Source organism: Silene latifolia, chromosome X, assembly GCF_048544455.1.
Source record: "Silene latifolia isolate original U9 population chromosome X, ASM4854445v1, whole genome shotgun sequence".
Classification (NCBI taxonomy): domain Eukaryota; kingdom Viridiplantae; phylum Streptophyta; class Magnoliopsida; order Caryophyllales; family Caryophyllaceae; genus Silene; species Silene latifolia.
The window spans coordinates 332,388,599-332,532,777 of record NC_133537.1 but is presented as its reverse complement, the minus strand read 5'-3'; the positions used below and the strand labels follow the sequence as shown (position 1 = coordinate 332,532,777).

The window sequence follows — 144,179 nt, the reverse complement described above, 5'->3', positions numbered from 1 at the left end:
CAGTTATACCCTCTGGATCCCGAGTGTCGTTCGGTGTACATTTATTGCATTGAGGGGTTTGGCCAGGTCTTAAGCACATAAGCAGTGGTGATACATTATGCATAGTACCGTGGAGTATCAATTATATACTTTACACCGACGGGGATTCAGTTATACGATCCGTCAGTCAGAGTATCAGTTATATGTTCTGGTAGGCTAAAGTGTCAGTTATACACTCGACCCGATGTTCGTTTTATACCCTATGCGTAGTGTGTGGAAGCATTGGTTATATGCTCCGATCGGTAGGATGTGTACATCACCCTATTCGCTATGCTTTAATTTGTGGCTATGTTGCTATTGTTTGGTTGGTCACGTTTGTGTCTCGTAGTATGTGGTTTCGTTTTGAGATATCATTTTAAAGGATTATCTTAATGTGCCTTCGTTTGATGGCAAGTTAGTGTCGAGTTGTCATGAGCGTAGATGGTCTCACATGTTTACTGGTTTTACATTTCAATTGTTACTGATGGTTGGTTATATTCAATTACTGTAAACATGAATGGGAAAGCATCTGGTTACTCCCGAATGATTGTCGACCCCCAATTCTCAGGTTGTTTAGGTTGAATGCTCGTCGCCGTTTGGTGATGTTGTTTGGGATGCGTCGAGGGACAATTCGAATAATAAATTAGGTTTTTGTTTTCAGTTCAGTTGAGATACATTTAATAATGTAATGACTTTGGTTTTGGATTTAGTTTCAATCCGGATAGGTCAAGTGTTTCCGCCACCTATACCTTGTTATCATTGATACACTCTGATTATCTTCTATATTTAAGTTATTTCTTTTATTGAATAATTCGGATTGTTACATCACCTTCAAAAGTTCTCGTATCATATCTATGCAAGCTTTTACCTTTTCAAAATACATCGGGCAAATGAAATCAGTTATTCCCTCCACATTTATATGTTCTTCCCATTTCATTATAATGCTACTTACATATAATGGAGAAATGGGAAGAACATTAAAATGTGGAGGGAGTACTAAAATGAACCGAATTAGCAAAACCATAAATAGATGAAATATAACCGGAAAAAAAAGCTACTTATTGTTAATTTGGAATTAACCTTCAATTGATAAAGAATACGTAGCACACTTCAATCACTTCCGCATATCAAGGTCAAAATAGTTTCAACAGTTGAACGCTAAATTTAATTAGGGATTGATTGGCAACAATTGATTTATGGATCTTTGTAAATTAATTAGGGATTAAAATTTTTTGGATTTAGGGTTTCATAAGTTTGGGAGTATTTGCTAATGATTTTTACAAAGCAACAGCGAATGACATAGGTATGTCTGGGAGTAATGGAGGGAATGGTGTTATGGGCATTTTACGTAAAACATTATTTAACGAGTCGGGAAATAAGAAAAACAAGTGTCAAGGCATATATACGATGGTGATTGGGGAGTTTAGAAGAAAGTTTGTGGGTTATTTGTAAGAGTACAAATACATGATTGTTATTTGTAAAAACGGAAAAGTGGTGATTAACCCCCCATAACTTTGTGAAATTGTGAAATTCAATCTCATAACTTTAAATTGGAGTGATTAGGCCCCCACAACTTACATAATAAGTGAAATTAAACCTCTTTATCAAAATATAACGAGAAGTTCAATTTATCATATCAGAAAAGTAAAAATGGCTAGGTTTTATGAAAAATAAAATTATAAAAAAAAAAGTAAAAAAAATAAAATAAAATATTAGCATAAATTAGATAAAAAAAATTAAAAATATTTTACGAAAATAAAAAAAATATTATTTTTATATAACGTACAAATTTTTCAACCTTTTTTACAATTTTTGTAAAAAAAAAATTCAATTGCAAAATATTTTGTTAGGTAGTTGTGTTAAAACCAGAAGTCGGAATAAAAGATTTTCAAGACAAAAAATATAAAAAATCAATACTATATTAATTAATACTATATATATATTTCAGAAATCAAGGAACTTTTATGTAATTAAATAAATTTATATAAATTAATTGTACTATATAGTTTTTAATCGATAGCGCTAGCGCTGTGTGATGGACCTGAACAAGGGACTTCAATGTTAATATTATATAATTTTGGTTAAAGTATAAATTTAGAGAATAACAGAATATGGTGAGTTTACTTAAAATAAACAGGGCCCACTTGTGGTATTAATTAGTATAACGATGTTAATTGTTGAACATACAAAATTATAATATAAGTATTTTATATCTAGGAAACTATGGTGTTTGGTTGGGCATATTAGAATGGAATTGAATGGAATGGATTTGATCCATTCCATTGTTTGGTTAGGGTGATTTGGAATGGAGTTAGATACCCAATGGATTCTAACTCCACCCCAACCCCTTGGAATCTGATACTCACCTTTTTCCCTTGGATTCAAACTCCATTCCATCCTTCTATAATTTATGATGAACCGTACACGACTAGGCAAGTATGAATTTAGAAACCCATACCACCATACTGTTAGAAATCTATATCTCTTCTCCTAACATATTCATATATGTGATGATATTATTTAGTCATAAAATTAATCATAGATCTTATGCATGCAAACAATAAGTAAATAAGGAAGAAATCTTTATTCTTACATTGATTTTCCGGATCAAAGGGCACAAGAGAGTTCTCCTACTCTCTTGTTCTTGAGCTCTCCTTAAATGGATGAACAAGGATTCAAGTAGAGAATCCCTCCCAAGGATTTATACCCAAGATAACAACTTAATAAAATTAATATTATTATTACTAGAACAATATTAATTTTGTGTAAAAAATTGACCCAAAAATTATTTGGTCTCTCAATAATTTCGGTTAAGAGAGAGGGAGGAGGAGGAAGATGTTATCTCTCTAAAATTCTTATTTTAGATGTAAGTTGGAATGAATAATACACTAGTGAATATGATAGTGTATATTAGGTAAAAAATAAGAAGAAAAACCCATGGTATTTCTCTTCTCAAAACCGGGTGGAAGGGGGGAAAAGAAAAGAGCCAATGCATGCACAAGGTTGCCTTCACAGGAACAAGTAGACTTTCATGGCTAGTATTAGGCAAACATGATTATGTTTACCACTAACATAATTAACCTAATATTTTCCTAATCCTCCCATTATTTCGGTTATAATAGATAAAATGGATTCCATTTTATCTTTGTCAATTTGTCAATTTGTCACATGTCACATGTCATGTAAAATTGTTATGTATTTTTAACATATTAAAAATCAACGCATTAATAAAAATACGTCATACACAAAATCGACTTAGTAATTCATAATTACTTGTACCAAAATAATTTACCAATTATAAATGGCAACATCTTGTATTTATAATAATTTATTCATTCAAATGTAATTGTTTCCTTAAACAATGATTTCATCTAAGTAATTAAAACAATTCGATTACTTAGACTGTATCTTATTTAATCAAATTACAATGAGACACGTAAATCTTACTTCCAAAATCGTCCGTCAATTTTAAGTAATTTAATTGACCCGTATCGTCATACGATCAATTAAATGATCAATTAAGAGTGTTACCCTATAGGTATGGCCTAAGGGGATCAACTGGTCACCACCGTCTCACGACAGTAATGTCAAAATCTAGTCAGCCAATCATTACCGATATGTGTGGACCAGTTGACAGTAAAAATTACTTCCCAATTGTATTCTTTAAAATGAGACTTAAACATGTGATCATCATGATCAACAGTTGTGATCGCATTATTGTCGGAGGACACATATTCCAACAATCTCCCACTTGTCCTCGACAACCGTGTTAGAAATGCGTGATGTCCGTATGTACGATATACAATACCCCTTTTGATGTTTGAGTACGGGAGCGAACTTCGGGACGAAGTTCATTTTAAGGAGGGAAGACTGTAATACCCCGTATTTTATATAATCGATTAAACGGATATTATTATATATTAGTTATTATACATTTTATATTGGTTGCATCGTAATATCGTGAATGTTATTAAGTCGGGTTTATATCGTATATGTTGAGTCGGGCTACATCACTTTTTGTCTTTTGGGTCAAGAATCGTATCACCCATTTACCCATCTACATGTACCCGATTACCATACCCGTTTAACCCATTTGCCTTACCCGGAACATGTAACCACCTTTTACCCTAAACCCTAATCTCCCTATCACCATATTCACTTTAACCATGAGAAAAGTGAGAAAAGAGAGAAAAGAGAGAAGAGGGAACCGTGTGTGAAGAACTCGTGAGGCATTGCGAGGCGATTTCTCAGCCTATTCTCATCCTATTTCGTAAGTAGACTATCCTATTACCTCTTTATTCAATTATTAGCATAATCATAGTAGTATTGGAACAATTTTTGTAACCCTAGAAATTGGTTTGGGGGTTTTTGATTATAAATTGTATAAGATGAATGAATAAAATAGTTCTGACAATTTACTGATTCGTTGTCCGTGTTATTTGAATGTTTTACCTGTCTTAAAGTCGTCGGATGCAAAAAGTTAAAGAAGAGACTCATGTTTATTCCAAGCCTAGTTTATGCCTGTGAAAAATTGGTAGCATTTCACCGTGTAGTTTTTCCTGAATAAATTATTTGTGAACGTCTATCTAAAAAGTCTGCGAATCAGTAGAGGCTAAAAGATTACTTCTAAAACATAATTTAGATATTGAATTGGTGCTGGGTCTTTTTCATATATTAAATTTAAAGAGTTTAGATGAGTTAGGCGTTGGTTTTCTTAAAAATCATTTGTCAAACTCGTTTTATGAGTCTATACTTTTTATGCGACGGATTCTGTCAGCTTTTGGAAATCAGTTTGAAAACCCTTAATAAGTTTGGAATTTGAGAAACCTTCGTTCGATATAGGTTGTAGCTAAGACTCATGGGGTTCCAATCCAATTGGCCTTGTATCAATTTGATTTTTCTGGAATTAGTTATGTATTTTATTCCGAGTCTGTCATGTGCTGGAAAATCAGGAAAAGTCGTGTTTGTTCTTTAAGTTGATATTCCTATTAAGTTATGATGAGTCTAGGTTGTGTGCATGATTATTTGATTGAGTAGGTGGTAATTATACATAATTATGTTATGTAGGTGATGGATATGTGAAGGATCATAATTGATTGCTTGTGTGTGCTTGGATTGCGAAAAGGTAGGGAAATACACTTGACTTATTATCGTTGTTGTTGAATTGTGTTGACTTGTTTGTGTTTCATATGACCAAACTGTGAACGTTGACTTGATTCGTGGTTGTTGATTTATGTTATGATTCATATACTGGAATGTGATTGACTAAATTGATCGTATTGAGTATGTTATCACAACATCTGGTAACCGGCATGATTTTATGATTGATCAGTTCGATGATATACATATTGTGTTGCATTAATTTCTTTTGAGCATTCATATGCATTGGAGATGGAGGATGTTGTGGTGATGTGGTGTGGTGATGATGATGTTGTGATAAGGCCCAGGCGGGTTCTGCAGGACTTGCCCTGGTGTCCTCAGCTGCGAGCTGGCAGATCGGCTACGGTCGATATATAGTCTACCGGGGATCGGTATGGCTGGGTGGTCCGGGTTATGAGTTGCGATGAGATGGTGATGGTGATGGAGGAGCATGCATATCATACATACTTGTTGCATTGTATTACCCTACTCAACCTCGTGGTTGACCCTGTGTATTCGTGAACACTGCGGTGAACCTTTTAATGGGAGCGATTGACAGTACCTCGAGACCGATAAGAGCTGGATGGGAAGAGAGCTTGGATTGCCTGACTTAGTGTCTAGTCCACCTCGTTTAATCATGTTTAGTTATCCACCTTGTTTTACAAGTTTTATTTCCGCTAAAAGTTTGTAAATTGTTTTACTACAGTTTTAGTTTGTACGGTTTTGTAAACAGTATTCACTTAAGGTATAATTAAAGTACTTTGGACTGTTATGTCTTTATATTCACTACCTCGGGAAACCGAGATGGTAACAGTCCGGTTTATTAGGGAATGTCTTGCTAAAGGCTCCTTTGTAAATCGGGGTGTTACAAAGTGGTATCAGAGCGAACGATCCTCAGGCCTAAACCAATGAACCCAATGAACGTAGGATGTATCTAAATAAAATGAACCCCTGGGAATAAACTGTTAGGAGCTCACAGTGCGGTTAAGAAGGCGCCCTTAATACGTGCTCTTTTGCCCTCTCAGTTTTGAACCAGGTAACCCGAGAGAAATTGAGTGAATGGGGTAGTTAGAAGAAAAACCTTGGATATAATCGAGTGGATGTACACCTTGAGACCCATATATTTTAACCATGCTGCAGGACAACGTTACGGTAAGTATTTGGTATGAATGATGGCGTGATCATATGATGTTGTGGAGATGAGAAATAAAATTTTCGTGTTCAGGTTGATAATCAATGAAGTGTTGGATTGTGGTAATCGCGAGCGTGTAAATAATTGTGAATTGATGATATTTATCTGGATGGATGTTGAATGATGTGTTGATAGTACTATTATGTCTAGTGATATGAGGTTATGTGATCCCGAAGCCATGCTAGTATAGTATTGTGATAGTAATCAGAAACACTATTGAATTGCATGTTTCTAGTCATAGCAATCGTGATTTAGATGTAAGGAGTAGATCGAGATGCGAAGGGATTCTGTGGGATAGATGTTTACGTAAGTACAAAGTGTGAGATTTAAGTTGGGATGGGTTAGTATACATAGTATGTTCATAAGAGCTTGTAACATAGTAAAGAATGACCTAGTGCTGAAACTCGTTTTGTTTGATTTTACTCTTTAATTGACCTTACTGCCATTTCTTTTCTGTTTATTGCCTATGGATGAAAATTTTATGAGAGATAGCCTCGTGAGTTAGTGTTCATTTGGCGTTGGTTTCATGCTTATAGGATATACGGATTAGGAGTAATAAATATTTTAGTGGGCTGTGGTCAAGAAGTTCCTGTGCAGTGATGTTTTGACCAACGATTTTGTAAAAATCCTCATTTAAATTGTATTAATAATTTTTGCATAATTCCAACTCCATCGATCAGAAGATTCGCATATGTTTTCAAATTGATAAGCCACGAAAATTCTTGATGTCTCTATATTAAATGGTAAGTTTTGCAAACTGACCCAAGTTTCGGACCAATTGCTGTCACATACTTGTTTGGACCAACTGAGTTGTAAAATTCTTTAAAAATGGAATTCTTGTGCTATAGACCTAATTCTTTTTCCCCTGTGTTTTTAACTCTCCGTATTTTATAAAAGTAATATGAATCAAGTTTTAATTGAACGGTTATTTGTTCGTGGTCTTTGGAAGTTACAACGTGGATCATGACTTGTAAAATGTGTGTTCTATGTTGAGTTTTCATACAATTGTTTGGTTATTTCATGAGCCTTATTAATGTGACCTTACAATGTTTTTTATATGATGATAGTAGCACGCATGTTCAGTAGTTATGTATCTTAACAAGTGATAAAATTAAAGTTTAGTTGATAACATTGTTGGCATGATAGTATGAGTGAAATTGAATAGCTTAATTTGAATCTTAATCGAGGGTGAAATATTTTATACGAGTCCAGTTGTTTGCATATTTTATATATGTTTGGCATGTTGTAATATCTCTGGTGTGTTCATCATATTTGTTTAGTGGTCGGATATATATAAATATAAAACTATATTGTCATATCTTGGTAAAGTGGTGGCGTTAAATGTTAACTTGATTGTTCTAATATACTCGCAGGAATATTTATAATAATTATGTTTAAATGTTTACACCCGTATGGTAGTAATGATTTATGTTTAACTGTCCACACATGTAGTATGCCATCTGAGTTCTAATGTCTTTCATGTGAGTTTGTGTGCCATAGTTATATTTATTACCTTCATCGCATTAAATTATTTCAGTTGAACCTAAACCTATGACATGATAATAAACTGTGTTGTTATTCCTTATTGGATATGTTCGTTATTATATTGTCATAAAATGCTAAAGTGATTCTTGCAATTGTATGGGCGTGATATAAAAGAAACTGTTTGATGTAGCACGACATTTGACATATCTATATTCTCGAGTTGTTGCTATCAATTATATTCTAATGAAGATTGTTTATGATAACAATGTTGGCAATTATAATGGGATAACCCTTTGATGATTCACATGATATGCGTTGATTTAAATGATAGTCGTTATAGATACGTTTAATTGAGCCTACGAGTTGCCTAATTATTCAAATCGTGCAAATCAGGGAAGTTGTTCAAGTTGCTAATCTTTTATCATAGATAATGTTCTACAAAGTATATGATGACAAATGTATGTGTTTAAGCTATTTATGCGATATCTTTTGTTTTGGCTGAAAATGAGTTATACTAAGTTGCTGGACACAATTGAATGATATGGTTGCTAAAATGTTAAACACATGTGTGATATGGAAGTATGTTGTTGTTGTCATGGATCATATGTTGTTACTTTTATTGGGATATATGTTTTCAGAATTTATATCGTGCAAATAATTTTGATAATTTAAAACATGAATTATGAGTATGTTGTTGATTGTTTAAATTCATCGGTCTAATTCGTGACCTAAACCAGTGAGTGAGTAAATGGTTGTATGGACATGTCAATAAGATTCTGTGATTGTGATGGATAGTAGTGGTAGATCTATTTTCTGTGATATGTTTACAAATGTGAGAAGTTTCTTAAATTATTTTGTTATTTTTACTCTCGCTCGTTCATGGTCTATAATTGATCATCAAATTTGCTTAATTACGTACATGCCCTTTGCCCTCGTGCCTACTCTATCCCAACACCAACTTTGATTATGAAGACCATTAGTTAGTGAGCTATTTTCGTCATATGCGAGGACGTGGTTGAGTTTTATTTTCTTTATCGAGGTAACAGGATATTACCGTCCCTAATACTTTTATTATTGTTCGGGGTTGTATGTGTATGTGTCATTATTTGTCATCGTTTTATGATATCAGTTTATACATGATAATTGTGAATTTCTGATGATTGTCATTATTTCGGTTTGCAATTATATAAGTACGTATTATATATCTTATTGTCAAGAGGGGGATTTTGGTGAGATGGGTTTGGGTAGATTTGAATGACATATATGATTGGTTGAGCACAAGGATTGGAAATCTATAAGCTTGTAAAGGAAACAATTAGATTTGGTAATGCATGGTTGGCAGTAATGGCTTTTCGTTTGGTTGCTAGGAGATAATGGAAGTACTACGTATTAATTAAGATTGTGTTGTGCTATTGATTCTCATAATATGGAGCTTAAGTTATACTACGACATACCGTGTGGACTTTGGCCTTGAGTTGAGCCTTATTTGCTTCGGATTTTCATATATTGATTTTTGGTTCGTATTGTATTTAAATTGTCTTATCTTTGACCTGACTCGTGGGTGAGTAGCTTAGAGTTTTACTCTAGGTGTTGAGCACAGTTCTTTGAACCTTTCACTATATCGATATTGAAATTGAGATGGAAAGATGACGGTGTTCTCAGGTAGTTATTTAGTTGTTCTACATTTGTGTTCTCAGGTAGTTATTAGTTGTAGTTGGTTGGGTTAAGTGAAGATGAGTTAAACTTCGGGACGAAGTTTATTTTTAGGAGGGTAGAATGTAACATTTCGTGTCTGTTATATTTAATTGATGTGTCAAAAGTGCGTGTTAACCGTGTTAGAAATGCGTGATGTCCGTATGTACGATATACAATACCCCTTTTGATGTTTGAGTACGGGAGCGAACTTCGGGACGAAGTTCATTTTAAGGAGGGAAGACTGTAATACCCCGTATTTTATATAATCGATTAAACGGTATTATTATATATTAGTTATTATACATTTTATATTGGTTGCATCGTAATATCGTGAATGTTATTAAGTCGGGTTTATATCGTATATGTTGAGTCGGGCTACATCACTTTTTGTCTTTTGGGTCAAGAATCGTATCACCCATTTACCCATCTACATGTACCCGATTACCATACCCGTTTAACCCATTTGCCTTACCCGGAACATGTAACCACCTTTTACCCTAAACCCTAATCTCCCTATCACCATATTCACTTTAACCATGAGAAAAGTGAGAAAAGAGAGAAAAGAGAGAAGAGGGAACCGTGTGTGAAGAACTCGTGAGGCATTGCGAGGCGATTTCTCAGCCTATTCTCATCCTATTTCGTAAGTAGACTATCCTATTACCTCTTTATTCAATTATTAGCATAATCATAGTAGTATTGGAACAATTTTTGTAACCCTAGAAATTGGTTTGGGGGTTTTTGATTATAAATTGTATAAGATGAATGAATAAAATAGTTACAGCAATTTACAGATTCGTTGGTCTGTGTTATTTGAATGTTTTACCTGTCTTAAAGTCGTCGGATGCAAAAAGTTAAAGAAGAGACTCATGTTTATTCCAAGCCTAGTTTATGCCTGTGAAAAATTGGTAGCATTTCACCGTGTAGTTTTTCCTGAATAAATTATTTGTGAACGTCTATCTAAAAAGTCTGCGAATCAGTAGAGGCTAAAAGATTACTTCTAAAACATAATTTAGATATTGAATTGGTGCTGGGTCTTTTTCATATATTAAATTTAAAGAGTTTAGATGAGTTAGGCGTTGGTTTTTCTTAAAAATCATTTGTCAAACTCGTTTTATGAGTCTATACTTTTTATGCGACGGATTCTGTCAGCTTTTGGAAATCAGTCTGAAAACCCTTAATAAGTTTGGAATTTGAGAAACCTTCGTTAGATATAGGTTGTAGCTAAGACTCATGGGGTTCCAATCCAATTGGCCTTGTATCAATTTGATTTTTCTGGAATTAGTTATGTATTTTATTCCGAGTCTGTCATGTGCTGGAAAATCAGGAAAAGTCGTGTTTGTTCTTTAAGTTGATATTCCTATTAAGTTATGATGAGTCTAGGTTGTGTGCATGATTATTTGATTGAGTAGGTGGTAATTATACATAATTATGTTATGTAGGTGATGGATATGTGAAGGATCATAATTGATTGCTTGTGTGTGCTTGGATTGCGAAAAGGTAGGGAAATACACTTGACTTATTATCGTTGTTGTTGAATTGTGTTGACTTGTTTGTGTTTCATATGACCAAACTGTGAACGTTGACTTGATTCGTGGTTGTTGATTTATGTTATGATTCATATACTGGAATGTGATTGACTAAATTGATCGTATTGAGTATGTTATCACAACATCTGGTAACCGGCATGATTTTATGATTGATCAGTTCAATGATATACATATTGTGTTGCATTAATTTCTTTTGAGCATTCATATGCATTGGAGATGGAGGATGTTGTGGTGATGTGGTGTGGTGATGATGATGTTGTGATAAGGCCCAGGCGGGTTCTGCAGGACTTGCCCTGGTGTCCTCAGCTGCGAGCTGGCAGATCGGCTACGGTCGATATATAGTCTACCGGGGATCGGTATGGCTGGGTGGTCCGGGTTATGAGTTGCGATGAGATGGTGGTGGTGATGGAGGAGCATGCATATCATACATACTTGTTGCATTGTATTACCCTACTCAACCTCGTGGTTGACCCTGTGTATTCGTGAACACCTGCGGTGAACCTTTTAATGGGGAGCAGATTGACAGGTACCTCAGAGACTGATAGGAGCTGGATGGGAAGAGAGCTTGGATTGCCTGACTTAGTGTCTAGTCCACCTCGTTTAATCATGTTTAGTTATCCACCTTGTTTTACAAGTTTTATTTCCGCTAAAAGTTTGTAAATTGTTTTGCTACAGTTTTAGTTTGTACGGTTTTGTAAACAGTATTAACTTAAGGTATAATTAAAGTACTTTGGACTGTTATGTCTTTATATTCACTACCTCGGGAAACCGAGATGGTAACAGTCCGGTTTATTAGGGAATGTCTTGCTAAAGGCTCCTTTGTAAATCGGGGTGTTACAATAACCCTGACTAGGGGTGGACAATTCCTATCGCACTCATTCCCTTCGACTAGCCACAGCCATCATAACCCAAAATATGCCCATTTGACCCCATTTACGAAGGTCGTAGTAACACAAATCAAAGTTAGTCTGAAACTGTGCCATCTTAGGCGAATAGTCTTTAGTCAAAAGAATCGACTCATTAGAATACTATAGTAGCTCTCGCCACGACCAGGCTATATAAATTTGCCAGAACTCTATAAGCGGTCATAAGGCCCGACAAGGTGTTCCTAACAGTCTGCCTATGTGATCGACTAGTCATTCTCATATGACTCCATGGCACTTGAACTTGTCATCAATCGCATCACACTCTAGTCACTTCGAGACGTCACCTCATACAAGTGACTATGGGCAAATACTATGTTAATCCGCGTTCACTTTAACGGGGTTCAATTGTCTCCACAACCCGTTTGGATGTAACAATGTATAAAGAAAAGATAAAAGACGAATGTGATTATGAACATGAACAAAAACAACACTTTTATTTCATTTCAAAATCTAACAAAAACTTGGTACACGTTTAAGTCCCATGGACGCAACATGTCCATCATGCTTAGCCTGCGATAAAGGCTTGGTGAGCGGATCGGCTATGTTGTCATCCGTCCCAACCTTATAAATCGCAATTTCCTTTCTTTCAATGAAATCTCTTATTACATGATATTTTCTAAGTACATGTCTAGATCTATTACTAGACTTTGGCTCTTTAGCTTGGAAGATCGTCCCACTATTATCACAATAGAGAGTGATGGGATCATTGGCGGTAGGTACTACTCTTAGACCTTCCGTGAATTGCCTGATCCACACAGTTTCATTGGCGACTTCGATCTTTGCAATGTACTCAACCTCCGTTGTTGAATCCGCGGTCACAGCTTCCTTGAAGCTTCTCCAGCTAACGGCACCACCATTGAGCATGAAAACGAAACCAGCTTGTGATTTCATGTCATCTCTATCTGTTTGAAAACTTGAGTCCGTGTAACCATTAACACGGAGTTCAGTGTCTCCTCCAAACACTAAGATAGAATCCTTAGTCCTTCTCAAGTACTTAAGGATGTTCTTGACGGCAATCCAGTGACTCTCACCTGGATTTCCTTGATATCTACTCGTCATGCTCAAGGCATACGAGACATCAGGACGTGTGCATATCATGGCGTACATGATTGATCCAACAGCGGAAGCATAAGGGGTCATCTTCATGCGTTCAACATCATGGGGTTCGGAGGGAGATTGAGTCTTGCTCAATATAGTCCCAGTTACCATAGGCACCAAACCTCTTTTTTATTTGTCCATGCTGAACCGTCGAAGAATCTTATCAACATAAGACTCTTGACTTAGTGCCAATATCCTCTTGGATCTATCTCTATGGATCCGGATACCTAATATTCGTTGTGCTTCTCCTAGATCCTTCATTTGGAAGTGGTTACCTAACCACTTCTTAACAGAAGACAACATCAGAATATCATTTCCAATGAGTAGTATGTCATCGACATACAGGATTAGGAACACAACATTGCTCCCACTAAATTTCATGTATAAACATGGTTCCTCAACACTTCGAGTGAAACCATTCTCCTTTATAACATGATTGAATCGATGATTCCAACTTCTAGATGCTTGCTTAAGACCATAAATGGATCTCTTAAGTTTGCACACTTTGTTAGGATTCTTAGAATCAACAAAACCTTCGGGTTGTATCATGTACACCTCCTCTTCTAAATGCCCATTTAGAAAAACGGTTTTGACATCCATTTGCCATATTTCATAATCATGAAATGCGGCAATCGCTAACAAAATCCGTATGGATCTTAGCATGGCTACGGGGGCGAAGGTCTCATCATAATGGAGACCTTGGACTTGGGTAAATCCTTTTGCCACTAGCCTAGCTTTGTAGACATCATCATGTCCTTCTATGCCATTCTTGACTTTGAAAATCCATTTGCATTGAAGAGGTCTTGCCCCTTTAGGCAAATCTACCAAGTCCCAAACTTGGTTTTCATGCATAGAATCCATTTCGGACTTCATGGCTTCAAGCCATAAGGAGGAATTAGGACTAGAGATTGCGGACTTGTAGGTGGCGGGCTCGTCACTTTCTAAAAGCAACACATCGAGTGTTCCATCTTCTTCGATAAGTCCCACATATCGATCGGGATGGTGAATAACTCGGCCCGTTCTTCTAGGTGGAGGAGGGACAACCGCGTTAGACGACGAAGGAACATCTTCTTGCGTCTCTACTTGGGTTTGTGGCTCTTGAACTTCATCAAGTTCAAAATTTCTCCCACTCTGTCTCTTAGAAATAAATTCCCTTTCTAAGAAAACAGCCTCGCAAGACACAAACACTTTGTTTTCTTGAGGTTTGTAGAAGTAGTATCCTCGAGAGGTCGAGGGGTAACCTACAAAGATGCATTTTTCGGATCTTGGGGCAAGCTTGTTGTCGGTCTTTGCCTTGACGTAAGCATCACATCCCCAAATCTTCATATAGGATATATTGGGAACCCTTCCCGTCCACATCTCACATGGAGTCTTTTCGGTGGTCTTTGTGGGACTATTGTTCAAAGATCTAATTGCGGTTTGAATCGCAAATCCCCAAAACGAGTTTGGTAACTCGGTTTGACTCATCATGGATCGAACCATATCAAGTAAGGTTCGATTTCTCCTTTCGGCAACACCATTAAGTTGTGGTGTTCCGGGTGGAGAAAGTTGTGATATGATACCACAACCTTTCAAGTGTGAATCCAATTCAAGGCTAAGATATTCTCCACCACGGTCGGATCGTAGTGCTTTTATCTTTTTGTTCAATTGGTTCTCTACTTCATTTTGAAATTCCTTGAATTTCTCAAAAGCTTCACTCTTATATTTCATTAAATAGACATGCCCATGTCTACTCAAGTCGTCGGTGAAGGTTATGAAGTAGTCATAATTTCCTCGAGCGGTGATACTCATTGGTCCACATACATCGGTGTGTACGAGTCCTAATAGTTCACTAGCTCGTGTCCCCTTACCACTAAAAGGATTACGAGTCATTTTGCCAAGTAGGCAATATTCGCATGTACCAAATGATTGATAATCAAATGGTGTAATCACATTACTTGAAATTAATCTTTTGATGCGATTCTCGTTTATGTGACCTAATCGACAATGCCAAATGAACGATTCACTTGGGTCACTTGATTTGAGTTTCTTTGATTGAATGTTATAGATATCATTAGTTGGATTTGAGGTTTCTAAAATGTAAATGCCATTAATAGAGGAAGCTTGGCATATAACCAAGTCGTTCCTAGAAATAGTACAACGATTGTTCTTAATGACAAAACAAAAACCGTCCATGTCTAGCATAGCGATAGAAATAATGTTTTTAGAGAGTGTAGGCACATAAAAACAATTATGTAAATACAACTCAAATCCATTTGGCAAAGCTAATACATAAGTTCCTTTGGATTCGGCCGCTACTCGAGCTCCATTTCCAAGGCGTAGATCCACATCTCCTTTGCTAAGCCTCTTCACGTCTCTTAAACCCTGTAAATGATTACAAAGGTGAGAACCACAACCGGTATTCAGTACCCATGTTGTAGTGGAAGTATAATTTATATCAATAACATAAATTTCCTTAGGAATTTTACCTTTTGGAACGATGATTCCTTCCCTTATATTTCGCAAATATACGGGACAATTCCTAAGCCAATGTCCCATGCCATATCAATAATGGCACTCATCATCAACTTGCTTGAAGTTTTTCACTTTCTTTCCCTTCTTCTTGAACTTTTTGCCCTTTGAAGCAAGAACTTGATTGCTTGAGCTCCCACTAGTTTTGGCATCTTTATCTTCCAGAGACAAATATCCTATAGATTGTATGAGGCGGTCTTCCTGAGACCGGCTCACACGAGATCTTGTAGGAGGTTTAGAAGAAGTGATGAAGTTTAGGTTTCCATCCGAACCAATCCCAAAATGAAGTTCTCTAGTAGTGTTGAAATCATTGTTGGAGCAAACGTCGTCAAAAACATTGTGACAAGACTCAATAGTTATCGGTGCGGTAGCGTTTGATGGATTCATTGTAATGAACTACAAGTATGGAGGAAAAGGAAATATTAACATTTGTCTTTTTAATATCATACTTGTAAATAAATTAACAAGATATGAGCATTTATATAGTGACCTCTACCCAACTATTATAAATGATTCCAAGATCCAAATTCATATTAACTTGGGCACGGTAGGGCCGATTCATCCCTTATCAATATAACTCGGTGGATTAACACTTTAATCGATTCTACTTTTAGAACTCTTGGTCGATAAAATTACATTAACATTTATCTTTAGCCCGGAACACATGCGACTACGGTCACGAATACTTCCGTTGAGCTCAATCCAAATTTCGAATAAATGTGTCCATGATCCAAATCCACATCAACTTGGGCACGGTAAGGCCGATACATCCCTTATCAACATGAATTCGGTGGATAGACATTTATCACCCACTTCCCCTACGTAACAAGTTTTGTACCCCGGTAGGGCCGAGTGTACTCCCTCGCGAAATAGGTTTTCGTGGTTTCTACTTTTTGGTAAGGCTATGTCTCAATTGATTATTTTAGCGAGAGGTCATGTCAATTTATTATCTATCACGTTTTAAGTGAACTAAAGCGGTGAACTACGATAATTCTAATTGACACGGTCGATTAAACTCGATTAAAAGATGATGCATGTTTTAGTTATGACGATTTAGCGATGCATGCAACATATAAATAAAATGCAAAGCATAAAATAAATCCTAGTATGGCCTTCCTAAAATAGAAAATCTAATTTACTATTACATATTCGGAAACCAACTCCATTGGTCCCTTGAACTTCGGTTTTGGCGCGCATCTCGAGGTAACACCGTCTTTATGTATCACCTTCTTGAATGACACCGTCTTCAAAGAACTCCGGAATAAATAAATTACATAACAAATTACATAATTTCCTATTATACATTTGTAATTAAAATAAAATAAATCTATTAAATTACAAAACGGTGATACGAGATCACAATAAATTACAACCGAATCGATATTCCCATACATTTCGGGTAATATCAATTAAAAACTAAGGCCATACTAAGTAAAAATTACATAATTCAAAAATTACATAAAATAAAATTATGACAATCATAAATAAAATGCAGCATTATAATATGTATGAACATGCCCAATTTTATGCTAAATCGCCTTTAAGGAGCCAATATCGTATATTAAACGGTTTTTACGGATTTGCGTGATTCAACGTTTTATAATCACGATAATTACATAAATTCATATTTATGTACAAGTTAATTACCCTAACCTCTTAGGACTCAAAATTAGTCTTCACTAACTATTTGACTATAATTAACTTATATTACTTAAAAATTGTTCATTAATGGACTCAAAATTACTATAAAAAGCTATAAACTTCAAATAAATCACAAAAATTTCAAATAAATTCAAAATTCAAAATTTAAACTCATAAACATTCTGGAAAAATACCATGACACTCATAATGTTCAAAAACTTAGGTTAAAATTTCGAAATATTTATCGGAAAAACTATGTTGCGGTTTATCGGATTTATCAATTATAATCATAAAAACATGAGAAAAATTATATTCATCAACTTTTCAATTTTAGATCTGAAAAAGACAATAAAATGCAACATGTAACGTTTTTCCTTAGTCATGAAGTATGTTTTAGCAATTATTCACTAATTAAGTCACTATTTATGCTATTTTTCATCAAAAATTCATAAATCATGCATGAAGACTTCATTATAGCCTATTATTTTACACACATATTGTAAAATTGCATGTGACAACATACTAAATTTATATGACCAGATTCGAAATTTATCTCATATTAACCTATTCTTCATTTAAATTCGATTTTTATCATGAAAAATCCATATTTCGAGCATAAGAACTCCAAAAATTATGAAAACATACAGGTCATCTAAAAATAATATATGTGAAAACATATCCAAAAATCACTGGAAAATTTGAAGTTTAGCTAATTTTAGTCCGAAAATGACATTTTAATCATAAAATCACATTTTTAATGCCATTATTATATAAGATGAACAATAAAATCCATAAATTAACCAAAATATCCTAAATACATTTTAGGACCAGAAACTTTAACATGCATAAATTATTTCGTGATATATCATAATAACACAAATTTACAAGTTTTATATGTTAATCGTATAACTCGGAAAAACTATAACCGATTTGCATGCAAACAACCAAGGCTCATGATACCGCTTGTTAGAAATCTATCTCTCTTCTCCTAACATATTCATATATGTGATGATATTATTTAGTCATAAAATTAATCATAGATCTTATGCATGCAAACAATAAGTAAATAAGGAAGAAATCTTTATTCTTACATTGATTCACTACAAGAATTTCGTTCTCGGGCTACCAAACTAGGCGACGAAAACGCATGGTCTCGAAATTGGCGACTAGCAAAAAATTCGGGCGACTGCAACACGTCGCCAAATTGGCGACGACTTTTTAAAAAAAATAGCGACTGAATAAAAATAAATAGCGACCGCTTTTAGTCGCTAAATTAGCGACCGAGCACTGTTCCGTCGCCATTGTCCGTCGCCCGTCCAATTCACACCATATACCCAGATTTCCTTCCCCTCTCTCTTACTTTACCAATTCGAAAAAAAAAAAATAGAGAAGGACGACAAGACCTCGACGCCGCGCCATCGTCACCGCGCAACAATCACTCTGCCGTCCGCCATCAACACCATCCGACCCCACCACCGGCGACCACCCAACCACCGAACAACACTAATTTGATTTGAAGAAGGTATGAATCTTTGTTTATAATTTCAATTTCTTAGATTAAGTTTAGTTTAATTTGTTTAATTTGTTATTGTAATTAGTTTATTTAGTATATTAGTGTTCTTAGTATGTTAAGTTTAAGGTAGATTTAGTTTGGTTAGTATAAGTTAATCTTAGTTTAGTTAGTATTTGTGTTATTAGTATATGTTAATTATAGTATAGTTTTTGATTTGTTTGTTGAATTTGTTCTTGTAGTTAGTTTGGTTAGTATAAACAACCACTAATTTGGATGTTGTTATGATGTTTAATTAGTTAGGGTTTGTATAAATTGATAATTAGGGTGAATATGAATTGGGGATTTTTGTGAAATTGGTAATGTTATTTGAATTAGGGTTGTAGTTGACAATGTATTGGTGATTTTGATGATGTTAGTATACTTAATTACAAGATTTAGTCTAATGTTAGTATAATGTTGTTATAATACTAGTCTAATGTTAGTTTAGTAAATTGCTAGTGTTAATAATACTAGTCTAATGTTAGTATAATGTTGGTATAATGTTAGTATAATGTTGGTATAATAAAAATTATTGTTTGGAATATTTTTTAGATTAAAATGAAGAGATCGGAACGCAAATGGATGTACGAAGATAGGGTAGATAAGAGGAAACGTCCCACCGGTAGATTTGTAAAGGGGTTCTTGAGTTTATTGAGTTTGCTAAACAACAAGATGGATATGATTTGGTAGAAAATAAACTTAGGTGTCCTTGTAGTAAATGTAAAAACTTGAAATATTTTCATTACATTCAAGTAGAAGAACATCTTTATACAAATGGATTTTCTCCAAATTATTATAATTGGATTTGTCATGGAGAACCATATTCTCCAATTACCGAGCAACCTCAAACCGAACAAAATGATAACCCATATAGAAATATGGTAGTTGATGCTTTGGAGTTTAATACTTTTAATAATGACAATCACGAGCCTATCATTGAACAAGAACCAAACCCACAAGCAAAATCCTTTTTTGAAATGTTAAAGGCTTGAAAAAACCTTTATATGAAGGGAGTAGAATGACATTGTTACAAGCCGCCTCTAGGATAATAACCTTAAAATGTGAGTTTAATATGCCATTTAATGCCGTTGATGCTATTGCGTCTTTGCTTGAGGACGCTATCCCCGACAATAACGTCATGACCCGAAGTTTCTATAATACCAAAAAAGTAGTTAAAGGCCTTGAGCTTCCGCATCAAAAGATTGATGCATGTCCTGAAGGATGTATGCTTTTTTGGGGAGATGATGCTTTGCTTGACAAGTGTAAGAAATGTCAAAGGGGTAGATATGAGACAAGTGAGGGAGATATTGTTTTGAAGGGAAAAGGCAAGAAGGGTAATAAGACGGGTCAAAAGAGTAAGAAACCAATATCACAAAACCAATTAATTTATTTTCCTCTTGCTCCAAGACTTCAAAGAATGTATGCAACAAAAAACATTGCTGAACAAATGAGATGGCACAAAGAAAATCCTCGTACACCGGGGAAGATGTGTCATCCGAGTGATGGAGAGGAATGGAAGCGTTTTGATAAGATGTACCCTGATTTTGCCGAGGAACCTCGCAATGTTCGACTTGGCCTATGTACGGATGGCTTTGCCCCTTTCACCCAATTTGGTAAACCTTACTCCTGTTGGCCCGTGATGATCACACCATACAACTTACCACCTTGGTTATGTTTGAAAAGGCAGTTTATCTTCTTGTCGCTAATTATTCCCGGGCCTAGTAACCCAAAAGCCAATTTGGATGTTTATTTACAACCATTGATAGAGGAGTTGAAACATTTGTGGGAAGTTGGTGTGGAAACATATGATGTGTCCTTGAAGCAAAATTTTCAACTAAGAGCGTCACTTTTATGGACCATAAATGATTTTCCCGCCTACGGTATGCTATCTGGATGGTCTACCGCAGGACAAAAGGCATGCCCTTGTTGCATGGATAAGAGCAAAGCATTTTGGCTTCCTAATTCCAAAAAAATAAGTTGGTTTGATTGTCATAAAACCTTCTTATCGGATAGAGATCTAAATAGAAGGAACAAAAAAGCTTTTATTAAAGGTAAGGAGGTGCTTGATGATGCTCCGGATCGGCTACCAGGGGATGAGTTATGGGAGTTGATACGTGATTTGCCATCTACTGTTGATGGTACTGAAGAAGAGTTTAAAGAGTTGAAGAAAAAGAAAAGCGGTTGGTTTAAAAGAAGCATTTTCTGGGACCTTCCGTATTGGAATATATTGTTACTCAGGCACAACTTGGATGTAATGCACATAGAGAAGAATTTCTTTGAGCAACTCATTCATACGATTATGGATGTAGAAGGTAAATCCAAGGATACTATTGCTTCAAGAAAAGAGTTGAAGAGATTTTGTGATCGTCCCAAACTACACATTCGTAAGGATGGGTCTAAGCCAAAAGCTATTTTTACTCTTGATAAAGCTCAAAGGAAGGCATTGTGTCAATGGTTAGGAAAGTTGAAGTTTCCTGATCGATATGCATCCGATTTCAAACGTTGTGTTGATCTTAAGAAACTGAAGTTGCAAGGGTTGAAAAGCCACGATTGTCATGTTTTCATGGAGCGCTTATTACCCGTTGCATTGAAACATCTCCTCCCAACTACCGTGTGGAATGCGATTCTGAGATTAGTCAATTTTTTCGAGATTTATGCTCTTCAACCATATCGGTTGATGACATGATTCGTCTTGAAGACCAAATTCCAATTATCTTATGTAAACTTGAGATGATCTTCCCTCCTTCATTCTTTAATTCCATGGAGCATTTACCGGTCCATTTGCCTTATGAAGCAAAAGTTGGTGGACCCGTCCAATATAGGTGGATGTATCCATTTGAAAGGTATGTAATAATAATTTACTAGTATTTCAATTGTAAATATTATTCATTTATATATTTTATTCTAATAATAAAGAAATAACTACATTTTAATTTACATGTATAGGTTTCTTAATCATTTGAAGAAAAAAATTGGTAATAAGGCTCGGGTTGAAGGTTCTATATGCAATGCGTATTTAACGGAAGAGATTGCAAATTTTTGCTCTCTTTACTTTGAAAAACATATAGAAACCAAAGCAAAGAACTTAAATATTGATAAAGCCGATGAAGTGGACACAAGTGTACCCGAGTTTTTCCAAACTCATGATGATGAAGGGTGTTCATCAAGTGGGGAGACAAGATATTTGGATGACAAAGAATATAATCGTGCTCATCTTTACGTTCTTTCTAATTGTGAAATCTTAGAGCCTTATGAAACACAATTTGTGAACGATTTCATTAAAGAACATCCTAATGTGAGCAAGAATGATGTTTGGAATAAGCATGAGGATCAATTTCCATCATGGTTTCGGAAACATGTCATTGAATGCAATATCCAAGATGATTTGGTAAGGAGTTTAGCCTTAGGTCCTTCACGAAAGGTTAAAACTTGGAATCGGTATTCAGTTAATGGATTCAATTTCCATACATTCAATTACGGGAAGAGGAAGGTTAGATGCAATTATGGTGTTACAATTTCCTCCCTTGATGACAATGAATATTACGGCATATTAGAGGATATCCTTGAGTTGTGCTATAATGGGCGTGGACGTGCTTATAAAACAGTCTTATTCAAGTGTGAATGGAAAGATAATTCCATAGCGGGAATGAGAGTCCATGATCGTTACAAACTCGTAGAAGTTAATCATACCCGAACATACTTGACTTATGACCCATTTATACTCGCACATCAAGCTCATCAAGTGTATTTTGCTTCTTATCCAAGCACGAGTAATGATAAACATCAAAAGCAATGGTGGGCGGTCTTTAAGACAAAGGCTAGATCAAAATTTGATACAACATTTTTTCAAGAAGAAATTGTATCAAAATCAGTTTTATCTCCAATTGATGATGAAATCATTCATGAGAATGAGAAAGAAGCGGGAGGGGAGGAGTTGGAAGAAGAGGAAGAAGATAATGTGGAGGGGACAGATGATCACATGGAGATGGAGATGGAGATGGAGGAGGAGGAGGAGGAGGAGGAGGAGGAGGATGACGGTGACGGTGACGATGATGACGATGAGGACGATGAGGATGATGATGATGAGGATGATGATGATGAGGATGACAATGAGGATTAGGATAATGAGGTTTTTACATCTTTTTGTTATCAATTTATTTATTATTGTGTTTCCTAGCCATTTTTTATGTTATATATATATGTTATATCCATTTCGTTTTATTTAATTTTAATTAACACTTTCTAACAATTTTATTTGTTCAATTTGTAGTATAATGGCACGTGGTCGTGGTGGTAGACAGCGAGGCGGAGGTAGTGGGGGCCGTAGTACGCAGGAGGAGGAGGAGGAGACTACTGAGGTCGAGCAGTCCTTAGAGGATGACACTGACGAGGAGGAGGAGGTCGAGCATGGGATCCCTGTCACATACACCGAGGATAACAAGATCATTATTGACATTAGGGGTCTTTGGTAAGAAATTCTCTTTATTTATTTTTTTATTAGTAGTTGATTTATTTTTAATATGAATATTTTTAATTCGTATTTAACATGTATAATTTCAGGTTTAATTCCAAGTATGTAGTTCGGGGAGTCACCGCTAGCACTCAGCAAAAGATGACCAGGGGTATTACTTGTTGGTCAGATGCAAGCGAAGAAGAGAAGGAGGGATGGTTCAATAACTTCCGGGTATATATATTTTTAAATAATTTTCGTAAATGTATTCTAATTAATTAGTGATTTGTGTTTTCTAACGATTTTTTTTTACGTCTAGCAAAACTTTCATTGGCCTAAGGAACAAGAGCGTTCTGTTTGGGAGAGATACAATTACATCGGCAAAAAGAGGCTAAGAGATAACATGTATAAGGTTTCTAAGAGGAAGAAACCCCCTCAGTTTATGGAAGGTATTTAGTTACTTTTGGTGGTTGTAATTAATTAGTTAAATTATCGTCATTTGTTATCTATTTAATTAAATACTAATATTTGGCATTTTTTTTTTATAGGAACCGCATATAAAGAACTGATGGAGAAGAGAGATACCCCCGAATTTAAGGAGAAGTCGGCTCGAGCAAAATGATCAATAAAAGGGGAGGGAAGAAGGATGCCCACATTGATGCTACGCATTACGGAGGTTCTCAATCATTCTATGACCGAGCAATGTCAAATGTACGTCGTATATTTAATTTTACATATAAGTTAGTTTATGTTTGAGATTATATTTAAAGTATTAAGTAGTCTTTATAATTTAACCTTTGTTTTTCATTTTCGGAAGGCGGCCAAGAATAAGGGTAAGATGCCTACGGTTCCGGAGCTTTTCTATGAGACGCATACGAAAGAAGGAGCTAAGGGGAAAAGGGTGTGGAATTCAAGAAGAACGCCGTTTATATGTAAGTATATAATACAATTCCTTTCAAATGTTTTGATTACATATATATTGTTATACAAATATAACATATAATCATTAACGCTTTAATTTTTTAGGCTAAATTTCGACTTCGGAAAGAGAGGAATCCCGACATCTCCGATAATGAGCTTTGGCTTGATTTAGTGGATGGCTTCAATAAGGGGGGTGTATGGAACCGGAACGGCAAGAGAACTCTTCTACGACCGACCTACTTCGGTAACCCCTCAAAGCCAAACATATATGCCGAGTATCGTGTCTCAACTTCAAACTACACTTGAGACCGAAAGAGAAGAAAGGAAGGCGGAAAGGGAAGCAAGGGAAGCAAGGGAGGCCGCAAGGGATGAAGAGTTGAAGAGAATGAAGGAGCAAATGGAGTTGATGACCACTTATTTCTCGTCTTGCAACCCGGGATGGCGTCCACAAAATCAAGACCCTAAAGATCCTTCCGGAGGAGGTGGTAGTGGAGCGGGATCTGCTTTGCCGTGTCATTGACTCAGTTGTTGGTTGTTTATCCTTTTACTTGTCGGATGTTTTAGTTAGATGCATGAGACTTTTTTATCCTTTGTTTAGTTAGACTTGGACACGAATCATCTTGTTGCGTTGGTTGTAATAACTTGAATTCGGATTTCATTTGTATGAAATGTGACGTTGTTGGCCATCATGTGCGTTGTGTATGCTGCTGGATTGTAATTTTAATTGCAGGTTCAAATTGTAGCAATTTGGCTCGAGCTAAATGAAAATTTTAGGTCCAATCTATACCAAAATAGCGACTGAAATCGGCAAATTAGCGACCGACATCAGTCGCTAAATTGGCGACTACACTGGCCCGTCGCCAAATTGGCGACCAAAAATGCGACCACCCCCGTCGCAAACCCCCTGATCATAATTTTCAGTTTTTGCAACATAGCGACAAATTTGGCGACAGAAAAACATGTAGTCGCCAAATTAGCGACCAAACACAGCGACTGAAAGCTGTCGCCATTTTGGCGACTAACAGGGCCCGTCGCCATTTTGGCGACTACAATCCGTCTCTAATTTTGGTCGCTAATTTGGCGACTACATGTTTTTCTGTCGCCATTTTAGCGACTGAAATCCGTCGCCCGAGTGAATTTAGGCGACTAAGCGTAGCGACGACCCCTTGGCGACTGATTGTAGTCGCCCGAGAGCATTTAGCGACTATTTTCTGTCGCGTAATTCAGTCGCCCGAGAGCAGATTTCTTGTAGTGATTTTTCGGATCAAAGGGCACAAGAGAGTTCTCCTACTCTCTTGTTCTTGAGCTCTTCTTAAATGGATGAACAAGAATTCAAGTAGAGAATCCCTCCCAAGGATTTATACCCAAGATAACAACTTAATAAAATTAATATTATTATTACTAGAACAATATTAATTTTGTGTAAAAATTGATCCAAAAATTATTTGGTCTCTCAATAATTCCGGTTAAGAGAGAGGGAGGAGGAGGAAGATGTTATCTCTCTAAAATTCTTATTTTAGATGTAAGTTGGAATGAATAATACACTAGTGAATATGATAGTGTATATTAGGTAAAAAATAAGAAGAAAAACCCATGATATTTCTCTTCTCAAAACCGGGTGGAAGGGGGGAAAAGAAAAGAGCCAATGCATGCACAAGGTTGCCTTCACAAGAACAAGTAGACTTTCATGGCTAGTATTAGGCAAACATGATTATGTTTACCACTAACATAATTAACCTAATATTTTCCTAATCCTCCCATTATTTCGGTTATAATAGATAAAATGGATTCCATTTTATCTTTGTCAATTTGTCAATTTCTCACATGTCACATGTCATGTAAAATTGTTATGTATTTTTAACATATTAAAAATCAACGCATTAATAAAAATACGTCATACACGAAATCGACTTAGTAATTCATAATTACTTGTACCAAAATAATTTACCAATTATAAATGACAACATCTTGTATTTATAATAATTTATTCATTCAAATGTAATTGTTTCCTTAAACAATGATTTCATCTAAGTAATTAAAACAATTCGATTACTTAGACCGTATCTTATTTAATCAAATTACAATGAGACACGTAAATCTTACTTCCAAAATCGTCCGTCAATTTTAAGTAATTTAATTGACCCGTATCGTCATACGATCAATTAAGAGTGTTACCCTATAGGTATGACCTAAGGGGATCAACTGGTCACCACCGTCTCACGACAGTAATGTCAAACTCTAGTCAGCCAATCATTACCGATATGTGTGGACCAGTTGACAGTAAAAATTACTTCCCAATTGTATTCTTTAAAATGAGACTTAAACATGTGATCATCATGATCAACAGTTGTGATCGCATTATTGTCGGAGGACACATATTCCAACACATACTATCAAACTCCATTTCGGCTTGTTGAACCAAACGACCCCTTTTCGAAGTATTGAAATGGTGTGGAATCGATTGTGATATCATAGTGGTATGAAGTTAGACCCCCATACTTGCTCAAGAGTGTTTGGTTCGATCCTGGAATGGATATAGAGGTAGTAATAATATGGAATGGAGTTAGAAACTTTAGTGGAAACATGAGTATGAAATTTATCTAACTCAATTCCAAAAACCTCCAACCAAACACTAGAATTGATTGAATCCATTCTAATCCATTACAAAAGTTCCAACCAAACACCCTCTACAAGGTAAGTAAAATCAATCTAGATTTCTAAAAATATAATATTCTATAATTCATTAGATTTGTAATTTAATTAGTAAATAATAATGATTGTTCTTAAATAATATTAAATCTAATATTTCAAATTTATTTAAATATATAACTCTAATACAACTAGACAATCAACTAATATGATAGTAATCACCCATGTGAGTAGTGAAGGCAACAATAATAGTAGCGGGAGAAGTGAGTCATACGAGTAATAACAGGAATAGTGAAAATAACAATAATAAATGCGGGAGTAGTAAAAGAAAAAATAATGACGGTGGGAGAAGTGCGGGTAATAGTCGTCACAACACATGTAATAAAAGTAACAATAGAAACAAGGGTGAAAGTATGCAAAATTAACTAATAATTCGATTTTAGAAAAATATATTAATTTATTTAAATATATGAGAGAGACAAAACTAACGGGTTAACCGTAAAAATAGCAGGAATAGTTAAAGAAACAACAATAACCGAAAAAGTAGTGAACGTAATAGTATTAGCAGGGGATGTAGTGAAAGTAGTAATATTAACAGCGGGAATGGTAAACATGTCTCATAATTTGTTGATTAGTTTTACATCTCATCATAATTTCAAGGTATAAGTGGTAAATGTATGTGTTAACCCAAATTTAGCGAATCATATTTCGTAAAAAAATAAAATTTAAATGGTAAATTAAGGTAGCTCGGGCGTAGCCGGATATCAAACCTAGTATATATACTAGTGTAGATCCCGCACAATGAATGCGCGGTATTTATAGGATTTTTATTTTTTGTATTATTTATTTATGCTAAATTAACAGCTCATTAATTTTTTATTTTTTTTACGTCATTATAGTTTGATATGACAAAAAAAATTGAAATGTAAAATTAATCAAAAAAATTGAGTAATATCGTGAAATTTATATATAAATTATTTTTTTAATCACAAAACTAATAATTTAGTTTTATAAACTTCTCAACTTGTTTTAATGATTTTTTCTTTCTACGAATCTAATAATCTCAGTTTATATTTTTGTTTTATAGAGAGTAAGTAATATGCGTCAAATAATTGTCTAACAAAGTTTAGTAATTTGTATTTGGACTTGTATTTTATTTTAATTAAACATTGTTTTAATTTGATGAAAAATTACATTTTGATAAAATATTAATTAGTTTAATGTCATTTGTTTTCTTATTTATATAAATAAAGTTTGGAGTGAAAATTTTCCTTATTTAAGTAAATGGAGTTTGGAGGGAAACCTTTTGAGATCTATTATGTATGGCGAAGAATATGACTAAAAATAGATAGTACAATGTGTCTTAGGCGGAAAAATTTTAGCTTTGTTAATCTTTTAGTATATAGGGGAGTCCGAAAACATGGGAATTCAATTTAAATAAATAAATCTATACAAATTAATTTTACTATATAGTTTTTAATCGATAGCGTTGTGTGATATACCTGATCAATGAACTTTAATGTAAATATTATATAATGTTGGTTGAAGTATAAATTTAGAGAATACCAGAATATGATGATTTTCCTTAAAATAAACATGCCACACTTATGATATTAATTAGTATATGTAATATATAAATATATATATATATATATATATATATATATATATATATAAGTCTCTTAAAATTGCATGTTTAAATAATAAAAGTAAATTTGTTAGTAATGAAAATAGTTGTAGTAACATTGAACATAGTAATATGATAGTTATCACCAGGGGCGGAACCAGAGGTCCGCTACTTGGGCTATAGCCCGAGTGTTTTTATCAAATACAAATTTCTACAACTAAAATGCATTGATGCAGATACAGTCCAGCGGTTAAATTGTTGGCTTTTGAATGTGAGATTCTGGGTTCAAATCCTCGTGGTAGCTTTTTCCCACTTTTTATTTTGGGCATCTTTGCTTTGTTACTCTTATTACTAAAGATTTTGTGGGCCCATTGAATTTAAATATAATTCTCCTACTACCCAACTCATTTGGATTTTGTACTAATCAATATATATATATAAAAGAGGCTTTTTTCAGGCAATTCTAGAGACTCCAAGTTTTTTAAAACACTTTAATTAAAATAATAATATATAAATCAATAATATATGTGAAGATTATTTGAAGATATAATTAACAATCATAAATGAAATTTGTATATTTAGGAATATTTTATCACAACCCCTCTAATCAATTTAGCTGTTAGTTAATTTTTGATATCTTAATTATCAACTGGAATCATATTTAATATCCGTCTACGAACCAATCACCATTTATATAATTACCTAAAATTTGATCATTTGACGGGAAGAAGAAGAAGAGTCACAATTAGCAACTAAACATGTTATCTAAACTTTTATCTTTAACAAATTAAATTGATTTCGAAGAGGATGATTAGAAGACCAACTCTATTAACATAACTATATAAACCCCTCTAATCCTTCGTCCAAATACTCACCTCCAAACCTCAACATTCAATTCCAACCGAGTTCAGAAACACCAGCAACTCACAAACCTCAAAACCCGAAAACCCGAAAAAGATGAAGACGATGATGGTAGTCCTGGCTATTCTAGCCATCTCATCTGTTGCTTTTGCACAACAACAACAACAAGAAGTGGATGCACAAACACAAAACGATTTATTCTATTGCCTTTCATACTCTCTATTTCTATATAAGTTAAATTGATTAGAATTTAAAATATACTTTATCAGAAGCAATTGTCTATCGGATTCAGAAGATATTAAATCATCGTTGTGTTACCCATATTGATTGGATGTTTCTGTCGGATGTGACTGATCAATAGGAAGCCTCATCAGCTCCCGGTGTGAATCATGATAGCTGAGTCCCTTGCCGGCAGATACTTTTTTCTTCACAGTTCCCACCTAATAAACATTCACATGACATGGATACACAAACAACGCATCAATAATATCCTCCCAAATGTCCCTGGGCACAATATCTATACCTCAAAAGATCATTGTCTTTGTTCATAAAGAGGTTTCATAAGTTACACTCCCAGCCTTGAGACAATCATGAGAAGAAACGAGACTTCAGTTTCCTTTTATTATTTTGCTTCCCGGACGCTCATCCTCATCATCATCAGATGACCCTGGACATTCACCAAGCTGAACATCCTCAACCTTTTCACCGACTTCTTTGTTACCGTCCTCTGTCGTTTTACCCAACTGAACATCCTCGACTTTTCCTTCCTTTTCTTCGTTACACTCCTTTAGGACGTTATCCAACGGAACAACAGTACTATTCTATATAAAGCAGGGTGCATTCTGTATGATTGTATACTGATCAACAGTACTATTTTGCGATGGTTTTTTGAGAAATTAGTGGTCATTGTTGCTCAAGCGATAATCTAAACTTTATGTTCCCTAGCACAATACAGAGTAGCATATAACATGAAAAAGTACATGTCGAAAGTATTTGTCTGTCTCTCCATAAGCTGGCTGAAATAGTGGCAGGTGTCTCTTTTAGGCTTTGGTTGGATAGGACAAGAGGAGGGAAAAATAGGGAGAAGAGGAGGAACGAGGGAGGCAAAGAGTTTTTGCTCCAAATTTTTCCCTTGTTGGAAGGATTTTTATTAGCCTTTTTTTTACGCTTAATATATCAATATATTAGGAGATCTAATTTTGTATTATATTTTTCTATGATTTTTCAGGAACAGTCTCATTGTTACTCCTTTACCCTTACTGAGGTAAACGAAGCTATGAAATAAAGATTTTTTTTTTCATGCAAGGCAAACGTGAGCATGTACCGCGTGAACATGTACAACATTCAAACTAACAGAGATTAATAAAACTTCGTACTTTGATCGAGTTGGTTCATCGTTTATTTTTATCTTGATTCAAAATTTGGACATTCATCTTTATTCTTTGAATTGCATGTAGGTAAGTCATAAGTGGCATGGTGAGTTCATTATTGCAATAAGAGTTTAGACAATCTAAAGCATAACCTATAACAAAGAAAAGAAAAATCAAGGCTATTCATTTGAATACATTATACAAGAATACGAGTGTTGCACCTTCTTCAACAATATGAACGTATACTATTAACATTCATATATGTACATATACTCCTAGCAAGTTTTCATAGAGTTCGTGATCGAAATTTAGGCAATCAACTGCGTAACGATACAAAATAATGCATATGGAATATATAGATACCATTTAACCATCAGGAAGACGGGAATTCAATCATTGCAACCGTAACAATAAGATGGTAACTATACGGCTTCGTAGTTGGTTTCATACGTATAATAAATTTAACTAATGAAAAGAAAACATTGTTCTTTCTAATCAATTTCTCAAGACTCTATCTAATGTTTTTATGAAAAATATTCAGACATGGTAGAGAGTTTGTGTATTATTCCATAAGCTATCGTTTTTTATTTATGTCAAAAGTAGTTACTTTGGGGCTTAATTCAATCCCAACACTGACCCATTTAGCACCTTTGAGTATCTTTGCTGATATTGTACAGATTGGTGCTATGGGTGTTGTCATGGCGAAAGACGCTGTTGTTATAACACGAAATAAGCCAGTTGTTGAAGCATTTCAAGGTTGGAATATGTTAATTTATTGTGTTGGGGTTTGCACTTATGCCTTTGAAGGGATTGGGATGGTATTGCCCTTAGAAACCGAGACCAAAAACAAAAAGAATTTTGGCAAAACTTTGGGTATTTCAATGGGAATGATATCCTGCTTGTATGTGTTTAGTTAAGACAAAATATCGTCACAATTAAAGCCACATACTGACAAACACGATCATACATATCTAAGATGACAATAAAGATTTCATAATATGCCAATGAAGACCGTATAATACGGGGCAGTATATAACACAATCATACAAAAGACTAATTGAAATTAGAAAGACTAACTGAAATTAATTCACAACTTCGACTACACTTATTTTCAAAGTCATTAATTACTCTACGATAGCAAATTTTACTGTTCTCACATTCAAGAACTTACATATTCTACCACTTCAATTAAAAATAAAACATTATTTAGAAACCGTGCAACGCACGGGCACAAAATCTAGTTGACTTCATTATGCTAAATATTTGTTAAATTTGTTAGAAGTTACTACGTATTTTGACTCATCTAATAGAGATTAAAGAGTATATAATTTTTTTGAAAGATTCAATATTTTTGCAATTTTTTTACAAATAAAAGAGTCAAATTATATTTAATTAAATAACTGTAATGGGTAATCAAATATAATTGAATTATTGATGATATTCTTGCTTTATGTAATGAGTTTCGGTGTGTTATTTGTCTCATACTAGGCGACTAAATAATTGTGTGGCACATTCTTTAACTCATATTACGCCTAGAGTTGTTGGTAGTGGTTAGATGTTTTAGTGCCGATTGTTAACAATGTTGTACTGTTTGACATTTCGTTATTAATACTATAATACTCTTTTGGGTATTTTCCTCAAAAAAAAAATATAATGGAATTCGGCTTTTCGCGAAGTGTATATATATACGTACATTTTAACCGGTCTTATAAGTGCGGCCACTCGAACCTGAGACCTATTATCCACAATACCTCCGTCTTAACCACTAGACTAAGACATCTTCCGTATGTAATTCATATGATTTTGATATGTAATACGTATACATATTGGTATAACTGTTGGTATATAATGATATTTAGGTGAGATTTTGAATTGGGTTTGATTGCATCTTGTGTGAAACTTACGAGACTAAATTACTCCAATTGACAATTGTAGAGATTAATTTCACAATTGTCAAAGTTATAATGATCACTTTCCCGTTTATATACAGACCGTCGTAGGTCGGAGTATTTTATAAGTCGTACGTTGTTTAGCAACACGAGTACAAGTACAACATTATAAAAGCACATAGTTGACTCGCAACCAAATCAGCAATTGCATTCCCTAGTGCACACGCTCTTCCCTTCACTCCTCACCGCACTCTTCTTCCCCCAATTCCCCTCAACGCATAAACACACACCTAGGGTTAGGGTTTCCTCCACCCAAATGGATAGACCTTACCACCGTGACCGTGACCGAGACCGCGATCACTTCCGTGATCGAGACAACAACAACAACAACAATTACAATAATTATCGCGATCGTGACCGAGACCGTGACCGTGACCGTGACCGAGACCGTGACCGTGATTTCCCCCAACACCAACCACGCCGTCCCTCTCGCTTTTCCGACGCACCTCCGCCTCTTGATAACCGTCGTAGCCCCCGCGCCACCTTCTCCGGCGGACCTGATCACCGCCGCAGCCCTCGCGGTGGTGGATTCTCCGGCGGACCTCCTCCATATCCTCCGCCGTCTGACCACCGTATTTGAGAAAAGAAGAATAAAAGAATGAAATAATAAATTAACGAATAGATCAGTAGGCGATAATACGATTAATAGTTAATTATACGTGTTCCGGGTGTAATTCGGAGCAGTGTTGTTACCACGTGAGCTTATTGAATGATGACTTTGCTTGACTCTTCCTTTCGGCCTCTCCTGAAACAATGAACAAACTGAGGGCTCGGCTTTGTACCGAGCGTACTCACTCCGACGCTCAAGTCAGTAAACTTAAAGGGGATTAAGTTGTGTGATACTTGGCAAAGTATATTGTAGAGAGATAAGGGAGTTTATACCAGATTATGAGTGGTTTAGGTTATATTTCGGATCCCCTTCTCAATGAGAGAAGTGGAGTATTTATATACTTTCACCTTTTGTCACGTAGTGGCCAAGTGGCTAGCAGGTGGAAAGACCGTTCTACCCTCGGCCGATGGACTCATGGCAGGCCGGCCGAGGGGTCTTGGGTATGAGTACGCGGATATGTATCCCGGCTGGCTAGTTGTCCTAGCCGGGACCCAAGTGACAGGCCGATAGGCTGCATCGGCTAGGCTGTCTAATACGTTGACTTGCTGTCTTTTGTCTTTGACCTTACTCAATATGTTGACTCGGTCAGCGGGTGCAGAATATGCCCCATCAATTTGCCCCCAGCGTAGTCTATGCCGTGGTATGGGCTCCGATGTGTGTTGAGCGTATATTCTGCGCATGTTGAAATTCTCCATCGGCTTCTTCTTCCTTGGCTTGGTTATGCTCAGGCCGTATCATACCATATCCCCCCTCCACATGGATGTGTAATGGACATCAGATGTGGAACAGAAAATGGCCCTGGCTGAGACCTGGGTTGAGAGTGCCGGAGCTTTTGATTGCCTCCAGCCGGTGCTGCCAAGTTTGGTTGAACAGCGGGCCGTTTGGCAAGTAGATACGTAAGATCGTGTTGAACAAGATACGTCGATTGACATTCTGTCAAGGAGCGTGTTGAAGAAGTTTTGTAACTGTTTGTCGATTGACATTCCCTTGCTGCATGCTTGACACGTGGCTCGGCGTTGATTGGTTGACGCCTCATGGGCTTTGCTCTGATTGGTCGGATTGAGTGGGCTTTGCTCTATAAATAGGGCAGTTACCCCCTCCTTTTGGCCTTCCAAATTTCATTTTCTCAAAAATTTCCTCTTGTTTAGTTTTTCTTTCGCAGCGTTCCTTTCTCTTTCTAATTTCTCGAATCGTTACTCGGTGTAATATTTCCTTCCAAGGTAATCAAACAAATTCTTCAATCTTTTTTTTTTGTTAAATATTCGTTATCATGTCTTCTGCTGATGCCGGACCTAGTAATCCTGCGCCGGGGGGCGAACCGTCGCACCGTTATGAAGAGAAGCCATTGGCCGTCGCCCCGATAGGGTTTGGGGGTCCAAGGTCGCCGTCTCCTGAAGTGGATGAGAAATATCTCGAGGATTTTTCTGATGAAGATGTTGATGATGATAATGGTGAGGAGATGACTCATTCTGGTAAGGGGAGGCCGCATCTCTTGGATCACGGCGACGCCTGCTCGATCAGTCCCGATTGTGCTTGGATAAACAAGTTCGCCGCTAGTTCCGGGCCTGATCTTTTTGAAGACCATTACTCCTTCGGCAGGGGGTATAAAATTGTTATCCCTGAGGAAGGTCAGGCGGTCTGTTGTCCTCCTGAAGGCCATATTGGCGTATACATCAGACACCTGGAGTATGGGCTCCGGTTTCCTCTGAATGTATACGTTGTTGCCATTATCAAAGCTATGAACGTCGCCGTGGCACAACTGCATCCGTTGGCCATTAGGACGATTGTGAGCTTTGTATGGGTTTGTTTGTTTAAGGGAGAGGTTCCGACGGTTAACCTATTCCGCCGGCTTCATCATCTTCGGCCGTCCACCCAAGGTAGCACAGGGTGGTACATCGTGCAGACAGAGCCGGGTTATGTTACCGTGTCCAAAATTACATCTTGTAAGGACTGGAAGGGGCGGTGGGTATACGTCGAGGTGCCGGAAGACTATCCGTTGCCCCGGCCCTTCCAGAGCCGCGTCAACTTGCGGTGCGAGAATAGGGGGAGCGTGAAAAGTATGTCTCCCGGAGTAGGCTTAAGATGGACGCCAGCAGGGTCTATCTTAATGAGGATGAGAAGCGGGCAATGCATCTGTTTGAGGCTGTGAAGGGATGGATGCCCCCGACGCAGATCATTCTTCAGGATGAGCTGCTCTACCGCGTCGGCCTCATACCGACCCTCAACCAGGGAGAGTAGGGTCGGTGTGAGGCCCATCTTTGGTTGTTATGCTTCTGTTTTTGAGCTTTGTTTTACTTCTTTTATTTAACTCTTGTCTGGTTTCTTGCAGACCGGTTTGGCCAGGATCTGTCTGTGGAGATCCTGAAGAAGTTGGGGCTTGACAAGGACGGGAAGGTTATTCAGCGGCATCCTAAGGCTGATTCGCGTGATCGTAGACCGGCCCCCAACGAACTAATGGAGGAGAAGTTGAAGGCGCTGGACGTGACGGCAGCTCAAGCGCGGGTAGCTGGTAACGTGCCGCGCCGCAAACCAAAGACGACGTCTATGGCGGCGACGGCGTCAACTCCGGCTCAGTCTTCTATCCCTGTGATCCAAAAGCAGCAGGTGGTCATTGATGTTGAGGACGAGGAGGTCACCGTTGCGAAGGGTCCTCCTCCTTCGAAGAAGAGAAAAGAACCAATGCCTGCTACCACCGCCACCGAGGCAGGGGAGAAGAAGGACTCAGCCGGCCCTTTATTTAAGAAGGTCCAGACTGGTACGGATCTAACCCATGGCTCGGATTTAGGGGGTTCTTTAGGCGTTCCCGATGATAGGCTCTTTGGCATGTCAATGAACGTTGACATGGATGCTTTGTCTGAGTTTTTTGTAGATCAATCGTTGTCGGCCGTCGCTCTCACTGAACAGCAAGTGGGGAAGAAACCTGTGCAGGCTGATGATCAAAATGTCACCGTTGACACTTCATCCCGGAAGGCTTCCCCTGCCCAGCTTGTGGCGGAAGGCACGAGGTTGTGCAAGAGGCTGGCGAAGTGGAACGAGCTGGCCGGTGCTCATATTATAGAGCAGGAGAAGGCCGCGGCTCAATCCGCTCCCGAGCTTGAACGGCTTAGGCTTGAGCTTACCGCCACTAAGAAGGTGGCCGGGAAGGCGAAGCTGGATCTCCTCGATGAGCGGAGGCTTAGGGAGGATGCTGAGAAGGCGCTCTTGGCTGAGAGAGCTAAGGCCGAGTCTGATGCCGCTAAGCTGCTGGAGGAGAAAGCCAAACTGCAGGGTGCTTTCGACGCTGCGGTTCTTAAGAGGGAAGAATGGAAGTCTCTGCATTCAACTGAGGTGAAGGCACACAAGGGCACAAAGGCTGTCCTTGCCCAAAAGGAAAAGGACATTGAGATGCTCCAAACTGAGGTCATTCCTAACATGTGTGCCCAGTACCGGGACCAGGCCGAAGAAGCTACCAGGGAGGCAATCAGGAAGCTCGTTCCTGAGGGCTCCTTCCCGTGGCAAGAATTTGACCGACTTTTGGATGAGATGGCCGATGCTGCGGAGAAGGCAACTGCGGAAAAAGCGGAGGCGGCGAAGGCTGCTCAGGAAGCTGAGGCCAAGGCGGCCCATGATGCAAAGGTGAAGGAGGCCAGAGAGGAGGCTGAAAGGGCAAGGGCACGTGAAGCTGCCAAGCCTTCTCCTGGGCCGGCCACCGAAGATGATGCTGCTGCTGCTGATGGAGAGCAGCAACAGGCATAGGGAGACGGGCGGTCGTCACCAGACTCACCTGGCCCTTCGGATAGCTTCAGCTGTTCGGGGGCCAACTATTGAGCCTTTCCTCCCTGCCATCTCTTTTGGCGCTTTCAACTCTCATGTCTGTAACCTTTTGCTGTACCTTTCTCTTTTTTGTACAACTTTGGTAGGTTGAGTTTAGGCTACCCCTTGTGGGGACGGCCGTCGACTTCTTTCTTGTATTACCTGTAAACATTTCAATAAGAGTTTGTTTGTTTTGCCTCCGGCTTGGCCGAGGTCTTTTTCTCATTTTTGTCTGAGTTGTCTTCTTACGTTATTAATTGAGCGCTTCTTTTCTGTTTCCACCATCGGCCTAGCCGGGGCAGTTAGAATGCGTATCTCAACTATACTTAACGTTTTTTTTTAAACATGTTGGCATGTTGGTCGCTTCCTCCTACGCGCACGGTCTTAGCCGAGGCGGTCAGATTTGCTATCCCAACCACCGTTGTGAACATGTTACGTATCAGCCATTGTGTCCCCGTCACTCTTCGGGGTAACGGCCGAGGTGTTCGTATCTGTAGACGTGTTGACCGCTTCCTCTTTCACTCTCGGTCTTGCCGAGGCGTCCGATTTGCGTCTCAACAGTGCTTATACGTTCCTAAGCAAGCTGGTCGTTGTGGCGAGTAACAACTTACTGTTGGCAGTTAACTGCTTTCCGTATATGTAGACATATTGATTGCTTCCTCTGCCACTCCCGGATTGGCCGGGGCAGTCAGATTTGCGTCTCAACAGTGCTTAATACGCTTTTTTTTTTCTTCGGTAGTGACTGCCCGGGCTTGGCCGTGGCGTCCTCTTTGGTATGAGAAGTATTTTGATGGAAAACTTGGATCACTTTTTATAAGATATAATCACACGTTGGGGTGCCCACAATGGTTTTGGACACCTCCACCGCTATACAAAGTATTTCCTTATATTGTCCGTGTTCCAATGGCTCATTAGAGGAACACCTTCCATATCTTTTGTGCTTCCTCCCGGTCCAAGACGTACATTAGTGTCAGGGGTCGGCTGGGCATCACTGGATTACTCCCATCCGTGTAAAAACGGATGCCTTCTTCGCCCCGTCGGAGCTCGTTTCCGGGGTCCCAACTACGTACTTGCTGAGGGCCCTCTTTCGGATCAGCTCCTCGATGGCGTTCTTCAAATGCCGACAGTCGTCGGTCTTATGGCCGGGTTGGCCGTGGTAATCGCAAAATTGGTTTGCGTCGCCTTCCGCCTTCGTCTTCGGGGGCCTTGCCCACTTCTGCCCTTCATTCTTGCTCAGGGCGAAGACCTCGGCTGGTGATTTGACCAGGGGGTGAGACTGCCGTACCGCCTCGCGGTGTATGGTCCCGAACTCCCCCCTGCGCCCGCCGAGTTCTGCTTTCTATTATCTTTCTCAGGCCGTGACCTATTATTGTCACGGCGTCCTTCATCTCTGTTATCTCGGCGGCTGCTCCTCTCTGGGTGGCCAGCTTCGCTGTGTCCTACCCAGGTCTTGTGGTAATCCTCCACCTTTACGGCTTGGTCGGCCATCCTTCTGGCGGAGTCCAGGTTGAGGTCCGCGCACTTGATCAGCTCATTTTTGAGCTCGCCTTTCGGGAGGCCCTTCATTAGTGCGAAGGCCGCCAGTTCGGTGTTTAGCTCACGGATCTGCTGAGCTTTTGCGTCGAACCTCTTCACATAGCTTCGTAGAGACTCGTCCTCCCCCTGTCGGATAGTGAGGAGATCCGATGTCTCCACGGCCCTCCTCTTGTTGCAGGCGTACTGGGCTACGAAGTTATCCCTTAGGTCGGCGTAGCAGTATACCGAACCATTAGGCAGCCCCTTGTACCAACTCTGGGCCATCTCATGCAGAGTTGTCGGGAAGACTCGGCACCATACCTCATCAGGCTGTTCCCATACCGACATGTAAGACTCGAAAGCCTCGGCGTGGTCGGTTGGGTCACTCTCCCCTTGGTACGACAAGGCTGGCAGCTTTAGTTTGGTCGGCACGGAGACGTCGAGGACAAAGGCACTGAGGGGCTGTCTGACCACGTGTCGAATGACACGTGGCGATCGGCTCCTCACAGTCCTAGTCCGGCTCCTCTCCCCGTGGCGGGAAGGGCTTCTTGTTCTCCGACTTTGGAAAGTCGGGCTTCTTTTTTCATTTCTTCGGGGGTGGCCTCGTTGATGCCGCGGCGACGCTGTCCTCCCGCGAGTGTGGGAAGGACTTTGGTCGGACACTGACACCACGGGCACCGCTGGCGTTTTGGTACGCCCAACCTCTTGCATCGCTCCGGCTAGGTTGTTCGGAGTCACCTTGGTCACCTTTGGGTGCGCCGCTGTAACCGTCGTTACGACGGGGGTTAGCGGCGTACTACCCATCAGGTCCAGGAATAGCTTCAGTTTCGCTGCATCGACCACATGTCCCATGACAGTGATTTGGTCGGCGGGCAGCGGTGTTTCTGGTAGTATCGGCATCCCGTACGCCGGTTGAATTACTCGGCCGGTGGGGGACTGCCCGATCCCCGAATTAGGGACTGTATCGTCTTGGTAGAATTCGGTTTCGTCACTCACAATTGCTTCTGGTTGTTTTGACATCTTCTTAGCTTTTTGGGTGGGTTTTGTTTTGTGTTTTTTTTTTTGTAAGGGATTTAACTGGCTTTTAGTATGCTTTTCCCCACAGACGACGGCAATTGTTCCGGGTGTAATTCGGAGCAGTGTTGTTACCACGTGAGCTTATTGAATGATGACTTTGCTTGACTCTTCCTTTCGGCCTCTCCTGAAACAATGAACAAACTGAGGGCTCGGCTTTGTACCGAGCGTACTCACTCCGACGCTCAAGTCAGTAAACTTAAAGGGGATTAAGTTGTGTGATACTTGGCAAAGTATATTGTAGAGAGATAAGGGAGTTTATACCAGATTATGAGTGGTTTAGGTTATATTTCGGATCCCCTTCTCAATGAGAGAAGTGGAGTATTTATAGACTTTCACCTTTTGTCACGTAGTGGCCAAGTGGCCAAGTGGCTAGCAGGTGGAAAGACCGTTCTACCCTCGGCCGATGGACTCATGGCAGGCCGGCCGAGGGGTCTTGGGTATGAGTACGCGGATATGTATCCCGGCTGGCTAGTTGTCCTAGCCGGGACCCAAGTGACAGGCCGATAGGCTGCATCGGCTAGGCTGTCTAATACGTTGACTTGCTGTCTTTTGTCTTTGACCTTACTCAATATGTTGACTCGGTCAGCGGGTGCAGAATATGCCCCATCAATACGTAAGCTAATAAACTTTGTCAAGGCAACAACGGAGTTCAGAGGCAGAAATCATCCTGGAACAGGCGCAGCAGGACTGCGCCCTTTGGAAGAGGGCAAGAGGCGCAGCAGTTGCTGCGTCTGTTCCAAGGGTGAGTTCTGGCTGTGAAGCCGGAACTGCAAGTCGTTAATATTAGTTGGTGATTTTAATGATTGATTATGATAATTGACTCGGATAGAAGTGATTAAATTCGTTAATTACATGTGAATTAGTCATAAAAGCAATGAAACATGGATGAGACGGAATTAAGATGAATTATTTACATGAATGAACGATCGATTAACGAATTAAACAAACAAAATTAAGTTAAATATGACGGATTAATGACAAATTAATGACGAATATGACAATAAACAGATGGAAATATATCAAAGATCGAATTCCAGAAACTCAATATGGATGAATCAAATTTCTATAACCCGGATTGAGTTTAATGACGAAAACCCGCAAATATGAATTACTTGGGATTTAAGCCGAATTTTAAATGATGAATTATACATGTTAATGAATGATAAATAATATACATGCGAAATAAGTTATTGTAACAAAGAATTAACGAACAAAACAAATAAAACGAACGAATTACAGAGGACTAAGGAAGAAGAAAGGAAGCAGGAACTGCGACAGCCTCACGAAGAGGCGCAGCAGATACTGCGCTCCTTCGAAGAGGCGCATCAGTTGCTGCGTACTTTCTCGACGGTTTGTCTTCTGGTAATCCGTAAAAAGGGTTTTTAAACACGGTTTTTGAAATCGGTTTTAAGAGGTATTCTCGACATAAACCTTACATTAATGATACAAAAAGTAAATAACATTAAATAAATAAGGATTTACACCCTCAGACTTACATGTTTGACGAAACGAGATGAACTAAGTTATCGATTAGTGATGCTCGACTCGAACTATAACGCAAATATGAAAGTGCCCTCGTAAGAGGAAAACGATTAGATTAATTAAGTTGATTGATGTGGAGTTGGTCAAATTGGTCGGTCATGCAAACGAGGCTGGTACTCAGAAGGATCCGAGCTTACGTGGTCGAATGTTCAAGCATGTAAACGCCAAAAAGTAAGAACAAAGGTCTAGAATGCAAAGGGAGAAGAGAAGGGCGGACACTCGCGTGAGAAATATGAGGAGCGAAGGCTCCTATTTATACTAATCACGTGAAGGAATAGGGTTTTCGGAGAGACTTTGGAAGTGAATCTCGGAAAGATATGAAAAAGATACGAAAAGTACGCAGAAAGGACTGGAAGAGGCGCAGGCGAGCATCGCGTCTCTTGGAAGAGGCGCAGCACCTGCTGCGTCTGTTCCTAAGTGGTTTCCTCCTGCGGAAGAAAGATTTCCGTGTTTAAATTATGGAATAAAGGGATAATTCGGTTTTCCTTAACATTTTGTATGAATCTTACGGGAAATTGTTTGCCAAAAAATAAAGATTATGAAATATTTATTGATGGGGCACATTCTGCACCGCTGACCAAGTCAACATATTGAGCAAGGTCAAAGTATCCACAGCAAAGTCAACGACTTAGACAGCCTAGCCGATGCAGCCCATCGGCCTGTCACTTGGGTCTCGGCTAGGCAACTAGCCAGCCGGGGCACATATCCGCGTACTCATATCCAAGACCCCTCGGTCGGCCTGCCATGGGTCCATCGGCCGAGGGTAGAACGGTCTTTCCACCTGCTAGCCACTTGGCCACTTGGCCACTACGTGACAAAAGGTGAAAGTCTATAAATACTCCTCAACCCTCATTGAGGAAAGGATCCACAATTTAACCTAAGAATCACTATTCATCTGGCAATATCTTCCTTATCTCTCTACAATATATACTTAGCCAAGCAAATACTTATCCCTCTGAGTTTACTGACTTGAGCGTCGGAGTGAGTACGCTCGGCCAAAGCCGAGCCCTCAGTTTGTTCATCGTTTCAGGAGACCGCAAGGAGGATTCAAGCAAAGACGTCATTCTACAAGACACGGGTGGTAACAATACTTGCTCTGGAATTACACCCGGAACAATTGGCGCCGTCTGTGGGGAGAATAGACACTAGAAGCTAGTCACATTCATTCCCAAACTCAAAACAAACAAAAACCCACCCAAAAAGCTAAGAAGATGTCGAAACAACAGGAGGTATTCGTAACTGACGAAACCGAACTACACCAAGATGATACCTTCCACAATTCTGGAGTTGTGCAGCCCTCCACCGGCGGAGTAATCCAACCGGAATTCGGGATGCCAAATATACCAGATACGCCGCTGCCCGCCGACCATGTCACCATCATGGGACACGTGGTTGATGCAGCGAGACTGAAGCTACTCCTGGACCTAATTGGTAGCACGCCGGCTCACACTGTCACACCGACAAGAGCGGCGGAACCCGTCCAGGAGACCAGGGCCCAAAATGTGACCCCGAGGAACTTGAACGGAGCGCTAGGGGAAGCTGACCCTGTCAAGACACCGGAGGAGCCCAAAGTGGTCGTGGTAGACCTAAGTCCTTCTCGCACTCGTGAGAGGACAGCGTCGCCGCGGCACAAACGAGGCACACCCCGGAGGAGCGAAAGAAGCCCAACTCGCCAGAGTTGGAGAAGAAGCCCGACTCACCAGAGTCGGAGGAGAAGTCCTTCTCGCTACGAGGAGAGAAGCCGGACTAGGAATGCGAGGAGCCGATCGCCGCGTGTCGTTCGACATGTGGTCAGACAGCCCCTCAGTGCCTATGTCCTTGAAACCGCCGTGCCAACCAAGCTGAAGTTGTCGGCACTCACATACAAAGGGGATAGCGACCCCACCGACCACGCCGAAACTTTCGAGTCGTACATGTCGGTGTGGGAACAACCCGATGAAGTCTGGTGCCGAGTCTTCCCAACGACCTTGCATGGGATGGCTCAAAGTTGGTACAAGGGGCTGCCCGACGGCTCGATATCTTTATTACGCCGACCTAAGGGACGCCTTTCTAGCCCAGTACTCTTGCAACAAGAGAAGGGCCGTGGAGACATCGGATCTCCTGACTATCAGACAGGAGGGGGGCGAGTCTCTACGAAGCTATGTGAAGAGGTTCGACGCCAAGGTTCAACAGATTCGGGAGATTAATCCCGAATTGGCAGCTTTCGCACTGATGAAAGGCCTCCCAAGGGGAGACTTAAAGAACGAGCTCATCAAGTACGGAGGCCTGGGCTTGGATGCCGCCAGGAAGATGGCCGACCAGGCCATCAAGGTGGAGGACTATCACAAGACATGGGTAGGCCCTAGCGAGGCCGAACACTCAGAAAAGAAGAGCCGCCGGGAAGACAACCCGGATGAAGGACGCCGTGACAATAATCGGTCACGGTCCGGTGAAAGACGCCGCGACAATAATAGGTCACGGTCTGACAAGTCCGCCAGAAATGTAACTCGGCCGTGCCGGGGAGTTCAGAACGTACTACCAAAGCGCGGTACAAAAATCGCACCCCCCTGGTCGTATCGGCCGCCGAGGTCTTCGCCCTGAGCAAAAACGAGGGCCAGAAATGGGAAAGGCCCCCCAAGCCAAAGGGGGACGGTGACACGAGCCAGTACTGTGAGTACCACGGCCACACCGGTCACCTTATCGACAACCGCCGCATCCAAGAATGCCATCGAAGAGCTGATCCGGAAGGGGAGCCTCGGCAAGTATGTTGCCAAAGGCCAAAAACGATGCCGGCGGTTCGGATAAGAAATCCGTCTTTGAACGGATAGGAGTGATCCATGTTGTCATCGGGGCAACGAGAACGGTGGGTCCGCTCATGGGCACAAACGCACCCGAACGACCAGTATCGGGCCATCAACTTTGTGCCCAACACAATGGTCCCCGCTTCCAACATCCCCGACATGACTATTGGGAAGAAGGACTACGCGGGAGTCATCGCCCCTCACAATACCCACTTGTAGTCCACTTGGACGTATCTAACCACCCGGGTCAAGAGGTGCCCGATTGACACAGCGCCTACACGAACATCATGTTCGTGGAGTGCTTTCAACCTCGGTCTCAAGGTTGAAGACTTAAGCCCCTGCACCAATCCACTGTACAGCTTTTCCGGGGCCGGCCTGGTACCCCTGGGATCAATCAGACTGCCGGTGATGTTCGGCAAGGGGTATGCGGCCAAGAATGTCCTAGCTGAGTTCGTGGTCATTGACGGCTCGTCCGCCTACAACGTTCTCATAGGTCGAGTCACGCTAAGTGAGGCTGACGCAGTGATGTCCATCCGGGCCCTGACACTGATGTATGTCTCGGACCGGGGGGAAGCGCATAAGCTCGTCTCCAAGGACGAGAAGGACGAAGTAGTCAATGTCCAGATATCTGCCAGAGGATGCAACATGCAATCCCTCAAAGTGGCAAAGAAATCAGAGAAGGGAAAAAGCCCATCCTTACAAAAGGAGGGCAACTTCATGGATGCGACCGACGGCTAACCAGGGAGGGTGTGCCTTTGATAAGCCATTAGGACACTGACAATCTCGGGAAAAACTCTGAATAGCGGCGGAGGTGTCCAAGACAACTGTGGACACCCCGACGCATGTTTATATCTAATGTAGAATAATCCAAGTTTTCCATCAAAGTGTTCATTTTTCCCATAGTCACCATCAAGAGGTAGACGCCGGCTCACACTGTCACACCGACAAGAGCGGTAGTCACCATCAAGAAACAAGCGCCGTCGCAGTCACCCCAAGTAGTAGACGCTACGGCAGTCACCCCAAGAGGTAGACGCTGCAGCAGTCACTCCAAGTGGTAGACGCCACGGTAGTCGCTATCAAGAGATAGACGCCGGCTCACACTGTCACACCGACAAGAGCGATAGTCACCATCAAGAAGCAGGCGCCGTCGCAGTCACCCCAAGTAGTAGACGCTACGGCAGTCAGGTAGACGCCGCAGCAGTCACTCCAAGTGGTAGACGCCACGGTAGTCGCTATCAAGAGGTAGACGCCGGCTCACACTGTCACACCGACAAGAGCGGCAGTCATCGTCAAGAAGCAGACGCCGGCTCACACTGTCACACCGACAAGAGCGGCAGTCACCATTAAGAGGTAGACGCCGCATCAGTCACTCCAAGTGGTAGATGCCACGGTAGTCGCTATCAAGAGGTAGACGCCGCTCACACCGTCACACCGACAAGAGCGGCAGTCATCGTCAAGAAGCGTACGCCGCCACACTCACACCGACAAGAGCGGCAAATCACCATTAAGAGGCGTACGCCGCTCACACTGTCACACCGACAAGAGCGGCAATCACCCTCGTAGCGTACACCGCGACGGTCACGGCCAGCGCGAGCTGATACTCGCAAAAGCGATCAAAATGCCTTAAAAGCGTTTAAACACAGGTTGAGATGCGCACTCTAGACGCCTCGGCCAGCCGAGGCGGAAGCAAAAGAAGCACTCCATTAATGACACAAAAAGACAACTCGATTTAAGACGAAAAAGACCTCGGCCAAGCCAGAGGCAAAGTGAAAACGCTAAGTACAGTTGAGACGCTCAACTATTAGCGCAAGAAAACTCAAAATGAGGTAAAGACCTCGGCCAAGCCGAAGGCAAAAGAAACGAACTCTTATTAAAAATGATAACAAAGTTACAAGTGAGGAGAATACGGACGACGGCCGTCCCCATAGGGATAAGCCAAAACACAACCTGCCAAAGTTGTACAAAATACGAGGAAAAGAAAAGCAAAAAGTTACAAATATGTCATTTGAAGCGCCAAAAGATGGCGAGGAGGAAGGGCTTAATAATTGGCTCCCGAACACCGGCTATCCGAGACGTCGGGTGAGCCCGGTGACGACCGCCCGTCTCCCTATGCCCGTTGTTGCTTGCCATCGCAGCGGTAGCAATCTTCTTTGATGGGCAACCCAAAGAACTTTCCTAGCGACCTCGGCTTCAAGCGGCCTCGGCCTTAGCCTCGGCGAGTCTCGGCCCTCATTCTCTCGGCTTCCTCCTTGGCGCCTTTAGCCTTCTCGGCAAGAAGGGTCGCTTCTCCGCGCCGCCTCTTTCTCTATCTTCACCCTCACCTCCTCCTTGGCCTTCTCCTCCACGGCTTTCTCCTTAGCTTCGAGCTTGTCGTCAAACAACTCGTCAAATTTGTCCCACGGAAAGGAGCCATCAAGAGGGAAGAGCTCCCCAATCACTTCCCCGGCGGCTTCTTCGGCCGGATCCCGTATTGGGCGCACATGTTAGGAAGCATGACGGTTTGGAGCATCTCAATGTCCTCCTCCTTTTGTCCGATGATGGCCTCCTTGCTCCGAATCACCTTCCCCGGATCTGAACGGCCCCGAATTCGTTCCTCTGCTGGAAATAAAGGTCGGCGTGCCTCCGAACAAGGTCACACTTCTCCAAAGACTTTGCGGCTTCGGCCGCCGCAGCCTCGGCCTTGGCTCTCTCAAAGAAGGACCTCCTTTTCGGCGTCCTCCCCGAGTTTTCTCTCAGCCAAGAGCGCCTTCTCAGCATCTCCCCTAAGCCTCTGCTCATTGAGGAGATCCAGCTTCACCTTCACGGCCACCTTCTTAGTGGCATTAAGCTCAAGAACAGATTGAGCCGCGGCTTTCTCCTGCTCTATGATACGAGCACCGGTCAGCTCGTTCCACTTCGCCAGCCTCTTGATCAACCTCGTGCCTTCCACTACAAGCTGGGAGGGGGAAGCCTTCTGGGATGAAGAGTCAATAGTGACGTTTCGATCACCAGCCTGCACGGAGTTCTTCTCCACTTGCTGCTCATTAAGAGCAACGGCCGACAACGATTGATCTGCACAAAAATTCAATTAAAGCATCCATGTCAACATACATGGACATACCGGAGAGCCTGTCATCAGGAACGTCTAATGAACCGGCTAAATCTGGGCCACGGGATAGATATGTACCGTGCTTGGCCTTCTTGGCCGGAGGACGCATTTCCTTGCTGGCAGCAGTTTCAGCAGTAGCAGGAGCAGGCTCCTTCCTCTTACGGACAAGGGGAGATTCCTCCGCATCGGAGTCCCCCCCATTAGTAATATCAACGATCTCCACCGTCTCCTTCTTAAGGGGGGGATGGGAGGTGGAACCGGTGTCGACGCCGTCGCCGCCGAAGACTTTATTTTCCGCGTCCGACGCGCCATGCTACTAACAACCTTCGCCTGGGCCGCCTCCATATTCAAGCCCTTCAGCTGTTGATCCATGAGATCATTCGGCGACGTTCTGCGGTCACGGGTTAAAGCCTTAGGGTGCAAATCAGCAACGGTCTTATCCTTGTTCAGCCCCATTCTCCGAAGGATATCCTCAGACATGTCCGGTCCAAAGTGGTCTGTAAAGGAAACAAAGCAAGAGTTAAGTAGAAGAAATAAATCGAAGTTCAACAGAAACGTTGAGAGCAGAGATGGGCCTCACACCGACCCCACTCACCCTGCGCTAGGGCCGGTATGAGGCCGACATGGCAGAGCGGCTCATCCTGAAGAATGATCTGCGTTGGGGGAATCCATCTTTTCGGCACCCCATTCTTGTCCGCCTCAAAAAGCCCCATCGCCAGCTTCTCATCCGCCATAAGAGGGACCTTGCTGGCGTCCATCTTAAGCTTTTTCCGGGAGACCCATCTGTCATGCTCCGCCTTAGTCTCGCACCGCAAATTAACTTGGTGCTGGAAAGACCGGGGCAGCGGATAGTCATTTGGCACCTCAACATACACCCACCGATCTTTCCAGTCTTTGCAGGAAGAAAGCTTATCAACGGAGACGTAACCCGGCTCCATTTGCACACTGTACCATCCGACGCGACCAGAAAACGACGGCTTAAGGTGGTGAAGCCGACGGAATAAATTAACCGTTGGAACCTCTCCCTTGAAGAGACAGAGCCAGACAAAGCCGACTATGGTCCTAATGGCCAACGGGTGCAGTTGGGCCACGGCGACGTTCATGGCCCTAATGATGGCCATAACATACTCATTCAGCGGAAACCGGAGCCCGTACTCCAAGTGCCGCATGTATACGCCGGTGCAACCCGGTGGAGGGCAACAAACGGCCTGGCCCTCCTCAGGGACAACAATTTTGTATCCCCTGCCAAAGTGGAAATGGCCCTCGAAAAATGTCTCGCCGGAGCAACTGGCGAACTTATGGGTCCAAACACGGTCAAGGCGGACCTTACAGGCGTCACCGTGATCCATGACGTACTGCCTCCCCTCATTAGGATGAGCCCTTCCAGCATCATCACCAAAACCATCATCATCATCATTATCATCCTCCCATTCCTCCAAAATTTTCGGATCAACTTCAGGAGAAGGAGACCTAGGGCCCCCAGACCTTATCGGGATGGCGTCTAGTATCTCCTCCTTATCAAGACGCAACGGGGAACCCCCCGGTGCAGGTTTACTAGGTCCGGCATCGGCAGAAGACATGTTCACAACAATTACTTAACAAAATAAAAGAAAATTTGTTTGTTTACCTTGAAGAAAAGCACTAGCCGAAGCGACGACTTTGAAGATTAGAAGAGAGAAGCCCTTGAAAGTTTAGAGAGATGAAAATTTCGGAGAAAAATTTGAGAAAATGAAATTGGTAGCCAATTTCACGGAATAACTGCCTATTTATAGGGAAAAGCCCATGAAGAAGGACCAATCAGGGCACAGCCCATGAAGCGTCAGCCAATCAGCGAACAGACACGTGTCAGACATGTAACCACGGAATGTCAATCGTTGCAACAGTTGAACGTCAATCAATGCAACAGTGACCAAGCGTCTTCAACACGCCCCTTCATATCTCTTTGCCTATTCATCTTCCTCAACAAATTCCTAAGTATCTGCTCTCCGCCGGCCACATGATCAACCAAGCTAGGAAGCACCGGCCGGGGGGCAATCAAAAACAACCGGCACTCTCAACCCTGGTCTCGGCCAGCGTCACCTTCTTTTCCACATCGGACGCCCTTTACACATCCATGTGGAGGGGGGATATGGTACGGCCTAAGCAGAACCAGGCCGAGGTAGAAGAAGCCGATACAGAAATTTTTTTACAAATTACTTGCGCAGAATATACACTCAACATACATCGGAGCCCATACCACGGCATAGACTACGCTGGGGGCAAATTGATGGGGCATATTCTGCACCGCTGACCAAGTCAACATATTGAGCAAGGTCAAAGTATCCACAGCAAAGTCAACGACTTAGACAGCCTAGCCGATGCAGCCCATCGGCCTGTCACTTGGGTCTCGGCTATGCAACTAGCCAGCCGGGGCACATATCCGCGTACTCATATCCAAGACCCCTCGGTCGGCCTGCCATGGGTCCATCGGCCGAGGGTAGAACGGTCTTTCCACCTGCTAGCCACTTGGCCACTTGGCCACTACGTGACAAAAGGTGAAAGTCTATAAATACTCCTCAACCCTCATTGAGGAAAGGATCCACAATTTAACCTAAGAATCACTATTCATCTGGCAATATCTTCCTTATCTCTCTACAATATATACTTAGCCAAGCAAATACTTATCCCTCTGAGTTTACTGACTTGAGCGTCGGAGTGAGTACGCTCGGCCAAAGCCGAGCCCTCAGTTTGTTCATCGTTTCAGGAGACCGCAAGGAGGATTCAAGCAAAGACGTCATTCTACAAGCCACGGGTGGTAACAATACTTGCTCTGGAATTACACCCGGAACATTTATAAAATATGGAATAGAAATATCCAGAACATTCCAGAACATTCTGACTCGGGATTTAACGGTTATCAGAAAATGAAGACGGTTTTAGGCCCGGACTTCAAATGTACTCTAATTACTGTCAAAACGACCGCATCGGCGCGTAGATGACAACTAAGAGATAGACATTAGTGTTTGAGCGATCACTTGACGATAAACTTACGAACTGTCACAAATCGTTCCGCGTACCAAACATGCGGCCCAATCATCACCGGGTGGTTTGCGGGAGGTGCAGAAATGAGGTGTCTACAACGGGTATAAAACTAGTTCACATGAAATAGAATAGCATAGTAATTGGATCTTCCCGGGCATTGCAATTTCCCATTGTCGACCAAACGACCCCTTGGATTTTGTACTAATTGACTTCATTATGCTGAATATTTGTTAAATTTGTTATAAGTTACTACGTATTTTGACTCATCTAATAGAGATTAGAGAGTATATAAATTTTTTGAAAGATTCAATATTTTTGCAATTTTTTTACAAATAAAAGAGTCAAATTATATTTAATTAAATAACTGTAATGGGTAATCAAATATAATTGAATTATTGATGATATTCTTGCTTTATGTAATGAGTTTCAGTGTGTTATTTGTCTCATACTAGGCGACTAAATAATTGTGTGGCACATTCTTTAACTCATATTACGCCTAGAGTTGTTGGTAGTGGTTAGATGTTTTAGTGCCGATTGTTAACAATGTTGTACTGTTTGACATTTCGTTATTAATACTATAATACTCTTTTGGGTATTTCCCTCAAAAAAAAAAAATATAATTGAATTCGGCTTTTCGCGAAGTATATATATTGTTCCGGGAGTAATTCCAGAGCAGATATTTGATACCACTCGTAGCTCGTAGAAAGATGTCCTTGCTTGAATTCTCCTTTGATCTATCCTGAAACGATGAACAAACTGAGGGCTCGGCTTTGGCCGAGCGTACTCACTCCGACGCTCAAGTCAGTTAACTTAGAGAGAGAAGTTGTTGTAACTTGGCTAAGAGTATATTGTAGAGAGATAAGGAAGATATTACCAGATGAATAGTGGTTATTAGGTCAATTTGTGGATCCTTTCCTCAATGAAGGTTGAGGAGTATTTATAGGCATTCACCTTTTGTCACGTAGTGGCCAAGTGGCCAAGTGGCTATCAGGTGGAAAGACCGTTGTACCCTCGGCCGATGGACCTGTGGCAGGCTCGCCGAGGGTCTTGGATATGAGTACGCGGATGTGTGTCCCGGCTGGCTAGTTGTCTGGCCGAGGCCTGGGTGACAGGCCGATGTGCTTCATCGGCTAGGCTGTCTAAGTTGTTGACTTTGCTGTGGATATTTTTGACCTTGCTCAATATGTTGACTTTGGTCAGCGGTGCAGAATATGCCCCATCAATTTGCCCCCAGCGTAGTCTATGCCGTGGCATGGGCTCCGATGTATGTTGAGCGTATATTCTGCGCAAGTATCTTGCAAAAAATTTCTGCGTCGGCTTCTTCTGTTGCATCGGCTTGATCATTCGTAGGCCTACCATATCCCCCCTCCACATGGATTCGTAAAGGGTATCCGATGTGGGAAAGAATGTGATGCCGGCCGAGACCAGGGCTGAGAGTGCCGGTTATTTCGATTGCCCCGGCGGTGCTTCCCGGCTTGGTCGATCATGTGGCCGGCGGAGATCGGTGCCTATGAATTTGTTTGTGGGAGATGAACAGGCGAAGAGATGTGAATGGTCGTGTTGAATACGCTTGGTAACTGTAGCATTGATTGACATTCAACTGTTGCAACGATTGACATTCCATGGTTGCATGTCTGACACGTGTCTGCTTGCTGATGGGTTGACGCTTCATGGGCTGTGCCCTGATTGGTTCTTCTTCATGGGCTTTTCCCTATAAATAGGGCAGTTATTCCGTGATTTTGGCCATTACTTTCATTTCCTCAAATTTTCGAAAATTTTCTCCCAAAATCTTCATCTCTCTAAACTTTCAAGGGCTTCCTTTTCTTCAAATCTTCGGTCTTCGATCCGGCGAGTGTTTTTCCTTGAGGTAAACAAACAAATTTTCTTTTATTTCGTTAGTAATTTGTTGTGAACATGTCTTCTGCTGATGCTGGACCTAGTAAACCTGCGTCGGGGGGCCCTAGGTCTCCCTCTCCTGAAGTTGATCCTCAAATTCTTGAGGAATGGGAGGACTCTGATTCCTATGGCGATTTTGGTGATGATTTCGGTGATGAAGTGGAAAGGCCCCGTCGTAATGAAGGGAGGCAGTACGTTATGGATCATGGCAACGCCTGTAAGGTTCGTCTTGACCGTGCTTGGACTCATAAGCTCGCCAGTTGTTCAGGCGAGAAATTTTTCGAGGGCCATTTTTTCTTCGGTAGGGGATACGAAATTGTTATCCCTGAGGAGGGTCAGGCCGTCTGTTGCCCTCCACCGGGCCATACCGGCGTATATATGCAGCATTTGGAGTATGGGCTCCGGTTTCCGCTGAATGGGTACGTTATGGCCATTATTAGAGCCATGAACGTTGCCGTTGCACAACTGCACCCGTTGGCTATGAGGACCATAATCGGCTTTGTCTGGCTTTGTCTCTTCAAGGGAGAGGCCCCAACGGTGAATTTATTCCGCCGGCTTCACCATCTCAAACCGTTTTCTGGCCGCGTCGGATGGTACAGTGTGGAGATGGAGTCGGGTTATGTCTCTGTTAACAAACTTTCTTCTTGCAAGGAATGGCAAGGCCGATGGGTGTACGTTAAGGTGCCGGATGACTATCCGCTGCCCTGCTTTTTCCAGCACCGAGTTAACTTGCGGTGTGAGACTCAGGCAGAGCACGATAGATGGGTTTCCCGGAAGAAGCTCAAAATGGATGCCAGCAGTGTCTATCTCCAAGAGGATGAGAGGCTGGCAATGAGGCTCTTTGAGGTGGACAAGAGTGGGGTGCCGAAAAAATGGATTCCCCCGACGCAGATCATCCTTCAGGATGAGCCGCTCTGCCATGTCGGCCTCATACCGGCCCTAGCACAGGGTGAGTGGGGTCGGTGTGAGGCCCATCGCCGCTCTTAATGCTCTTGCTCCTCGAATTTCGGTTTATTTCCTCTATTTTAACTCTTGCTTTGTTTCTTTCGCAGATCACTTTGGAAAGGACTTGTCTGAGGATCTTCTCCGGAGAATGGGGCTGCACAAAGATGGAACCGTTGCTAACTTACATCCCAAGGCTTCAGCCCACGACCGCAGGAAGTCGCCGAGTGATCTTTTGGAACAGCGGGCGAAAGGCTTGAGCGTGGAGGAGGCTCAAGCGAGGGTCGTTAGCGGTGTAGTGCGTCGGACGCGGAAGACGGCATCGACCCCGGTTCAAACTCCTATCCCCCCCCCCCCAAGAAGGTGGAGATTGTTGATATTCCTGATGAGGGGGACTCTGATGCGGAGGGATCTCCCCTCATCCGTAAGAGGAAGAAGACAGCCTCTACCGCTGGCGAGGAGGTGCCTCATCCGGCCAAGAAGGCCAAGCACGGTACCTATCTATCCCGTGACTCAAATCTAGCCATGCTTTCTGATGTGTCGATACACGTTGATACTGATGTCTTTATTAAATTTTTGCAGACCAACCGCAGTCGGGTTTTGCTCTCGTTGGGCAGCAGGTGGAGGGGTCCTCTGCACAGGTAGGTGATCAAGGCGTCACCGTCAACCCTTCATCCCAAAAGGCTTCCCCCTCCCAGCCGCAGGCTGGCGGTCAAATCGTTACCACCGTCCCTTCATCCCAGAAGGCTTCCGTCTCCCAGCTCATAGAGGAGGGCACGAAGCTGATTAGGGAGTTGGCAAGGTGGAATGTGGCTACCGGTGCTCGTCTTAAGGAGCAGGAGAAGGCCGTGGCCCGCGCTGTTCATGAGCGTAATGTCACTAAGCAGGTGGCTGTGTCGGCGAGGCTTGATCTCCTTAATGAGCGGAAGCTTAGGGGAGATGCTGAGAAGGCGCTCTTGGCTGAGAGAAAACTCAGGGAGGACGCTGAAAAGGAGGTCCTTGCCGAGAGAGCCAAGGCCGAGGCGGCGGCAGCCGAAGCTGCGAAGCTGCTGGTGAGGTGTAACCTCGTTCAGGGGCATGCCGACCTCTATCTCCAGCAGAAGAATGAGTTCAGGGGCTTGTTTAAGGCCCAGGCGGAGGTGATCCGGAGCAAAGAGGCCATCATCAAGCAAAAGGAGGAGGACATTGAGATGCTCCAAACCGTCATGCTCCTCAATCTGTGCGCTGAATTCCGGGACCTGGCCGAAGGAGCTGCCAGGGAAGTGATCGAGGAGCTTTTCCCTCTTGAAGATTCCTTTCCGTGGGACAGATATAGCGAGCTGCTTGATGATAAGCTTGCGGCTAAGGAGAAAGCCATGGCGGAGAAGGCCCAGGAGGCGGTGAGGGCGAAGATTGAGAAGGAGGCGGCCGCGGAGAGAGCCGCTTCTTTGAGAAGGCTAAGGCGGCCAAGGAGGAAGCTGATAGAATGAGGGCGGCTGATGACGCCGAGGCCAAAGCTGAGGCTGCTAGGAAAGCTGCTGGGGTTGCCCATTGAAGAGGATGCGGCTACCGCTGCTGATGGTAAGCAAGAATGTGCATAGGGGGTCGCTTGGGTGAGAACAAGTTTACAGCAGATCTGCCTCAGCTGCTCGGGAGTCAATTGTTAAACCCTTTCTCCCTGCCATCTTTTGGCGTTTCAAATGATACTTGTAATTTTTGCTTTTCTTTCCTTGTATTTTGTACAACTTTGGTAGGTTATGTTTCGGCTTACCCCAAACGGGGACTACGGCGTCGTCGCATTCTTTCCACCTGTAACCTGTTATTATTAATAAGAGTTTGCTTCCTTTGCCTTCGGCATGCCGAGGTCTTTACCTTATTTCTTTTGAGCGTTTCAATGGTATTTAGTGTTTCCACTTTGCCTCTGGCTTGGCCGAGGTCTTTTCTCGTTTTTGTCTGAGTTGCCCTCTTACGTCATTAATTGAGCGTCTCTTTCTGTTTCCGACTTAGCTTGGCCGTGGTGGTTTAGAGTGTGTATCTCAACTGTTTTTAACGTTTTTAAGGCATTTTGATTTGTTGATCAACTGCGCTGGCCGCGACTATCGCGGTGTCTGCTTTCTGATGGAGACTGCCGCTCTTGTCGGTGCGACGATAAGAAGAGTCGGCGTCCGGATAGCGTGTTACGCGGCGTCTACCACTTTAAGTGATCGCCAAGCGTCTACTATTTGGGGTGACGCACAAGACTACATTTCTTCATGGGGACCACCGCTCTTGTCTATGACAAAGTGTGAGTCAAGGCGTCCGGATAGCGTGTTACGCGGCGTCTACCACTTTAAGTGATCGCCAAGCGTCTACTATTTGGGGTGATCGCCACGGCGCTACATTTCTTCATAACGATCGCCGCTCTTGTCGAATCGACAGATGAGACGGCGTCGGCTTCTTTCAACGATCGCCGCTCTTGTCGAATCGACGGTATGAGACGGCGTCGGCTTCTTTCAACGATCGCCGCTCTTGTCGAATCGACGGTATGAGACGGCGTCGGCTTCTTTCAACGATCGCCGCTCTTGTCGAATCGACGGTATGAGACGGCGTCGGCTTCTTTCAACGATCGCCGCTCTTGTCGAATCGACAGTATGAGACGACGTCGGCTTCTTTCAACGACTGCCGCTCTTGTCGAATCGACAGTATGAGACGGCGTCGGCTTCTTTCAACGACTGCCGCTCTTGTCGAATCGACAGTATGAGACGGCGTCGACTTCTTGATGGCGTCTAGCCTGAAAAAGAATGAACATTTTGATGAAAGACTTGGTCGTTTTTACACTCGATATTAACATGCGTCGGGGTGCCCACAGCTGTTTTGGGCACCTCCGGCGCTATACAAGGTCTATCAGTTTCCTAATGGCTTAGTGGAGGCGCTGCTTCTCCATCAGCCGTCGGTTGCGTCCATGAGGTCGCCTTCCAGTGGTGAGGATGAGCTTTTCCCTCTCTCCGACTGTTTCGCCACTTTGAGGGATTGCATGTTGCATCCTCTGGCAGATATCTGGATGTTGACCACCTCGTCCTTCTCGTCTTTGGAGACGAGCTTATGCGCTTCCCCCCGGTCCGAGACATACATTAGTGTCAGGGCCCGGATGGACATTACTGCGTCGGCATCGCCAGCCTCTCATCAGGCTGCTCCCATACCGACATGTAAGACTCGAAAGCCTCGGCGTGGTCGGTTGGGTCACTATCTCCTTTGTATGTGAACGCCGGCAATTTCAGCTTGGTTGGCACGGCGGTGTCCAGGACATAATCGCTGAGGGGCTGTTTGACCACGTGTCGGATGACACGCGGCGACCGACTCCTCGCGTTCCTAGTCCGGCTTCTCTCCTCGTAGCGAGAAGGACTTCTTCTCCGGCTCGGGCTTCTTCTCCGACTCTGCTGAGTCGGGCTTCGCTGGTTCTGGCGGGGTGTGCCTCGTCGGTTTTGCGGCGGCGATGTCCTCTCCTGAGTGCGAGAAGGACTTATGTTTACCACGACCACTTTGGGCTCCTCCGGCGTCTTGGTAGGGTCTGCTTCTCCCAGTGCTCCGTTCAAGTTTCTTGGAGTCACGCTCTGGGCCCTGATCTCCTGGACGGCTTCCGCCGCTCGTGTCGGCGTGCCTAGGTGAGCTGGTGTACTCCCAATTAGGTCCAGGAGTGTCTTCAGCTTTGCTATGTCAACCACCTGTCCCATGATGGTGACCTGGTTGACGAGCGGCGGTGTGTCCGGTGTTATCGGCATTCCGAATTCCGGTTGGATTACTCCGCCGGTGGAGGGTTGCAATACTCCAGAATGGTGAAATGTATCATCCTGGCGTAGCTCGGTTTCGTCGGTTACGACTACTTGTTGTTTTGACATCTTCTTAGCTTTTGGGGTGGGTTTTTTTCTTGTGTTTTTGTTTTTGTTGTTTGGGAATGAATGTGACTAGCTTTTAGTAGCTCTATCCCCACAGACGGCGCCAATTGTTCCGGGAGTAATTCCAGAGCAGATATTTGATACCACTCGTAGCTCGTAGAAAGATGTCCTTGCTTGAATTCTCCTTTGATCTATCCTGAAACGATGAACAAACTGAGGGCTCGGCTTTGGCCGAGCGTACTCACTCCGACGCTCAAGTCAGTTAACTTAGAGAGAGAAGTTGTTGTAACTTGGCTAAGAGTATATTGTAGAGAGATAAGGAAGATATTACCAGATGAATAATGGTTATTAGGTCAATTTGTGGATCCTTTCCTCAATGAAGGTTGAGGAGTATTTATAGGCATTCACCTTTTGTCACGTAGTGGCCAAGTGGCCAAGTGGCTATCAGGTGGAAAGACCGTTGTACCCTCGGCCGATGGACCTGTGGCAGGCTCGCCGAGGGTCTTGGATATGAGTACGCGGATGTGTGTCCCGGCTGGCTAGTTGTCTGGCCGAGGCCTGGGTGACAGGCCGATGTGCTTCATCGGCTAGGCTGTCTAAGTTGTTGACTTTGCTGTGGATATTTTTGACCTTGCTCAATATGTTGACTTTGGTCAGCGGTGCAGAATATGCCCCATCATATATATACGTACATTTTAACCGGTCTTATAAGTGCGGCCACTCAAATTATCTATAAAATCGTCTTTATATTTATTAGCCCAAGGTACGTTTGATTCCTAGTTCCGCCCCTGGTAACAATAATTACGGCGGGAATAATTTTTGGTCTCACGAAGCGCGCACATAGTCGTATTACAATAATAATTGGGAGGGGAGATTCGAACCTGAGACCTATTATCCACAATACCCCGTCTTAACCACTAGACTAAGACATCTTCAGTAAACTAATAACAATATTAGTATGTAATTCATATGATTTTGATATGTAATACGTATACATATTGGTATAACTGTTGGTATATAATGATATTTTGGTGAGATTTTAAATTGAGTTTGATTGCATCTTGTGTGAAACTTAGGAGACTAAATTACTCCAATTGACAACTGTGAAGATTTCACAATTGTCAAAGTTATGATGATCACTTTCCCGTTTATATACAGACCGTCGTAGGTCGGAGTATTTTATAAGTCGTACGTTGTTTAGCAACACGAGTACAAGTACAACATTATAAAAGCACATTAGTTGACTCACAACCAAATCTCTAAATCAGCAATTGCATTCCCTAGTGCACACTCTCTTCCCCTCACTCCTCACCGCACTCTTCTTCCCCCAATTCCCCTCAACGCATACATACACCTAGGGTTAGGGTTTCCTCCACCCAAATGGATAGACCCTACCGCCTCGACCGCGACCGTGACCGAGACCGAGATCACTTCCGTGATCGAGACAACAACAACAACAACAACAATTACAATAATTATCGCGATCGTGACCGAGACCGTGACCGTGACCGAGACCGTGACCGTGACCGTGATTTCCCCCAACACCAACCACGTCGTCCCTCTCGCTTTTCCGACGCACCTCCGCCTCTTGATAACCGCCGTAGCCCCCGCGGTGGTGGATTCTCCGGCGGACCCGATCACCGCCGCAGCCCTCGCGGTGGTGGATTCTCCGGCGGACCTCCTCCATATCCTCCGCCGTCTGACCACCGTAGAAGCCCTCGGGGTCCGATCGGCGGACCACCGGAAGATATGTGGCCGATGCGTGGTTGTGTTGGAGGATACGGAGGTAATAACGACGGTGATTTTGGGCGTGATTATGTTTCTCAACGACCAACTTTTCAGCAATCAAATTCGGTTAATCAGTCGCCGAATTTTCTGCAGTTACAACCTCCTCCTCCCCCTCCTCCTCCTCAAGTTAATCAATTGCCGCAGCGGCCGCCATTGCAGCATCCTCCGGTTAATCATCAGCCTCCGCCTCCGCCACAGCTTTCGGGTCAGAAGCGAGGGTTTCCTTTCTCCGGCCGTGGTGGTGATGGTGCCGGCGGCGGTTCTCCAGGTAATTAGGTTTAAATTTTGTTGATTAATTAATGCTGGATAATGTAGTTTAGGTTGATTTGTTTATATTTTTCTTGGAAATTTTGTTTGTGTTTGTAAATCTTGGACTTGGTTGTAGTTTTATTGCATTTTGAGGAGATGTTGGCTGCCTTTAGTGAAATTAGTCTGTGATTGTGACCGTCAATGTTGCGGTCGTGACTGAAACCGAGACTTAATTATGTGTTTAGACGACCCTTTTGGGAGTAGAATAGTTATGTACTTTCTTTGTCTTACAAAGAATAAAAAGGTAAACAAATGATTAGGACAGAGGGGGTATGTGTTGTTTGGATAGGGAGTTACTCGAACACTTGAAGCTGTGTCGGGTAACATAGGTTTTGGCTTAAAGCTGAGTTGGGGTGACATAAGTTTTGGCTTACTGATGATGGTACTTATCATCCCACAAGTTGCACATCCCCCCTCCCCATTTACGACGGTAGTGAGAGATGTATTGCTCAATCAACAGTGCACCGTGCGAATGGCATCCCCTTGAATTAATAAAGCAGCCCTTAACGAGTGGAGTCCCTCAGACGATTAATTGCAACATAAATTCATACAATTCTTGATCATGTTGGCTTTTGAAATGAAGAATCAAACCAATTTCCTGTGCATATTCTTGGGAAATAATCCCGTAATTATGGTATCTACTTTGCTTTGATGGCGTCCATGAGCTTCTAAGGCGTAATTAGTTGTCATGCTAAGACTAGATTATTATTGATCAATTGGCTTGAGTTTGAGTTAATTATGAAGGCGTAGATAGGGTTTTAAATAACATTCTTCCATCTTGGGTTTTGTTTCTATGTGTTGTACGATGTTTTTCTTTGTACTACTATTGGCTTGTAAGTTGTCATGCTACTGACGTAATTTATCCGGTTACTTCTTTTTCCTTATAATCAATCTGATTCAGGAGATTGATGATGATCTCTCTTATTTTGACATAATCTTTATATTGTACTCTTCTATGAATATTGGAAGGTGACATCCTTTCTTGGTACTTTGGTTGTGCAGCAGACATGGGTCTACTGTAGTATTCTTCATGATGTTGCCTTCACACCTCCTTTAAATGCTGTTTTGTATTTCTTGATTCATGAAGTCTTTCATCTATTCATTCATCTCATGCACCTTCTGTCACGATTTCTTGCTTAACACATGTATTTATTTTCAGAGCATTATGATGGAAAAAGTTTTGTCAAACTTTTTGTGGGCTCTGTACCAAGAACAGCTACTGAAGAAGAAGTAAGTAAATTAATTTTTAGATAGCAAATTTTTGCTTAAAGCTCTTGTTTTGAAAATCATGGATACATCAGTATGTGGCTTTGATATTGGTAGCTTATTAAACATCATCCTTTAATCATTACTAATAGACGGCTGGTTTGTGGTTCTTCTGTTTTTTAATTATGGGAAACTTCTGAGATAGTTTGGATGCAGACACTAATTTTTTGTCCTTAGGAGTTAGGACAGTCTGAGATAACTTTCCCTGGTTATAGACTGGTTTGGAATTGGGGTGAAAGGACATGGATCTATCTCCTACATGGCTAAACTTTAATCTACACAAAAACAACATCAAAGCCTTAGTCCCAACATAGGTTGGGGTCGGCTAAAATGAATCATCATCTGAATCTGTCTAGGTGTGAATCCGGCGGTCAAAGGTGAATAAACAAAGTACAAAAAAAAAATAGATAAATGACAAACAGAACAAGTCTGTTTGTAAAAAGCGTGAAACCGAGATTATAGCGGCAAAATTAATTTGTAGAACAAGAAGTTATTTTTTAAAATAATTCAATAAATAAAATGATTAAAAATAAGTATTGTTTTATTTAAAATTTAGTTGTTGAAATTGAGATCAAGGGCATTATTTCCTTTGGAACTTAATCGTTCTTAGTGGATATGCATTTACTTTTGAATGTTCACTGAGTAATTGATTGTTCATTGAGTAAAAACGATTTCCCAGTCCTAGACACAGAATTTTAGCTCTATGCATGCATATAACTGTAGAAACAGCACAAACTTTGCCAGACTGATTTTTGATTGCAAGTTGTGTTTTCCAAAGAGGTAAAAGGCTCCTCTGTTTTGCTTTCGATTTTTGAGCATTGGAAGTTATACTCTCTTGCTGCTTAACTTCAATAATTAAGCGCCTTCACGAACAATAAATATGGTCCTTGATATTATAGTGATGAGTCATCGAAGGTGACTGCTGGGTTCTAAATTGCCTTTTAGTGTAGTAACTTTTGTTTTTTCTCCATCCCATGTTTTCTGCGTATTTTGATTTTTTTTTAAATTATATATTTTGTCTTATTGGTGCTACATTACTATCAATCTTTCCAGATTCGACCCCTTTTTGATGAACAAGGAGCGGTTTTGGAGGTTGCTTTTATCAAAGACAAGAGAACAGGTCAACAACAAGGTATGTGTTGCACTTTTGGGTAATTTTTTTTTTATTACACGTTCCTTTTCAGGTTTGCTGGGGCTGGTGGGAGCAAGTGTGTAAGCTCTGTTTCGTCTCAGTTAATTTTTGCCACATTTCGGGCCTGTTGATTTTGCTTGCGACTTTCTTGTGAGTCTGCGGTGTCAAAGAAGAAGAGGCAAGGGATATAGGCCCTCACAACTCTGTTTGTGTAGACCAGTTCTGAAATTGGAAGACGAATCCTGCTCTGGTACTAGTGGCTTCTGTAGTGGGGGCTTTTACCCAATTAGCAAGTCAGTTATACCAGGAATCTCTTCTACAGAACTGTAGCTATTACTTATGTCAATATGTTTGACTGATAAGCTGTTGTACAGAAACCACCACCAGTATTTTGGGAATATTGTTTTAATAGGCTTTAACCTATTGAATCATAAGGGTTCTTCTTATTGGTCTATTTTCTCTTTCTATGACATCTTGGATAATTTGAATGCCATGAATGTTTGCGGTATTCTAATATATATGGTTCCAATATTATGAAAATGGCTGGTATGAATGGTTGGATGTTCTGATTGTTACTTTTTGAGCCTTTGACCCTGTTGTGGGTCAACGTAATTTACATTGTGTATGAATTTATGTCTTCCAATCAGGATGGTGAGTTCTTGTTTTCAGTTGAGACAAGTAGATCGATATGTTCATTTTGCGCTGTTTCTCTGTTCTCTGCCTCTATTTTTGAGTGCGTTGTAGTGCTATGAATGCCTCTCGACTCAATACAGAATCTATATCTCGATTGTTGACTGACTAGCCCTGAAGCTTGAATGGTTTTTCAGTTAGAGATAGTTTGTTGCTACATTGTGCGGGAATTGTATGTCTTCTACAGATTAAACGCCTTGGATTGAATGGTTATTTTGTGCATATTCTTATAATGCTGGGTGATTAATTGACTTTTCGACGGTTAGCAGGGCCTGTATCAGTTGTAAAGATATGTTTGTATAGCTAGATATACTTGGTCTATCCGTTTGGGCTCACCCAGCTTAAAATTTACTGGCAAAACCCTTAGAACAGAAAAGAGATTGTATGACTTGATTCCACATAGTGATGCTTATTTAGTGCTCTAATGTCAGCCCAATCTCTCTTTTGTTACTCTACCTTTTAGTAGTATACTTGTGGTTTTATTTTTCTCATGTAATATCTTGGCCGAATGTTGTGCATCTGGTATTATATTGTTCATATACTTTTCTTTGTGTTTTTCTTGTGTACTCCGTATATGAAAGACTGAAACTATGGTGTTAATGACTTGAATGGCGGCCAGCCTTTATTTTAATCTTATGAATGGAATACAGATTAGCCGAATTTTTTATGGTCCATATTTTCTTTGATTTTGGAATTGTGAACTAAATCGTTAGTTTCATTCTGCCACGTTTCTTTCAAGGACTAGGGTTTGTGGCACGTGATTGAATGTCGTAGGCTACATTAGCTATCTGTAGAAAGGGATGCATTTTGATTGAGTTGCTGGATTTAGTGAGATTGGGGGACATATACTCTGGACTTCAGCAGCTTACTGGCTGTTTTTATGCCACTTTTAATGAGCAAGAACTAAGTCACATTGAAACCAATTTCATGTCTCGTTTATGATAAGACAACTGAGGTTGGATGTTGGATACCCAAGTAAGACGCTGACATGCTTTCAGACCTGTAGGTTTATGCTATGGAGACTCAACATCTTCCAAGGAATCCAACTTAATACTTGTATACTTGGTGGCTTGGTGCATACCCGTTAAAGATAATCTGGGTTATGTTATGTAACATACCTTATGGTTGTCTTATTTGAGTTTCTTCTTATGTAGTATAATGATACAGTAAGGGTAGTTCTGGCTCCTGATTTTGTTTCCTAAGAGTAGATTTTGCAAAGGTTGCCTTCAGGTCTCGCAGTTAGTCTTGTGTGAGAACGTTGGTCTGAGTACAAGAAATCATTAGTCTCATATGAGTTTTTATCTTAGCCTCCAGTGTTTTTTAGAAGTCATTATGTGGCTTTCTTCTCATGTTACAAAAGCTTCCTTGTCGGAGTAACATAGGTTGTGAGTACATGTGCTTCTGCAAGAAAGTAATCTCAGGCTGGTTTATTCTTCTGTTGACTTATTTTCTTTGGCTTTGCTGGAATGGTTAGTATTACTGCTGGAATTGTTTGCCTGAAGCTCTGTCATGCCATTTTGTATTGACCAAGTGACCATCTAGTTCTCGTGATGACAAATATGGTGGATCTTGTGGCAATTTCTTTCCTTATTGATCATTTTCTTTTGATCCCCATTCTGGTACTATGCACCTCAGGAAAACTTGATTTTCTCAATAATTTTCGTTGGTTGTGATGTATCTTTTGTTTTGGGTGGTCCGTCATGTTTATAGAAACGTTTGTTTATTTATTTACAAGCTTGTTACCTCACTGTTGCTATAATCTAAATTTATCTATGAGATGAGGAAATTTTGTATTTGTTGCAGTATGGTTTCTTCTTACTTCTTGGGGATAAATGCTCTGGGTGACAAGCTTAGCAAAGGACGCTGTATCATAGAGCTAATTGTCATTCTTTACGGTGTATCTATTCTTTGCGATAAAATGATGCGTATTGGGTTTCAACTTTCAACATCTATGATATAGTGCCATGGTTCAAATAGGTTACCAGTATCCCAGTTTTTAATATCTATGATCAGACACCTATATTATTTATGTATGCATGAGGTCTGTCGTTCCTATTTCTTAGATGATGGCAGTGTGTTGGTATTATGCAGTTCCGTGAAATTGCTGATTTTGTGAATCGACTTTCACAATGCTTGACATTTCTAGGCTTTTCCCAATAACGTTAGCTACATAATGAGATATAGAACTAGGGGACATTACAATCTTACTTGCAATTTGATGTTCCGTTTTTATTTGGTTAAATTTTCCTCATCACGTCTGTTTGATGACACTTTGCATACTTCTTGACATTGAAATAATGGTTGTTATTGATTGTTTGCTTAGAGTTTGTGAGTTTGCTCCACAGAAAGACATTTATGTCCCTTTTGATCTAGTTGGTCCCTTTTCAGCGTACTCTGATTACACTTAAATCGGTCTGCACGCACATTATGTAGCGTTCGGTACCGGACTAGCGGGTTTGACCTTGTATTAGGTAGAGAACAGGAATTCATGTGCTTCAGAATCCGTGCGAGTTTTCAACACGTACAGTTTAACATAACATCTCATATTCTGTTGTGCTCACACTGCTTTTTTCTTTGTTTCCCCTCTGTTGGGCTTGAACATTTGGTCATTCCTTGAAGTAGCATAGCCCAAAATTTGTCTAGCATAAAATGATGTTAGTTGTGAGGGACATTTATAGATTGTTGGAGTTCATATATAAGCTGCTGTTCGGTTTTTGTGAATGTTACCTTCACACTTTCCAAAAGGTACAATGGCATGTGAAGTAGAGAAAGAGTTGAAATTTAATTAAGTGGTTGGAGTTTTCTAATTTTCGAATCGAAAAATGGAGTTTGTCAGGATTTCCTGTGGAGGAATAGCTACGCCCAGTACGGGACCGACTCAGGAGGAAGGCAATGTCCGCTTGGTTCCTTATATATTGAATGATGGAATGAATAGAGCCTCGTTGCAACTACTTTCACACGCATTTAGTGGTTGAGGAATTTGGTCATTGATGGATCTAGAGTGCGGATAGAGAATATTCTCTCTTGAGGCTTTTACTGCATGATAAAGGACATTGATGAATATGGTGTTCTTGTTTCATCCATGCGTGTGAAATTCATAGTTGCTGCTTCAAAAGTCCAGTAAGCTATGGCGGCTGATAAAGGAATTCAGTCACTGGTGCGTAATATTTTGGAGTGCCGTCCCTAGTTTATGTTGTTTCAGATAATCTGATATACCATAGACAGTGAAAGTGAAGGGTGTTAATAGTAGAGGCTCCAAAGCACTTGTTAATTGAATTCTATAAAGCTAGAGGCTTTTTATTTATTTATTTGTTTGTTTTGTACTGATTTGTTTTAGCTCTTTGTTGATAGAGAGCTGTGTAACTCTTACTAATACCTGTGTTGTGGCATCCTGGAATCCTGGATTTAGAACTACTGTGATAGTCATTCATTTATTGAATCCCGCTCTTAGCTCTTCTTATTGCTATTGAATTACATGGCAGTTTCTTTGTCGAATTCTATTTGTTTGCAATTCTTTTCGCTTAACCATCCTGTATTCTTAAATTAGTGCCTGTGAAACTTCATCATATATAATTTGACGTCTGCAGGATGTTGTTTCATAAAATATGCTACATCTGAAGAAGCAGATAGGGCAATTAGAGCTTTGCATAATCAATATACTCTACCGGGGGTTAGTTACTCCTCTCACTGAGTGGGTTGGTACATTGAACTATATCGATTACTCATGCTTTCACTTTCAGGGGGCTGGTCCTATACAAGTTAGATATGCTGATGGTGAACGTGAACGGATTGGTAATGGTGTGTAATCTTTTTTGGTGCACATACTTTCTATTCTTACTTTTAAATTGTCGTTCACTTAATATAAAAAAGGAAATGTAACCAATGCACACCTATGAAAATAATAAAAATTATACTTTGTTGTTAAATTTGTATATCTCTCAGTGAACTCTCTCTTCTTATTTGCAGTTGAGTATAAGCTGTTTGTGGGTGCACTGAACAAGTTTGCTACAGAGAAAGAAGTGGAGGAGGTATCTACGTAGCACTGAATATTTTGTCATTTTGTTTTTTCATGCTAATCTGATCGCATATTTTCTTCTTATCGAGTACTGTAGAGTATCCGGAATTCTAAGTTACGGCAAGATACATCTAAACTTTTTTTAGTTGATTGTTAGTTGATGGTGAAATTTCACACTTGGATATAAGAGGGACCCCCCTGCCCCTTACTGTGACACTGGATGTCACTGATTTATCTCGTGCAGAAGCCATCCTCCTTTCTTGTTGGCCAAGTATTGGGCAGCTCAAGCTGCTTAATTGGATTTTTAAGTAACTTTGAGTGGGCTCAGCATTTTAGGAGAAAACTGATGTGTCAAATGAGTATCAAGCTCGTCCAACGCTAGTCGCTAACTCGATTAATATGTAGTCCAGAAAAATTCTGACATAGATAAAGGAAGTTCATTATTTGCAAGTCAATCTGAACTTATTACATTATTCTATTAAAAATTATAAATTAGTTGGCATAAGATTCAAAAGAAAATCTAGCACATATAGGTTTATTTTTCTTTGTTTATCGAAGTGGTATTACAAGTGTTATCTGTGTTCTGTATGCCTGTATTATGCATGCCTTGTCCACGGAGTACATTAAGTCGCTTATTGCCTCCACAGATTTTTGTTTCATTTGGGTGTGCCGAAGATGTGTACCTTATGCGGGATGAAAGGAACCAAAGCAGAGGTTAGTAGTTTCTGACCTAACATTTAATGATTGCTTGATCTGGATGAACTGCTAAACTTGATTCCATATCTGTTTTTTGGTTTCTGATGTCTGTCATTGCGATTTAATTTAACTGGCTTCTTTTCAATTACAACATAAACCTGTTATGTGAATATAAAACTCAAGTGAGGGTACAGGTCACCAGTAAAAAAGTAAGTGTTACAAGTTTAGAATTCAAGCTTTTATTTGCTACTGATTTATTTCTAAATTGTGTAGGATGTGGGTTTGTCAAGTTTTCCAACAAGGAGTCAGCAATGGCAGCCGTAAATGCTCTGAATGGAGTATATGTAATGAGGGTAAGTGTGATGTCAGTTTGCATGTTGTCTTCATCCTTATTGGCAGTATCCTCTTTGTCAATTTACTTTGCTTGCATGTAGGGGTGTGATCAACCTTTGACTGTTCGATTTGCCGATCCCAAGAGGCCTAGGGCTGGAGAACCAAGGTTTGACTTGTTGCTTCTATGGGTTCTTAATTATGTACAGTTAATTTGTGCCACCATACTGAACATTTTTTGTGATTTCTTTTTAAAAGATGTTCCTTTCCTTAGGGTTAGAGAAACTGTTGTGATATTTGGTATTTGGTAGGCTTAGCTGTTACGTCTTTTCAAGGATGACGTTGTCTGGATCTATTCAGCTAATTGCTACAATAGAGCTAGTCAATGAGCTTGATTGCCACGATTTCTTAGGATTATTATGATCTTTATCTTTGTTCTGTCCGTATCTAAGAGTTTGCTTTGTTTATTTATGGGAGTCTATCTCAGCTCATTCTTGAGTCTCTGGGAAATGTGATAATACTACGTAGTATTATGAGATCATGAGTTATTTGCAGCATAGAATTGTCTCTTTGTCAAATACTTAAATTGCGTGATACTTGCAATTGATGAACTTTTGCAATTCAGCTTTTCATGGTTTCATGAAGGTATTTTGTGTTGGTACTGTTTTCATCTGATGTCTTCGTCCTTGTACTTTTGTCAGGGCTGGTCCTCCCTCTGGAAGTCCAGGCTTTGGGCCTTCTCCATCACCTGGAATCAGGTACTTTCTGGCGGTTCTTTTTTTTAGTGTATGTTTTCCATCCATATCCGGGGAAGGGGAAGTCGTGATATTGATATTGGTATTTGTATATCAGATAAATATTGTAATATTGACCTTTCTTTTGCCTTTCCTTTCCAGGGCAGCACCTGGTCCTAATATCCCTGATCCCAAGGGTGGCATGGGGCCACCAAATGCTTGGCAACCTTGGAGCCCACCAAATATGGGTCCGTCTCCTAATGGCAGTATGCCTGTCTATGGCAATCAATTTCCCCCTAGGTCTGGCGAGGCACCAAATTTATCCATTCCTGTAAGTCGTCTGAATTATTCTTATCTTAAAATCGCTGGATCCGTCAGTAGAAAGTTCTCTCTTGTACAAGAATAAAGTTCAGAACTAAAAGTAATAATCTCAAAACATATACATGGCATTAATTTACAGTAAGGATAGTAATTCCAGCGTATATCTAACCAACAAATATTAATTCCAGCATGTATCTAACCAACAAAGTCACTTCTTAGTGATAATTTAGAGGGGGGTGATTTTTTTTTTGGAGGGGAAACTGAGATTTGACCCCTTGAACTCCTGCACAATATATTTTTGTCTAATACAACATGCCTAAGCTACCCAGTATATACTTCATGCATTTGAAGCCAATGCCTTTGTTGAGCCTCAGATAATGAGCTTGCCGTATGTTTAATGTATATGAAACTCATTATTTCCGGACTGTACAGTACAGCATTATGAACCTTATCCCTAGGAATTGGGACGCTTTTTTTCCCTTAGATGCACGATAATTAATGATCTTGGAGAACCTGTTATGTATGAACTCAAATGTTCTAACATCTTTAGTGCCGGCTGTTGCTTCCTTTATGATGAGCAAAATTACTAAAATACACTATTAAACATGACTTCTGATGTCCGACCCTACATTTTGCGGCGTTTTCTCTGAGCCTTCAAATACTGTCTTTATGTCCAGTGCAGTTTACTCGTTGCCTTTTCCATTTGTTTGTGATCTTTGTGCAATGAATGACATGAAATAGGTAGGCCTTTTATCTCAATAACCTGAAAAACAAAAACGTATGTTTGAGTTTTTACTAGGACACTTGTCCATTTTAATCTCACCGAATATCTAGTGTCATGAGATTTACGTGACTCTCGCAAATGCCAGGATGGGCATACTGGTGCTCGAGGAGGCATTAGAGAAGGTTCCTTTGTTGGATCTATGTCAGCTTCTTCTACTTCTCCACAGGTAGGAGTTTGTTGCTTCCATTTGGTGCTCCCTTGTTAATTTATTATATTACGCATGTAGTAACCATCTATATCGGTTGGTTGTAGAATTTTGATCAATCTTTTTCTCAAGCTCCCCCAAGTGGCCAGCAATTATCTTCTTTGCAAAATTCCCGCGAGTCTCCTCAGCACTTTGCAACTGCTGTACAATTGCGTCAAGGGCCAGGCTCATATTCTCAGGCACCAAATTCTCAGTCATCAATGAGACCACCTAGTCAAATGCAAAGTGGTGCCATAGGAACATATAGTCAGCTGTCTCAGCCAAACCAGGTCCAAAGTCAACCTAGGCCTAATACTGCCTCATCGTTGACTAATTCACAACTAACTATTCCTGCCGCACAACCCCTTCCGTTTCAACAATCTCCTTCTCATTTAGCCCAGATGCTTTCACAACAGACTCAAACTCTCCAAGCAAGCTTCCAATCATCTCAACAGGCATTTTCTCAGCTTCAGCAACAGGTGCAGATGATGCAACCTTCAACTCAGAATCAACTGCCTCAGCAGGGCTTTCAGGCTTCCAAGCAGCAGGTAAGCAGAAACATTCCTACTCAAAAGTTTTTATCATTGAAAACTGCAATTCTGACTTGGCAGCAAATGTCTGATGTCTAGCAGTGTAAGGTGTTTATAGTATGAGATATTTAGATATGGCTATTTGTGAATAAAGATGATGTTTTTGGAGTAATTTACACATCAGAGTGTGGGAGTGTAGAAAGTTGCAGACTTGCAGGAGTGTGACACTGTGACCCAATTGAAGTGTCGATATAGAAACATGTCTATTCACTTTAGGCTATTACAATTAGGGGTACATAATCTACATGGAGATTATCCTTGGTCGCCGTGAAAAGATTGTAAATTTAACTATTATTCCCTTCTTTTCACAAACATGTTCCTGTTTGCCTTTTGAGGTCGAAGTTTCAAAACTTTGACCTTAAATATATTGAAAAATATAAAAAAATTATTATACGACAACTAAATATTTACACAAGTAATAAAAGAAATTATTTGGAAAATTATCAGCCAAAACATCCAATATATAAATGCGAAAAAGTAGGGCGTGAGTGTCGTCGCAGGGTCGGACGAGCGACGTGTGACCCAATGAATTGTCAAAGTACTGTCTTGGACAGAGCAATAAGTCAACCAGAAACATCATAGTGAAAATAAACTACTAAACTCCAATTTCACTGTTTTCTTCCCACTTTTCAAATATGCGGGATTTCGAAAAGTGGGAAGAAGATGAAGAAATGGATTGAATATCATTTTGGAGAGCTCCATTGGTGACACAATTTTTTTTCTATTTGTAACTATGCTTTTTTTTTTCTTCCCACTGTCTTTTTTGAATGTCATTTACGGCTTTTATGATTTTATGCATCCTCTTAAATTGGTTGCAAAATCGTTTTTCGGTCATATGTAGCATGCACCCTATTTGTTTCTTAATGTGCTTGATCATATCTATGTAAATATACACTGATTTGACACATTTTTGTTCAACCACAGTCACAGTGGGCAGGGGCTTTACCTACAACAGCAGTGGGTGCTTCTCATGTTGGACCGAACACAGATGCACAGCCATCGGCATCTTCAGATTCTTCTGGAGCAGCAGTTGCTGCTAAAACAGCTCCTGCTAAGTGTAACTGGACAGAGCATACTTCCCCTGCTGGCCATAAATACTATTATAATAGTGCCACAGGCGAGAGCAGGGTGAGAAAACATTCGTTTAAGTTATGCTGTATTTGTCTTTAGTGAATTTATCAATTATGTCTTTCAATTATGGTGATGGTAAATAATTGTGTTTTTCAGTGGGAAAAGCCCTTAGAAATGACGGTGTATGAACAACAGCAGCAGCAACAACAACAACAACAGAAATTAGTTGTACAACCACAACAGGCTCAGCCAAACCTGCAGGCTAATCCTACTCAGCAAGCTTCTCAATCACAACCATCACAGCTGCAAGCCCAATTTCACAGTGCTAATCATTTACAGCAGCCTCCATTGTCATCATTTGTAAGGGAGCCGTTGATTCATTGTTATACTAATTGATTTCTTTGATCCATTATGCATTTGCTGATGTGTATTTTTTGTTCTGATTTTGTATATCAGTATCCAACTCCGCGAGGTCTAGGAAATCAAATTGTTCAGGTATGTTGGTGTTATCTTTTTTATTTTTTTTATTTTTATAAAACTGTCGATAAAATTTCATTGTGCTTCGCTGATGTCTATAGGTCTGTCTAGAACTTCATATGAGACTACATATATCAGAAATTAAAGTAACCGCTTCAATGGAGTACTAGTGATTTTTTAATGTTGCCGCCTGCCGGTGTCTGTTTTAGTTCGTGGTGCCATTTAATCATCGACATAGATCTTTTCTGTTAGTGACTCCTTTGTATCATTGGTGACCTTTTGACCTTCTAGTTTCATCACTTCCAGATTTAGATGTGGTGTGACCGTAATTTCTAATGAAACTCTGTTGTGAGATACTTGTGGAGCTGTGGACTCTGTCCTTATGTTTGCTTACCCTAGACCTCTCTTTTTCTCAGGAAAAAACATATCAACAATCTTTGACGCCTGACAATTCAGTCAATGATCCTGCACGTTTCCAACAGGTAATTGCTTCTATTTTGTTGGCAATGTCTAATTGCCGCCCATTGCCATTTGCAACAACTGAAATGTCTTCTTTCATGGTAATGGTTAGTGTGTTGTGAGTGATGCACGTTATTGTAGTTAAAACTATAATTTCGGCGGTGCAAGACAAACTGCCCGTGGAATTAGGCTCACCCTATTTTTACGTATTATCTTCATCTCTCATTTCCCATTTCTCTTATTCATGGCGTGGTATATTTGTTGCAGGGGTATCCAGCCGCTCAACAGTGGCCGTGGAACAATTCTAGAGGTCTGGCCTATTTTATAGATTTCACTCAACTTGAACAACTTCCCCCACCCCTAGTATCATCTTATCCAAACCTTGTTTGCGGAAATTGATGCTTATTTACCATGGTGTTATTCTGTGCAGGAAATTAGTGGTACGTCGGGGTCTCGATGATGGAGCCATGTACTCATCGCCGTCGCCGTTGCCATCGCATCGCCGGTACCTGAAGTATGTATGATTGGACTGTTATGCTGAATTAGAATATTTAGTGCAAATAGCTCGGAATATTTTGTAAGTTTAGCTTTGGTCGTTTGGCCCCCGCATAGTTTGTTTAGTTGGGCCTTAGGTTCATCCCGTTATTTACTGCTTTTTAAGGCCGTAGGCGTGCGGCCATCCATATTGTAGAATATGTAGTCATATCGCATTCTTTCGTACTTTTTATAGAAAATGATCAGATAGAGTTTGAAGAGGCTGAGTTTATACCCCCACTCTGGTGACGAATATCTTTTCTTTACGGGGTTTCTATCCTCTGCGTTTCAAGGCATATGATAATTTCGATAATCAGATGAGAGTTTGAAGACATGGGAAACTAAATATTTTCGACATTATAACCTGGCACTACACGCCCTCCTGATAGTCTGATAGTCTGATACTCCGTACTACACAACGCTGTCGTTATTTGTTAGCTAAGAAAGCATTCTCATAATTTGCAAAAACCCGAGCTATACACCAAGCAAGGAGTAAAGTATACTTCAAGGACCCAAACAATTCACATATGTAGTTATAAGGACCTCATCATTTGAAGGCCTAACTACAAGGACCTGTGTTTGACGACGTTTAACAATTCTGTTGACTTTTTCCCTACAGCCTCTATGTAATGACGCTATAGGAGTCACTAGGTAGTGTATGGTTACCTCCCAAGTAAGAAAGTAATTATGGTAGTATATAAAAATTAAGAGAATATTGTTGATTACAATCTTTTTAAAAACTATTTTTTGAAAATTACAGTTTTATATATTTTTTTTTTTGAAAATTCAGCATAATATCATTTTTTTTAAAAAATTGTACCAGGATGACGTTTTCGGCGAATTGTGTTAAAATGTGACCGAAATACCCTTGTCTATTTGTTTGCCTACCCGCCCAGTTCATTTTACTCACCTTTCATTTAACCTTAAACCCCTCATCTTTTTCCACACTACTTTCTCAAATTTTCCCCAAAATTGAAGAACCCTAATTATTTTCAATTTCGGGAAAATTGATGATGAACACTAAGTAATTTTAAGAGAAAACGGAAATAATATAATTACAATTCAATTAAATTGATTAGGGTAGAATGTGAACTAAAGAGACGAATTAGACTAGGTAAATATTGAGAATGGATCCTCTCCATTTATTTCTCTCTATTTCCTCTCTTAAAGTCATTTAATAATATTTATTCCACCAAACCTCATTATTCCTTTATTTTTACCCATAAATTTTGAGTCGTTCGATGATACCCGAATACGATCTGCACCATCGAAAGGAAATGGCCTCTCCATTTCTTTTGAGGAAATGGAGAGAAACTCTCCTTGTAAATATTGGTGAAGAAGAAATGGAGAATTGGAGAGAAGATAGAGTTGTAAATTTTGATGAAGAGGAAGAATATAAGGGGTTGTTATAGGTTGAAGGTAAGGGTATTTTCGTCCTAAAAAATGAACTTAAGTAACAAAAATTCAAATTTGTCTCAATTTTCCAACGGATTAGAACTTTTGGTTGTAATTTCTGATTAGAATTGTTATTATGGCTGTAATTTTCAAAAAAAAAAAATTATATAAGGCTATAATTTTCAAAAGTGGTTTTTAAAAGATTGTAATCAACAATTTTCTCAAAAATTAATTATGAAATCTGTTTTATTAATATGAATGAATGAATTATAATATTAAATACTAACAATAATTAACATAAAAGCAAACTAATCCATTATGACTGTCAATGCTATGGACAATCCTCTGCTAGAAATCAGACAGAAGTAAACAAATGTCTACATGGTGTAAATAGTCGTATCCGTCGATATTGATACCCGTATTCACTGATATTGGAATTTATGGAAAACCCGACAAACACCCGATGATGATAGGATACATATATTATTTAGTTGTCATTGTCATTATTTGGAGTTCGTTTTACGATGTAGAATGGACGTCGTCGATGAAGCGTTTTATTAATGATATTTAATTTAAACGTTTTAATTCTTATTTAATTTAAAAGATGTTTTAATTAAAAAATTTAATTCATTTTATTTATTTAATTTGAATTTTTTTCATGAATTTATTTTATTGAAAATAAAATAAGTTTTGGTTTGAAAAAATCAATTTGTAATGAACATCGTTTTAAATTGTATTTGAAAAACTCGATTTTTAAAGCGGTTTTACACACGATTTCAAGCTCGTTTCTCACTCTATTTGGGCACGAATTTCGATGCAACTTTGGTCCAATCCCCTCTCCTGCAACCAGTGTTCGAATCCCAGCCAAGGCCTACCCCAAATTCCCTCCATAGCCTATTCAATCCCCATCCAAAACAGCCCGTCATCCCCTCTATTTTCTGCACTCAGCCCGACACCTTTGACATCCTTAAACCCGTCTCAAAACCGATCTTTAACCCAACCCATCACTCATTCCCTATAGCTAGCGTTGGCAAAAGCTGACCTGACCCGCCCGAAAACCGACCCGTTACAACTCGAAAATTAGGTGACCCGAAACCGACCTGACCCGACCCAACCCGACCCAATAACCGATGACATCCTTATTTTTTCCAACCCGAACCCGACCTGAACTGACCCGATCCGACCCGACCCGTGACCCGATATTGACTCAACCTGATAGATAACCTTGTGTAAATAAAACCAATTTGACATTAATCTTAATTATTTTCACTTAAAATTACAATTAATACTCCTACACGTTGTTTAAACATAAAATTACCCATCTAAAACTAAATACATAAGAGAAAATATATGCTTATAATCTGACCCGATACTGACCCGACCCGACTTGTCACCCGTTGATGACCCGACATGAACTGTAACAGACCCGACCCGCCGCTAACCCGTTATAACCCGAACTCGTTATGACCAGACCCGCTTCGACCCGACCCGCAACCAATCCGAGTGACACCTCTACCTATAGCTCACCATGCCTACGTCCAAACCAACCATAACCTCATGCAAAAACCCGTGTCCAACACTCCATAAGCAGCCCAAACAATACGACACAAATAGCCCCTTGTTCTCGTTCAACTCAAACCTCAACCCAAAAGCCGCTCCAAACACCTACTAAACTCGCAACCATTAACCCTAAACCATGCCCTACTATCCCTACCATATTTCCATGCCTTGCCCACCAAGAAAAACCCTCATACAAATCCTAAAAGACCACGAAATAGCTGCTGGACAGCAGCTTTGCGAAGCAAGCCCGATTGCTTGTTGCCCTACTTCTACCCTTCATATCTCCCTATAAATACACTCTTACCTCAACCATTAACACGCCTTAGCAACATAGACCAATTACCAAGAATACCAAAGAAAGAAATCGTCCAAAAAATCCTAAACTAAAGCCGTGACAGCCGCTCAAAAACAGGGACACAAATCTTGTTTTTGAGTTTCTGTTGTGATCTTTGGCCTTGATTCTCGTGCTCAAACCATCTTAAAAATTCTGGTTTATTTCCATATTCACAAAATTCAATTTTTCTAATTTCCAAAACATCTTTCGAATTGAAAAATCGTTGAGAAACGAAGTCGTGGTGAGTGATTGAAAATCGCTGCTCAAGTATGCCTTTTAAATGTGTTATTTCGTGATTTCAAAATTCAATTTAATTGTTTTCGACGACGACGGCCCTTCGAGATAAAATCTACGATTGATTACGACCCAAGACAGTGTCAACGATACATGTAGATTGAGGGTACATCAAATCCTCCTTCTCTCCCTTTTATTTTGTTTTTTTTATGTTTGTTTTTTCATAGTTCGTTTGTATTTTGTTTATTATTGTTTATCGTCAAACATATTAACATCAAAACTAGTTTAGTCCGAGTATGAGTTAAAGTATCACGATAAATACCCGCGTTGACTCTAATTTAAAAGGGCTTAGTTTCCAGTGGCGATTATCCTCGCTCGTTTACATATCCTCGTGTTCAAGGGAAGGCATTAATAAAACGAACAATGACATTGTTTCACGCGTTTTGGCCTCTCGTTTGTTTTGCTCAATTCGACCAACCCTATGACTGTTTGCATGTTAACTCGACCTCTGATTGTTAATTTATTTCAATTCGATGACATTAGATCAATTTAATAGCCAAATTAGACATGCTAGGTGGCATCGACATAGCATATAAAATCGATCACAATTCTATAACATAATTGAATGTAACTCTTTTTTCACTTGATTTCTCGCTAGCATAGGAGTGCGTGATTAGAACCTTCCTATCAACACTCAATGAGTAAATATAAATCTCGTAAATTTTGACCTAATTTGACCTTTTAGTCCGTGTAGAATGCACATTTGCGCGACATCTTCTCAATCGGTCAACATCGTTTTCTAACTTGTTTTCTAATTCGTTTCCCAATTGATCTAACCTAATAAATCTAACCTAGAAGATAGGAAGGTCTCGTGTGTCTAGGGCCGTGTCTTTTGTAGTTTTTGTTTCGTTTTTTTATCATTTGTTCTTTGTTGTTTTGTAACTTGTAATTTATAGTTTTTTTTTATCGAGTTGTAATTTTCAAGTTTAGTTTACTTTTTTATCGAGTCAAAACCTTTTCCAAAAACTTTAGTCTAATTTGGTTATATGGTTGTACTCCAATTCATGTGAGAGTGTAGTAAATCGCATGTTGTTTAAAGCAACAAGGTCCGATTTATGCTAATGCATGCTTTGGTGCATGACCTAATATCTAATTTGATAAGAATAAGCGAAAGCACGTACTACGAGGAGTGACCCAAGGCCGTGAATCGTGTAAGCCGTGGGCCACCCTCTTTTGTGCACGTTTTCCTAGGCCGAATTGGCCGTGATGGGTGCCGTATATGGTGTCGTGTATAGCGTCGTATTTTAGATCGAGTTGTAACTTTTAATTCTTGTTGTGTCGGCATGAAATGCCTTGGTTGTAATAGGATAGATCCCAATGGCTCCCCCATTCCCACCAGCCTTGTTTGTTTCGTTTTGTATGTTGTTAGATCAATATGCTAAATTACAATTTTGACAAAGTTAGTTTAGTTGAATCTAAATCGACATAGGAACTTCACATGCTAGGGTTTATAAAACGATGTTTTCATATCATATATCGTAGTAGTTACGCCTGTGTTTGAAATCCGATACTTGACTTAGTAGAGATCGTTATTGACGGGCGGGATTAGGTGTTCTTATGGGCTTCCTGACACGTACTGTCGCCCCTTACTCAAAATCTATGGTTTGTGGACCCGTCTAAATACCATTGGATTACGAGAGTAGTTCATTCGAGTGATATAGGGTACACGTCTTTGTCTTTAATCACTCGTAGTCGATTGACTTTATGCTTTTTGATGAAAAGTGTAAAGTTGACTTGAACGGTTCCAAGTTCTCATAAAAATTGGTGGCGACTCTAATTTGTCTTAATTTGATTCGAAGGAACCTTGAGTCGATGTGTCCCTATGGATCCCGTGGACACAGCTCCCGCGAGCGTTGTCCACACATGGCAAAAGGGTATGTAAATAATTTGATGGATAAAAAATGGTTAAAAAGATAAAAGAGTGGAGATAAAACAATACCGCGCAACGGGTCATAGGATCCTTCTCAGCCCTCCCATGAATATTAGGGGTTGTGTTTGGTTGGGGGTGTGGAATGAAATGTAATGGATACCACCCATGCAAATGTTTGGTTGACCATTTTTGGAATGGATTTAGAAAACCAAGGGATTCTAAATCCACTCCAACCCCTGGAATCTCATACAATGATCTTCCCTCAAGTTTCTAACTTCTTCCTTAGATAGAAAACCTAAGATTAAGAAAGAAAAAAAGAAAACCCCATATTGCTGTTGTTCTACTCTCGTAAATCTTCATCATCTACTTTTATCATGATTTTTTGCCTTTATAAGAAAACTTACCTGTGATTCTTCATGGGGTATACATGATTATTACCTTAAAAAATTGTTGTCGTATATGGGGCTGTATGACAACTCGTTGTATGACTATTATCTTACAAAAATGGTATTGTTGTATAATTAACATTGATTGATGCACATGATGAATTATTAATGTATAATTGAACACGAAGACTGTCATAATTATTGTTGGTTGATTTCTTTGGATGTTTGTGAAATTATTGTTAAAAGGTTATATACAATCCATTACAAAATAAAACCAAACAAATGTTAAAAGGTATGAGGTTGTAACTTCATTCCTCCCTAGATTTTCATCCCAATCCATTTGACTAATGACTACGCAAATCCGGTGTAAAAATAAAGGTGTACCTGATTCAAGGAAACAAATAGCCTTGCTCTTTCGCTAAAATCAACAGGTTTAGTTTTTAAACTGTTCAATCCGTCACTTGAATAGCGTTTGATTTTGTTCAAACCATTATCAATAAAATCTTTTGAGTTTGATTTTATTATGGTTAAAGATTTTGTTAATGATTTTTTTTTGTTTGAATAGAAATATTAAGGTTTTCGAAACAAAATAAACCATAACTCAGATCCGAGAATTTCCAGAGAGAGGGAGAGTAGAATAGTTTCAAACGGAAATTAGGGTTTGCATTTATGATTGAGAAAAAAATGTTTGGACTTGTGAGTTGAACTATTATTGGTTATTCGACGTTTTTATCTTGACCACTTTGATAAGAGATAATTTAAGCCGTGAATGTTTATTTTTTAATTGTTGAATGTAACTAGATCTTTTAAGACTAAAATTAAAGTAATTTTTGTCACTAATAATAAAAGTCTAATTAGGGGTCTAACACCTTCAATAGTAGCCGTGATCTTAATCTTTTGGTTAAAGATTTTATAACATCTGATAAACAATGAGATGTTGGTAAATTATCCAACTTAATGAATAATGATATTGTAAATCAGCATACAAACATTTCACTGCCACATAATGATATTCCAGATACTCTCATTTGGGGGTTGTCCGTGGATGGAAATTTCTCTACCAAAACAGCAACATGGTTAGCGCAAGGTTTGTTCGATCAAACTCTTTGACAAAATTTCAGTTGATTTGGAAACTGAATATTCCAAAGTTAAATTTTTTTCTTTGGAAAACCTGTGTTGACGGCCTCCCAACAAAAGTGGCCAAGTGGTTAGCAGGTGGAAAGACTGTTCTACCCTCGGCTGATGGACCCATGGCAGGCCGGTGGGCCCTGTTGACTCCGTGCCGAGGGGTTTTGGATGCGAGTACGCGGATGTGTCTCCCGGCTGACTGATTGACCAGCCGAGACCCAAGTGACAGGCCGACAGGCTGCGTCGGTTAGGCTCCGTGTGTAATTCCAGAGCAGTATTGTTTACCACGCAAGCTTGGTGAATGGATGTCCTTCCTTGCTTTGACTCTTCCTCTCGGTCTCTTCTGAAACGATGAACAAACTGAGGGCTCGGCTTTGCACCGAGCGTACTCACTCCGACGCTCAAGTCAGTGAACTTAAAGGGATTAAGTTGTATGTTACTTGACAAAGTATATTGTAGAGAGATAAGGAAGTTTATACCAGATGAATAGTGAGTTTTAGGTTAGAATGTGGATCCTTTTCTCGTTGAGAGAAGTGGAGTATTTATAGACTTTCACCTTTTGTCACGTAGTGGCCAAGTGGCCAAGTGGTTAGCAGGTGGAAAGACTGTTCTACCCTCGGCCGATGGACCCATGGCAGGCCGGTGGGCCCTGTTGACTCCGTGCCGAGGGGTCTTGGATGTGAGTACGCGGATGTGTCTCCCGGCTGACTGATTGACCAGCCGAGACCCAAGTGACAGGCCGACAGGCTGCGTCGGTTAGGCTGTCCAAGGTGTTGACTTGCTGTGGATATCTTTGACCTTGCTCAATATGTTGACTCGGTCAGCGGGTGCAGAATATGCCCCATCAAAAAGGTAGGCTGCTCAAGAGTCATATTAATGTTCCACCTCATTGTGTTTTATGCAACTATCCTATTGAAAATAAAGATCTTTCTTTTACAAATGTCCCTTGATTGAGTCTGTTTTCCAAGGCATGAACATTATTAGCTTTAACATTTTTTGTCAAAATATGATAATATTGCAAGTCAAAGTTTTGTAATGAAACTCAATTAACTCAAAGACTTAATTCTAAAAGATGATTTCATTAAGATTATCTTTATCTAATGGAATGCCCTGTTTTATAGAAATAACATTATCATTAACAATGTTCATATCAATATCAACAAACTTAATACTTTATGTAATAATAGCATTAGGATCTGAAACGAGACTATATAAGGATCTCAATAATCCTGAAAAAGACGAGTCAACTAGAACCAATTCTAGTAAGGAAGAAATCTGGTGGGAGAAACCTAGAAATGGTTTCCTAAAGCTAAATTTTGACGGTTCGAGAATATAAGGCAATAAAGCTGCTTTAGGATATTGTATAAGAGATCATAATGGTAATGTCGTTTTGTTAGGAGCAAAAAAGTGTGGATTCAATAGTATTCTTGTTGCAGAAGCTCTCGGTTTAAAAGAAGGCATTTTAGCAGCTAAATATTTAGGAATCTCAATACTTATTGTAGAGAGTGATAATTTAAATGTTATTAACTTAATTCGTACATAGGCGGATCTAGGGGGCCCGGGTGGGCACGTGCCCACCATGAATTTTCCGGAATAAATTTTTTATAAGTAACAAAAATGATTAATAAGTTTATGTGGTTCAGTTGGTAAGCTCTTTAGTTGACTCTTGAAAGGTCACAGGTTCGATTCTTGGTTACATACTACCTTCTCTACCATTGAACCACTTGTGTTTAGTGTTTATTTGTGTTTAGTGTTTATTTAAATATTAGAATATAATATATCTTATCATAGGAGATATTATTTATTTTTATTTACAAAGTACATTTATTTCAAATTTAAATATTTCAGAAGAAAGTTCAAAATAAAATACTATTTTTTAAACTAAAAAAATTATTAAAATTAGTTATTTTTCTATTTTTTGGGAGGAAAACAAAATCCGTAATAAAAAAATGCGGTTTAAAATAAAAATAATGTATCGGAAAAAAATTTTGTGCCCTCCTTTCGATAAATTTCTGCGTCCGCCCCTGAATTCGTAGTACTTGGCAAATTTCTTGGAAAATCTCTAGTATGATCAAGGATGTGAAATTAAACTTTCATTGTTTCGATTAAGTCATAATTAAACATTGCTTCCGTGAAGCCAAAAAGGTTGTTGACTTTATGCTTTCTATTGGACATTCATGTCCAACTCTTTCGAGGTGGTTTGAAAGCCGGTGGCTTCAACTTACTTCAATCATTCGAAAGGATGATATAGGTTGGTCCTACCCAGAAAACCAATGTAGTTTTATCTTATAAAAAAAAAAAAAAAAGAATCCAACTAATATTATGTTATATGAAAATAATTTAAAATGTGATGCGACTAAATTTTTTGGATGGTATACACAGTCCGAGTGAAATTGAGGTCGGTTTACGAGTAAATGATGAAGATACGGTGGCTTTAGAGAGTTAGTAATATACCTTCTTTTTTTTTTTTTTTTTTTTTTTTTTGTAATGACTAATTAAACTTACCTCAAACTCTACTTTTTCATTTTAGTTTTTTTTTCCACGACCGAGACTACTTTTCCATTAAGTGTATTTTTTTAGTGACATAGATCACTCTCTTTGCATTATTTCAGATATCAAATGTAACCTATAAAGAAAGTAGAGCTGTTCATGGGTCATCCCGTCTATTTAGCCCGGTCCACTCCGCCCGTTAAATAAGCGGGTACGAACAAGGGATTTTAAGAAAAATACAAAAGCCAAGCCCACTAATCCGTCCGAAACCCGTTAACCCGCTTGTCCGAGGGCAAAAAATGTAACATAAGCTCTACCCATGTACGGCCCAAACCCGCATTTAAACACCTCTAAAAGAAACTACCAACTCGTATTTGAGATGTGTTTATATCAGTTGTCTAATTTACGGTTTTATGGCGGAGGCGGTTGTCAAAACGATCAACTGAGACTTGCAATAGATTTCTATATTACTAGATCAAACTCAATAATCATCGTTCATTCATCAGACTACGATTTTTCATGGAAACAGGTTCTCAATTAATTTAGCCACCATACTCGCAACTTTAATTAAGCAAACCAGACACCGATACTAAATACTAAGCACAATAAGTAGTCGAGCAAACGAGAAACAAGAACAAACACGAGTACTAGAATCGAGTCTATGGGTTAGTCAGTTGCTTGAAGATTGGCAGCCTCATCCTTACATTTGGCTGCCTCTCTCTTTGCCTTGCTATCTGCTTCAACCCTAGCCGCTAACCTTGCAAAATCTTCTTCCAAGGATGGTCCTTCCAGATGTCGTCTGCAATGAATAGCTTAGCTAGTGAGGTGAATTATTATTATTATTATTATTATTATTATTATTATTATTATTATTATTATTATTATTATTATTATTATTCGGCGTAAACAGAGGGAGAAATACTCACTCATAAGCTCGAACACAAAGAATCCCCACTACATAGAAACAAACCAACTTGAAGCGCTGATAAAGGAAAGAGGCCCCAGCCATCCTGATGAAATTATGCATGCGAAAATACAAGCCGGAATTAAACAACTTAAAATTGGGATAAATTATTGTACCAAGAAAAATTGTTGATTGAAATAAAAAGATAAAACAAGAAAAGCCAACAATCACATAATAAACCACCTAATAGTTGAGAAACAACAACGGAATACAAACCGGAAATAATCAACTTAACTCGAAAAATAGGGCTTAATTAAACTAATTAACTGGGAACAAATAATTGTTTAAGACGGTTTTACACTAATTAAAACAAATCACAACTGGTTGTATAATATGCATTGTACAACCATATACATTAATCCGAGCTTATATGCAATTTTATCGAGTTTTGTAAGAGTTTATTTTTTTTATGTTTAAGTGTGTGAGTTCAAAAACTTTAAAGATAGTTCAGATTCTTTTTAATAAAACTCGAAAACTTTAGTACACAGCTCGAATTCTACACCATACAACCGTATACAACTGATTGTATAATCTACTAATTGAAAACAAATTGTACCAACAAAAAAACATCAAATCGAAATTAATTAAACCCCATAATCACATTAATCAATCAATAAATCAATGTAACAAAAACAATCAAATTAACTTAACCCAAATAAGAGATGGCGGAAAGAGGGACAGAGAGAGATGTTACCTGATGATTTAGGGTTGTAGATTTTTCGATGCGTAGAAAATCAATAAACGACGTGTGTTTTGTTGTTTGTATTATCAGGCTTATGTATGATGCTAACATACCCTATTTAAGTCGGTTTATCTCTTTTCTCTTTTTTCTTTTTTTTTTTTTTTTCTTTTCTTTAGTTGCGACTGAGATTAAAAAGACAAACCATTGAGATAAATGGAGTAATAAAATTACAAATACTAGATTTTGTGCCCGTGCAATGCACGGTTATTAAATAATGAGATTCAAATTGTAAATTGTAAGAAAAAATAAAAATTGTACATTGTTTTATTGGCATAGTTTAGTGAGATGGGAGTAATTATGAATATGATTATTGCCCAATAAGAAAAGTTGGCTATATAACATTGCCTCGGCCACCTTTTCATAAGTCAATTTGGATATAATTTTTAAGATAAATATCTACTAATTCTAACAAAATTTATCGTTTTTTTTAAATTATCTACTAATGAAGTGCGGCTTCAATTAACGTGATGCATACATTAATATATTATCGTTTATACTTCATATTTTTTAAGATCTATAAATATTATTAAAAGGATACCCTAAAATGACCAATTAAAGCCACGTAGACAATGCCACATGACAAAAATTTAATTGTGACATGGCAAAATTTATTATGACATGGCACTAATCTATACAATGTAAATTTACTAAATTAACCCTATTAAGTCGGTTTATCTTTTTTTTTTTTTTTTTTTTTTAGAAGTTGCGAAACCAAGATTAAAAAGGCAAACGATTGGAGAAGCCAATTGGAGATGAGGCGAGTCAAACTAGGATAAGAAATAGCTGACCTTTTTATGTTGTCGGAGGGCTTAACTCATGTTTTAGTACTAAGATTAAAGTTGATGCGAGTTGGTGTAATTCCTATGACGCGCCTATAGGTTGGGTTGTTTTTGGTAGGGAAGGTGGCGGTATTTTTTTTTTTTTTTTTTTTTATGACGAGGGGTTGAATCCCCCCATGCTCATGCATTCCCGCACCACAACATGGATCATGTAAGTCACCCCTTTCGGGGGCTGCAGTGGCCAAGTAATCATCGCCCCAGCTGGTAGTCGGACCCGGGACCTCTCAACTCCTGCATTACTGCAAGCTTCAAAGTTTAACCCGACTACCACTAGGCTAACACCACTTGGTTAGGCGTTATGTTTGAAGGGGTATTAAGATGAGGGGTGAGTCAGCTTTGCAGGCAGAGGCATTGGGTATCCAAAGAGCCCTAGTGTGGGCGCGTGATAATCGACGATTTCACCTCGAGGTTGGATCGGACTGCCTTCAACCGGTGAATCAAATTGCGGGGATTGAACTTGGATATCACCTTATCAAAGGGATCCTTGAAGACATTTTTCTTATGTTTCCATCTTTTCATTGCTTATGTTTTAGTTATGTTCCTAGGAGTTTAAATAAGATTGCGCATGGCCTCGCACAAAGGGCCATGAGAATGTAGGATAACTTGGCTATGGTACTCAGACTGGTACGCACATGTCTCAATCAACTGTTCAAATCAAATCGGAAGTCACCATGAGTGCTCTGATGGATCCACTACTAATGATTCTTCGAGTTGCAAGCTAACATTTTGGAGGATAAAAGTTCTTAAAGTTTTTCTTCATAGGTCTTAAAATCTTGTCTAAAATGTAAACGACAGTCAGACATAATAATTATAGATAATCCAAAGCGTAGTAAGTGTAGGAGATAAACTGACGATCAACCAGATGTATGTGTCTCTGGAAATATAATCACAAATCATTTTGTGCCGTCTACCAGATGACTTCTATGATGTGGGTCTTGATAGACCCTTCATGTCTTTTGAGGATTACGAGTAAAATTTGGAGCTCCGTTCACCTGAAGTTATTTTACTTGACAGGTAATCTCTGGATACGCGGTTCAATTGATTTTACATTTACATCTTTCGTGCTTATGTTTCTCAAACTCGATTGGAAGTACCTCATATTGGACTCCTTGGACTCGTCCATTTTTATAGACAATACATTTGTTTTTGGCTTAAAACTAACAGCAAGTCTCCAGAATTTGTGTGAAACTAATTGCCTAAGTTTCATACTCATGTCGAGTCCCTAGATTCAAGCAAGAGCTGAATAAACAAAAGTTGTACTGGTAAAGGTCAGCATAGTGATTTCTCTTGATAAGATTATGTCATTGGTCTCTCGCTTGATAAAATTAACTAGTTCAAGGCTGACAAGGGATGTTGCCCCTCAACTCGTATTTGAGATGTGTTGATATCAGTTGTTTAATTAAGCAAACCAGACACCGATATTAAATACTAAGCACAATAAAGTAGTCGAGCAAACAAGAAACAAGGACAAACACGAGTACTAGAATCGAGTCTATGGGTTAGTTCAGGGCCGCCCCTATAGTTTTGGGGGCCCTGTGCGAAATCTTAAAGTGAGGCCCCGTACCATTTTTATCACTTGTAAAAGAATAATTGGAAAAACATATGTAAACTATTTTAAACAATTTTTGTATGGCTAGTTTATGTCTCAATTCTCAAAGAAATGTAGTACATAAATAAATGTCTTTTCCATTATTCAACAAGTAAGTGTCACCGTGGTTAGTTCTATAATATAGAAGCAATGCAACCTAGGTTCGATTCTTGTTAGCCTTATTTTGCTATGAATTGAACAATCTTATTGTGTAAAAATTTAACAAAATTAAATATGAAGCCAGGTTCGAACCCAAGACTATTAACAAGTTATACCATAACTCTTACCGCTAAATTAGGCTGATTGTTATGCTAAAAAATGCGCTAAATTAAATTAAATTATTAACCAACACGGATATTTCTTGCGAATGGGACCCTTCAAGTCGGGGACCCTGTGCGACCGCAACACTTGCACGGCTCCTGGGCCTTACGGGCTTCCGCCTCTGCATTACGGGCTTTCGCCTCTGCAGTATCTTCCAACATTCTGGCATACAGGAGCTTCCTAGCAGGCTCAATGACCGCAGGATCATCACCAGGAAATATCCATTTTCTGAAAATGAAAACCTTGGCTAATAAGTTGAAGAGACTACATAGGAGTATTAGGCGAACGTTAAATACAGGGAGAAATACTCACTCAATCACATTCGCAATACCAACTGATATTCCGAAAGTTAAAGCTACATCTAGAAGCGAGTTTATCATCCCGAGCGACAGTAGGTTGGTCCTGAATGCATGCATGCATACAAGAATACAACTTGAATCAAATATATACATAAATTAAACAAAGTAACCAATTTATTCAAGGATTAAAACATGAAGTTGAGAAACAACAAAGGAATACAAGCCGGAAATTCCTGTAAGACAGTTTTACATTAATTAAAACAAATAATAGGGCTGAATTAAACTAATTAATTGGGTACAAATAATTCTGTAAGACGGTTGTACACTAATTGAAATAAATTGTACCAACAATAAAACATCAATTCGAAATTAATTAAACCCCATATAATAATCATATTAATCAATCAATAAATCATTGTAACAAGAAACAATCAAATTAATTTAACCCAAATAAGAGACGGCGGAAAGAGGGACAGAGAGAGATGTTACCTGATGATTTAGGGTTGTAGGCTTTTCGATGCGTAGTAAATCAGTAAACGACGTGTGTTTTGTTTGTGCCCCAACAGGCTTATTTATAGGCAGGGGCGGCTATGGGCCGGTTCAGGCTGAGCCCGGGAACAGGGCCTCCAAAATTTGGGCCCAAAAAGGGAATTTCTTGGTCAGTTTTAAAAAAAAAAGAAAAAAAAAAGAAACTTAGATCTTTTCCAAATCTCTGTATAACTGACATCATAATAACATTTAAGATATCAATTAGGCAATTAGCAATCAATCAGGCGTAAACTTCCCTTTCCCAAGATTCCCATAATCCCATTAATCTCATATACCCAAAATAATTAAACTTCTTATTTTCTGATTATATATCTCTATCAAATAGTCAAATCCACAATGATCACTTGTATTCTCCAAACTTTCCATTCAATCAGATTACCCATCTAACAAAAGTTCTAGCTATAATTTTGTTTTAAAAACAAATTCATCAATTTCTAGTAAAAGAGTACAGAAGAGAAATCTCAGGTAAAAATTTCATCTAATTTTATGAGTTTTTAGTTTTAATTTATTTATTTAACAATTATATTATAATTTCTGTCATCTTAATCATCTAAAGGCCATAATTTATAATTGAGTACTTAATACATGTTTGGCCGTTTGTGACACTGTGACAATCTGACCAAGTGAATCAATGTCAATTGTCAAGTTGTTAATTTTGTTATAGTTAATTAGTTATACATAATTAAATTTCATTTAATTATTCTAAATCATTTATTTTGTATTTTGTTCAGGTTTGGTTGATCAAATTTGGGAGTTTTCGAGTAAAAATGAGGAGTATAACTAATAAGGACGAGAGATACAATTGATGCTATTTTGAATAAATAGATGAATTTATCAAATTTTACTTCTATGCCTTTGTTTTTTAGCAAATGAATAATGGCACTATGTTTATTGGCTATATAAAAAAAATTTTTAAAAAAATTGAGGCCTCATTTTATTGCGGAGCACCGGGCCACTCTTATTGTTAAGACGCCCCTGTTTATAGGGATGTCATTGGGGCGGGGCGGTGGTAGATATAGGCTCCCCCGTACCCGTACCCACCAAGAAAAACTCGTACCCATCCCCGCCCCGCCACCCGTGGCGGATACAAGTTTCCAAAACCATCCCGCCCCAACGGGTGGAAATATAAAACCGTACCCGCCCCGCTTACCCATTAACCCGCTACACCATAAATTTATTCGATAATTTTTTTCGTAAAGTTAGTTTAATCATATTAATTTCCATTTTTTGACTTTATCTTTATAATTTTATTTTTTCACCAAATAAATTAGTAAAAAACTTTATAAAATATCTATTATTCACATTATATTTTAGAGTAATTTATCAAATACACCCTCAGCAAATGCACTTTTTTAAAATAACTCCCACCTCAAATTTTTTTATTTTTTTACACCCAACTTAATGGCTCCGTTCAAAAATTGCACCCAATAACGTTTCCCGGCAGCTTTTCCGTCAGTTTTTAAATTTGTTGAGTTAAAACCTATTTTTTCGGACCATTTTGCCCTCATTTCCTCCTTTATAATTGTGTTGTGTTCTTCTTTCTAATTCCCCCATTCATTCTCTTCTTTCTCTTTCAATCCTTCTTCTTTTCCTCAATTTTGTTTGGATTTTGTTTCCTTCATTGTATTCTCATTCTCTCTCAAGGTAAATCATTCTCCATTGTTTGGATTTGGTTAACTTTGTTCATTTTAATTTCGATATGGTTGTTGGTAATTAGGTTGTGATTTTGATGTTGGTTTGATTTGTCTTCTGAAAATTAGGGTTAGCTTGCCAATCAAAATGTCAATTGAAAGTAGCTATGAAAGCGATCATAACGGTGGCGTTGAAGAGCAACCCGAGAAAATGTCTTTGTGGTGTGCCGGTTGCCATTTTGACGTCTGGTACTAATGACAATCCAGGAAGACGTTTTGAGAAGTGCAAGTTCTCTAACCCAACAGGTGGTATGGTTGGTTGTCGTTGGTTTCGTTGGCATGATCGCGTTCAAACCGAGTGGCGAAGAGATAATCAACAAGCTCAAGATGGAGAAGAGACTTGTTGATTATGAAGTTGGCTGTTTGAGTCGTGAAATACAATGGCTTAAGGAGGATAGGAAGAAGCTACAATTTGAGATTGAAAATCTGAAGAACAAAGCCTTCATGGCAAAGTATGAAGGGGCAGTTATTGTTGCAGCTTGTCTATGGTAGTGTTTGCATGTATGATGCTCATCATTTTCATAGTAGTTTGTCGTATGTAAGTCTGAGTATCTATGTTTAATGTAATGGCAACGACAATGTGGGTTTTAAGTTCTTAATGATAATGTCAGACCTTATGTTCTTCTTAATTGCTTGTTCATTACACGCTGCAATTTTTTACATTGCATTTGGTTATTAGCACAACAAAAGCAAGTTCACAAATACTGAAATATTGATAAACCAGAAACTGATGAATTGCATTACATCACAAAAGCATGTTCACAAACTTTACACAAGTCCAACTAATTGTTCATAAGTAACAAAAGCAGGGGGATTGTTCATAAATAAATAAACCTTACACAAGTTCATAAATAAACCTTACACAAGTTCAATAACAATAGCATTCATGACTTTGATCAAGACTGGTGCCATGCTTAATTTCCTTGAACATTAGAAGCTTGGGATAAAAGCTCTGTGAATGCCAATGAAGTAGGTGTTGCAGTGTTTGTTGATGGCATAGCAGTGGAGGTGCTTGATGATGCTCCATTGAGATGTGCTGTTTTCCATGCCTCCTTTTGGGCTGCCCTTGCCCTTGCTTTCTCTCTGATGTTCTTTGCCCATTCAGTCTTTTTTGTGGTCCGCCACCAGTGCCCTCACAAAGCGGTGTTTGGTGGTGCAGTGGGTTTTTGCAAGTTCTCTTGTAGTGACTCGAGCCTCCACGATTCTTTACGAATGTTTAGACCTCTTCCCTCTCTTCGCTTGTTGTTCTTCATTCTCTCCAGCTTCTTTTCTTCTCTTCTTTCCCTTAGGTCTTCCTGGCATGGTCCTTAAGGGTGGTGGTAGTGGCTCGGCATAGCAAGAGGTTCCCAATGTTTTACCCTGGCATAGGGGAAACTTTGTTGGCATAGGTGAGCATGTACCTCTCCTTTGAATAGAAATCATCCACATAGTTTTTTGGGTCCATTCTCTTTTCCAAGAGACATGTCATTGCATATGGGCAAGGTAAACCAGTTAAGTTCCAATGGTTGCACCCACAAGTCTTGTCTAACAAGTTCACAACAACTTATTCCCCTCTGAGTTCCACCTCAAATTCATGCTCATCAGATTGCATAAAGGTAGCAAATCTGGACTCATCCTTTGCCCAGTCTAAGTACTTATCCACATATGGCGTCACTCTCCCTTCATATGATTTAGCACCCTCTCTCTTTTGACATAATCTTTGCATAACATACTTTCTCATCCATTCTAGTTGTGTAAGTATAGGTTTATCTCTAGCTTCCTTCAACACAAAGATTAAATACCTCACACACATTGTTTAAGAGAAGGTGTGACTTACAGGTAGTGTCAAATGCATGCCTAGACCAATGCCTTGGGGGAATGTCATTCAAAAAAGACCATGCATCTCTTGATAATAGCTTCATACCCTCCATTTCTTTTGAGAAATCAGCCTACACATTTTAAGATACATAGATACACTGTAAGAAATAACAGTTAAGAGTAAACATAAAAAAACAAGTGCATTAGAGAAGGCATGCTTACCCTTGTCATAGCTCTGGCTGCAGCCCAAAATGTTTCTTTGTATAACTGACCACTGAATCTCAATTTCAGATTGGCCCAAATGTGTCTTGCACAGAATCTGATATTGGCCTTTGGCACCACAAGCTAGGGCATCAATCGGACCCTTCTGTCCGTCGACATCACTGTAAGCCCTTCCCCCTCTACTTTGCCTATATCACTAGCTAGAAGCTCCAAAACCAGGTCCAACTGTCCCTATTCTCCACCTCAACCATTGCCCATGCTCTCTTGGGAATATGTTATTGTTTGCATCAACCCCAACAGCAACCAGACATATGCCAGGATATACACCCTTCAAATGACACCCATCCACTCCAATTATAGGCCTGCATCCTTGTATGAATCCTTCTTTACAAGCTTTTAGGCAGACATAGAATCTTTTGAATATAGGTGGAGGCCTCTCAATATTGTCACACACCACAAATGCTTTGAACTACCAGGGGTTGTACTTCAATGTTGCTGCTGCATACTCCCATACTTTGGCATATTGATCCTTGCCATTACCATGAATCATGAGCCTTGCCCTAGCTCTTGCCAACCAACATCTCATGTAGGTTACATGAACTCCTAGCTCTTGTAGTACATGTTTCTGGAATTTCTGTAATTTCCAGTCACTATTGTTTCTCCAAAACTCAACATACTTCTGAGCTAGGTACTCAGACCCCACTTTTCTATTGTAAGTGGACATTACACAATTATGCTTCAAATGTAACCCAGTTATCTCAAAAATTCCTTCATCACATCCCTAGCATGTACTCAACTTACAGGATTCTTAATCCCACAAACACACTTTGGAAGCTTTGACCTCTTCTTGTTCCACTCACACTTGCACCTATTGTAACAATGAGCTGTCACTCTGTCCCTTCCATTGTGTGAGTAGTAGAAATCATAGCCATTTGTCACACTATGTTGCACAAGAGCTTTCCTAAAAACCTCAACACTAGGGAAGTGTAACCATAACCTCAGCTTTATAGGCTTGCTAAAGTCATGGTCAGGGTTAAATGTAGGGTTAGATGTGCCCTCATCATCATCATCAGATCCAACCAGGCTTCTCAACTCCTCTGAGTCATAATCCAAATCTGCCTCCACATTGACATTCAAGTCATCAACTCCATATAAAACCTTCTCTTTTGCTTTTGAAGGCTCAAGTACATTTATTTCTTTTCCTTTCAATTCTTCAATGCCTAAACCAGTTTCTACTCCCTTTATAGTTAAGCCAATATCTTGTTTTTGAAATATGTCATCAGTCTTATTTAAACCAATATCAAATTCATTAAGACCAAAATCTTCACTGCCTTGCTCACTCAACTCAGAATCACTGAACTCTCCTTCTTCTATTATGTTTTCAAGCAATTTCTTCCTACCCTTTCTCAGATCTACTTTCTTTCCTTTCTTCTTTAGATCTGCTTTCTTCCCCTTCCCAAGATCTACTTCTTTCTTCTGGCCCTTTCTCACAACTACCTTCTTCTCCTCCTTTCTCACAGTTGCTATATTCTTACCTTTACCTTCCTTTCTCACATCTATGCCTTCATTCACTTTAGCTTTCCCTTTTCTGTCCCTTTTTTCTGTCTTCCTAGCTCAATAAACCCAGTTACTACACCATTCAAACAACCACTCTCCTGCTCAGACTCCACATCCGAATCCCTTATAACAATCCCAGGCTGAGCACCAAAGTTTACCCTCCTCCTCAAAGGTAACTTCTCCCTAGCAGTGGCCTCATTTACAATAACAAGGTCAGTTTTTGTGATTTTTTTTTGTGAAGCTTCTATGGTATTTTGGTGTTGTCTAGGGCTTCTTCGTAAAGATCTCAGAGCTGCATTAGTTGGGGTAGGTATTTGTTGGGTGGGTGCTTTGAATTGGATTGGGATGGGACAAAGAAGGCTATTTTGGGCCTCAGTTTTTTGTTTTGTAGTGCATAAAGAAGTAGAGGTACTTCCCACCAAAGCATCTTTACTCAGTGGGACCACTGTTGCACTTTTGGTCTTTTCTGTTTGTACTATAGTGGAAGTAGAAGCAAAAGATTCTACTGTTAAGGGTTCAGTTATCCACACAGTCAATGTATTGGTAGTCTTGCATAGAGTCTTTACTAAATTGATTAAATCAAAACAGGAAACCAATAACCCTTTTCCATTCGCATCCCTAATACTCCTCATTGGTCTTCTATACCAAATTTCTGAGTCATCTCTTCTAGTTAATCTAAGAGCCAATTTCTTAAACATCTCTACAGTTACATCATCAAACAGAACACCGTTTGAAGATGCACAAAGACTCCCCACATAGTCAAACTTCCCTTCGTGAACTTTAAATTGACCACCATGATTGACACGCAAAGTCACCCTAGTAGGAGTACTTTTTGAAGCCATTTCCTATAACAAAGGACAAAATCAAAGATTGGAAAACCTAAACTAAGAAATACTAAAATTAGAATCATAAACCCAGAAATACAAAACCCCAACACCCTAAACCCAGAAATAGATAACCCAGAAATTAGGATGCTCAAAATTAAGCTTATACAATTATCGGATTACAAACCCAGAAAATAAAGCTTCTACAATCAACATTATTGAAGACAAAGGTTACAGAAATCAAACAATAACAAACAAAGAAATTCGAAATAAGAGATATAATGAAAACTTACATAAATCAATCCTGATGAATGAACAATCCCTCGAAAATTAGGGTTTTAAGCGGAAATTTGGGGAAAATTTAGGGGAAATTTTTAAACTGGGATTTTGGAAGATTTTTGGGGGAATTTTAACAAGTGTTATGTTGTTGAACAGGTGAAATAAGGGAGGGAAATGAAGAGTCATGGCTTTTTAAACACGCGGGGGCATTTTCGTCATTTCACATGCCTTTTCACCTGAAAACGGTTATGGGTGCAAGTTATTAACGGAGACATTAAAATGGGTGTAAAAAAATAAAAAAATTTGAGGTGGGAGTTATTTTAAAAAAGTGTATTTGAGGAGGGTGTATTTGATAAATTACTCTATATTTTAATTATAACTAAATAAGATTTATAAAATTATCATAATCCTACTAATTTTTTAAATTATTGGCGGGTAGGCGGGTATTAGGTGGGTAAGATGCAAAATCCATCCCCGCCCCATGACCCATGGCGGGTACAATTTTCGCACCCGCCCCACGACCCGCCAAAGCTCTACCCGTCGCCACCCCAACTGGGGCGGGTGCGGGGCGGTACCCACTTGTACCCGCCCCGCTGACATCCTTACTTATTTATGATGCCACCAGACTACCACAACCTAATTAAGGGGTGTTTAGTTTACGTGTGGGTAGGGCTGATAATGAGACGAGACGACAGCTCGCGAGCAACTCGAAATCGGCTCGGTCAAAGCTTGGCTCATGCGAGCTCGGCTGACTCGACTCGAAAAGCTCGCGAGCGGCTCGAACTTGTGTGATTACATAAGATATTGCACATGTTTTATAAAATATTTTATCATTATTATATCTTTGTATCATATATATCAAATGTCTCGCTAATTTGCCAAATATTTTTACATATAACCTTCGAGCCTTATTATTGAAAATATTGGAAGAAAAAAACAAAAAAATAAACAATTTTATATAGGCTCGATTTGGGCTCGAGTTTGGCTCGAGCTCGTGTTAAAGCTCGCAAGCGTTATAACGAGCACATTTTTTTCAAGCTCGGGTAAGCTCGAAATCAGCTCGAGCTCGAGTTTTGGTTTTTGAGCACAAGCCGAGCAAGGCCAAGTTCGAGCTCTGCTCGGCTCGGCTCGTTAACACCCTTACGTGTAGGTATGGGTTTGGAATCAAGAATCATACCTCAGTGGTATCGGGTTGGAACTTGATACCTCATACCTTGTGTTTGGTTCAATTTTGGGGGTATGGAATTAGAAATCAATCAAAGCTAAAAAAATCTTCAAAATACAATATTTTTAATAATAATTTTTATACCATTAAATCATGTAGATAAAATTTAATCAAATAAATATATAAAAAGAGTTTTTTACAATTGTTTTTCTCACTTTTTAATATTTTTAATTTGATATCATCATATCATATATTATATTAAAGCAACAACCAGTAACCTATTTAATCTCCACGTGTCAACACCTATTCATACGCCACGTGTCATTTGCTAGATTTCTAACAAATATGATACAGTTTTCTAAACTGACGCCTAGATATTCGGGATATATTTAATCAACTAGCTATGATATTTTTAATATTACTTGCCATTTATACAAATATATAATTTGCCATTTATACAAATTTATAATATATAATTGTTATCCATTAATACAAACTAACTAATCAAGTCGTCAATTAGACATATAAAACGAAATCTCAAACTTTAATAACGGCAATAGTATATGATGTTTCCTAACTCCATTAAAAATCATCCTAAAATTTCGTTTACAGCTTATACCATCTTAAAATTTCGTTTACAACTTATTTCCCTAGACTTTGCAGCCTACATCTTAAGATATTTGTTCAGTTACGATTTTAGGATAATTTTTGAGTATCTTTTAAATAATATATAAGATGCTGATTAATTACTTAAATTTGACTTATTAAGTTTAAAATCTGACTAATTGAGGTTATAATATACACATGCTGATATTTTGAATACATTTAAGAATCCCCCAGTGACTTTCAAAAACAAATCTTACTTTAAATCATATTATCCTAAACTTTTCATAAATTCAAAATCAACTAATTTAATCATAATTATTTTAATCATCATAATTCAAAATTAGTAACTAATAACTAATGATTGTCAATTTGTCATCTTATTTGGCCCCACTAAATTTTTAAATTTTTAAAAATGACAGGTTAAAAATCCTAAAGTAAGATATTAGAAAGTGCATAAAATTGAACAAACCAAAATTGAAGCCCTGATTCTTGATTCTGAAAAGATACTAGCATACAATCATTTCCAAATTTACTGTTGTATGATTTTGGTAGAGAAGGAACTTAGCAAATACGAAGTATAAGTGAGTAACAATTATTTTCGGAAAAAAAAATGCATGTTATCTTTTGCCATTTTTAGCCACTAATATCCATTTTTTTAGTTTTAATAAGTAATATCACTAAGAGTATTAGACTATTAGGACTTGGTATCCCCGCATTGTATCATGTAATTGTTACTCTTTCTGATCTTCTGTTACTTTGAACATATATAATATGTGTGCGAAATTGTCCACTATGATCATATGGTTACTTTCAAACGCCACCCACCTTCGACCACTATCATCTCGCCGCACCATCATGTTTCCGCCTCTGCCACACATATAGGCTATGCCAATTGTCCAGGGTACTATTGGAACATTGATCATATACTTAATGAGGTCAGCACTATGATTATGTATTTACTACTACGAGATGTTGTTCATCTTAATTTTGTCATTGTATTTGATGAAAACCTGAGATCCATTCGCACTTGGGTTACCTCTCACAAATAGAAAATGACCTTCAGTATATCACCACTATAAAATATGTGAAATATATGAAATGAAACCCAACTATCAACTTACAATGTCCTTACATCTGTCATACAAATAGGTCACTGGGTTTAGACTTAGCAAATGGGTCAACCTGGTCGGATTCTGATCGGATTAGTTCGAGTTAAGTCATATTGGGTTTGCAAGAATTATAGTCGAGTCCGGGTCATCTTTGGATAAGCTATTTTCAAGTTATTCAGTGATAATAGACCGTGTGCAACAATAAAAAATAGGATCGTATTATATTTATTCGGGTCAATTCATATTATAAATTGCAATATTAACAAACTTATGTTTTAAATCAAGATTCTCTCTCTGTTTTTTTTTTTTAATTAAACCAATCTTTCAAGCCAATGAGTCATTGTCAAAATCGTATCTCATAAATAACTATAACGAGTAAGTTTGCTACTAATCATAAATTTTTATTCTTTCACTAAATCAAAGTGCGTCGTTTAACGAAAGAAGCGAAAGACAATATTTCATTACCTTGAAATAATCTTACTTTATTCTGATATTTGGTATTACAAAAAAAATAGAAATAAATATAATTTGCTAAAATTTCTCAAGTAATTATTACATAATATATCTCAGATCATGAGTAATAGATAATATAAAATTATTAAAAATTTAATTTAGATACTTAGTATTATTTTCAATTTTTATAAGTTCGAGTGACTTTATAAAAATTATCTAACAACTAATGCGAAACATTATAACATTGAAAGGTAATGAATAAATAAAGCTAAGGTGTTAGCAAAATAAATTATCTCAAATCTCCCATTTTAAATCATCTCGAATTAACTGTGTTGCATGACATAATGATTTACAATGTTGAGAGGTAAGTGGTAACATTAATCAATGACAACTTAAAAAGCGAATGAATGGGCGGGGTTGCTGTTGGGAGGTCGTGATAAGAGAGAGGTCGCGATGGGTGGGTAATGATGGGGTGAGAGTCGCATAAGGTTACGAGAAGGGTTAGGGATCATGGATGGGTTTGGGTCGGGAATGTGGTTATCCTGGAGGCATGGTGGGGGATGTAGGGGATGGTGGAGGCAGGAAGAGGTAGGATATGAATTGCTAGGTGTTGGTTAGGTGGGGGCGGGTTGGGTGTTGGTTAGGGAGGAGGGGGTGTGCAAGAAGTAGGGGGGTTAAGACTTGAGAGATATGTCATGGTCCGAGGTGTTATGTGCGGTTACACTACGGTGGAGGGTCTGCCGGTGGGTATTGAGGTAGTCGGTCAGTTGGCGAACACTGCTTCCAGACGATGGTGGATGAGAGGGGAAATGAGACAGAATTTAGAGAACTGAGTAGAGAAGAAACAATAGGGGTAATATGATAAATAAAAAGCAAGGTTACAACAATGAGTATAATCAAATCTATATTGCGTAAATAAACAAGTTATAAAGTCTACAATAATTATATATCCACTTTTCAGATTTCACGTCTCACAAGTTAGAAAATTCGAGAGAAAAAAGTCGAGTATTTCAAAAGTTTAATAGGGTAGACAAAAGTGTATGGGTAGACAAAGTAACATTTTCTAAAATTTAGTAATTTACTCATTCCAATATATACGTAAGTTTCTTCTTTTAATAATATTTTCCGTTACCACCCGTGCAGTGCACGGGTTCCAAAACTAGTGGGTATCAATCTCATACCCACCCCCTCTCTGGGTATGAGAAACCTATACCTCATGGGTTTGAGGTATGTGTATGAAACCTTTATTTTTGTCAAACAAACACATGGTATGGGTTTGGTTCATTCCAAACTCATACCTCATACCTATATTGAGTGATTCAAACACCCCCCAAAGTCGGTTTATCTCTTTTCTCCTTTTTTTTTTTAGTTGTGAAACCAAGATTAAAAAGGCAAACGATTGAGATAAATCGAATAATAAAATTACAAATATTCAAAAATGGATTATTAATACGGTTTTTCTATCATATTCTAATGAGCCCATGATAAGAATTACCCAAACACTTTACCAACTAGGGGCGTTTGGTATTGGAAAGGGAAAGGGAATGAAATCAGGAAAGGGTAAGAGAGGGAAATGAATGGGATCACCCATATTATACTTGGGTGTTTGGTTGAAAATTAAAGGGAAAGGGAATTATTAACCTAAAAGCCAACATCCACCTCCTCCACCACCATTACCCACCACATGCCACCATTAGCTACACCGACACCACAAGAAGTAGCGGCGTCGACGATCTTCCTCACGGTACCCCACGACAAACCTCCTCACATCGCCTCACGCCCTCAACAAAACCACAATCCCGACCACAAACACATTCTTCATTCTAAAAAATTCCACCACAACCCTTCGAAACCCCCTTCCCCACCCCTTAAAACACCAGATCTAGTATGGCCGGCGTCGGGCGGTGGCAGTGGTGTGGTTGAGGAAAGTGTTGGTGGTGGTTGGTGGGGTGGGAGAGTTATTGAAGGTGTTGGTGGGGTGTTCAGTGGTTGTGTCGGTGTGGGTCGCTGGTGGTGGTTGTGTCGGTGTAGGAGGGTGTGGTGGGTGTTTGTGGCAGTGGTGGAAATAGGGAGTTGGAGTGAAAGGGTAAGGGGTTACCGGGTGGGGAGGGGTATGGATGAGGATGGTATTGGGAGTAAGGGAGGGTAACCCATACTCTTTGTTTGTGTCAAACAAACAACAACAAACGGCATCAGCTATTTTGATTCTCTTACCCTTTCCTTATTCCCCCAAACCAAAATATTAATAAGATTACATTTTACATTTACAAATCTACCCTTTGCCCATTAAACAGATGTACATCATGCTAATCTTAATAAATATGCCGACACCACACAACTAGCATCCTCTTTCCTCAACCATATGTCACGCCGCCACCTTCGCCGGAGCACCAAACACGCATTCAGCCACCACAAAAACCGCGTGATTTGTTCTAAAGAAATCCAGCGCACTACTTTTTCGCGGGAATCGCCACACGTTTTGCAAGAAACTCAATGCCCCCGCCGAAAAGTCTAACCTTATATCCTATCCCAGAATTTACTTCGACGAAGGCATCAATTTACATAGTTAAAATCATTAGACATCCTTTCAGGGGCAGGTATGAGCCGCTGTCGAGGAATATATGACAATAACGTGTGGCAATTCCTGCAAAAAGTAGTGCACAATTTTTAATATGTGCAAATTATATGAAATCTATATTCTAATGATAACATTTTTTTTACCATGAATCTAATTATATTATTTTTATAGTTTTTTAAAAATAAATATATTGTAATATCACTAATATGTAATCGCCTTTATTAATATTTACGTGTTTAATATTTGTATGTTATTGTCTGTATTATGACAATATTTGTTAGACTCAAAAGATTTTATGTTGATACCACCTAAGTTCCAAGGATGACTCTTATTTATAATCATGATCACCCCACTTATGATAAATTGATAATCTTCTTGTAATACCCGCCCTTTTAGAGACCCTTTGACCAGCGTTGACTGGCCTTGGGAGCGGTAATAATCCTTAGAAGTGTGTGCCAAGTTACCTTGGGTTGTGAGTTGTGCGTGGTACTCGATAGAGTAGAGGCTACTCGATCGAGTAGCTTGGATACTCGATCGAGTAGGGTGGCACTCGATCGAGTATGTGGGACACTCGATCGAGTAACGGGTTTTCAGCGAGGGTTTATAATCGCGTTTTGTTAAATCCGCAGACCATTTCCGCCTCATTTCTTCAGACCCTTAGGTCGCCTCCTTCCCTTGCCTTCAACATATAGCCTCCATGGAAGCCTTTGAAGGTTCTTGTGCCTTAGGAGAACGTAACTTGAGTCGGGTAGTGGTCTTTTGCCGGGTTTCTTCTTGTAGGTATGTCGTCATCATCATCCGTATCCTTGTCTTTGCAGTTAGGGTTTGCTTGGTAGTGATAGATGATTGTGTTATGGTTATAGGTGTTGCTTGATTGCCGGAAGTTTCGTATGTTGGCATGGAGTGGTTGCAGTTGCTTAAAGGTAGGTTCGCCTACTCTGTCTCTGTAGATGGTCTAGTGAGTCGGTCGTTGTGGTTGTATTGTGGTTGTGTTTGTGTGGCAGTATGTGTACGGTGGTCAGTCGGTATATACAGTTTGTTGGTTGTGTTGTGTTGCAGCTGTCTGTGATTGTTTGTCTCTGGTTCTCGAGATGTGTTCTCGGCTGAGTGGAGTCACTTGCGGGAGTGGCTTCACGCCCCAGTTTCGCCCTCCGTGGAACCCGCCACGGGAGGGGATGTGCACATTAATGGGACAGGGTTATCGCTCGGTATAATGAGCGGGGATTTGGTGGGTACGGCTGCGGTCCCCCACTGGCAGGGCTGGTCCAGTGGACAGTCGGTGACGGAGATTGATTGGAGTGGGTGTGATTGTGTGTGTGACAGATTGTGTTGTGTTGTATTGATAGTTGTTGTTGGTATTGTCATGTCTTATCTCAGTACTGACCTTGTGTGGTTGTCTTGTTGTTTTATGTGTCTTCTGTGATCCCTTATGGTGAGCAAATTGATCTTAATAACGGTGTTGATGTCGTTGATAGCTGGAGTCCGGGCAGGGATGAGTCTTCACGAGATTTGATAGTAATAGCGAGTAGCCATTGAGTGGTATCTTTTATATCGTCAGTTGGTTTTAAATCACTTGTAATATAACATAATCGTTCTTTTATCGACATTTGATTATTACTGTCCTCGGGTAACCGAGATGGTAACGCCTTTATATGCTAAGGAAGGCCTAGTTAAGGCTCCTCTGGATATGGGGGTGTTACAAAGTGGTATCAGAGCGACGATTTTGGAACCTGTAACAAATGAACTTAATGAACGTAGCGAGTCTAATAAAATAAACCTGGTGTATGTGTGATGTAACACCCCACAGTAATTGAAGAGGTCCAGTGATAGGCTTAAATGACTAGTGCTTAAAGGGATTGGAAGTACTACTCATAAAAAAAAGTGCACTTTCTTTTATGATCATCCATGCGAAAGAACTCTAAAGTTAAGCGTGCTTGACTGGGAGTAGTCTTAGGATGGGTAAGCTCATGGGAAGGTTTCCGGGATGCGCATGAGTGAGGACAAAATTCACTATAAAGGACCCGTGTTGATCTGTGGGCCATGTACACAGCCTGGTGAGCTATCATAAGTAACCGCTCCCGACCCGGTTTGGGCCGGGGTGTTACAAGTGGTATCAGAGCAACCCTACGACCTTGTGGTGATCGGAGGCAGTTGTTATACGCTCCTGGAGACAGTGGTTATACGCTCCATTGTAATCACACACCTAGCGGGGGAGGATTCTGGGTTAGCGGTTATGCTCTCAGGCGCAACGAGGACGTTGCGTTCTTCAAGTGGGGGTGACTGTAACACCCCACGGTAATTGAAGAGGTCCAGTGATAGGCTTAAATGACTAGTGCTTAAAGGGATTGGAAGTACTACTCATATCAAAAAAAAGTGCACTTTGTTTTATGGTCATCCATGCGAAAGAACTCTAAAGTTAAGCGTGCTTGACTGGGAGTAGTCTTATGATGGGTGATCTCCTGGGAAGGTTTCCGGGATGCGCATGAGTGAGGACAAAATGCACTATAAAGGACCCGTGTTGATCTGTAGGCTATGTACACAGCCTGGTGAGCTATCATAAGTAACCGCTCCCGACCCGGTTTGGGCCGGGGTGTTACAGTGATGGGAGCCCCAGCTGATGCTAGATTTTGGGTGAGTAGGCGCCCTCATTTCAAAATCTTGGCTCCATGGTACTTAAGCCGACCACAGGGTATGGGAATGTGGAGTCCGTGTGTATGTATGTAATGTGTATGTTAATTGTGTCGGGGATATTTGTGGTCGAGTCCTTGCTAACGCAAAAGTGGGTATAGTAGTTGCGTTTGGATTATGTATAGTGAAGATTTGGCACGATTAGTGAGCTTGTACGATAATTATGAGAAACGTGACAAGAGTTTATTTAATAGAAATGCGTGAAAGTGCGGGAGTGTATGCTGTAGTATGAAAGGTGGACGTGTTGGTGTTTACTTTAAATTGTTAGCAATAGCGAACCTATATGAGTTTATAATTTCTACCGTAGCTATAATGATGATAGTTAAGGAGGTGTTGAGATATATTACGAGAATTGGTAATTAATGATGCGTGTATACAATGCTCGATGATTGAAACTTTCCGCTTGCGTGGTGTTTAATTGTGTGGAATAATTTGCTTATATTGGAACTGGAACATGCTAAGCTTAATTTACTATGTAGAATATACATTTGAACGACATATGAAAGAATGATTTGTCGCTAATTGTATGTTTCATGTTGAGGTGAGCACGAATTTGCTAGTAATGTAGTAAGATGAGTTTAAGTGTGATATGGTAATGTAATAGTGTATATAAATGACTCGATAGCAGGTAAACCGAGTTGGGTGAATTTGTTATAGCGTAATATGACATAAACCCTATTTGTTGAGACGGTATGATACGCTTGAGTAGTAATGGTAATACATGAGCAATTGTAATAACTAGTGGCGAATTCCGAACTTAGTTTGAAATCGACACGCGATATTGTTTTTGCAGGAATCTTCGATTTATCTCGTATTTCTGACCGAGTACTCAACCTTACTTGACCGAGTGTGAGTGCTTACTAGACCGAGTAGGCCTCACTCGATCTAGTTAGGAAGCTATGACGTCGGGATGTGGAAATTTTCTGCAGATACTCGACGAAACAGCACCTACTCGATCGAGTAGAGGGCACTCGATCGAGTACCCAGGCACTCGATCGAGTAGGCTACAGTACAGAGCCTTTTACGGGTTTCTTAAAACCCTTATTTCCTCTTATTCTTCTCATTCTCTCTTCTTAATTCCGAACCCTAGCCATAAACCTCTCACAAAACTCTCCTCTTTTCTAGTGTTGGTGGTGATTAGTTGGGTTATTTGCTTGTTAATTTCGTTCTTTTACTTTCTTTATCTAATCAAGGTATGATTTTCTCCCTTATCCATATGTTTTATTACATTGAATTTGTTAGAATGATAGTGTAATCTGAAATTTTCGATTCATATGGGCGAATTATTGCTTTAAATTGTTGTAATATGATTCACATGCTTTCCTTTCATGAATGTTGGTGATTAATTGCTGTAAAATAGGCTAGAAATTGCCAATTTGGGGGCCGAAATTTTCTAGGGTTACAAAATCAAAAATTTTGTTTGATTGTTTTCTACATGTTGGATGATGAAATTGAGTACTACATGTTGTATATACCATGTTGAAAGTTGGATTTTAGTAATTTTCACTTTAAAACTTGCCTTAAAACTCCGTCTTAAAAGTGCCCCAAATTGAAATTCGTTTTCTATATTTGAAATTTGGTGTTGGATATGATTGTTAAAGTAAGGGCTAAACTTCAATATGATAATGGTGATGTTAATTGATGGTGAATATGTCAAAATCATTGCAGCTGTAGAGACCGTCTGACAAGTCTTATTGAGTTGTTTGTTTCTAATATTGAAGGTTGATGCTGATATGTTTAAAATTACCTTTCTATGAGCATGTACGGATATCTCACATGTTATTAAGTATGTATATAGAGCAGCATTTGAATCATACTAGAATGTCAGAATTGGTGGAGTAAACCATGTTTATCATGCTAAGCTTTTCACAACTATAGAGATTGTCTGAGTTACTGAAATTATATATCAAATTGGGAACTTGTTGGTGAAAGTGTGTACCTAGCTGAGTCTTCAAAGTTCAATTGTGTGAATTATGTGCTTTACATGTTTATATAAGTTTGGTTTAAACCATATGCTGAAACAGATGCCGAGACTGAACATAGGGACCCGACAGAGCAAGAGGGGGAGGGCTTCACAGTCTGAGCCTGGAGAAGGTAGTGGAACCGTAGTACCCGCGATACCGGAGTACCCTACGGTTGTGTTTGTGGACTTTAAACAAAGGGAGTGTTTTGTGGCGTTGCAAAAACGCAAAATGAGGCCTACCCGTTGTGTGGATACCACACTTCTGACTGATTTGGGAATAGAGACGGATGTCCGTCACATATTTGAGACTTTGGGATTTACGGGGTTGTACCGGCTGAGGAAACATTCCTACCCTTTTCTTACCTTGGAGTTTATGAGCTCGTTTAGTTACGACCCAGCTGCCCAAACCGTTGAATTTCGTTTGATGAACACAAGTTTCTTGTTGATCATGGACCTTTTCGCGTCTCATCTTGGGTTGGCCAAGCCTCCCAAGGATTCCATCACTGATATTCCTGCTGAGTGCGGTGTCTGCCGCCTAATGCCTTGTCTTACCGGAAAGCCAGCTCCCGCCTCAAGCAACATGTTGATTAATGATGTTCAGCATGTTACCTTGAGAATCTTTCTTTATTCGCTTTCGAACCTCCTTTATGATAGACCGGATATCAGTAAACTGAACAACCATGAGGCGTTGCTTCTGATGTCTTACCTCAACCCGGAGCGGACCGAGAGGGTGGTCTTTAATGTTACTGCCATAGTCTGCGCTAGCCTTGCTTTGATGGCTACTGCCACTTCCCGGTACTTGAGTTGTGGCGCTATCGCCACTCGGTTAGCTGAAAATCTAACCACATTTGAGGCTTCTTCCGAGTATGTTCCTCTGGCTACACCGGTGCCTACGATGGACCGAGACTACTACCTCGACCTGAAATGGTTGAGAACTTTAGCTGATGGCAGCCTAGCTTGGAGGGTGTGGGGCATGAGCTAGATGAAGATTCCGGCTCCTGAGCACTTCCCACCGACAGAGCCGTTAGACCCGGTGGTTATAGCTGTGGACTCCGATGAGGAGGAGGAGGGTGATGATGGACCTCGACAGTTGCGGACGTACCTCATTGATGATACGATCCTCCAGGTGATGCCCGAGCCGAAGAAGGGAGAGAATGCAGCAGTAGTTGTAACACCCCCATACTCCAAGTGCCTTACCAGGACCACTCAGGTATGGAGACATCACCATCTCGGTTGCCCGAGGTATGATAATCAAATAGACAAAACAGAAACAACATTTATTATAAGTGCTTTAACGAAGAGTTACAATCCTCAAACCAAACTGAAAGTACAATACATTATTCCAAACTGTCTGTTCTCAAATGAAATGTAAATAAATAATAAACTACAGCGGAAGACTCTATCGTCATGTCATGGCCATCCCAGCTATCCCAATATCATCTCTATACCTGTTCAATATCTGCTCACCATCCCCGAATGGATCACCGCAGGTTTTACAAAACAACACCGGGGTCAGTACTAATCACACAATTAATATAGATAACAACAATAAGGCAAACAGACAGCTGAACTGTCACGCACACACAACACCAACTCCCATCATCATCTCAACACTGACTGTCCACTGGACCAGCCCTGCCAGTGGGGGACCGCAGCCGTTCCCACCTAAGCCCCGCTCATCGTACGAGCGATAACCCTGTCCATTAATGTGCACATCCCCTTTCGTGGCGGGTTCCACGAAGGGCGAAACTAGGGCGTGAGATCACTCCCGCAAGTGACCCCACTCAGCCGAGAACGCATCTCGAGAACCATCAACAAACACAACCACAATCACAATCACAATCACAATCATCATATCAAACAACTAACTACAACGCATCACCAATATCCCATTATGGGACTAATACTGAGTAGGAAATCCTACCTAGAAAGCAAAACACGCAGACGGTATCTACAGCTGTCTCAAAACGGCTCCTCTACGAATTCTCCTCCTATCATACAACACATATATGCTACCATTCAAATACTACTCATAAAAACCCCCAATTCCTAAATTAGGGTTTCATCAATCATATCAAAACATTATATAAATTATATTAAAAGCTTACCCTCGACGCAAGGAATCCAACGACACGAACTACGATACGAACTGACCGTCTGAACTCCGGAAATTGTCAAGAACGCGATTAGGAAGAAGACAAGTTGCTTTCTCTCTTAAACAGGTTTTAGGTTTTGTAAAAAGTGATTTAGAACAAAGACGAATTTGTTTAAATACCTTAATCGCGTAATTAACAAAACCCGAGAAAACTTCCCCGTAAAACCGGACGCTCGATCGAGTACCCAAGGTACTCGATCGAGTACCCCCCCTACTCGATCGAGTGCCCCAGCTACTCGATCGAGTGCCCAACAGGTCAGAAACTATTTTGCTGCGCCACCTACCCTTACTCGACAGAGTAAGGCCTACTCGATAGAGTACCCCCAAGACTATAAATACGGAGTATTACAGTAGTGGAGGAGAGGCCCAGGTTGGGGAGAGGATCCCGTTGAGTGAGGGAGAGGACCGCTGAGACTAGATCACGGCCGGTAGCACCACCGCAGCAGCACCCTTTTCCGTGCTACCCCTACCTCGACACCCCGGAGACGCGTGCGAGCTACTTGGCGGAGAGAGTGTCATCTACTTTGACACTCCGGAATATGCATGAGATGGCGTACACTCAGGGGATAGGGACCGTGGGGCCACATCCAGTGTGGTGGAGTGGAGTCGGGGACTATAGTGGGGTTTTCCACTCTTACGGGGTGGATCAGTCAGCTTGGGGGACACCTCAGTCCTTTGCTTTTGGCGGCTTGACCCCATGGTATGTGAGTCCTGGAGCTGGAGCGGGGGTTGATGCGGGTATTGGGTCATCGGGAGCGGGCACATCGGGAGGCGATGGTGGCGGAGATGAGGTGATGGAGGAGGAGGAGCAGCAGCAGCAGGAGTGATACTCCTATTCTTTACCTTTGTGTTTGGTTGATGGTAGTCGTTGTTAGATTATGGTAGTCGTTGGTTGTTAGAACTTTTATTTTAGATTTGTATGGTTGGCCATAAGGCCGGATTTACTAGCTTGACTTGATTGTAGGATATTGGGAGTCGGGAAGTCATCCCGACTCATGTTATGTGACATTATGTATTTATATATGCGGGTTATGACAGGTTTCCCAAGATTTTGGCCTGTAGGTACTCGAAAGAGTACCCCATATTCGGTCGAGTAGCTACAGGCGTGGCAGAAATGAAGCATTCTGATCTCAGGGCTACTCGATCGAGTAGCCTAGACATTCGATCGAGTAGCGGGCACTCGATCGAGTACCACTACCTACTCGATCGAGTAGCACTGTTACAGGAACTTTTGAAAAATTAAAATCGTTTACTTGTTATATAATTACATGTTGGATGTTTAACATGGTTATTAATGAGTAGTAACATGTTTGAACCGTTCATTTCATATGTTGGAGGTCGTGCTTAGTTTTAAGGGCGTGTTTGCAACGAATAGTGAAGTCGTAAATTATTCTTATTGCATTCATTTTACATCCGTTTTGTCTACAAGTTGTATTTCACCGGATTCTATATATACAAATTCAAATGATATGCTTATGCCTGCTTGACGGTGACTAGTTATTCGAATATGGTTGCATATATCTTTATGGTTTACTGGTTGTACGAGTAATATGAGTAATGTCCATAATGAATAATATGGTTTAGATTTATGTCACGATGCAAGTAGTAAGTAACATATGTAGTATTTTGGTGGTGAACTTCGGGGACGAAGTTCCTTTTAGAGGGGAAGAGTAATGTCGCAAAATAAAAAGGCTGATTTTGAAATTATGTTGTTGTTCGTTTATAATGTTTTGTTGTTTATTTACAAAGTTTTCTATTACTTTGGTCACATTGCTTGTATGAAGTTGTAATTGGTTACCTTAGTCATTGAGTAATTCATGCGTCGAAGTGAAAGTTGATAGTATGTTTTAAAAGACGGTCATAAAGAGATAGTTGAGGTGCCATGTGTCATAATAGAATCGCGTTGTTGAGTAACATGGTGGTATAGTCATGTGGCATGTTGATATGAGATATGTTTCGTGTTGATGGTTGTTACTAGTAAATGGGGTAAACTCGTAATATGATGGGTAATCGTTGATTGTGCTGGTTCGTATTGCGAGGTTGGTGTTTTATATAGAGTGTTAGACAGTGATGATGATGACATGGGGGATGGCATTTCCGCGGAGTAGTGGCCTGTGTCGAAAGGGTAGTGATGGCCTCGTGTTCCCGTGTCTTGTGCGTTGAGATAGGTGAGTTGAACTTCGGGGACGAAGTTCTTTTTAAGGGGGGAAGACTGTAATACCCGCCCTTTTAGAGACCCTTTGACCAGCGTTGACTGACCTTGGGAGCGGTAATAATCCTTAGAAGTGCATGCCAAGTTACCTTGGGTTGTGAGTTGTGCGTGGTACTCGATAGAGTAGAGGCTACTCGATCGAGTAGCTTGGATACTCGATCGAGTAGGGTGGAACTCGATCGAGTAACGGGTTTTCAGCGAGGGTTTATAATCGCGTTTTGTTAAATCCGCAGACCATTTCTGCCTCATTTCTTCAGACCCTTAGGTCGCCTCCTTCCCTTCCCTTCACCATATAACCTCCATGGAAGCCTTTGAAGGTTCTTGTGCCTTAGGAGAGCGTAACTTGAGTCGGTTAGCGGTCTTTTGTCGGGTTTCTTCTTGTAGGTATGTCGTCATCATCATCCGTATCCTTGTCTTTGCAGTTAGGATTTGCTTGGTAGTGATAGATGATTGTGTTATGGTTGTTGCTTGATTGCCGGATGTTTCGTATGTTGGCATGGAGTGGTTGCAGTTGCTTAAAGGTAGGTTCGCCTACTCAGTCTCTGTAGATGGTCTAGTGAGTCGGTCGTTGTGGTTGTATTGTGGTTGTGTTTGTGTGGCAGTATGTGTACAGTGGTCAGTCGGTATATACAGTTTGTTGGTTGTGTTGTGTTGCAGCTGTCTGTGATTGTTTGTCTATGGTTCTCGAGATGCGTTCTCGGCTGAGTGGAGTCACTTGCGGTAGTGGGTTCACGCCCTAGTTTCGCCCTCCGTGGAACCCGCCACGGGAGGGGATGTGCACATTAATGGGACAGGGTTATCGCTCGGTATGATGAGCGGGGATTTGGTGGGTACGGCTGCGGTCCCTCACTGGCAGGGCTGGTCCAGTGGACAGTCGGTGACGGAGATTGATTGGAGTGGGTGTGATTGTGTGTGTGACTGATTGTGTTGTGTTGTATTGATAGTTGTTGTTGGTATTGTCATGTCTTATCTCAGTACTGACCTTGTGTGGTTGTCTTGTTATTTTATGTGTCTGTCGTGATCCCTTATGGTGAGCAGTCTGTCTTAGCAGGTGTTGATGTCGTTGATAGCTGGAGTCCGGGCAGGGATGAGTCTTCATGAGATTTGATAGTAATAGCGAGTAGCCATTGACTGATATCTTTTATATCGTCAGTTGGTTTTAAATCACTTGTAATATAACATAATCGTTCTTTTATCGACATTTGATTATTACTGTCCTCGGGTAACCGAGATGGTAACGCCTTTATATGCTAAGGAAGGCCTAGTTAAGGCTCCTCTGGATATGGGGGTGTTACACTTCTGATGTGGAATAATTCACCTAATGACAATTTTCTGATGTTGGACAATTCAACTATTTATTCGTAGTAAATTTATCAACCCTACATTATTTTTCAATGTGGGACAAAATAATATACTAGACCGTACTTCGTACGGGTTAATGACCATGATTATTTTAAAACTAAGTTATAGAACATTATCGAATAGGTGTTTCGAAGTTCAAATTCGGGTGTCACATAATTCTAAAAAAATGAAATATCCTAATCCCTTATGGTCTCTTGATACGTACTTGATTCAAAGCATTAAGGGGGCATTTGGTTAGGGGTATTCAGGAAAGTAAAAGGGAATCAAAATCTCTTATTCCCTTTGAGGATGTTTGTTTCATCATTTTTCCCATTTTCTTACCCCCCTCAATTCCCTTCCATAACTCATAATCTCTCTAATTCCATTCACCCACCCACCCTAAGGTATGGGATTCCATTCCCTACCTCACAAAACTACCACCTCAACCACCACACATGCTCCCACCACGTATACCCTACCACTGCCACCACAACCGACGTCACCATCCAATATCACCACCACTGTCGACGCCATCCTTCCACCCTTTTGTCGGCGACATGTTTCCCTATTACTCCTCTCCAGTGATCCGCCCTAATCCCACGAACCCAGCCTAAAACCACCAGATCTGGTGTTTTGATGGGTGGGGGAGGGATTTTTGTATTTTGTGGACTGATTTAATGGTGTTTTAAGGGCTGATTATGGTGGTGAATGGTGATTTCGTAGGGTATACAAAGGAGAAGAAGTAGTGATGTGTGAGGGAGGGCTGACTTTTCGGTGGCAAGTATGGCTAGCCGGCGGCCGACGATGTTATTCTTGCTGGTGTGGTTAAGTTTGGTGGTGGTGGTTTGTGGGTGTTTATGGCTCTTTTTTATTGGATTTTTTTTAAATTCATTCCCTTGTATTTTAACCAAACAAGAAAATAAATTAAAGAGGATCCATTTCTTTACCTTTCTTTTGTCTTTATTTCCCTTTCTTGATTTCATTCTCTTGCCCTTTCCCATACCAAACGTCCCCTAAGTAGCCTGTAATTAAAGCTTTGTTATCTCGAATTCTAGCAAAATATATTAAGGGGATGTTTGGTTTGCTAATTTGGAATGAAATGGAATGGATTGACTTCATTCAAGTGTTTGGTTGGGTGATTTTGGAACGGAGTTAGATACCCAATGGATTCTAACTCTACCCCTAACCCTTTGGATCTCATATCCACCCTCCGCCTTGGATTCAAACTCCATTCATTCCCCCCTTCTATAACTTGTAGTGAACCAAACATGATTAGGTTAGTATGGATTTAGAACTCCATACCACCATACTATTAAATTTCATTCCATTCCATTCCGACTTGTTGAACCAAACGACCCCTAAGTACTAATCATCATAAGTGTAAGGGAATCGGGATGCTTTGATAGCCCTTATGATTAATATAAAGACAGGTGTGAAATTAATGAATAATTTACATTTGCTGTATTTTGTGAAGGGGAATAAAAAAAATGTAAACTATTGATTGAGACGGAGGGAGTATATATTTTGTTTGAACCATATACCTGCCCTTCAAATATAGACAATTTACTTACACATGTCATGCTTTTAAATTAGTTTTTTCAAATTTTTTTTGTTCAATTAATAAGACCATCTTACATAATAATTGTAATAGTAATAGTAATAGTAATAGTAATAGTAATAGTAATAGTAATAGTAATAGTAATAGTAATAGTAATAATAATAATAATAATAATAATAATAATAATAATAATAATAATAATAATAATAATAATAATAATAATAATAATAATAATAATAATAATAGTGAAGACAAAATTATAGTTTGTTAAATTTTAATTTTAACCGTTAATAATAGAAACTCTTAAGAGCTCTGTTTCACAATAGTTAAGTGACTCAAAAGATTTTGGGTTGATTCCCAAGTTTCAAGGATGACTTCTATTTATAATCATAAGATCACCCTACCTTATGTTAATCTTTCAATGTGGGACAATTCTACTATTTATACGTAGTATATTCACAACACCTCCATTATTTTTCAATGTGGGACAAATAACATACTAAGAAATACACCGTCTTTTTCACACCTAGCTCGACAACCAACCCGAATCCCGAAATACGGACAATTGCTACTCATTATATCTAATAATAGTTATATTTAATAATATCAGCATTTACAAAATGTTAATATTCGTATGTTCAATATCCAATCCGATTAATAATGAGTAAATACTAACAAACTAATTTTATCTAGATTTTACAGTTTTTCGCACGTATATAGGTAACATTTGTGCGATTTTATCTTATCGCTAACAAACTAATCTTATTTAAAGTCCAAAATTTTTCTTATGTATAAAATTAATATTTTTTTCTTATAAATATTAAGTAATTTTTAAGGGTTGGACTCTCTAAACGAAAAAAAATGTTAAAACTTGAAAAATTAACATGAGGAATTAACATTATGTAACGGTACTTGTAAAGTCTCTTGTATAATAAGTATAGAACTGATGTATGTTCGTTATTTAAAAATTCAGCTTAAAAATTAAAAAATAAATAGCTTATTGCAAAACTACTAAATTTGAGTAGAAAATGGGATGATATAACTATATATCATTATATAATTGTGAAACCACCAAAATCAAAAGTATTAATATAAATAATTAAATTTCACTACTGTGGATGTAATAATACAAACTCTTATAAGAGCTATATATGATAATACTTAAGAGACTTAAAAGATTTTGGTTTGATATTTAAACGCTAGGGATGACTCATATTTATAATCATAGGATCACTCCACATTATGTTAATCTTTCGATGTGGGACAATTTTACTATTCATAATAATAGGATCAGCACACCTTATGTTAATCTTTCGATATGGACAATTCTACTATTTATAATAGGATGACCCCACCTTTTCTACTACAGAGTATATTCACCATATCTACATTATTTTTCAATGTGTTACATATAACATACTAAGAAATACACCATCTTTTTCGCACCTAATTCGACATCTAACTCGTTTTAATAATGAATTGTTCTTTGGAGTCAGGCCTCCTACTCCCCCTTAATTAATGTATGAACTCTGTTTGTAAGTCTTTTAATTTAAGTACCTATTTAAACAAAAAAAAGATTGAAGACGGATAATTCCGTCTCAAATAAAAATTCGTGATAATAAAATACAAATAAATTTGGTATTAAGACTACATAAGCCATTATGGCCTATGGGTCTTTTAGAAAAATGTTCTTGTAACATTTTATTATGAGTGTGTTGGCAGTTCTTAGAGCTAAGATGGTAGCTGAAACATGAGCTCTTTGCTATACTTGAATTTCTTCAACTGTTGTCCGCTTAATCGTTTGACTAATATTCAGTGAGTTGGTCCTATTGTAATGAAATCATACCTAACTCATTTTTATATTTTTATTCTAATTAAATTGAATAATTAAAACATTTTAATCCATTTTAATATAAGAAATATTGTTGTAATAATTAAAACATTCTTCACATTATTTTTTATATCATATTGTAAAGATAATGATACAAACTTGAACTCTCTAATATAATACTTGAGAGACTCACTAGATTTTGGGTTGATAAATAAATTCCAAAGATATCTTCTATTTATAATTATAGCATCACCCCACCTTGTGATAATCTTTCGATGTGGGACTCATCACCCCACCTTATGCTAATCTTTCGATGTGGGACTTTTATTATTTATATATGTTTTGTGGAACATATAAAATACTAAGAAGTATATCGTCTTAAATATGTGCAAATAATATGAAATCTAAACTCTAATTATAGCATTTTTTTTACCACGAATCTAATTATACTATTTTCATAAATTTTTTTAACGATTTTTTTTAAATGAAATGTAAAAGGTTTTTATATAAAAATTCGAAAAATCACTTGAATATAATTTAGGAAATATATTATACATAATTAAAAGATTTTTTACTTTATTTTTTATACCAGAAAATATTAGTTATGATACTTTCCTAAATTGATTTTTGATGATGTGAACATCTTAGATAGATACGTATTCAATTAGTATTAGACTAGTGGTGTGATTAATAAACATTTTCATTTGCTCTTTTGAATTATGGAGTTTAGAGGTGGGCTCACCCAGTGACGTAGCCAGAAAATTTGACCACCGGAGTCTTAACGTAAATTTAATAACCACCCATAAAATAGAGGGGTCTTATGTAATCAAAAATAAGTACAATCGTACATATATCGGCATACGATTCAGTAAATCTACAAAAAACTGTGGGATCTCAATACCCCATTACTTATAGGTGGCTACGCCACTGGGCTCACCAAATTGGCTTGTAACATTTGATCTTGTTGAGCTAGTGACACGGCTGTCGCAATCCTATCAAAAATAAAACCAACTGGCTCTACTAATGCAGCAGAGGTAAGTCGGGTATCGTATCCACAGGGAGGCGGTCACTATCTACTTGTTATTCGGTCTGTCTAAGGTCACAGAATGGGGGGTTTGAGTTGTATAAACTAAACTAATAAAAGCAAGGGATGAAATAAGAGAAAAGTCAAATAGAGAGAAATATGCTAGGATGTCGGTTCACCATGGTATCACGCAAGTCAGCTAAAGGTAGGTCAGTCGGTCTGATGTGAGAAGGGTAGTGGAAAGGTCCTCTCGATCCCCTATCCGCCCTAAAATAATACTGACTTAGCTCGCGCCCTCATTAGTGTAGTCTATTGTTCATAGCAGTTCTATTCATTCAATCTCTCGATCTAGGTCTCATTTTAACCATATTAACTAATTCAGTTGCATGCATTCAACCAAACGATTACAGTTATATTGCTAATGAAACAATTCTCACAATAGACCTACTAAACCAACTATCGCGTCATCGCTATACTGCCATGGTTCCCCTAATCCTAGCATTAAGGGATTAGCTATTCATAGTAATAGGTAAAGCAATAACAATGGAGAAAGGAACAAGCATGGTATAGAAATATGCAAAGGGAATTAAATTAAATAAAGGGAGTAAAGAAATTACAGAAGTTTAAGATCCGGAATGAGAAAGGCAAAAGAACGTTCAACAGGAAAAAGGGAAAAGAGAACTGAGAAGAGAGATGAAAAATATATCCCTGAACCTAATCACGTCTCTCTTATTTATAGGAGAGTCAATTATTAAACCTAAAACACGAAATTAAGATAAAATCTCGTGTCCATAGCAAGTTACTCGATCGAGCACTTTGGAACTGCTTGATCGAACAACATCCAGCAAAAACCACTCGATCGAGTGAAAATACTACTCGATCGAAGAACCACCAAATAGCCTCTTTCGATCGAAGATAATAATCATTCGATCGAGGCTTTCTCTCATCCAAACTACTCGATCGAACATTAAGAGTCTTCGATCGAGTCATCTTCCACTTAGCCAGCTCATTTGAACGTTGAATTGCTTCCGAGACGACCTCACGCATCTCAAGGCAGCAACATTTCCGCTCCAAATCCACTCATCTCCTTAATGCAAGCTAAACGGACAATAAAAGGCTCAATTCCGCTACTTTCAGGTCCATTCCTGCAAATAAAGCCAAACGAACCAAAGTAGAATATTCGGGGCATTTCGTAGCCTAAAACTACGAGAACCGCATAGAAATACGTGCATAAAAGGCTTACAAAGACTATATAGAATGCACGTATCAGCTAGTGTTCAACTTTAGTCTTAACTCTTGAATAGCAACATAATGAGGTTATCACCTTATGCGATGAGCTAGTTGACATCTAGAAATGAAACGATGCAATGTTTTGCAATATGAAATCAAAAATCGATGAGGTGGTTTTCACCTTAGTCTGGACTCTTTGACGGGCTGTATTACGACGGTGGAGTGGAGTACAATGAATCGAAATATGATACGAAGGAGAAATGAACTTGGAACCTCGTAAAAAGTTTTTTTTTTTTTTTTTTTTTTTTTTTTTTTTTTTTTTTTTTATTTGATCATACTACACGACATTTATGGAATGCTTGGCTAAACCAGGATGAAAATTGGTCATCCACAATAGCTCGTCAAACTCTATGTTTGCCTTTATATGAACACGAGTCATTTCCAATGTAATTACTCGACCTGACTTTCATAAAATACTTAAAATTAACCAACCTTAAGTAAATAATGACCATAACTCAATTCAAAATGATAAAATAATGGGAACAAATCAACCGGATAATAATAAATTGATGAGCCAAACCAAGCAAAACCCAACTCAAACCCTAATAGACTAGACAAATTACCATAATTACCCGACCCAATGATGACCCGACCCAAGAATGATCTTGACAATGACCCGACTCAACCAAAATTTGACCCAAATCCGACTTGACAATGACCTGAACCTAACCTGACCTGACCACAAGCTACGAATTGACCCAACTAACTCGACCATTAAATAACCTAAACCCTGATCCAGACGTAATCATGACCGACAGATTCCGAACCCGCCATAACCCGACCCGCCAAAACCGACACGCACAAACGGACTCAAATTAACAATTTCTCCATATGAATCATATCCGTGAACATTATTTCAAAACGGGATTTTCCCAAACAAACCCTAGTCCCTCAAAAAACCCTTAAACCCCAATTAAGAAGAGTTCAATCTACTTGACCAATCACCACCAACACAATCTCGATCTCTCGCAGTCTCAAAAATGAGGTTCACAAAGCAGAAAAGACACAGGAAAATAGTGAGATTTTACACAGCATGTTTTGGATTTAGAGAACCCTTCAAGGTTTTATGTGACGGAACTTTTATTCACCATTTATCTAACAACAATCTTGTTCCTGATAAATCCGTTTCTAGTGCTCTTGCTGCACCTGTTCATCTCTTTACTACCAAGTATGTCTCTATTTAATTACACAATGTTTGGGTAAAACCGTCTTACATGAGAATAGCTGATTGAATCATGGTTTTGTTTTCGCTTTATTTGATGACGGACTTTTCACTTAATGGGTCATGGTTTTTTTGTGAAAAACCGTTTTAATTTGAGATTAATTGATTGAATCGTGGTGTTTTTTTTTTTTTCGGTTTTTAGGTGTGCTATTGCAGAGTTGGAATCTCTTGGACGCTCTTATGGGGGATCTGTAAATTCTGCTCGCCGAGATTTTCGACTTGCTAAGTAAGTTTTTTTTTTAAATGCTGTTTGAGTTTCTTTTTTGGGTGTTTGTGGATGGAATGGTAACAGTTAGTCAATTAGGTTTAGTTTAGAGACGTTATTGGATAAGAATTAAGGCGGTTTGGGGCTAAGGTTATAAGATTCTAGTTCTGGAGGCCTGTTTTCAGGTCGAAAGCTTGAAAATTTGATGAGAACATATAGGGTTTGTTTGGATTCTAGGAGGAGGTTTAATTTATAGATCCTATTGGGTAAGAATTTAGACGGTTTGGCGCTAAGGTTATGAGATTCTAGTTCTAGACTCGTGTTTTCAGGTTGGAAGGTTGAAAATTTGACGAGAACATTTAGGGTTTGTTTGGATTCTAGGACGAGGTTTAATTTATAGATGCTATTGGGTAAGAATTTAGGCGGTTTGGCGCTAAGGTTATGAGATTCTAGTTCTAGACTCGTATTTTCAGGTCGAAAGCTTGAAAATTTGATGAGAACATATAGGGTTTGTTTGGATTCTAGGACGAGGTTTAATTTATAGATGCTATTGGGTAAGAATTTAGACGGTTTGGCGCTGAGGTTATGAGATTCTAATTCTAGAGGCGTGTTTTCAGGTTGGAAGGTTGAAAAATTTGACGAGAACATTTAGGGTTTGTTTGGATTCTAGGAAGGGGAGGCGCAAGGGAGGGGCAATGAAGCTATGGTATGACTTTTGTTTGGCTTTTAGGAGGAGAAATAGATGCTAACTATTTCATCCGACTCAATTTATAAAGCAGATAATGGGGAAATGGTGCCCTTCCTTTTGCCGACTAATCCCTCAATACGGTAGGACTTTTGTTTGGCTTTTAGGAGGAGAAATAGATGCCAACTATTTCATCCGACTCAATTTATAGAGTAGATAATGGGGAAATGGTGTCCTTCCCTTTGCCGACTAATCCCTCCATACAAACAAGGTGGCAAACCCCAACCCTTTCATGGTATTAAATTTCGTTTTCCATAAAATATTGTGAAAATTGTTAATAACCACCTAGTATTTACCGTATTTTACAAATTAACACCCTGTATTTTGTTTATTACAACTTACCACCTACATTACACCGTATATATCCCATTTACCACCGTATTTCATTCTCGATCAACATTTTACTTAAATCCCGACTCGTTAAGTTAATAAACAATATAGTCAATTAAAAGTTAAAATACCCTTATCCCTTCCCCCAGGCCCCAACCCACAACCTCCACCTTCCTCATCTGCCACCTCCTTCCCTTCCTCCGGCCCTCCCTAACTCACCTTCAGACCGCCTTCTTCACTGCCACAAAACCACCTCGACCAACTTACATAACACCCGTTGACTCTAATCAGTCACCCACCCCCACAAGGCCACAACCCACACCACGAACCTCCTGCCAACTTCGGATTGTCGGATTGTCAACCCTGCATCACCACCGACATCAACAAGGCCACAACCAATTTTGTTGGGGGATTGAACCGGACGGACGACAGCAGAGACGGGAGCGGAGGATTCTCCTTGGAATTGCATACGAACCTTGATTAGGTCTAGCGGGTGGGTTGAGCACCCGACTACGATCGAGGCTATACCAGCCTCCACGTATCCCTTGACGCCCATTTTTTTCCCGATTATTAGATATTTGATTGATTTGAGACATATAAAATTATGAAAGAATGGGAGCTAAATTTGGGTATTACAATGTCAAAAGAATGAACAGGTGAGATTGATAATTGATTAATGTGATTAATAAGACCAGTTGGAATTAGAGGTCGTGTCACTGTAGACAAGGAGATGGGAATGGAGGCCGAAACGAATTGAAGAAAAATGAGGAACGAAGAGCCTCTGAGACATATGATTTCCGAGGGATTTTTTGCGTTTTATAATGGTGAGACCAAATATTCAAGGAATGAAAGTGATTTTTGGTTTGTGTTTTGCAGAATGTGGACAAAAGCATTCTGGAAATTTAATGATGGTGATGAACTATATGATGTTGGTGATGAATGTTGTTTATTTTTAGTTTAGGTTGTATAGCATGTGTTTTGAGGGAATCAAAGTAAGGGTGTTTTAGTCATTCTATAGTTCACTAACTTAAGTAGTCAGGATTTAAGTAAAATGTTGATCGGGAATGAAATACGGTGGTAGATGGGATATATACGGTGTAATATAGGTGGTAAGTTATAATAAACAAAATACAGGGTGTTAATTTGTAAAATACAGTAAATACTAGGTGGTTATTAACAATTTTCACTAAAATATTATAGTGAACGGATAAGTAAACCACCGTTTCATTACCCTGACTACCAAAGCTATCATTTTGTTCGAAGTATGATTCTTGAAATTACAGAGCTCCTATATGGCTATATCTACGATACGATATTTATCACCGAATTGACATGTGAAAGTTATAGTGTGTGTCTGATTTGGCTCTTTGAGTATGGTAGAATCGATTGAGGGAGAGATGAATTATGTGCTACATTAGAATATTTATATTGTTGGTTAGGCTGGCCAAATGTTGTCTTTAAAAAGCCACTTCAGCTGTGCACTTTGAGCAGTGAACCTTCAATTTATAAAATCCCAGATCTTCTTTGCCTATAATAGCAGGAGAAACGATCAGGAGGGTCAGAGGGAGAGGACATAGATGTAGGGTGTTTTTCATTCAAGTGTTTTCTATGTTGGAAAGAACTGTGATTGGGCTTGGGAGGACGTTAATGAATGTCTCCATTTCCCTATTTCCCTTCCTTTCATCTCGCTCCATCGCAACTTATTATCCAAATAAGGGAAATTGTCACCATCCCTTTCCTTGGAATCCCTCCATTCAAATAAGGTGTAAGTTCTTATTGGACTCTTAAATGGATTTGAAAGAACAATTATGCATGTAGCTTTTTCCAACTATTTATATTGGGCCCTTTGTCTCTATGACTATGCTTACCATTTGACTGTGGCAGATGTGAGCATGATCAGAACGTGAGCGCTTATGATTGCATTGTCGAAACTGTCGGAGACAATAATCCTGAGCACTTCTTTGTTGCGTCTCAAGACGTTAAATTACGGAAGCAATGCCAGAAGGTAATTCTGATCAATCTCTTTTTAATATAGGGTCTGTGTGTGTAACAGTGTTTTGTGACATGAGCGACCTTTTATTTTGCTTTAAGCATTAATTTAGAAACCTTGAAGAGAAACACAACTTAACTCTAATATACAATATTTTCGTGGAAACAATTGTAGCTTGCACTGATTAAAGCAAATGGAATTGGAAAAGAATTGTTTAAAAGAAAAAAACTCTTTTGATGAACTGTATTTGGTTTCATATTTTTTTTCTTTGGAACCTGTGGTGATATGCATTTTAGATGCATGGAAAAGTTTACAAATAGATATTTAATTTTTCATTTGTTAAAGCCATTTGCAGGTCCCTGGAGTTCCGGTTATGTATGGTCTACGGAATGCTGTGTATCTTGATCAGCTCTCATCATTCCAGCGTGAGTATGTGAAGGTTTCTGAAGAAGAGAGGTTACGTATGACTGACTCAGAATACAAGTTACTACAGAAGCGAGTAAAAAAGATTTCGAACAGTGAAATAGATTCTTCTGAGGAAGAAAATGAAGATGAGATTTCAGAGCCTCGGGCTTTAGACAATCGCAAAACGTATAAACGGGGATTGGAAATTAAAGATAAGGCCAAGTTCAAACTGAAAAGAGCAAAGGTTATTGTCATTTTTGCCTGACATTCATTACTCGCTGTTCTCTTCCAAATATTCACTGTGCTCACTCTAAAACACGTGTTGCTCCTGTAGTACCTGTCAAATTCCAAATATTGTCAGTCAACAGGCTCCACCTTTTTGGACAAATTTTCCATTACTAACGGGCCAGAGATTCACCGTTCATAGTTTTTCATTGTGATAGAATGAAGCAAAACGTCTAGCTAAATTGGTTGGGGATTCGCTTCATTTAAACTAAATGCAATCCTCAATGCAATTTTTAATTTTTATTACCCTAGTTTTCGTAACAATAAGGTAATGTTGTGGTGGTGTCTGGGAATGGGGATGAGGGAACTTTTTCCCTCTAAGGGAATAAAACTCTTCTGTAGATGGTAGCAGTAATTGGTTGTTTGAAACCTGCACAGCAGTTTTAGCCGAAATTGTTAAGGACTAAAACTGGTGTTTGCTTGATTATAATTTATGCGTTATTCTTTGCACTGCTTATGTTCAATACTTTACTTTTGTGATCTCTTGCTATCCATTGTAATTGTTCTCCCCTAAACTTGCAGGCTCCAAACCCCCTTTCTCGTAAGAAGAAAAGTAAACCTAGCACTCCAGCTTCAAACTCCGGAAAGGTGAGATTTACTGTGTCTATACTCTATTCTGTAAATTGCATGCATATATCTATTGCTTTCCAGACTGTTCCTTTGGTGTATAGGTATATGAGTAACAATGTGCTTGTCACGACTCACGATCATACTTTCCTGACATAGAATAAGATGGGTGTGCTGCATAGGCGATCCTTTATTCCTTCTTTGCAGCTTTGTTTATGATTCGCTTGTTAGACTATTCAGACAATATTGTGGTTGATCTATCACCGTGATTGAATCTTATACCAGCATAGTTGCTCTGTTCTGTTCAAATAATAATTTTCTCCTCCAGCGTTTGCGCGTGTAATTGTTCTTGAACTATGAATTTTGTTGGAATAAAGCAAAATGACTCGCTTGAATGATTATGCTGCTTTTTAATGCGAAGTAGAGGGCAATACCAGTGGTAGTAGTTCCGTACCACCTTTTTCCACTGTTCCATTAGCACACGTGAAACTCCTTATTTTCGCCTCAATAGAAAACATTCCATGCTGATGTTAAATTTGCGGTTCCAGAAGTAATAGATATGTGTTGAATGGTTCTGACCTCTCCCCGGAATTTGTCCTACTGTTCCTCTCTCTTCCACGACCACCTCCAGCATACATTATGTCTCTGTTGTTAACTCATTATCCCTCCAAGTAACTTACACAGTGTATATGATTGATGTTTGACACAGAAGGAAAATGCTGGTAGCGGGGCAACAAGAAGCAGGCCTCGGAAGAGGAAGAGAAGTCACAAGGCTCAAACATCCTCAGCCACTCCTGCATCCTAGTAATTAGCTGACTTAGATGCTAACTAAAATGTTCGCTACATAAGGTCAGACCATGCTTTGAAGCACTGTATGACTCTTATTGTTTTGTTGAAGATCGATTATCAAATGTCTCCTCATGACTTCCATGCATGGAATATAATCTATATCTATATCTATCTATCTATCTATATTAATAAATGAAACTTTTTTCGAGCGATTAGAGAGAGTCCAAATTTTACGAACTACCTAAAATTTTTGTTAATACAAAATATATTTAAGGATAGTTAGACAAGATAAGAAATTGATAGAATATTTTATCACATGTGATAAGTCAACCGTAGAGAACTAGAGATGTAGTGTACAACGATAAGTGTAGCGCTAGGCAAATTCTATTGTTGTTGATATAGGTAATATGATAACGGTTTAATAAAGAACTGTTATCATTTTGTCTTATTATTATTGTAACGGTTCCAATTCTTATTATCTTATTATGCCGTTTCCATTCTTTTTTATTATTACTAGTATTGGTGCCCGGCTTCGCCCGGGCTACCTCTACTTACCATTAATTTTTTTTTTCATTAAATAAAATTAGTTAAAGTTGTTTAACCCATAAATTTATCATTAAAATATTTTTCTATGACATATTCTAAAATTACGATGAAATAAATTTTGTTCTAGCCACCTATGCGGGCCGATGTCCCCCAGCCTAGCTCATGGGGCACGTTTTCCCAAGCCCAATTTCCCACTTGTCATGGCCAACTTCCCCACCGGCTGACTCACCCTCCAAGTTTTCAGCCCAATCCTCCCAAGCCCATTATAAACGGTCTAGCTTGTCCGGCTAACCCATCTCATACCCAAGTTGGTAAAGTCCACCTCCTCACCAGCCGATTCAAGGTTAAGTGAGCTAGACCTAACCCGACTCGTCTCATGACCATGTCTATACATAACTAACCTAGTTTAAAGACACCTAACCCACATTTGAACATGAATCTACTCGATGACATATTCCCAAAAAAAAAAAAAAAAAAAAAAGCAATACCAAAATGGTAAATAATTGTTTTTCCAAATTTTCAAAGATTCCCTCATACACCTAAGAAAATAGTTGGGATAAATATTTTTCGAAATACAAAAATAAATAGGTATCGTAATATAATGTTAAAAAAGTCCGAGAAAAGTCTAAATGATTGAAAGGTGATGTTAACCCTAGAGCAATTACTTTATAATCTCCAGCTATTGTGAATATTCTTTTTAACAGTCATTATATCATTTTGATGTTGAAATGTCAATTTGAAGATATTTTTTGCTAAAAGTTTTTAACAGTAGTCTTTATATCAATTATAGGTATTCGACAGTTTGGCTAATTAAGTGAATATAAATTCGCCTTACACATACAAGATGTTTGTAAAACGGATTTTGTAAGTATCTAACTTTTCATTTAGTAAAAATAGATTATTATTAAAATTGTATAGATCTGTTTCTTATCATTATTGTGTAAGGTAATTTTAGAGAACTACTGGTAAGTGAAGTGGAGTTTAATTTGCAGGTTTTTAACTTATTTTTCGACTTATAACTTGAATAAGAAGTATATATAAGATTAGTCATTTCGATCAAATTTTACTCTGAGCTATTTTGTGAATTAGATATTAAGCAAACATAGATATTTGATCAATAGGCGAGTATGTATGAGATAATAACCTAACAGGGTGTCTAAGGCTACGGGCAACCACGGCGTGGAAACCGGGCCTCCGCTTTTGATCGCCGGATTACAAGCTTTTATAAATAAAATTCAATACAAACATTGAACTGTAATAGACTTGTGCATTCATATTTGGGGCCTCATTTTCCCGTGTCGCACCGGGTAGGGGTGAGCAAGTTTAGGTCCGCACCGAAAAAATGGACCGGACCGGACCATTTGGTCTGGACCAAACCCGGACCGAATTTTTTAGGTCCGGTCCTCGGTCCTCATTTTTTGAGTTTTCGGTCTTCGATCCGGTCCGGACCAAACCCGGATATTTTAAGTCCGGACCAAATGGACCAAATTTTATGTTTCTAAAGACTACCATTAGAATATTATAAAGTAAATTATCATTTTATCTTTACAAGACATTATAAATTAATATTGAGTATTTTTTTCTCAAAAACAATCGTCTAATTATTCATCGACATTTAATTTAGTGAAACTTAAATGTAATTATCATACACGAAATAGTGAATGAATATTTCGGGTTTGGTTCAGTCCAAAACCGAAAGTTTTAGGTCCGGTCTTCGGTCCACAAAAATTTTATTTTCGGTTTCGGTCCGGTCCGGCCCGGTCTTGAACCGATGCTCAGCCCTAGCACCGGGCCTCCATTTGTTTTAAGATGCCCCTGTAACCTAACATACTCGGTTTTCTATCCTTTCTCAGTTTCAAACTTTCATCTCATAATTTTAAGAAATGGGAAGGAAAAAAAAAATAGAGGAAGTATGACGAATAGTCTATTAATCAAGGGTTTTGATATATACAACCCATTGGGTTGTATTTAAGCATTTAATATCTTCTATATTTGGTATTAAGTTAGGAATTCAAGACCAAATTATGCACAATCCAATGTAATTAATGCATATATTTACAAATTCTTTCCATATTTAGTTCCTTAAATACAACCCAATAGGTTGTACTCCGTATATATCAAAACCCATTAATCAATGTCTTCAAAGAAATCTCGCCTTCTCGGTTAGATCGATTTATTAATGAAGTGATTAAGTCTCTAAACTGAAATTCACACCTCTTAATGCACATAATTAAGTAGCAGCTGAAAAACAAGACTCAAAAGTCTAATTCCAACACGCATGCTACTACAATCCAATCCCATCAGCTTTATTGGGTGCTCTTTCAAGTTTCAATCAAACGTTTTCCAACGTTGGTCGTATATGACCTAAGTTTTGCAATCCCAATTCGATCGACTGGAAATAACCAATTAACCAAGCAGTGAACAATGTACGGAAAGCTTAAATTCTCCCTGTTAGTTAATAGTTTATCTATTTCATTTTACGGTCTATTAGTATCTACGGAGTATTTTCGGGTTTTTCTAACATGTGCCCTTAGGGTACATGTTAGAAAATCCCTTTCCGGGTTTTTAGCTTATTATCGGAATTTTCTAACATGTACCCTTAGATCATATGATAATATGCTAAATAGGGGAAGATTTTCAAGATTATTACACTAATTATGGTAAATATGAGTTTCAACTCTAATTTATCATGAAATATTCTCAACAATATTTCTCTATTTAGCTTATTATCATATGTCCTAAGGGCACATGTTAGAAAATCCCTTTTCCTTTTTAGTTGAGTTTTTTTGGTTGAAAGTTAGCCACATAGGTTGCTAGACAATCAAATAAAATAATGGATGGAGTATAATAGTCTTAATTGATCATATCGTCGAATATGTTTGAGAGATTCAGTTCTATAAGTCGGATATTTTTGAGAGTTCCAGTTTATAAGTCAAGTTGACACTCCAAAAATTTGAATTTTTGTAGTAAATGGTATTTGTACCTGGATATCAACCGACAAATGAATTTGAAAAGTTCTGATTCTAAGAACTTTGGAACATGTTATTAGACTGCGCAATGTTGCAACAGCTTAAGTCCCTAAGCTTGTTACTAATCAAAAGAAAATAACTAAACAGTTGATTGACATATTTGAAACTATTACGTTCTTACATAAAGCTAGAACTTAATACAATTACGTAGTTATGAAGTTTTGAGATTACATGTTAAAAAAATAAAATTTCATGTCATAGTGGAGTCTCAACAGTTTGAGCAAAAGATAGACAATTTGCATACATCAAAATTTGTTAAACCCAAAAAAAAAAGATATGATAGTCATCTTATCTAGAATCGGCTTTAATTCATTTTTTTTAAACATTTATTTTGTACTCCGTATTAATCTGTACACGCTCGAAATAAGTTTGCTTTATAGTGTAGCAATAATTTCTTGTTATCATAAAACAATGTAAGAAATATAAAGAATGAAAATAAATCTATTTGTTATAAGTATATTGGATGATTCATGTGTCCACTCCTTGGTTTATCATCATTTGCATACCAATTACAAATTTCATCGAGATTTGACAAAACTGATGGGGCATATTCTGCACCCGCTGACCGAGTCAACATATTGAGCAAGGTCAAGGATCAAAAGACAGCAAGTCAACATGTTAGACCGCCTAACCGACGCAGCCTGTCGGCCGATCACTTGGGTCTCGGCTAGGCAACTAGCCAGCCGGGAGACATATCCGCGTACTCATATCCAAGACCCCTCGGCATGGAGTCAACAGGGTCCGCCGGCCTGTCATGGGTCCCTCGGCCGAGGGTAGAACAGTCTTTCCACCTGCTACGCCACTTGGCCCACTTGGCCACTACGTGACAAAAGGTGAAAGTCTATAAATACTCCACTTCTCTCATTGAGAAAAGGATCCAGGATCTAACCTAAAACTCACTATTCATCTGGTATAAACTCCCTTATCTCTCTACAATATACTTTGTCAAGTAACACACAACTTAATCCCTTTAAATTTACTGACTTGAGCGTCGGAGTGAGTACGCTCGGTGCAAAGCCGAGCCCTCAGTTTGTTCATCGTTTCAGGAGAGACCGAAAGGAAGAGTCGAGACAAGGAAAGACATCATTTCACCAAGCTTACGTGGTAAACAAATCTGCTCTGGAATTACACCCGGAACAAAAACTATAAAAAAAATTAACTAGTAGATCAATGTACTTGCTTAATATGTACAACAATTTTTACATAAACGCGTAATATATAACGTCAACAAACAAAGATTAAATCAGCACCGGAGAAGGGTAAAAACAGAGATACAAAATTCTTTTCATTTCTTGATAACGAAATTAATTTTCTTTCACACAACCATTAATATTATTCCTTTTCAAATTAACATTACTTTTTAGAATAAATTTAAGAACGTTTAGTCGTCGATTTTTTCCGAGAAATGGAGAGGGTCCATACCTAGAAACAAGTGGAAAAGACGTAGAGAGATAAAGGGAGGAGTACTAGTGGAGAATGTGAATGTGTACTAAAATGGAGCGTGTACAGCTAGTTAATGTTCAATGGATCGAATATAAGAGTGAGAGCTGCAACAATCATTTGTCTGAAAAGTTTGAGACTGTCCCAATTGAAAAGATCGACATGCCCTATAGCAACGTTAGTATTAGGCACTATACTTTTTGAGCCTGGATATTTAAGAACAACACAAAGTGCAACTTTTCAATCAGCCTACGACATTTTAGTTGCACATTTAGAATTGATCAATTGATGACAATGGATAATATATAAATTTATGTTTTAGATTAGGATAATTGTACTTCTTCATCTCAAGGTAAAATAAGTAACGGCGACCTGAAATCAATCAATACTATATATTAAATCCAGAAATCAAGGAACTTCAATGTAATTAAATAAGGTTATACAAATTAATTTTACTATATAGTTTTAAATCACTAGCACCGTGTGATGGACCCGATTAAAGGATTTCAATACAAATATTATATAGTTTAGGTTAAAATTAAATTATATAAAAGCTTGGTAATTTTCCTAAATATTTGTAAGAGACTAAAACATGGTTCCTTAAAGTAAAATAATTAATTAAGATGGTCAATTTCAAGGAGACTAAAAGAAAGAAGATGTTTGGTAATTTTCTTAAATATTTATAGAAGACTAAAAGATGGTCAATTTCCTTAAAATAAAATAATTAATTAGTATAAACATGCACACTTATGGTATTAATTATTATCATCATAAAATTATATATTAAATTTAAAATATATGCAGTTTTATTAACATTTATAGTTTATTAGATGTATAGAGATGTTAATTATTTAACATACAAAAATATAATATAAGTAGGTTATAAATAATTCAAATTAGATTCCATAATATATAATATTGCATAATTCTTTCGATTTGATTTAATGCATATATGTAATATATTTATATAAATATATAATCCTCTTAAAATTGTATGCCTAAGTAGTAAAATTAATTTCGTTAGTAAACAAAAGAATTGTAGTAACATTGGATATAGTTATATGATAGTAATCACTCATTTGAATAGTAAAAGTAACAATATTTTTAGCGAGATTAGTAAAAGTGGTAGAAAAAACACCGGGAGTCGTGAAATAATCAATATTAATGCGGAAATAGTGAAAGTAACAATATTTATGGTGGGAGTAGTGAAATTATCAATATTAATGCGGCAGTATTGACAGTAACAATAATTATGGCGAGAATAGTGAAAGTAACAATGATTACGGGCAAGTAGTGAAATGTTATTACTATTGTTTCATTAATAAGAGTAAAATATTAATAGCGGGAGTAGTTAATTTGTCTCAAAATTTATTTCATCGTAATTTTTGGATATGTCATAGAAAAATATATTAATTATAAATTTATGGGTTATACAACTTTAAGTAATTTTATTTAATGAAAAAAAATTTAATGGTAAGTAGAGGTAGCCCGGACGAAGCCGGGCACTAATACTAGTAAGGATCCTATAGCGATAAAATAATTGCTATGTATGAAAAACTTTGAACATTTACAACTTAGATTTATTCGGTATAGGTATGTGAGGTAGTTCATATGAGTTTTACAACTAAAAACACACAATTAGATCTCAAGATAGAACAGTTTCATCCAAGAATGTACGTTAATACATGGTAATATGTGAAAATCGTCCTATGGAATATAATAACTATTTAGTATATTTTCTTAATTATTTTAGTAGCAACACATATATGAAGTATATATACTGAAATAAAGTGACTATTCCCTTTTTTTTTTATTAACAGACTCATATACGACCTCTATATATGTACGAGGATATTTTATGTCAACTTGTTAGTTGATTATAGATATAGCTTGATTGTTTACACAATAATCTCACACAAAAATGGCCATATATGCAAACATAACATAACATGAGTATTATGAGATGAGTATACGCGTAATATGCATGCTTTCATATATGAGTTTTGTAAACACAAAATAAAGCCCTTTTCACATAACATACTATAGGGTCAGCCACCAAGTAATACCACTCATAAGACGCGTATGTGTATAGTGCATTAGTGCCTTTTACCTAACATTTATCAACCATCCTTTAGACACCATCAAAATGAATTTGAATATCCATAGTTTATATTTCATCAATAATATTTGTGGATATCAACTAGTTTTTTTTTTTTTTTTTTTTTTTTTTTTTTTGGTGAAAAGGGTGCGGAATTAACTAAATGAAATCAGTTTTACAAAGTATATTAGGGGGGCGGGTTGGAAGATAAAACTACATTTGCACAATCTATTTTACAAAGCGACTCAACAAAGTTTGGTACACTATGCCACTGGAAGTTTCCATCAATACATGTAGACCGGTCTTAAATCTGATATCAACTAGTATAACTGATAAAGTCATTAAAAATAAAACTCTAATTTGGATAGTCGTATCAAACACAGCTCATCATTTACCCTTATGAACCTGTATCTAGCTCCCTTTATACCCAAAAAAAATCCGTCAATAATAATATTACATTGTATGTAGGCATAGAAAGCCACCATCCGGCCAGTTTGTATAACAAACTTTTTAACATTTGTCATAAAAAAAATGCACTTGACCGCTAGGTTACAGGGGTGAATGATTGCTAAATTATCACCAAATTTCTTGAGAAATAATATTGCTAAATTTTCATTTAATATTGCCAATAATAATAATAATAATAATAATAATAATAATAATACAAATGACAATCGGTAAAGCTAAGAGACGATAGTTTTTTTTCAATATTCCAAAAATTAAATATATTTCTTATGGAGTCTACATAATGTACATAATGTAGATTACATAGTGTTTTTGAAAAAGCCTAGTATCATCTAATAACGTCCTAACGTTATATTATGAATCAAGTAACACACAAGGTTGAAGTAAAAAGTTAAAGTAAAAAGTTAAAAAGAAATATAAAAAGAAAACTTTTATGAAATTATTCAACAAACCCTAAACCCCATTCAAATCTTTAGGGTTTCTCCTTGTTATCTAACTTATACAAGAAGAACATAAGTTCAAGTCCCAAAGCTCGTCAAATACCCTTGTCTTTTTTCCTACATTTTCACACAAAAAGAGAAGCCAATCTCAAACTTACCCTCTTCAAGAGTTGTCTTCATTGCATACATAAATGATAAACCCTAGCTAACCCTAGTTAACACCCAAAAGAATTACAACAAAATAACAAATTAATATTAAATCATACCCCTTCCGTCTCGATTATTTATTTACCTTTAGTTAAAATACTTCTCACAAAAAATATAAAACGTAAACAAATGAATGGGTAAAACATAAAAATATAAAACCTCTAAAAAGTTTTTAATTAATATGGCAATTGTACTCTAAATTTCGTCTCGAAAATCTTAATAATAAAACTAAATAATAAATAGGAGTACCTTAATATACAGTCAATACAGAGAAATTACAAGAAGAAATGATCCACATACAAAGCAAGAGCTTCCTTGAGACAATGTTGGAAGATTGAGTTTTCTTTGTCCTCTTCTAAAATAGAAGCACTTTTTTGCTAGCAAGCTAATCTAATGCTCAAAAGTTAGAATCTAAAAAAACATAATCCTAATATATTTGACAAATAATCATAATTCAACACAATACTTTTAAGTGAAAAGTAGTGTGTGTATATATATAATTAATTCCCTTCATCTTTAAGTGTTTGTTCAGCTAGACCATGGTCATGATCGTTTCGCATCTGAGACGGAACAATAATATCCTGTAGAAGACCATCGTCTCGAGCTTCTCGGTGCAAGGAACCACCTGTCATTGATGTTAGAGTAGAATTTGGGCCACCATTGGTGGAGGTAGTGAAGTTCATGGAGGATGGAATTTGATTATTGTGAAAATAACTTTGGAGTTGTGTTGGATGTTGTTGGTAAAGATTATTGTGATGATGAAAAGATTGTGGTGTATGAAAGAAGAAGGACGATGACAATGCAGCACCGGTTCCAGCAAATGAACCAGTGCTGCATTGATCTAGAATACTTGGGTTTGGGATGAGACCAGCAGTCATCCCGAACCCATATCCTCCTCGTGTCATAACTGGACACGGGTGGGTGTGATGCCCCTCGTAAGTAGTAACCACAGTAGACGGGTCATCACATGACCGCTCCACCCTCTTCTTCACCCCACACGCCGATGTAGTGCAACGGTAGTAACTCCTACAAACACATACAGAGAAACTTTAGTCAGCTTTACTGCACTCCCAGTTTAAGACTGTCTTATTCTATAATTTGTGTGATGAGGAACGCACCTAGGAAAGGGGCTGTTCTTGACGGCTTTTTGGCCGTACTTACGCCAACGGTAGCCATCATCAAGGTGGTCAACTTCACTCTTAGTTTTGAACGCAACTTTAGGCTCCTTCTGCCTTTTCTGGTTCTTCTTTTTCAGCTTCAATCTACACACACATTCACATACACATTTCACATTCACACTCTCATTTTTAACTTATTTACATCTATCATTTTCATGTTTCACCAACCCACCACAAAATTAGACACCTACTATTATACTATACACATTATATTATCAACTATATATAATTTAAAACAAAAACTAATTAGTAATGGAAGACTGCTATTAAATTTTAAACAAAAAACCAAAGCCAGTTGACCAGTTATTAAACTTCATTGTTTTCTTCCCCCATAATATTTGGCTTGACTTCCCATTTCCCACCTTAGCTAATAAGCTAAGCCTAGCAAAGATCAAACAAAGCACCACATAATATCTCATACTTTAATTTAATTTATTGATCGAAGAGTCTTAGTCGAATGATTAGCTCAGAGTTCTACTCATGAGTAAATAGGTCCCAAGTTCGATTTTCCGTACCTCTATTTTACTAATCTTGTAGTTATTCTTACATTAGTAAAAAAAAAAAAAATATATATAATCATTCAACATTACAATATTTTCGTAAACAGTTAGTTTTTTGTAAGACGTATTTACCAAAGAGTCTTATCCTAGTGGACTAGTCGTTACTCGTTACAACACGGGCATATCCGTCAAAAGCTTGTGACGGGTCAAATAGTACCTAGGGTTAATAAACAAAACAGTTTGTTATTTTCTAGGCACTCTGCTTTTGTTTTATCTACCCCACATAGGTAGTATTTGACCCGTCGTAAGCTTGCGACGGATATGTCCATCACAAATGAGAATTTGCGTACTCGTTAATGAGCTTAGAGTTCTACTGATGAGTGAATATATATAGGTCGCAAGTTCGATTTCCCCTCTGAACTCTATTTTACTAATCTTGTAGCTATTCTTAAATTTTTTTTTTTTAAAAAAAAAAATATAATTATTCAAACAGTTAGTCTCTTATAAGACTATTTGTTTTATAATATGCTGATGTAAGATTGCGTTATACAAGTATTTACGATTTTTATGTTATCTGTTTCATTTTAATGAGATATCATTACTTATTTTAATAATCCCTTAAAATAATATTAAAAAAAAAAAAAATAATAGTTTATGATAATAGAGAAGAAGCTTACTGTTTTTTAGACTTGTCTTCCTCAACAAGATCATTAGGATCGTCATCAACCACGTCATCCTTACTAACAATCTCTTTACTCTTACCACACCGATTCTCAGCCGCATCCGACGACGACGACGAAACTGATACTGAATTCGGCGTAGCCGGAGTCGGCGTGTTAACCACCTCAGACGACTCTCCAGTCACAGTCGGATACGCCGAAACCGGGAACCGATAAAGATCATCGTTATTATCCGGTTGATGAAATGAAGGAGAAGATGATAATATTGGCGAAAGTAGAGAATCGAATAAAGAAGAGGAATTATTGGATAAATCTGAAGAAAATCCAAGTAAATCAACAAAGTAGTTACTCATATATGTTTTGTTATCAAATCCACCACTCATTTCATATGCTTCCATTTCTTTTGTTGGTGCAACTTGGAATATGCTCTTATTCATATTATTTATATTTATATTGTTATTATTAGTATTATTATTATTTGAAAAATCTATAATTTGTTGATAATTAGACATATTTTTAATATTATTAAATTTTTGAAATTGTTTTTCATAAATCAAATAATATTGGAGAAATGAGGTTTTTTTTGTTGAGGAGAGTGTGAAATGTGAAGAAATGGAAAGAAAGAGGGAGAGGAGTGTTTGGTTTAAAAGTGGGAGGAAGGAATGAAGGAAGGAGGGTATTTTGGGGAATTTAAGTGTGAGGGGAAAAGGTTGGACAAGGGAAACTGGCAAATGCCGGTGAAATTTGTGGCTTGTTTTGTACGGGTCTAGTGTTTTATTGGACGGTTTTTTATTTTTTTTATTTTTGGGGTTTTGTATTTATTGCATTTTCGACCGCCCTTCTTCCTACCTTGATATTATTTTCTTCTATGGTACTATATTAGATCAGCCCAAAATCTCATTATACACAACACATATACGTTTATAATTAAAGACGGGTCAAATACAATACCACATTCTTAATAGGACAGACAACAAGTGGGGTAGTGGGGCAAAAAATGTCACCACTTTCAAGCTATTTGACCCGTCTTTAATTATGGAGGGATATATCCGTCTATAGCAAGACTAGCTGATTAGATCAGATAAACGGGTTAATCGAATTGGATTTGAATCGGATTAGTTTGAATAGGGTCAATTTTGGATTTGTAAGAGTTCGTGTCAAGTCGGCTCGTGGAAAGTCTTTTCAGTATTCAGGTAAATTATTATCAAGTTATTACTAATAGATAACAATATGCGTGCAACCAAAAACATTCAATTCGGGTTATATATTACGATGAGTCAATTTGGTTTGGTTCAGGCTTGGATCTTGAGTTCGGGTGTTGGGTCGGGTATAGGTTTGATCATTTAGGTCAAGACAATTTTGCTAGGTCTAGGTATATATAGTATCCATTATCATGCACATTACAGCTCTATCTGACACGTTATTTCAGTTAGCTTAGTTGACAAAAATAGTTTATTTGATCAAAATTTTAGCTAATTTATTTTTGTGTAAGTATTTAATAGCTAATTAATTAACTTATTAGCTAAATAAACTTATTAGTTAACTGAATTTTCTTTGCCTTCCTTTTAAAGTTTTATATCCCTTCAATAATTATAACAATAATAAAAGCATGTCGGTTTATGTCATTTTATCGAATATCATACCATTTCTACTAATTCACCAAACAGTATTAATCTATCAACAAACTTATCAATTTCTAATTTTTAGTTAGCTTTTCAACTAGGTTAACTATTTTGAGCTAATTTTTCAGATTTCATCTACTTTTTAGTTCTGTCAAACATAACTCACACCCGAGTTGATAATATAGGTTGATATCCATTTTAACTCACATGTAACATTAATGTAAATATAATTCTTTTTTTTTTTTGAAACTGTGTGAAAACATACCTTTTATTATTAAATCATGCTTGTACTTGTTTTTCCTTAGAATAAACATAGTACATTTTCTTAATACAAAATTACAATATTTTTTCTAAAATTATTGTGGTGATTTATTATTTTTATTTTTTAATTTGAAAGCTAGAGTACTTGTGAAATGTGAAGTCAATAATGGGTTAAGGTGTGAACGAGCCTAAAGATGCTAGTCATCCGTGTGCATTCATCCCTAAAAAGGTCTTCATTAATCTCCTTTTGCAAAAACTTTTGAAATGCAAATATGCAATATCATCCTTGATCTCAAAAAGTACTCACTATTATAAAATTAACCAAATTACTCCAAATTAAATATTTTTTACGCTTTTAGTTTCCTTTTTTCAGTTTCCTATGATACTATAAAATTATAATTCATATTATTTTTGTAGTACATTATTAAATGCATAATTATAGTAGTCTGATTAAATACTTCTATTGTACAACCGTACTAGTCGAAATTAAAAATAAATTCATCTACGATGTACTTATATAGTTAATTTATGCTTAGTTAAGAAAATAACTAATTTTCACTTTATTGCAAAGCAATAAATCGTTAACTGTTAGAGTGTACTTGTATTCGCTAAAATTAAATATTGCTTGAACAATTTAATTAGTATGTAGTTGTAAGCAAACCAAATTAGATATTCTTTGTCCAAGCTACTTTTGGTGGAATATTTGGTTAGCACTTGTTGGAATATTTTGATTGGTTGTGCTCAAAATTGTCGGTAGCATAATTTTGTTTCTTTTATTAAAGACAATACAAAACTAAATTAATTTAAAAGTTATATTCCATATCGTAAAAATACTGTAGCATATAATGTTAATGTAATATGAGACGGAAAAAAAATGTAATATGAGACGAATCTGTTTATTATAATCATATCAATTTAACAAAAAATCACCAAATATATAACCAAAAAAAATTGTTAAATAAATAACCGTATGATAATCTTATCATAATTTAAATTCGTTATGTTATACTCCACTCACATAAAGTGTCGAGGTGTCGTGTTGCACGTTGATGGCCAAAAACATTATTAATCATGTTATAATTTCAATCCCCCTTATACTAAAAGAATAAGAGTTCTCAGAATTTTCCCGCCTAAATTAATTTGGCTATAATTCGGCTTTTATTATAACATATCTATTATTGGACTTTCATTATCTTATATCTATATCTGGATTATAATGAACTTTCCTTTTCCACCAATTAATACAAAATATTAATTATAATAAATTTACAATTAAATTTCAAATTGAGTTAAATATCATTTTTATTATTATTTTCTTTAATGTTTCTATCTAAAATACCGCGCATTCGCGCGGGATATATACTAGTAATAATAATAATAATAATTTCTAATTATGATAAACCCACTAAAACGTCTTGCTTGTGACGGGCTAATTCCGTCATATAAGCTGAAGACCTTTCATAAAAAGGAAGAGGGGACAAGGTGGGGCACCTCCCATGTACTTCTCCACTCAACTCTCATGGGTATTTTGTGAGAGAAAATGGTATCGTTCACAAGCTTTTGACGGATATCGCCGTCTTGAATGAAATTTTGTGTAAACCCAAAAGGCAGCATCCAAGCATCCAAATGTGGAAACGACAACTCCTCTCAATATCACTTGAGAAAGATACAGCTTTTGATGAGACTAAAGATAGAAGTTCGATCAATCCTTTTGTTCTTTGTTCCTTTCCTAATTTTATCCATCTACTTTGGTCTCATTTACAATGATAGATTGATAGTACGTCTATACCGCGTTTTTTATATGAAAATGTATTTTGTCATATTAATCCGATTAACAACACAATTAAACGATAAATATGAAGTAGCAAAATATTCATCGGAATTTATTTCAGCACATGAATTAGAATTTTGGGGTAACAGGGGATAATTTATTACAAATAATTTTATCATGACAATTAATCGACATAAAACTAGTGGTCATTCGACTAAGTATATACACCTTAAATTGATTACTTGTTACCTTTACTTTTAACATAAAGACTATAGAAAAGTATATATGGACCGTAATTAGCTTATTTTTCGATTATATGTGGACTAGGTTATATTTTTTGTGAAAAAGATATACTCTTTAATTTTAACATTGATTCATATATTTCAGAACGTTTGATCTTGCAGAATATATGTTAATCTAGATCAATAATCAAGTTTATTATCCTCTTAAAAGTTGATCTAAGTGTTACAGATTTACGGATATTTTAGTCTACAATCTAGTTTCATGTGACCAAATCCACGTTCAATTTCCACTTAGTTCTAATCTTCATTAACTTTTTATTAATGTCAATGTTAATTATGTCCTCCAATGAAATCAGTGCCGTCGTAATCACAATTCATAAAATTAGCTTTAGATAGACTAGTAAATTAATTTTAAATTAGTAGGATTAAGTGACAAAAAGGTGGGTTGGCCAAAATTGGGTCTATTATTGGTGGTAACATTTGATGGCTAAATTAGTCATGTAGTCGTGGTCCATCATCCATAGATCATAGAACAATTTGATCACCATATGTTATGCCAATAAAAAAAAATTACGGAGTAGTTGTCAATTTCGATCGGCTAACCTAACTATCATATTCACATTCACTTAATGAATTTAAAAACAATTATTCTACAAAAATAAATAGAAACATACATATTTTGTTGAATATGACAATATATTTTAATTGGTAAGGATTGTATTCTCTTAGGGGTGTAACCGAGCCGAGTCGAGCTCGAGCTCGGCTCATATTGTAAAAATCGAGTTCGAGCCTGAGCCCGAGCTCTTGAAATCAAGTCTCGGGATCAGCCATATAATATTTTACGAGCCCGAGCCCAAGCTTTGTTTGCGTACCATTTTTTCGAATATTATTTTAATTATAACGTTGTTCCGGGTGTAATTCCAGAGCAGGTATAGTTACCACCCGTGGCTTGTTGAATGATGTCTTTGTTGGGGCTGGTGTCCTTAACAGTTAGTGCAAGGACTTATAAATCTCTAAAAGGATCAAAGGGTATACTTTTGTATCATAACCAGTTGGTCCACGTTTATCAATAACGGTTGGCTTGCTAGATAAGTTTGACGTTATTGTCATACAGATGGCGGTGATCAACTGGTCCCTAAAAGTCACACCTATAGGACACGTTTGAGAGATGTGACGGTATGAAAATACAGTCATGTAGATGCCAATTTTGACTAACCAGTTAGTCTGAGTTATTTGACTAATAATTAGTCGAAAATGTGATGTTGAGATATTTTATTTAATACGGATTAAATAATAATGGCTAAGACGAATTAAGCGGTTAATTCGTAAAATTGAATATAAGCGTTTTATATTTAATTAAATGTGTATTGAATATAATTATACAATATTGTCTTTGTCGGACATGTATTAATAATTCAACTAATCCGTGTTATTAGTTGATGATTTAATATCCGATAACCGATGACAGTCTATAATAAACACCGCGTTGTATACATTTTAGCCTCGGACCACGAGTTAAAAATAAGGAGAAAATGGAAGCCCATTTTCCCCTTGATCCACTCGGCCAAACCGAATTAGAGGAGACAAAAGAAGAGCTCTCTCCTTCACTTAAAACCTAATTCATTTGCTAAAAATTTTTAGGGTTTTGGGAATTATGCCTCCCGAAATTCGGATCTCTCATCCAACACAAACTCACAAAACAATCCCCTCAATATTGCAAGGCAATTAGGGGATTCTCTCTAGCACAAGGGCATTTCTCGGACAATCTTGGGTGCAACATTTAGGAGGAGATCTACCTTGATCTCTCATTGCCATTTTGCACTAGGACCGAAGGTTATTTCTAATCTTTATCGTTTTATTTTGTTTTCGTTTTATGACTATAATCACATGTAAATTTTGCGTTATAATCCTATAATTAAAGGGTATTATACGGATATTACCCCACAAGTGGTATCAGAGCGAGGCCACGTAATTTTTTCTATGTGATTTTCATTAAACGATTTTTGAATCGATGAATTTTTGTTAAAAAAATGGTGCGGCTGAATTTTTTTTTTTCCTTCGGCACATTTTTTTGCCCTCTGCAATTTTTAATTGCTGCGTTTTTTGTGTGTTGGGAACCGTGTCTAGTTTACACGGTGATGATTGTCTATTGTTTTGTTTTCATTTTGATCTTTGCATATTGTTTTGTAATCGATATTCATCGCAATATGTTAAAGATCTATCAAAATGATTGCATAAAATTTCGTGTGGCACAAAATTTTTGTCTCGAAAATTTTCTTGAAAACCGTGTGGCCTCTTGTTCACGGCCTGTTTTTCTTGTTTTCGTTATTGCATCGTTTTGCGTGCCACACATTTTGTTAGATCGTTCGATCTCTTGTTATCAATCGTTCTTCACATGTAGCAATTTTAACCGATAATTATTGCTATATGTTGAAGATGTAACAATTGTAGTTTGATTTCTATACGGATTAGATTAAAATTGCAATTGTGTTTTATCAAAACGTTTTGTTTTGATCTTTTGTTGCTCACGATTTTGAGCCGTATAAATTTTTTTTTGGGATTTTTGATGCTCTCGGTTTTATACAGCATTTAAAAAAAAAAAAAAAAATTTGGGGTAATGCTTACTTGTTCACGTACAAAGAAGATGTTAAAAAAAAAAAAATTTTTTTTGTTTTTTTTTCGGCCCTTTTTAATGCATAAAACGGTTTTTTATGCTCTCGCTTGAAAGTGAAACGGTTCACCCACGAACAATCAAATTACTTTAAAACGATTTAAAGTAACGGATTATCACGAATTAAAATTAAGTTGATGAAGCGGTTTTATCACATAATTTTAATTATCTTTGGTGGTTTGGATAAATTTAACATAATTACGGAATTATGTCACGAATAAATTTAATTTTAGTTGATGCATTTTATTTATCGTTATTGTTAATTGTTTTGAATGCTTTTAATTACGTATTTATTTATTTTGCAAACGGTTGTAACTTAGTGTGGCCTTAGTAGAACGTGTTACCGTAATGATGGAACACGGTCTTGGTTGTATTTTGAGATCTCGTATCTCCATTTTTATTTCTTTTAATTACAGTTTTATTTAGAATGTAAATAGGTTTATATTTGTAAATTTTAAATTGTAATTTTTGAGAAGACTAAAGATGGAGACCGGATGCTCACTCCCGCTACATGGACAAAGATGGAACACCAAGACAAGCTTTTCGGGTCCAACGGTGGATTCCAAAGTTGTATTTTGTTCTTTTTACTAGGATAGGCCACACTAGGAATTTTTATTTACGTATCGCATTCATTTATTTATTTTATTGTAACGATAGTATGCATCATATTCCGCCTAAAAACCAAACCACCTAATAATTGCATGAAAACTGACACATATAGAGGTCACGAGTTAGTTTTCTTTGACATTCGTATGTCACATGATTCATTATAAGCCATCACCCAAATTAATTCATTCACGCAGACGCTAGTTATTCGTTCACTTAATATGAATCATAATTTAGTTGATGGGATCTTCCTCGTATAAACAAAAATTGAGAACGGTCTTTATAGGTCAAACTCCAATGAGTCCCTTCTAAGTCGGTAGGCATAATATGACCCCTTCTACGTCGGGTAAGTTGGAACCGATTGACCTATTTTATCTCAACACTATGGTCACTCGTACGATCCTGTGACTATGGTGGACTATAGATAGGATTTACGGAAATCTATCGACCAAGAGTTCTTCCGGAAGAATTAGCTAAACAGTTGGCTTATCAATTTACAGAAATTGAGTCTTGGGATCACTTATATCATTCTTGAGGGAGATCAATTATGCAAGTGCATTGAGTCTACACGTTAAAATGAATTTTAAATAGACTTAAATCACCTCGATGAGTTGCTTATTTCGTTTTTGTTTTTCTTTCTTTTTCAGTGTAGATCACGAACTTTTAAACTGCTAATAACAAATGGTCTGGTTCTCTTGATAACCCAATGCCAAGTGCCACATTGGACCGTGAGTCCCGGCTTCGGATCTTCATGAATCAGATGAATCAGTCTACTCGACTGAAGAATGATGGATCCAACTTCGGAGACTGGGAGGCGGCATTACGGAATGCTGCCGCTGCTGATGGGAATCTCAAATATCTATTAGAGCCCCTCCCAAACCCAGGTCCCACGGCTAGAGTCACGAAATCACCAAGTTTAATGATTTCTGTATGGAAGCGGGTGCGATTAAAAACGTACTCATTTTTGCAATGGAACCCAATTTGCCGAAACGCTTCATAGCCCATGGTGCAAACAAGATTTTCACCACGCTCACTAAGGAATTCTCGAAAGCACCGAGAATCGTTACCTATGAGCATACCACTCGCTTCTTTGATGCGAGACTCGAAAGGGCCAACTTTGTTAGCCCACACATTCTCGGATGATTGAGAATGTCGAGAAGTTGGAGACCTTTGATTGTAACATCAGCGAGAACATTGTTATCGACCGCATGCTTCATTCACTCCACGATGGTTTTTCGCAATTTCGAGCGAATTACTATATGAATGATTTGAAGAAAACCCCACATGAACTGCACTCCCTTCTCGTACGGGCCGAGAAGGACATGAAGCTCGTGGGAGCTTGAAACAGGATGTTCTCGTTGTGACAAACAAGGGGAAAGGTAAGGGCAAAGCTCAAGCAAACCTAGCAGTAGGTAAACCGAAGTTCAAGAAGTCGGGTTCAGGTAAGAGTGGGCCTGGTGAGTCGAGCACCTCATCAGGCGCGACAAAGAGCAAGAATGAAAACATGGAGTGCCATCATTGCCACAAGACTGGGCATTGGAGGCGTACATGTCCTGTTTATCATGAGGACTTAAAGGCAGGTCGTGTTAAACCTGTTGGTATGTCTTCTCTCTCTTCTACTTTTATTCATATGATTGAGATTAACCACGCAAGTTACGGAACTTGGGTACTTGATACTGGTTGTGGTTCTCATCTGTGTAATCATGTGCAGGGCCTCCGAAATCTCGAGCCTCTCGTAAAGGGTGAGGTTGACCTGCGTGTTGGGAATGGAGCAAGAGTGGCTGCCATCTCAAAGGGGACATATGTGATCCAGCTTCCTAGCGGATTTGAGTTATCATTATATGATTGCTATTATGTACCCGAGTCTTTCGAAAACATTATTTCGGTTTACGCACTTGACAAACTTGGTTTTTCATTTGTAATAGAGAATAATACTTGCATTTTCTCTTTACACGATATGATTTATGGCAGGGCAGTCTCCATGAACGGAATTTATGTTTTAGATCAGACCACCGAAATATTACACGTAATGAATAAAAAGTTAAAGGTTGGTGACAAAGATCAAACGTATCTATGGCACTGCCGTATGGGACACATTAATGAGAAACGCGTAAAACAGCTCATTAAAAATGGAGCTATCTCGGCCTTTGATTTTCAATCATTTGGCACGTGTGAATCATGTCTCATCGGCAAGATGACTCGGATTTCCTTCAAAGGTGTTGGAATGCGCGCTGCTGACCTATTAAGACTCATACACACGGATGTATGTGGTCCTATGTCAATCACCGCACGAGAAGGCTATAGGTATTTCATCACTTTCACGGACGATCTAAGTAGATATGGCTATGTCTACTTAATGAAGCACAAAAGTGAATCTTTTGAGAAATTCAAAGAATACCAGAATAGGGTACAGAACCTATTAGGTAGAAAGATTAAAACACTACGTTCAGATCGTGGTGGCGAGTATCTTTCTCACGAGTTTGATCAACACCTCAAAGACGTGGGATTGCCTTACGCTTAACTCCACCGGAACACCTCAATTGAATGGTGTGTCCGAACGGAGAAATCGAACACTACTTGATATGGTTCGATCCATGATGAGTCACACCGTGTTACCCGACTCATTGTGGGGTTATGCTCTTCTGTCACCGCTGCTCTAATACTTAACCAAGTCCGTCTAAAGTCATGACAAGACTCCATATGAACTATGGAAAGGAACGGTCCCTAACTTGTCCTTTATACGGGTTTGGGGCTGCGAGGCTTATGTCAAGTGGAGACACGAGGATAAGCTCGGCACGCGATCGGTCAAGACATACTTTATAGGTTATCCTAAAGGAACACTTGGTCATTACTTCTATTCGCCAACCGAACAACGTGTTTTTGTTGCGGCTAGTGCGACATTCTTAGAAAAGGAATTTCTCGAGAATGCAAAGAGTGATAGAACCTTCGACCTGTCGGAGATTCCAGAACCAAATACCGAGCAACTATTGGAGGAACCTATTCCTTCAATCCCGGCTGCGTTAACATTCCGAGGAACCTAGGAGGTCGGGAAGAGTCTCTATTCCTCCGCATGCATACATTGGTATGGTCGAGGAACATGACATAGATGACGTTCTACTCTTAACGAGTAGTGAACCCGCAACCTATAAAGGTGTCGTGACTAGTTCTGACTCAAAGCTATGGCTTGAGGCCATGCAATCCGAGATGGACTCTATGTATGAGAACAACGTGTGGGATCTTGTTGACTTACCTGCTAAGGTTCGTCCCCTTCAATGCAAATGGCTTTACAAGATAAAGCATTTTGTGGAAGGTCAACAAGATATCTACAAAGCACGACTAGTTGCTAAAGGTTTCACCCAAGTGCCAGGTTTGCACTACGATGAGATTTTTGCACCCGTAGTCATGCTGCGTTCCATTCGGATTATCTTAGCGATTGCCGCTTTTCATGACTATGAAATTTGGCAAATGGACGTGAAAACCGCCTTCTTAAACGGCTTTTTGGAGGAAGAGTTGTACATGGTACAACCCGAAGGTTTCATCGATCCAGAACATCCTAAGAGAGTGTGCAAGCTTAAGCGTTCCATTTATGGACTTAAGCAAGCATCAAGGAGTTGGAATCATCGCTTCGACCAAGTGATAAAAGAAAATGGATTTACTCGATCGGTCGAGGAACCATGTCTATATATCAAGTCGAGTGGGAGAAAGATTGTCTTCCTAATATTGTATGTTGACGACATACTCCTGATTGGGAATGACATACCTCTCTTAACTTCGGTGAAAGTATGGTTGAAAAACCATTTCCAGATGAAAGATCTGGGAGAGGCACAAAGAATTCTAGGCATCCGTATCTATCGAGATAGATCACGACGGATGCTATCTCTCGATCGAGAGTCTTACATAGACAAAGTCCTAGAGAGATTCAGTATGACTAACTCCAAGAAGGGGTTCCTTCCTATGGCTCCAGGGGTGCATTTGAGCAAGTCTCAGGCACCAGAGACACCGGAAGAGAAAGAGCGCATGGCACGGATACCTTATGCCTCGGCAATAGGATCTATCATGTATGCCATGATATGCACACGTCCGGACGTGGCATATGCATTGAGTATGACAAGTCGATTCCAACAAAGATCCAGGTGAATCACATTGGTTGGTCATCAAGAACATTCTTAAGTACCTACGGAGGACTAAAGATTGGGCATTGACTTATGGAGGCGAACAAAAGCTATCAAGCGCAACCGATTCTGTGAGATGCTAGCTTCCAAACGGATCGAGATGACTCGAAATCTCGGTCTGGATTCGTTTTTACTCTTAATGGCGCTGCACACCGGAAGAGTTCGAAACAAACTGTTACAGCAGATTCTACGACTGAGTCCGAGTACTATGCCGCGTCTGAAGCTACAAAGGAAGCGATATGGATGCGTCAATTCTTACATGGGCTATCTGTAGTGCCTAGTTCGAATGACCCGATCACCATCTATTGCGACAATAGTGGTGCCATCTTCCAAGCTAAGGAGCCTAAGTCTAGCAACAAGTCTAGACATGTACAACGGAAAGCTCATCTAATCCGAGATTACGTGGAGCAAAAGGAAGTAGTGATAGACAAGATTGCTACCGATGATAACATAGCAGATCCTCTCACTAAAGCATTACGACAAGAT

General features: G+C 38.8%; 4 protein-coding genes and 2 long non-coding RNA genes across 7 annotated transcripts; 3 read left to right on the top strand and 3 right to left on the bottom strand.

Annotated features, from left to right (window-relative positions):
* Positions 1 to 18,701: 18,701 nt before the first annotated feature.
* Positions 18,702 to 24,186, top strand: LOC141622265 (uncharacterized). Of its 2 annotated transcripts, XM_074438307.1 has the most exons (6): positions 18,702 to 18,774; positions 23,075 to 23,272; positions 23,365 to 23,488; positions 23,574 to 23,703; positions 23,803 to 23,965; positions 24,072 to 24,186. In XM_074438307.1, exons 2-5 carry the CDS (start codon positions 23,079 to 23,081, stop codon positions 23,874 to 23,876), a joined length of 522 nt encoding a protein of 173 aa, XP_074294408.1. In that variant the 5' UTR covers positions 18,702 to 18,774; positions 23,075 to 23,078; the 3' UTR covers positions 23,877 to 23,965; positions 24,072 to 24,186. The 2 variants fall into 2 exon arrangements, with proteins under 2 accessions (XP_074294408.1, XP_074294409.1); XM_074438308.1 differs by lacking the exon at positions 18,702 to 18,774 and having other exon boundaries at positions 22,991 to 23,272.
* Positions 24,187 to 57,958: 33,772 nt separating this feature from the next.
* On the top strand, positions 57,959 to 72,363 carry LOC141618720 (flowering time control protein FCA). The gene is made up of 19 exons (XM_074435802.1): positions 57,959 to 58,801; positions 60,002 to 60,072; positions 61,162 to 61,240; positions 65,518 to 65,600; positions 65,671 to 65,728; positions 65,897 to 65,958; positions 66,593 to 66,659; positions 66,915 to 66,994; positions 67,076 to 67,140; positions 67,673 to 67,729; positions 67,868 to 68,036; positions 68,896 to 68,976; positions 69,063 to 69,542; positions 70,509 to 70,712; positions 70,812 to 71,015; positions 71,112 to 71,150; positions 71,549 to 71,614; positions 71,859 to 71,901; positions 72,022 to 72,363. Exons 1-19 carry the CDS (start codon positions 58,126 to 58,128, stop codon positions 72,027 to 72,029), a joined length of 2,592 nt encoding a protein of 863 aa, XP_074291903.1. The 5' UTR covers positions 57,959 to 58,125; the 3' UTR covers positions 72,030 to 72,363.
* Positions 72,364 to 82,061: 9,698 nt separating this feature from the next.
* On the bottom strand, positions 82,062 to 83,313 carry LOC141622264 (uncharacterized). Its single transcript, XR_012532917.1, has 3 exons — positions 83,241 to 83,313; positions 82,509 to 82,592; positions 82,062 to 82,381 (listed from the first exon to the last, which is right to left on the bottom strand). It is a non-coding gene; the product is annotated as an uncharacterized LOC141622264 (long non-coding RNA).
* A 2,623-nt stretch (positions 83,314 to 85,936) lies between these two features.
* On the bottom strand, positions 85,937 to 86,891 carry LOC141622263 (uncharacterized). Its single transcript, XR_012532916.1, has 3 exons — positions 86,825 to 86,891; positions 86,349 to 86,438; positions 85,937 to 86,264 (listed from the first exon to the last, which is right to left on the bottom strand). It is a non-coding gene; the product is annotated as an uncharacterized LOC141622263 (long non-coding RNA).
* A 29,138-nt stretch (positions 86,892 to 116,029) lies between these two features.
* On the top strand, positions 116,030 to 121,919 carry LOC141618716 (uncharacterized). Its single transcript, XM_074435799.1, has 6 exons — positions 116,030 to 116,395; positions 116,592 to 116,675; positions 119,614 to 119,734; positions 120,075 to 120,368; positions 120,932 to 120,997; positions 121,686 to 121,919. Exons 1-6 carry the CDS (start codon positions 116,208 to 116,210, stop codon positions 121,779 to 121,781), a joined length of 849 nt encoding a protein of 282 aa, XP_074291900.1. The 5' UTR covers positions 116,030 to 116,207; the 3' UTR covers positions 121,782 to 121,919.
* Positions 121,920 to 130,170: 8,251 nt separating this feature from the next.
* LOC141622258 (putative WRKY transcription factor 48) lies at positions 130,171 to 133,022 on the bottom strand. Its single transcript, XM_074438303.1, has 3 exons — positions 132,346 to 133,022; positions 131,109 to 131,252; positions 130,171 to 131,016 (listed from the first exon to the last, which is right to left on the bottom strand). The coding sequence occupies exons 1-3, from the start codon at positions 132,858 to 132,860 to the stop codon at positions 130,491 to 130,493; spliced, it is 1,185 nt and encodes a 394-aa protein (XP_074294404.1). The 5' UTR covers positions 132,861 to 133,022; the 3' UTR covers positions 130,171 to 130,490.
* Positions 133,023 to 144,179: the final 11,157 nt, after the last annotated feature.

Excerpts from the sequence above, each read along its gene's own strand:
- LOC141622265 (XM_074438307.1), top strand. The coding sequence starts at position 23,079 with ATGGCACGTGGTCGTGGTGGTAGACAGCGAGGCGGAGGTAGTGGGGGC. Across the intron at positions 23,273-23,364 it reads ATTGACATTAGGGGTCTTTG|GTTTAATTCCAAGTATGTAG; the intron begins GTAAGAAATTCT and ends GTATAATTTCAG. Across the intron at positions 23,704-23,802 it reads ACCCCCTCAGTTTATGGAAG|GAACCGCATATAAAGAACTG; the intron begins GTATTTAGTTAC and ends TTTTTTTTATAG.
- LOC141618720 (XM_074435802.1), top strand. The coding sequence starts at position 58,126 with ATGGATAGACCCTACCGCCTCGACCGCGACCGTGACCGAGACCGAGAT. Across the intron at positions 66,995-67,075 it reads ATGGAGTATATGTAATGAGG|GGGTGTGATCAACCTTTGAC; the intron begins GTAAGTGTGATG and ends GCTTGCATGTAG. Across the intron at positions 70,713-70,811 it reads GTGCCACAGGCGAGAGCAGG|TGGGAAAAGCCCTTAGAAAT; the intron begins GTGAGAAAACAT and ends TGTGTTTTTCAG.
- LOC141618716 (XM_074435799.1), top strand. The coding sequence starts at position 116,208 with ATGAGGTTCACAAAGCAGAAAAGACACAGGAAAATAGTGAGATTTTAC. Across the intron at positions 116,676-119,613 it reads CGAGATTTTCGACTTGCTAA|ATGTGAGCATGATCAGAACG; the intron begins GTAAGTTTTTTT and ends TGACTGTGGCAG. Across the intron at positions 120,369-120,931 it reads TCAAACTGAAAAGAGCAAAG|GCTCCAAACCCCCTTTCTCG; the intron begins GTTATTGTCATT and ends CTAAACTTGCAG.
- LOC141622258 (XM_074438303.1), bottom strand. The coding sequence starts at position 132,860 with ATGTCTAATTATCAACAAATTATAGATTTTTCAAATAATAATAATACT. Across the intron at positions 131,253-132,345 it reads GAAGACAAGTCTAAAAAACA|ATTGAAGCTGAAAAAGAAGA; the intron begins GTAAGCTTCTTC and ends ATGTGTGTGTAG. Across the intron at positions 131,017-131,108 it reads AAGAACAGCCCCTTTCCTAG|GAGTTACTACCGTTGCACTA; the intron begins GTGCGTTCCTCA and ends ATGTGTTTGTAG.